Source organism: Gobio gobio (genome assembly GCF_949357685.1).
Source record: "Gobio gobio genome assembly, chromosome: 19".
NCBI lineage: Eukaryota > Metazoa > Chordata > Actinopteri > Cypriniformes > Gobionidae > Gobio > Gobio gobio.
The window spans coordinates 17,762,578-17,906,756 of record NC_137112.1 but is presented as its reverse complement, the minus strand read 5'-3'; the positions used below and the strand labels follow the sequence as shown (position 1 = coordinate 17,906,756).

Below are 144,179 nucleotides of genomic sequence, written 5' to 3'. Positions count from 1 at the left end.
TTGATCCACTTCCCTCATAAACTGATAACTCTCCTACCTCACATCTTCCTTCACTTTGTTATTTGCACTACCGACTGTTTATCACAGTAACAACTGTTTACATATGCATCTTACACTGCCATATCTTAACTGGATTATGCTCATTTGCACTGCTGACTGTATTTATAGTACCAATGTTTACATTTGCATTTTTGCACTGTACTTCTAAATGTAATATGCAACCACTTTCCACTGCACTTTACACTTTTTTTTTCCGGATAGCTCTGTCCATAATTTATTGCACTACCCTAATCCACTGCTATTCCTCATATTAGCCTAACATATTATTGTATACCTCTATCTGTAAAATTCTGTTTATAGTAATAGCCATCTGTATATTGTATTCATAGTACATATTCACCTGTAAATTCTGTTTATAGTAATAGCCATCTGTATATTGTATTCATAGTACATATTCACCTGTAAATTCTGTTTATAGTAAAAGCCATCTGTATATTTATTCACTGTACATATTCACCTGTAAATTCAGTTCTGTTTATAGTAATAACGTCTCTCTATTTATACATATTTATACATATTCAGTACATATCCATGTCCTGCACTTACGCATCCATTGTATATCCTGCACTTGCTGCTATTGCACTTCTGGTTAGACCTAAACTGCATTTCGTTGCCTTGTACTTGTACTTGTGTAATGACAATAAAGTTGAATCTAATCTAATCTAATCTAATCTAAATGGCTATCCACCTGTCACTCGAAATGGCCACGCCCTTAATTATGCAGACTTTTTAAGGCTTTATATAATGTAAACGAATGAGTTATAAAAAAATTCACCCCCCTCACAGTTGTCATGAAGGGCAAAATGAGCCGTATAGACCAAAAGCACAATTTGTACCAGGCTGTAAACATGTTTTATTCTGCTCTAAAGTTGGCCATTTTAACATGGGGCTCAATGAGATTCTGCTCCCTTCTGGATCCTGTCCCTAGCGGCCAGTCGATGAATTGCAGTTTGAGGTACTTCCGTATTGGCTTCAAGAGAAACTGCGGGAGGTTGCCGCTTGGTGAAAACAAAATGTGCAGTTTTAAGCTCGGATCTATTAACGCATCCATGTCCTTATACTGCTGAATAAAAGCATATTCTTTCAATCGTAACGTTACATTACCCATGCTCTGGTTCATAGCGCCTGCAGTTTGCCTCAGAGTTGTGAATAGGGATGGGCTACTGGCATTGTATCGAAAGTATCGATTCTCACATTGAAATATCGATTCTACCTGGGATTTATTTTAAACAAGTGATTTTAGAATATGTTTATAATAGTAGTAGGCCGTATAGTATATAAATTTACTTAAATATGAACGTCAATGGGAACTATTTCTTCTTCCGCTGTGTCTGTGCTTATCATGTATTCATGTCAGTGGCACAGCGGTAAGCACCACAATCTCTCAGCACACTCAGCACAGAATCGAGTGCATTGCTGCGGTCATGACTTGACTTATTGCACTCCAGTTAACAACGATGAAACTTCATGTGACATCTTTCAACAAACAAGTCGCCATTGTGGCAATACCACAAACATGACAAAGCATCTAAAAGTTAAACACCCTAAAGAGCATGAAGTAGTACAGCTGAGCCGAGCAGAGAAGGTAAAACAGTCATGACCCTTATGATAGGTACAAAGTGATGATTACATAAATTAAATTATTTGAATAAAATAGTCTAGTCACATTTATTTATATATGCTTTAGACCTATACAATACAGATTGTTTCAGATATGAAGATTAAATACAGTATTTCATGAAGAATATACTGATCATAATAACTTGCTGGACATTTTAATTTAAACAGTTGGATTTTACATTTTTTCATTAGCCTATATCTTTTTATATTAGGCTACTTTTTGTTCATTTACTTTTAAAATTGGTTTATTAAATAAATTATAGTTTAACCTGGGAAAGATTTACTAAAATAAATTATTTATGCCTGTAACACAGCCTTATGTATTATATTTTAGATGATTTCAGTGCAAATCACACTGTTTCTTTTTTCAAAATCAAGAGAGTTGATCAGAAACTGGTTCAAGAGGAACATTTTCATCATGCTCTTGTTCCATCACAAAAACCTTTTTGGGGAAAAAAATGTAGAAACATTATTTTACAATCATTGAAACTGGTTTGTGTGACATTTAGGGCTGTCAAAAGATTAATCGTGATTAATCGCATCCAAAATAAAAGTTTGTTTTTACATAATATATGTGTGTGTACTCTGTTAATTATTATTTATATATAAATACACACACAAGCATGTATATATTTAAGAAAAAAATATTATTTTTATATATAAAACATTTATATTTATATATATTACAGATTATATAAATGTATATACAGTATATACATGCAAATATTTATTAAATATATACATGAATGTGTGTGTGTATTTATATATAAATAATAATTAACAGAGTACACACACATATATTATGTAAACACAAACTTTTATTTTGGATGCGATTAATCGCGATTAATCTTTTGACAGCCCTAGTGACATTATATTTTTGTTATATAAATTGTTAAATGTTTATTTGATTAATAATGTTCAGTCCAAAAAAAGGAGTAATGTCTATTGCTGTTTATTTAATATTAATTACGATGGCTTTCAAAATGCATTATAAAATCATTCAAATTAAAATATTTAAAGTATCGGTATCAGTATCGATATTGTCGATACTGGTCTTGAAAGTACTTGGTATCGGATCGAAAAGAAAATGATTGGTATTGCCCATCCCTGGTTGTGAAGACGCCAGACAGCTGAAAATTAGTCTAAAAAGTTGGTCGCGTCCATGCAGAGGAGTTGAAGGGGAGCTGAAGGCGAGATGGCGTCCTGTCATTGTTGATCACAAAAAAGCAAAGCAGAAAAAAATGTATAAAATGTAGGAAATGTATAAAAAAAAGAGTCCAAAACACGTCTGTTTAAAGCTCGTCGTCACGTTTTGTACGCGTCATGGCCATGACCTCGCACGTGATTGGACGAGGGCGAGAAGCTCGTCGGGCTCCTCCAATCACATGCGAGGTCATTGTTATAAGGATGTTTTCCAGAATTAATGAAAAAACTCTGTATTAATACATTTTCCTGGACAGAATGGAAAATGTATTTAGTACCACATGCATGTACAGACTACAGTTCTCGCTCACAAATTTGATGGGATTAGGATTGATTGTCTTGATATAGGGCCCTATTTTAACGATCTGAAACGCAAGTGTAAAAACGCGAAGCGCAAGTAACTTTGTGGGCGGGTCTCGGCGCTGTTGCTATTTTCCCGGCGGGATAAATGGCTCTTGCGCCCGGCGCAAATCTAAAATGGGTTGGTCTGAAGTAGCTTCATTATTCATAGGTGTGGTTTGGGCGTAACGTGAATAAACCAATCCGAGCGTCATCCAACATTCCCTTTAAAAGCAGGTGCGCAAGTTCCATTATGGATTGCTATTATTATGGCGTATTTACCAGGCGCACGCCAGGAGCGGTTCACAGCCGAGGAGACTGATGTGCTTGTAAGAGCAGTGAAAGACAGAGAAGTGAAGTTGTAATGTTGTACATTATGGTAAAGGTGATTTCACAGTCTCTTTTTTTTTCAGTCTTTCAGTTTTTTCAGTTTTTCAGTCGATTTTTTTTCCTGGTTCTTGACGGACAAACCAATTTGTCAGATGTCCTTATATACATATATGTCTTGCCACTATTGGGCAAACAGGTCTTATCCTTAATTATTACAATTAGCCTGAATCATTTGTAAGCTAGATTTATGCCTATTTTTTCACATCTTCGTGGCACACCACAATGATTTCCGTCATCTCATGTGTTAATATTTTTTTAGTGTAACAATTTATGATTTGCAAAAATAACTGTTGCATCTGTGTAGATTACATGAGCAAAGTGTATGCGCGTTGTGCACGCTATACATTATGGTCAAGCATGCGCCCTTAAAATAGCATAATGAACAACGCGCAACGCGCCACTGACTTTAGACTAGGTTTTTTCTGGTCAGTGGCGCAATTGTTTAATGGAACAGCAAAATAGCACCAGGGATTGTTTGCGCCGGAACACGCCTCCTTTTTTGCGCTGAACCGCCCAGGGAGCGCAAGTGCATTCACTAGTTTAGCGACGTGCTTCTGTGGAGGGAAAAGCGCGCTTTGCGCGGGTGCAAAATAGGAATGACACATGCGTTGGTGTACAAAGTCAATTGCGCTGGGTGCAAGATAGGGCCCATAGTCAGTTTATGACAGTTTACAAAGAAGGGAGTCTAACAACAAACTGATTTTAAGAAATGTATTAAATTAACAATGAAACAAAAGAATGTTAAGAGGTGAATAAAATAAAAAAATGTTGAAGTATTTTGGCTGTGTGTGTGTGTGTGTGCGCGTGTGTGTGTGTGTGTGTGTGTGTGTGTGTGTGTGTGTGTGTGTGTGTGTGTGTGTGTGTGTGTGTGTGTGTGTGTGTGTGTGTGTGAGAGATAGAGAATCACAAGAGTCCGGAAATCAGTCCACAGAGGGGCTTAATTTATCCCTATATTCTTCAACTTCATTGAGGTTTCTGACCACCAAGGAGCTCCAGAAAAACCTATTATATTTATTTTCACTTTATTTAAGTTAATGGGTGTGGCAAAAGTGCTTCAATTACATATAGGCATAACATCGTAACTTTTTATTTTGTGTGTATTTTTTTTTACATAACATTGGTTATTGCTAATGACATACAGAGTAATTAATCTACTCTGTTAGCCCGGACAAGTTGAATCTACTTAAAAAACTGGAGCAAACTGGTTGCCCTAAAAATTTAGTAATGTGAACTAAAACGAGTACATTTAACTTAAAATGTTTTAGTTTAAAAATTTCAGAACCTAGATAAAACTCCCCCTGCTGCTACTCTGATTTGCATTTGTGTAGCTCACAGCATGTTCATTTACATGTTAAAGCCTCCCCTAGAATTAAGGGGAGGGGGGGTCATGGGGAGGGGGGGTCAACTGCCAAGCAAGGCCAACGTCAATTTCCGACAATTTACGGCAGTTTTCGGTGTTGCCTGCAAATTGCCGTGCACAGTCGTAAACCTGAAGTTCCACGGCAATCTACAGTGCCACATACTGACGAAAATCCCACTTTTCATGCAGTGTAAAGGGACAGTTCACCTTTACTCACTCTAATATTGTTTTAATCATACCTGTATTAATTTCTCGATGACAGAATTTTTCGAATAAACTATCCCTTTAATGTTAATACAACAACAAAAGACAAAGAGAAAATCACTCACTGCTCTTGACTGAAAAACTAATACTAAGAATCAGTGTATATTTTATAGTGAAGTCTATGTAGTGTTTTATTTTTACATTCATTCATTCAATTTCATATTTTAATGCTGCTGTACAGCTCTGAGCTGCCAGTGTAAATCTTCCGTTTACACTGGCAGACGTTCACCGTACAATTCAACAGAGATAGACATATGAGAATCATGGGCTTAAGAATGTACACTTTAAAGGTCTGGTCTTGGGGCCGAATGGTAGTATTATGTCCCATACGTTATTTCAGCGCTCGCTGTGGCTGCTGCCTTTAGACAAAATCGGATTACTGCAACTTTACAGATGCGTGTTCTCAACCAATCATTTTAGATCGGTGGCATCTGTAAAACAAGGAATCTTTTTGTAAAAGTACAAAAAGATTGTACTTTTATATATATATATATATATATATATATATATATATATATTATATATATATATATTTTTATATATATTATATATATTATATATTATAATATATATTATATATATTATAATATATATTATAATATATATTATATATATTATATATTATATATATATATATTTTAAGTAAAGTTTTAAGTTTAAGGTAGCTTTTTCAATTCTTTTAAGTAAAATAAAGAAAGAGTATTGCAATAATAAATAGTCTTTTTTCTCCTTAACCTCTTGCTGTTCCTGTCGCCTAAGAATAGAATAACAAAAAAATTATGTGACAAGCCATCAGAACCGAACCGAACCGAACCGAAAACCGTGGTTAAAAACCGAGGTATGTATTGAACCGTGGACTAACTGTATTGTTGCATCCCTAGCGTACATGTAAAAAGTGAAGTATACTTTGGCGTTTATTGTGCATGTTTTTGGTGCATGTTATTCAAAAGAAAAAAAAAGAAATGTTCCCTTTCATTCAGTCACTACGACGTACGTTAGTGACTAACGAATGGGGGTTTCGCTTAGAAGCCAATCATCTTCTTCGTATTCAACAGCGCCCAATGGCAGTGCCAATGCCATGGGCATGCGGAATTTGCATGCGTAACTCCGCCCCACCTCGTGGGTATATCAGGAAGTACGCTGGCAACATCGCATTATGTTTCTGCTTTGGAGCCAAGAGGATCTCTTCACTCCTACAAGCCTGATCTGAGTCTTCGACAGCTTTTCGAGACGAGTAGCTTTCCAGAGGCGTTGGTGTTACGGCGCGTTCCAGTGATCATCATACTGCCTGCCTGCTGATCTGCGCAGTGGTCCGCTGGACAGCTGGTGTGTGGTCCCTGGGCGCTTCGGCGTTCTCTGCGAGGCTTTCCTCTCATAAAAGAGCTTACACGTGACGCGTCCTTTTCAGGATGTCTCGTCCGTGTACTTCTGGGTGTGGTCGGTTGCTTTCCTCCTCTGATGGGCACGAACACTGTCTGGTATGTTTGGGCTTTCAGCATGCTCAGACAGCGTTCGTGGATGAGTCATGTTCTCACTGCGGGCTCCGGCCCCCCCGCGCATCTCGTTTGGCGCTCCGGAGGAGGATGCGATGTCGATCACCGCATCACAAGGTGGGCTCGAGTCCTCTGGAGATGATGACTCGGCTGTGCTGCCGCCCTCGGGCGTGCCAGCATTGCCCGAGTCAGATCCAGAGCTGACAGCCATGTTGTCTCGGGCAGCCGCGGGCTTAGGGATCGAGTGGAACCCTCCACCCTGTCCCGAACGCTCAAGGCTCGACGATTTGTTTTTGGGGGCTCGCGCTGACACCCGTCAGTCCTTGCCCTCAATACCTTTCTTTCCCGAGCTGCATGAGGAACTCACGCGGTCCTGGAAGTCCCCGTTGTCTTCCCGCGACCGTTCGGTGGCTTCCTCCGCCTTCTCCGTCCTCGATGGGGCGGCAGCTAAAGGGTACACTGGGATCCCTCCAGTTGAACGTTCTGTTGCGATGCAACTGTGTCCTCAGAGCGCTTCAACCTGGCGTGGTGATCCTAAGCACCCCTCCAAAGCCTGTCGGTTCACATCAACCTTGGTGTCGAAATCGCACAGAGCCGCGGGGCAGGCTGCCGCTTCGCTGCATGCCATGGCGATCCTCCAGGTCTACCAGGCCAGGATCCTCAAGGACATGCACGAGGGTGGAGTTGATCCGGGGCTCTTAAATGAGCTGCGTGCCGCCACCGACCTCGCTCTCCGGGCGACGAAGGTGACCGCACGCTCCCTGGGTCAAGTGATGTCCACAAATGTGGTCCAGGAGCGTCACCTGTGGCTGAACCTGGCCGATATGCGGGACACCGAGCGGACCCGGTTCCTCGATGCCCCCATATCCCAGGCCGGCCTCTTCGGCGGGGCGGTTGAGGACTTCGCCCAACAGTTCTCAATCGCCCAGAAGCAGACTGAGGCTATCAAACATGTACTGCCCCGGCGGCCAGCTGCTGCCTCCACCCAGCCGCCGGCACAGTCGCCTCAGTCTGCTCCACGCCGAGGACGCCCTCCTAAGGCTCCCGCCCCTCCCACCCGGTCCAAGCAGCAGCCTTCACCCGGGCCGGGTCGCGGAGGAAGCCGTAGGAAGGCGTCCAAGTCCCCTCAGGCCGCCCCGCGCCCCGCTAAACGCCAGGCCAAGCGGCGCTCCTGAGACGGACGGCTCAGGGATGGGAAATTCTTTCGAGGAGATGGTAGCAGGACCACTCCTTCCCCCGGTGGAGGGCCGGGGGAGAATCCTTTGTTCAGCTGCTGGCCCCCGGGTCAGCAGCACCCTATGTTGGTCAAAGAAAGAATTAACACTCCCATCCCTGAGCCCACAGAGTCCGGTGATGATGGTGCGCGCCACCCACGGGTCCCGCCACTCGCATCCCACTCTGTCGCCAGCCTCCTGGCAGAGCAGACCCCAGTGGAACGTGCATCCTTCCCTGGTCTCGTCTGTCAGGACGCAGCTGTCAACCGTGCCCCCGCACCGGGACGCCCCACAGCCTCCCATGTCCGGGCCGGTGACGCTGCATCGCTGCAAGCCCACACCGGGTACGTCTGTACACCGTATGACCCCGCTGGTGCAGTTTCTGGATGTCTGGCTTCAGCTTCCAGGGCTGTCCCGCTGGGTCGAGCGGACCGTCAGGCGCGGCTACGCGATTCAGTTCGCGCAGGTTCCTCCCTGCTTCCGGGGAGTCCGTTCCACCATGATCGGGGCCAACGCCCCCGTCATGCGAGCGGAGATTGCCACCCTACTGGCGAAGGGTGCGATCGAACCTGTCCCTCCAGCCGAGATGAATTGCGGGTTTTACAGCCCGTACTTCATTGTACCCAAAAAGACCGGTGGGCTACGGCCAATCCTGGACCTGCGCGTCTTGAACCGTTACCTTCACCGGTTTCCCTCCACCCTGTCCCGAACGCTCAAGGCTCGACGATTTGTTTTTGGGGGCTCGCGCTGACACCCGTCAGTCCTTGCCCTCAATACCTTTCTTTCCCGAGCTGCATGAGGAACTCACGCGGTCCTGGAAGTCCCCGTTGTCTTCCCGCGACCGTTCGGTGGCTTCCTCCGCCTTCTCCGTCCTCGATGGGGCGGCAGCTAAAGGGTACACTGGGATCCCTCCAGTTGAACGTTCTGTTGCGATGCAACTGTGTCCTCAGAGCGCTTCAACCTGGCGTGGTGTTCCTAAGCACCCCTCCAAAGCCTGTCGGTTCACATCAACCTTGGTGTCGAAATCGCACAGAGCCGCGGGGCAGGCTGCCGCTTCGCTGCATGCCATGGCGATCCTCCAGGTCTACCAGGCCAGGATCCTCAAGGACATGCACGAGGGTGGAGTTGATCCGGGGCTCTTAAATGAGCTGCGTGCCGCCACCGACCTCGCTCTCCGGGCGACGAAGGTGACCGCACGCTCCCTGGGTCAAGTGATGTCCACAAATGTGGTCCAGGAGCGTCACCTGTGGCTGAACCTGGCCGATATGCGGGACACCGAGCGGACCCGGTTCCTCGATGCCCCCATATCCCAGGCCGGCCTCTTCGGCGGGGCGGTTGAGGACTTCGCCCAACAGTTCTCAATCGCCCAGAAGCAGACTGAGGCTATCAAACATGTACTGCCCCGGCGGCCAGCTGCTGCCTCCACCCAGCCGCCGGCACAGTCGCCTCAGTCTGCTCCACGCCGAGGACGCCCTCCTAAGGCTCCCGCCCCTCCCACCCGGTCCAAGCAGCAGCCTTCACCCGGGCCGGGTCGCGGAGGAAGCCGTAGGAAGGCGTCCAAGTCCCCTCAGGCCGCCCCGCGCCCCGCTAAACACCAGGCCAAGCGGCGCTCCTGAGACGGACGGCTCAGGGATGGGAAATTAGGGTCAGCAGCACCCTATGTTGGTCAAAGAAAGAATTAACACTCCCATCCCTGAGCCCACAGAGTCCGGTGATGATGGTGCGCGCCACCCACGGGTCCCGCCACTCGCATCCCACTCTGTCGCCAGCCTCCTGGCAGAGCAGACCCCAGTGGAACGTGCATCCTTCCCTGGTCTCCTCTGTCAGGACGCAGCTGTCAACCGTGCCCCCGCACCGGGACGCCCCACAGCCTCCCATGTCCGGGCCGGTGACGCTGCATCGCTGCAAGCCCACACCGGGTACGTCTGTACACCGTATGACCCCGCTGGTGCAGTTTCTGGATGTCTGGCTTCAGCTTCCAGGGCTGTCCCGCTGGGTCGAGCGGACCGTCAGGCGCGGCTACGCGATTCAGTTCGCGCAGGTTCCTCCCTGCTTCCGGGGAGTCCGTTCCACCATGATCGGGGCCAACGCCCCCGTCATGCGAGCGGAGATTGCCACCCTACTGGCGAAGGGTGCGATCGAACCTGTCCCTCCAGCCGAGATGAATTGCGGGTTTTACAGCCCGTACTTCATTGTACCCAAAAAGACCGGTGGGCTTACAGCCCGTACTTCATTGTACCCAAAAAGACCGGTGGGCTACGGCCAATCCTGGACCTGCGCGTCTTGAACCGTTACCTTCACCGGTTTCCGTTCAAGATGTTGACAGCGAAACGCCTTTTCGAATGCGTTCGTCCACACGATTGGTTTGCAGCGATCGACCTGAAGGACGCCTACTTCCATGTCTCCATTTTGCCTCGACACAGACCGTTCCTACGGTTTGCTTTCGAGGGGCGGGCATATCAGTACGCAGTTCTACCATTCGGGCTATCTCTGTCCCCTCGCGTCTTTACGAAGATTGCCGAGGCAGCCCTTGCGCCCCTTCGGCAGCACGGGGTTCGCATCCTGAACTACCTCGACGACTGGCTCATACTGGGTCACTCTCGAGAGCAGGTTTGCGGATACAGAGATTTGGTGCTCCATCACCTAGCCCGTCTGGGCCTTCGGGTCAACTGGGAGAAGAGCAAACTTTGCCCCGCGCAGAGGATCTCTTTTCTCGGTATGGATATCGACTCGGTCGCCATGTGCGCGCAGCTTTCAAGCGAGCGCGCGCAGTCTCTGCTGACTTCCCTTCGACAACTCGAGGGCAAGAGTGCGGTTCCACTGAAACACTTTCAGAGGCTCCTGGGGCATATGGCATCTGCAGCCGCGGTAACGCCGCTCGGATTGCTTCATATGAGACCGCTTCAGCACTGGCTACGCGATCGAGTCCCGAGATGGGCATGGCGGTCTGGCACGCTCCGGGTACAAGTGACTCGGGCCTGCTTACAGACACTCACCCCGTGGTCGAACCTCAGTTTTCTACGGACCGGAGTGTCCTTAGAACGAGCTTCCAGGCATGTTGTTGTGACAACAGATGCATCATCCACGGGCTGGGGTGCCATGTGCAATGGACAAGCAGCCGCGGGCTCCTGGACAGGACCCCAGCGCCTTCTGCATGTCAATTGCCTCGAGTTACTGGCAGTACGGTTCGCCCTGCACCGCTTCCGAGCGTTGCTGAGGGGTCAACATGTGCTAGTCAGGACAGACAACACGGCCGTAGTAGCGTACATCAACCACCAGGGCGGTCTACGCTCCCACCGTATGTCTCAACTCGCCCGCCATCTCGTTTTGTGGAGTCAGAAGCGCCTGAGGTCCCTTCGTGCTGTCCACATCCCTGGAGACCTGAACTGTGCAGCCGACGAGCTCTCACGGTTTCAGCCTCTCCCCGGAGAGTGGAGACTCCACCCCCAGACGATCCAGCTGATATGGGAACGGTTCGGCGACGCACAGGTAGATCTGTTTGCCTCCCAGGACTCTTCCCATTGCTCCCTGTATTATTCCCTGACCGAGGGCACCCTCGGCACGGATGCACTGGCGCACAGCTGGCCGTCAGGGCTACGCAAGTATGCGTTTCCCCCAGTGAGCCTTCTTGCACGGGTACTGTGCAAGATCAGGGAGGACAAGGAGCAGGTCATCTTGGTCGCCCCGCTTTGGCACGGCCAGACCTGGTTCCCAGAACTCTTACTCCTTGCGACAGCCCCTCCCTGGCCTATTCCTCTGAGACCGGACCTCCTTACTCAGAGACGGGGCACCTTTTGGCACCCGCGTCCAGCGTTCTGGAAGCTCCACGTGTGGCTTCTGGACGGGACACGGTAGGTTTGAGTAGCCTTCCACCTGCGGTGGTCGCTACCATCACTTCCGCTAGAGCTGAGTCTACACGATGTCTCTACGCGTTGAAGTGGAACCTCTTCGTCACATGGTGCTCTTCCCGCCAAGAAGACCCCTGGAAATGCCCGATCGGGTCCGTGCTATCGTTTCTCCAGGAGGGGGTGGAGCGAAGGCTGTCTCCCTCCACCCTTAAAGTGTACGTGGCCGCAATATCTGCCTACCACGATCTCCTGGGAGACAAAAAGGTAAGTCAGCACGACCTGATCATCAGGTTCCTGAGGGGGGCGAGGAGACTGAATCCTCCTCGCTCTCCTCTCGTTCCCTCTTGGGACCTCTCAGTAGTCTTAAGTGCTCTGCAGAGGCCTCCCTTTGAGCCTTTGCGGTCGGCCGAGATTAAGTTCTTGTCTATGAAGACGGCTCTGCTGACCGCATTGGCCTCGCTTAAGAGGGTCGGGGACCTGCAAGCATTTTCGGTTGACGAAGCGTGCCTTGAGTTCGGACCGGCTAACTCTCACGTGATCCTGAGACCCCGGCCCGGATATGTGCCCAAGGTTCCTACCACTCCGTTCCGAGATCAGGTGGTGAACCTGCAAGCGCTGCCTTTGGAGGAGGCAGACCCAGCCTTGGCATTGCTCTGTCCAGTATGCGCTCTCCACGCCTACGTAGACATGACGCAGTGTTTCAGGACCTCAGACCAGCTCTTTGTCTGTTATGGTGGAGAGCGGAAGGGAAGCGCTCTCTCAAAGCAGAGGTTGTCTCACTGGATAGTGGACACCATTGTTTTGGCATACCAGCAGCAAGGCCGACCATGTCCCCTTGGTGTGAGGGCACACTCCACCCGGAGTGTGGCCTCCTCTTGGGCTCTAGCGCATGGCGCCTCGCTAACAGACATCTGCAGAGCTGCAGGCTGGGCGACACCCAACACATTCGCCAGATTCTACAATCTCCGAGTGGAGCCAGTGTCCGACTATGTACTCGCCCCTACGGGTGGCCGGTAATGGGCCAGGCTCAGGTGTCTTCGCTTGCTCGCCATTCCACTCCAAGGACTGGATACGTGCGATATTTTCCTCAGGTGAGCTCCCCGAGAGCCCTGAGCTCCTCCAGCACTGCTTACGCCGACATCAGTTCAGTCTGCCCTTTCGAGCCCAGACCCTCATGTCCGGCCAGGTGCTCCGTGTGCATGGTTCCCCTCCGGCGACCCCCACACGAGTATTCCCACCGTAAGCCTCCTCAGTGAGCAGGTGTCTTTCCCTTGGCAAGTCCCTGCCACCCCTAGGGTTAAAAATCCACCTTCGGCTGGTACCCTAGAGATCTTCCATATGCAACCCTCAGCGGGTCATATGTGTATTCTCTAAGTCCTCCCTACGGTAGGCATCTTGGCATTCCCTCACTGGGATATGCTTCCCAGTGTACCTTGGTAATCCTGTGTTAAGTGGGAGTCCTACGGCCTTAAGTGGCGGGTCTCACACTTACGCAGGGCACTGGATGACAGCCGAGTGGCGTTGTTGAATAGGATCCCCCATTCGTTAGTCACTAACGTACGTCGTAGTGACTGAACGAAAGGGAACGTCTCGGTTACGTATGTAACCCTCGTTCCCTGAGGAGGGAACGGAGACGTACGTTTCCTTTGCCACGTCAGCTGTGCTGCCTGGAACGCGGAGTTCAGTCTTGGCTCCTGCAGCAGTAACATAATGCGATGTTGCCAGCGTACTTCCTGATATACCCACGAGGTGGGGCGGAGTTACGCATGCAAATTCCGCATGCCCATGGCATTGGCACTGCCATTGGGCGCTGTTGAATACGAAGAAGATGATTGGCTTCTAAGCGAAACCCCCATTCGTTAGTCACTAACGTACGTCTCCGTTCCCTCCTCAGGGAACGAGGGTTACATACGTAACCGAGACGTCTTCGTAATATTTGTGGGGGTTTTTTCCCTCCATGATACTATTATATTCATTGTAATTCACACGCTATCAATGGGTTTTGAACGCAATTTCATGTTGTCTTTAAACTGTTATGCCTATTTGTTATACTTAAATTGTTATACTTTTTTTATATACCACAAAATGTGCCACTATCTGTCAGACATCACTGAAATAGGGGTCCTGAGAAATCACACTGTCTCTGTGACAGCACTGGGTTCTGTGAACAGCACAACATTTTTTGACCGTGACCCTAGTGTGTCAGCTGGTCAGAAAACTTGGAGGTGCCTTCTACCTGTAAATTGTTTTGAGAGTTTGGGTTTGCTGATATCAGGTTGACTGACTTGTCTTTGGAGGGCTGGGTTCTGAAGAGGGGAGACTTGAAAAGCTTGAAAATGAGCTCTGTTGCACTTCCCAGCAAAAACAGCCCTGACCCAGCAAGTATGCATTAAATTGATCAAAAGTGACATTAAAGACATTTATAATGTTACAGAAGATTCTATTTATATTAAATGCTGTTCTTTTGGACTTTCTATTCATCAAAGAATCCTGAAAAAACATGTTTTACACAATGATTTCTGAAGGATCATGTGATACTGAAGACTATGAGTCTGAAAATTCAGCTTTGCATCACAGAAATAAACTACATTTTACAGTTTATTTTTTGTATTTTTAATAAAATAAATGCAGCCTTGTTGAGCATAAGAGACTTCTAAAAAATCTTACCGATCAAAAACCTTTGGGCAGCAGTTTATAAAAGATGTAACAATGCATAAGATACTATTTTTGGGAGCTCAGAATGTCATTCTTTACATTAATTAGCAGTAATTCTTATGACGCATCACCTAAAGGGCAGCCGTGACATCAAACTCATAATAATCATGAACAAATCTCAGCAGATGAGTCCAGTCAATTTTAGATTATCATTTTACAGCTGTGTTGTGACATCATAGTGAGATCCAGACATGACTGAAGCACACAACGTGACATTTATTGAGAGGCTAATTTCAGACTCTTCAGGATCAGACTGCAGTCATCAAGACCCCACAGAGTTCAGAACTACACTGGAGTGCACATAATCCAACCTTGTGTGATACATAAACCTATCCGTGGCGACTCATCAGGGTAGGCAAGGGAAACAAAGCCTATCCAGTATTTTGAGGTGATAATGTTAATGCAAAGTTATTGATTTCATTTCATGTCTTAAAATGTGCCGAATCTGGTGATGTAAGTATAATCGGTTACACTTTATTTCAAGGTATCGTTGTTAAAGTGTAATTATAAATTTAAAGGGATAGTTCACCAAAAATGAAAATTAGCCAATGATTTACTCACCCTCAAGTCATCCTAGGTGTATATGACATTATTCTTTCAGACGAATACAATTGTTATGTTATTATAATAATTATTACATTAACATTAATTTTATTATTATTATTATTATTATTATTATTATTATTATTATTATTATTATCAGAGTTATATAAATGTCCTGACTCTTATCGGAGTTATCAATTTTTATCTGAGTTATATTTAAAAACTTTAAAAACTTAAATAACTAGCTTCTAACAGATGGCCTACACAAGTCAACTTATGCCAAAAGAATAACAACTGACGTGATATATCACACAGGATGGAGGAGTATCGCAAGCTTTGACGCCTCTCACAGTTCAAACAAATAGGGCTGGGCAACAAACTCAAGCCCCTCTTCTCTTACATCGAAATCCTCCGGCATTTATCTTTACACATTCTCATTGTAGACTTCTAATTCATGGTCGGTGTTTTGTTTTGCTCTATCCTCTGCGCTTCCGCGTTCGTCAATACGTTGTGTGTCAGGTCAGTGGTTACTCTTTTGCCGTAAATCGATGCGTATGGCCGTCTGTTGGAGGCTAGTTATTTTAGTTTATAAAGTTTTAAATATGGATATTTTTCCACACAAACACATCGCTTCACTTCAGAAGGTCTTTATTAACCCCCCGGAGCCGTGTGGAACACTTTTATGATGGATTAGATGGACTTTTATTGACTTCAAAACAGAATCAGCCATTCACTGCCAATATAAAGCTTGGAAGAGCCAGGACATTTTTTTATCTGAAAGATGAATGTCATATACACCTAGGATGACTTATTTGTCTAATTTTAATTTTTGGGTGAACTAACCCTAATTACTGGGTAATGGTAATTAACTACATGTACTTACTATAGGGTTATGATTAGGGTTTGGTTTGGTTTGGTTTGGTTTAGGGTCAGTTGGAAGCAATTATGCATAATTTATAGTTATTACTATAAATGTAACATGCAACATCGACTTTTAAAATAAAGTGTTACCCATGTACTTACTATAGTTATGGTAGGATTAGGGTTTGGTTTTGAGTTAGTTGCATTTCATTTTGAATAATTTTCTATTATTACTATGATAACTACATGTAACATATGTAACGAGGACACTGTGAAATAAAGTGTTAACGTCTTTTGGAAAACTGTGCTAAGGGAAATCTGAAGGGATAAAGAAGGGGTGTAGGAGGCAAATCCATAGCCTGGAACTTTTGACTCCATCTGTAAAAAAAATAATCCAATCAATATCCAGTATTTCACTTTCAGTGGTTAGAGTGATGAGAAAAAAATACATTGCAGGGGAAGCTAGCCTCCCTTGGTACTCATCATAGAGACATAATTACATGATATTAGTTTGAACTGTTAATGTACCAACCACTGATAATTTACCAACTACCTTAATCATGGATAGTCGAGATATTGAATATTTGATCTCCAACACATTTTAGTGTGATAGGCTAGACGAGTGAAATTATATTAAAATCCTTGGGAGGGGATCCCCAGACCACTACAATCTAGTGTGCCTCACCTATTTTAACAACCACCAGCTGTCACTGGAAACTGTAGAATTTCACTGCTTTGTGGAGTTATTTTAAGTATAAAAAAAGTCAGTTGTAATAATACAGTAAGAGAATACCATAGCACATGGCATGCGGATAGTATAGCTAAGATCATTTGAAAGAACTTGATTTGAAATGTTTGAGTTCATATTGAAATCTCTGTCTATTTATTGCAGACTTCGGTCCACTTGAGCACAGTGAGACATGGTTCTAAAATTCAAGAGGTAAAATTACTGGGGTTTGTTTCTCAAGACGCTTAAAAAGGTTTGCCAAAAAGAAACTTCATGAATGAAATAGAAATCAATATTCACTGAACATTTTGCCCTCTGCAACTATGCATCAATAATGTCAAACGTGGGACGTGAGACAAGTTTTTTTTTTTTTTTAAGTGAGAACGTGGAAGGTGAAAAAATTCAAAATCTCTATTTGCTCTCCATTTAATCTTAGTGCTGTAAAAGAAACAATTGAGGGGGAAAAAAAATCTCATTTGTGATTTTCTTTTCTATTGGAAGCACCACACAGCTAAATTGCCTTTCTTGACAGGTAAAGGATGACAATATTCAAGGGGAAGAAAACACAAGGTGACTCTTTCTACCCAGATAGCGTGAAGATTTTGCTTTGATGATGTTCTAATTTAGAGTTTTCTTTTATCTCGACACTGCAATCAATGTGCAGACAAAAAAATCATTTATTTGCTGAATAAATATTTGAAAGGAAAAAATCTGAGCTTTGTTACTCCTTTGAATGTTCGATTCACCCTGAAGTACTTTCCAGTCTTTGAATTTCTTCCTATAATTGTGAAATAAAAAAGATCATTCAAATGCACGTTATCCATAACTCCGGTCACATGAATTGAGCAAACCCTGATGCCCCGCATCTCAATAAGGCCAAATAAACCACAGATAAATTATTTGCCCTGATCACCCATTCGTTTAGTCATCTGGCACTCTATCGCCATCAGCAAGGCAATTCATAATCAATATTCACCCAGAAAGCACACCTGCATCCAAGGTTGTGCTCCAAACCTGATTAATTAATGATGCTCTGTTGTATCCCTGTTGATGTAATGATGAAATTTCACAACCAGAATAAAACAAAATAAAATATCTAAAGAAAGCTCTAACCATTATCATGTTCTTAAAAAATGAAGCTGTGACGTCAAGTGTAAAAAGAAAATGTTACTGGCCCAATCTAGTCTGAGGAACTATATGATGGGAGTTGAGACAGATCTGAATCTTGCAAGTTATCTCATGCCTTGTGCGGCCTGTTGCGGTGGAGCCCTGCACACCATGTTGCGGCCCGAAGTGTGGGCCGCTCTAATGCTGCCATGGTAGATATTGAGAGGCATTTATGGATTAACCTCTTGGGGCTCCAGGAGAAGGAAATAGCTTTTCTTCTTGGCTCCCCAGTGTTGCCTTCTGGACTTTTGCCATCACTGTCGAGTTAGTGATCCAAAAGTTCAAGGACACGAGTATTAAGTTAGCGGCGTTTGAGCTGTACATCCCCCACCATGTTCTCTACATCCCCCTCTTCTGACCCTATTGCTGGCCCAAGCTGGAGAGTGTTTCTGGCCATGCCCTGTCTCCGAGGAGTTGGGGCTCTAGGTGGCGATCTTGCAGGAAGCCAAAAAAAGGGATCTAACAAAGGTTATTTCAGCCAGATGTAAAAAGCCGAACCCTGACCTCAGGTGGTAGCAATATGATCCCTCTATAACAGTAAAGGCCTGTTCACACCGGGACGTTTTTTGCGCGCGTTTATCGCCGACGTTTAACGCCTCGTGACTAAACAATGGGCGCCAATGTGAGTGTGCACACCGACGCGTAAAACGGCAGGCGTAAAAGCGTCATTAAAAAAAAAAACGCCTCGGGTTCATTTTTTTATTTTGACGCGGCGCGTTAAAAACTGGCTGACCAATGAGATCAGCGCTTTTGTTCACGTGCCTGGAGCTGCTGAAGTGACAGTAAAACACGACTTGGTGGCGCTCAAGCACAAAACGGTCTTGCCGAGCACACATTGATACGAAGAAGAAGTAGTAAGTAGACAAAGAAGAAGATGGGCTGCTAATGTCGCTTGCCAGTTAGCAAAAAGTGCCATAGACATAATATATCTGTGGTTTTGGCAAGCACATAAATACTGTCTCTCCTTTTCTTCTGTGTGACAAGCGAGTGTCAGAAGCGTAAGTGCCGCAGCACCACCTTATGTACCGGGAGCGCATCTACTGAATGTGCACGTTCACTCGCCGCATCGCCAGTGGAAATCGCTTGGGTGTGAACACTCAAGACGCGCCGAAAAACGTCACGAAAAACGCCGGCGATAAGCGCGTGCGATATTCGTCCCGGTGTGTACAGGCCTTAAGGTTGTGACAAAGTGGATGATGGGCAAATAACGCAACTTGCGACCCACTCAATCATTAGTCACACTTCCCCCTTCATGGGAGTACAGAGGTGTTAGCTATGTGCTCCCTTTGTGATCACGTCAATAGGATAGACAATACAGGAAGATTGGGCAATACCACTCATGGGGCTGAGAAGCATTAATCTGCTTCTTGTTGAATCACATTCATCTGCTTCTTGTTGAATCAAATTCTTAATGGAGTAACGGGTTGCTCCTTCACTAGGGGATGAGGCAGCTATCTGTGCCCCCTCCTAGATTGGAGGCTGCATCAGGCCGTTCCCATATATGGATGGGCAGTACAGTACGTCAGTACGTAGAATGAGCTTTTCCACTTCTGCATCCAATCTATACCTGGACTATGTTAGCACATTTGCCAAATGGTTCAAAAGGGGTATGAGTGTAAAAGTGGATTCTGTCGCAGCTAACGACCCACTCTCTGTTGTTTGCTGGAACTGTAGGAATGGCCAACCACCAGCCGATAAGAGTTACTTGGTAGAGAATGGTACGAGAGTGCTAGGACACTCTGCTCTCTCAGTGGCCCCTCCGGTTCATACTGGAGGTAATAGTCAGACGATTGTACGTTGACTATTTCCTGCAAGTGTGTGGAGCACTTCCTTAAGGATTTGGTGGCAAATGTTCTCAAATTGGCAATGGTGAGCAATGTGTTGCTATGGCACTCTGATGCTTATTCACCTGATCAAGCTGGAGAACATTGCCATGTTTCCTAGGTAAAGCAAACAATTAAGAGGAAGGGGTTCTCTCCTGAGGCATCTCCTGGTCTTTAGAATGGGATGCTAAAATCACTTGATCCCTGGGTGTAATTTTCAGAGCAAAAAACTTAAACTTCACAACTCTTCCCCCAGACTGACTTTGTGATGTCTAGTTGCCCCACTGAGAATTATCAACCCTTTTGCTCCACGCATACTCTTCAAAGACACTTGGTAGATTAGGGGTGGCAGTGGCTCAGTGGTTCATGTAGGTTTTCTACAGTCCAGAAGGTTGGTGGTTCTATCCCCGGTTCCACCTGACCAAGTGTCGAGGTGTCCATGAGCAAGACACCTAACCCCAGCTGCTCCCGATGAACTGTATGGGGCCTTGCATGGCTGACACCGCTGTCGGTGTATGAATGGGTGAGTGTGAGGCAATGTGTAAAGCGCTTTGAATGGCCATGGGTCTGTTGAAAGCACTATATAAATGCAGTCCATTTACCATTTTACCATAGATTGATTGTTCTCAGTGAGATAACAGTACTGGCTACAACAAACAGACATGCAGTCCCAAAGAAATTGAATTTTCTCCACTAATTCATTGACAATATGTCTAATGAATGAACACGCATTTTCCCAGTACATTTTTTTTGTATTATTACTGTTTATATATTGCCTTTTTATATTGTATAGTGTTATGCATGCCTGATGATAGAACTACTAGTTAATGTAGCCCCATCTAGGTGGTGTCGCCTCTCAAAATATTCCTAATTTAATGACTCACACTTTGGTGGACATCACTTTCAGAATTACACCTTTCTCACTGGTCAAGCCAAAAATCAAAGGTGAGACCTCTGTGGGACTTAAAAGCAAACACAAAGAGCCCTCCAGGCTCGAGTGCTGGCTTCTGCTCCTGATTGCTGTTCGCGTGAGACCTCATCTGGCCCTGCCGGTGCAGCAGAGCTGACCAGCCCCACACACATCAAGCCATATGTACCTTCTTCAACCATAACAGTGTCAACTAACACCGTAAGTTCTCTTCATTCAATGATGAAGACATCGGTTGCAACTTCAGCACCATCAGACCAAACTATCAAGACTTTCTCCTGCAACTGTATACCCAGATGCTCTTCATCAGCTAAGGCAAATACAAGTAACGTACGATATACTACATCACTGTTTAATTAGTTAACGTTGTTAACAAAGGAGCTTTGTAATAAGAACTGATGGTTCTTCCAGATGTTAGACTATTTTCATAGATGTATTCCTCTGTTCTGGTTTTCCAGTCACTTTCACTTTCCATTCTACCCATGTATGCGTGATTGTGTGTTTTGTTTAGATTAGTTATGTGTTTGTGTTTTAGCTAAATAATCGTTTGTGCACATTTGTATGAGTTGATTCTGGTCTGCTTATAAATCAATGTCAATTTAACGATTTGATCACAGCTACATGCTAAGAAAGAGTTATTTTTCTGTGGCCACGAAAATTATCTTTTCTGGAGAGTTGAAAGATGATCATTCACGAGTTTGCACTTACAAATAAGTCAGATAGAATATGCATGTTTGGCATGCTGACTGAGGAGAGGGCTACGTGCTCAGTATTATATATTTGCACCAAACTGCGATGGACTGTGTATTCTGACACCTTTCTATCAGAACCAGCATTAACTTCTTGAGCAATTTGAACTACAGTAGCTCATCTGTTTGACTGGACCCATAGACTGTATGGATGATGGGCATTCACTTTCTTCCGTTGATGTACAGTAAGTGAAGCCGCCAGTGTTCAAATATGGCCCTGACATCTTGGGCCTCGAGTCTGCGCAGTAGTGAGCGCGAATTTGAGCCACGATATCAAGGTCCCACACTCACACTCTCGCCTAATAAACGTTTTGTGAAATAAATGTAGAGATTAAAGTTAAAGCTCCAATCTCCTCCCGAAGTTCCCCAAAAATTACGGTTAGTTCCTCAGAGAAGCTGTCAATCTCAGCTGTCAATCATAACACCACACCCCCATTGTTATAGCATCAAATAACTAATTAAAACCAAACTCATTTAAAGAACGAACACTTGAACTAAAATTAGTGTGATAAAAACAGTCTAAAATGACAGAAACCATCTTTGGAAAATGTTTTATTTGAAGTGTAATTTTATGTGTTATTTTTAGTTTGTCTATGTCCCATTACATTTCATGGAGAGGGCGGGCTTTATGACCTATACTGCATCCAGTCACCTGGGAGCGATCGAGACACTTTGGCTTCACTTTTCAGGACTTGTGTGGCACACTTGATCGGACCACACAGGCCAGCCTTTGCTCCCCACGTGCATCAATGAGCCTTGGCCGCCCATGACCCTGTCGCCAGTTCACCACTGTTCCTTTCTTGGACCACTTTTGATAGATTCTGATCACTGCAGACCAGAAAAAACCCACAAGAGCTGGGGTTTTGGAGATGATCTGACCCAGTCATCACAATTTGTCCCTTGTCAAACTCACTCAAATCCGTACGCTTGTCCATTTTTCCTGCTTCTAACACATCAACTTTGAGGACAAAATGTTCACTTGCTGCCTAATACATCCCATCCACTAACAAGAACCGTGATGAAGAGATAATCAGTGTTATTCACTTCACCTGTTATGCCTGATATGTGTATACATGCTGATAGGATAGATGTGGTAATTGCAGATGACAAGTTGTTTGGATAGACCATTTGAACGTGCTCCTCCCAAACTTTGTTAATAAAACATCATTGTGCATTTGCTGGACAAACAGATTCATTGATTGTAATATTAATTCAGTTACATGAAGTTAATTTGATTAAAACATATAACATTATCACACAAAATTAGATGTAGGCTGTTTAAACTGTTATTATGCTTTTAAACAATAAATATGTATTTGTCAGTATACATTACACAATATTTAGAAATCCGTAAGCTAGCATTTCATTCTCCTGACATAAATTATGAGGATTTCAGATCATTTCAAAGAGGCACAGGGGAAATTTAGAGATTATGTCAGCAGGTGCAGTACAAGTAGCTGTATGAAAGAAACTTTCTGAAGAGTAATAGTGTGAAACAGGACTTCAGAAAGACAGGTTCAAAACTTCATAAACTGCAGTTTTTCTCCAGTAAATGAACCTACCATTCCCCCGTGCACTGCCCTCTAGCTATAATGCAGCAAACTCAGGCTATTTATGAGGGTTCATATTGCAGTTTATGTATCCGCTTACAATGCTTTTCACTTTGATGTGCATCACCAGCTTAAATAGCATAAACATGCCAAACTACTGAGATAAAAGAGAAATTAAAAACTGTCTCAGTTTTAAAATGGATTGACAATCTTTCTGTTCGTGCATCTTTACACAAACAAGTAAACACGAAGATATTTTTTAATCACTGAAGTGTAAATAAAAAAGGCATTAAACAGATAGACAAAAATTCACATTTATTTATTGTTAAACAAGTGTAGAACTTTACATCCTTTGTAGAGATGGGCTCTTTAACATGTTTATCAGAGATGGGTTCCTTAATTATGCTTATGAAGATGAACTACGTCGACCAGTGCTGTAAAATATTCACAAAAGTATAATTTTTAAAGAATAATTTAATAAATAAATATCCAACCCCAGCTGCAGTAATAGACCTTAAAGAAGAAGGTTCTACTCCAAGCTCAGCTGCCTTCGGTCACTACATTTCATGCTTTGCACAGATTTGCACAAAATAAATTTGTGCAAGGCATGAGAACATTAGAATCTAATTGATCTAAAGTGGCAAACCCATTTTCATGAACAGGACAGAGGAATTTCAATGTTGTTTGCAGCGTACATGAGGTCATCCACCAATTGCATCATCATAAACAAGCTTCTGAACTTTTTACATAGTAATCTCATTTTCAAAATCTCTTCATTTGCTTTATGTTTAGGGTTGTTCCTATTTATTTTATAGCAATTTATTTTACACAATCAATACAACAAAATATATTGTTCTATGTTATATCATTACCCTTGACAGTTCCGTGTAAGATTGAGAAAATATAAGGCCTGGGGTTTGTTTGCTAGTGTTCATATGGGATTTTGATGATGATTGTAAAGGGGGTTACAGAACTCCTTTATTTCAGTCTGGACAATCTCTGCATGTCTTAAGGTCCTGCAAATTCCATTTTTTGTAATAATAAAGGAAATCAAAACTGCATTCAAAAGAGAAATATGTGAACATATATGTACATCCTTTGAGAAACGTATGCACTGGAACGAGAAAGACTATTTTTTTTGGCTTCATTTTATTTTTTATGTGAAATTGTATTCCTATTACCAGGCCCACATGGAATCTGCAACCCAAGAACACAGCAGATTTCAGCATAAAACCATAATTAACAAAGTTTTACTGTACATATCATGTGACCCTTGTATGTTTGTTTATTAAATAATTGTGGCTAAATTGATTACATTCAGCTACCAATAACAGGGTAACAATAATATTTGCAAAAATCATTTTCCCTATTAATGTTTTTTTTTGTTTTTGTCTTGTTTTCCAGTAAAAACACACTTATTTATCTTGCTTTGAGGCAATGTCTTCAACTGAGATTATGTTTCTAACCCCATTTTTTCTTTCTTCTTTTAAACCTTCTTAATTTTTGAAAAATATAAAAAAATAATTTCAAAACAAAACTCAATTAATCTCAATTACGCATTTTTGCTACTCAAGTTTTTTTTTTCTTTTCATATTTTTACTGAGAAACAAGGCATACGTTTTGTGTGTCACAAAACGGAATCTCACTGCAAATTTCTGCCTAAAATCAGCACAGAAAATGTGATTAAAAAGTCTGCAGATTCCGTCTGGGCCTGCCTGTAACTCGTTGGACAGCAGCGGTACTTCTCCATTATGTGTGCAGTTATGTGGGAGGCTAAAAAAAGGAAGACCACTCTGCCATCGGTGGATGGGCGGGGCTGTGTACATGGTGGGCGGTGCTTACAGTTCGTTTTAAAGGCTTGTGACCAGCTGCATTTGTCCCTCTCGTACGTCCCCCTCGGGGACACAAGCGTCTTTAGAGACAGGGATGATGAGGCCCTCGCTACTGTCTCTGCTCATCTGATAATATGCGTGCAGCTGTTGGCCTGACCCCAGGTTGGGCATGCTTTTATAGTAAACGTCTTCGTTCGGACTGTGTTTGGATGGCGAAAGGTCCTGGCCAATGTCTAGGCTGCTCTCCGAGAACGGCGAGTCTCTAAGGTTTGGCATGCTGGTGTACACCGAGTCTCTGTTGGGGGAGGGCAAGACGGTTTCGGTAGGAGGCGGGAGCTGGCCGATGTAGCTGTGGGGTTGCGGAGCTTCCATGTCGGCCCTCGCTCTCCCCTGCGTGTGGTACAGGAGCGAGTGAGTTCGCTGGGGGATGAGGGGGGCATCGAGCGTGCGGGGATGCGTGTGGTGCAGCCCCAGGCCGTCCATCTCGCTGTCCCCGCCCACCTGCACCAGGGACGATGTCTCGGCGACCACAGGTCCCTCCCCTCTGCTGATCCGTGCCCCCTTTTTGGTGCTGATATGGGACTCTGCAGCCCTGAGGTTGTTGTGCACAAGCTCTGAGATGATCATCTTCTCAAAGGCTGTGTCATTAAGACTGAGCCCGCAATCCACCACCTGCACGCCATCGCTGTAGTTATGAAGTGAGTAGCTGTTATTAAAGTTGCCGTTGAGTGGAAGAGTACCGAACGTGTTCGTATCTCTGCCGCTGGTCACCGAGTGTCCTGCAACAACACAAGAGGAAGGAAAACGTTAGATCTAGCAAAATCAAAAACAAAAAGAAAATCGAAATCGAAATGTTTAATGCTGTTTAGGACCTGGATTTGAGTCAAATGCAGAAATGCTCAAATCTGTTAAAATGTAAAAATTGGAAATTTCCAGTATTCACTAAATAGTTCCCTGCAGAAAGTGATTTTCTTACTAAATTTTCGTTGTCTTGTTTTCCAGTACAAATATATAAACATTCTTAAATCAAGATTTATTTACTTAAGTGGCCACGATTTAACAATTTGTTCCCATGACTTACAAATAAGCCAGCATGTTTTACTTATTCGTTCCCTCATTTTAATTGAAGTGTGTGCACAATATAATCATTTCTCTTCTCAAGATACTGATTCATGGCCACATTGTAATAATTAATTCCCTGGTTTTAGTTAAAGGACAACTCCGGTGAAAAATGAACCTAGGGATAATTAACACATGGTTACCGAGTAGATCGTTCTCTGGGATGCGTTTTCATGAAAATTGAATGTAAAGAGTTTTATCTCTAAAAACAGATTAGCTTATAACGCTAGTAAATGGGGCACAGAATAAGTAAAATTAAATCGCTAGTTAATACCACTAACAAGGCTCAAAATAGCCTCACACTAACACGGTAGCATAGTGAGGGTCCCTACATGCAAACCGAAGCATTGAGAACTTTGTAAGTGTACAAACAGTTTAATAAGAAGATAGTTTATAAAGACAGAACATTACGCGTACACAGACAGGAGCCATCTTGGAAAACAGTCTCGACAAGTCGAGCCACGAACGCTGTGCTAAGCTGCGATAATTCCTATAGACCAACTCACTTAGCACAGCGTTCGTGGCTCGAGTCGTCGAGACTGTTTTCCATGATGATGGCTCCTGTCTGTATACGCCTAATGTTCTGTCTTTATAAAGTATCTACTTGTACACTTACAAAGTTCTCAATGCTTCGGTTTGCATGTAGGGACCCTCATTATGCTACCGTGTTAGTGTGAGGCTATTTTGAGCCTTGTTAGTGGTATTAACTAGCGATTTAATTTTACAAATTCTTAATGGAAAATTAGTTTTTGCTTAAAAGAATTATCTGCCAGTAGGTTAAGAAAAATAATCCTGTTTTCCCATTGAAATAAGTTTATTTTTCTGACCATGTTGACAGATTTTTTTCCCCTTCTCATTTTAAGCATAAACTCACTTGATTTTGATACATTTTCAGAAAACAAGACTTAAAGGGATAGTTCACCCAAAAATGAAAATTATAACATAAATTACTCACCTTCAAGCCAAGGTGTATATGACATTCTTCTTTCAGACAAATACAACCGGAGTTATATTAAAAAATGTCCTGGCTCTTCCAAGCTTTATAATGGCAGTGAATGGCAGCCCAAAATATGAAGCCCAAAAAAGTGCATCCATCCATTATAAAAATAATCCACATGGCTTGGTTAATAAAGGCCTTCTGAAGTGAATTGATGGGTTTGTGTAAGAAAAATATCCATATTTAAAACTGTATAAAACCTTTTAAAACTTCCGTATTCAACTTACGAAGAAAGTGTAATGCCAATTGCAGTTAAAAATGCTTACGCTACGTCTGACGCCATTGTCGTGCCAGTCATGCTTTTTTGGTAAGTTGTATATGGAAGGCGGTCCGCCGGAAGCTAGATATTTTAGAAGGACTTTATTAACCCCCAGGAGATGTGTGGATTACTTTTATAATGGATGGATACACTTTTTTGGTCTTCAAATTTTGGGCTGTCAAAATTCACTGCCATTATAAAGCTTGGAAGAGCCAGGACATGTGTTAATATAACTCTGATTGTATTCGGCTGAAAGAAGAATGTCATATACACATAGGATAGCTTGAAATTATGAAATGATGGGATAATTTTCATTTTTGGGTGAACTATTCCTATATTATCATGTAATTTTGCTTCTCAAAAAAATGTATCAAGTAAATATACAGTATCTTGATTTAAGAATGTTTAGATATTTGTACTGGAAAACAAAACACACATACTGAATACGTGTAGCACTACTTTCAGTGCGATTATATGCAAATTACTTGGAATCCAGTTTAACTAGGTTGCATTTTTATATTTTTGAGTGCTTGGATAAAAGTTGTGCGCAGTTCTACAGTATGCCAGATCACACTAGTCCACTTCATCTAGCTGTGCCTGACCCTCCACACCGAATTTGCATAATTTCTCTCCTGAATTGGCAGCCACAGGCAAATTCCTCCCAATTTGAGGTTCTGAATCAAACAATTTTGAAAAAATTCACAATGACCATTACATATCAGCACATTGGTTTCAACTATATCCTAAACAACATTAAAATCAGTCAATAGACTTCAAACATCACAGACACGAATGAGAGAGCGGCACAGATGTGTATTCACAGATGAAAGAGCGGTGACAGTCAAAGAATTCATCAACATAAGCTTGTATTTGAAGCGGTTAAGGCGGTGGGGGTGAAGGGTTTGAAAGTAACGGAAAAAAGCCAAACAAAACAAAACAAAACAAAACAAAAAAACAGCAATTTTTCACACTACAGAGAGCGAATGAAAGCGAAAGCATCCAACAGACAGGAGAGAGAAAACTCACTCTGAACAACTCACATCAAGTCTGTCTGTTCAGGCCAGCAGACCTGAGCGCTGCTGATGAACAAAAAGAACACAAAACAAAAAGGAAAATGATTTATTGTATAACATGATGAGTTATCAATAACATAAAACAAGGAACAAAACAAAAACAAAATTACAACGTTAGCGCAAGCAAAGGGTTTAGCAAATTAAATTAACATCACAATTAAGGCCTTTTCCCTCCGTTAAATGTCACATTTGGGTTTGTTTGCTGGACTGGAGTTTATGTGGTAATTTGAGCTCATTTGCGTGCTGGTGAATGGTTGGCCGTCTGCATGAGCTACGATAATCTTTAACTGCGTCTTATGAGAGCCCACCGGTGGGCGGTTCGGACACAGCAATTCTCAGAACATCTCCACAGAAACGTCAAGACAAAGGAAGGAGATGGCAGATGGGAACAGAAGAGGGACAGTAATTTGAGGAAAGGGAGTTTAAAAGAGATTTCTGCTGGAAATTGAGACTGAATGGCTAAAGAAACATGAGTATTTTTCTCTAACAGAATTCCTCACCAAACTCGTAAACAGACAGAATGATGTGTTAAACTGTAACTATAGGGTAACAGAGAATATACAGTGACCCCAAAAAGGACACTTTATGGACACTTTAGCTAATAAATAAATAAATAGATCAGCATTAGAGCTGCACGATTAATTGTTAAATGATCGTGATCTCGATTCAAACACCCTCGCAATCTTATTTCTGAATGACAGAGATTCTCCTGTGTCTATGGCCCCGTCCACACGAAGCCAGAACTTTCCCTATCAGAACTTTTTTTTTTTTCCTCATTTCAAGAAATATCTGCGTACACACGAGAGCATGAAAACGGCTCAAAACGATGTAGTATACATGCCAGGCCAGTAAGTGGGACTGTAATTCTGCCACAGAAATACACTAAAAACGGAGAAGAAGAGTTGTGGCTAGAAGGGGTACGGCAACAGTCGGAGGTGAGGTAAAATCTCACAATAAAATAACAATAAATACATTTGCTACTTACCAGATGTGTTTTATTAACGCATACACCTACCCCAACCCTAAACATACCCTTACAATAATGCAAATACAGTAATTAAACAACGCAGTCTTGATGTGCGCATGCCCAGTGCCCGTAGTTGTATCCCTTCGCGCAGGACGTGGTGTGATGACATCACCGTTTCACAAAATATATGGATTGGCTGTATACACGAAACCGCAAGGGTGTCGTTTTCAGATTTATCCACTTTAGGACCCGGTTTCAAAAAATAGCGGTTTCAGTCTCCCAAAACGCCGAATCCGTGTGGACGAAACGCCAATACGATAAAAAATACGTATACGTATACAGTGAAACGCGTCTCCGTGTGGACAGGCCCTATGAAACCTTTGACAAAATCACACCAGAAAATTCTAATCTGTGTTCACGCTGCCGCTGACCCAGAGAGAGCGGTTGCCATGTATAGGTATAAAATGCAACAATGCAGCACAAGGCAGCCCGACGCAATTATCAATTATCATTTTCACATCCAGTGCCATGTTGTTTAAATAGCAAATGCACTCATGCCCATATGTTCGCCCATGTGAGCTGGTCTGAAAATTAGGTGTGTTCAGGCACATTGTCATTTTGTTATTTTGAAAATGACTGCCATTGACCAACAAAAACCTGGTCTAAAGTCGATAGCTCAGTATTTTTTTGTGTTATTCAAAGGGCGCGTTAGTAATATGCGCCTATAGGCGGGTGCACAAAGCACGCACACTCTGCTTATTATACGCACAGCAGCACACAAACATTTTAAAATATTAAAAATAAGCGTTTAGTCTTTCCTCTCGCAAATTACACCATTTAAATAGCGAATCCGCCATGGCGCAAGCGCAACTGGCTTTTAAAGGGAATGGGAGATGAGACTCTGATTGGTTTATTACAGGTTATGTCCAAAACACACCAATGACTCATTAAGATACTATGTACATCCCTTTTGGACCATGCGCCTGGTGCGGCGACCGTTTTTTTCCATCGTTAAATTGGCAAAAGTGGATTCGCCCTAAGTGCTCCTGCGCCACACGCTTCAGACCATGTGCTCAGATCGTTAAAATAGGGCCCTATGATTGTATCCATTACAATGTTACACCAGTAGGTGGCGACAAGTGACTGTTAAAAATGTATTTGCCATTCAAGCAATTAGTTCAAAAAACGCTGATTAATCCAGTAATGAAACAAGTATTTATGAGTAGGTCATTGTATAATCCATTCAATATAAGGTAAAAACAAAGGTAAAAAGTATTTGGACACTTTCTGATTCTTAGTTCTTAAAAGTAAGAACACAGAAAAGTTTCTGAATTCTAAGCTGCAATAGAAGCTGTTGTAACATGCAAATGAAGGCACAGCTGTAACTGCACATTATACAGGCTGGCCTCAACATCTGTAGCCATTCAACTTTGAACTCAAAAGAAAGTATTTGAATAAATCCAATCTAATGTCCAACAAGACCGGACTTAACAAAGAGAGAAGGCGACTGCTTTCAGTAAAATCTCCATTCAGAATGATGTGTGTACATTTAGACTTCGAGAAACTTAATTGTGTGTGCAATGTGCATGCATCGTGCCAACATCCCAAATTTGTAATGCAGAGGTGATGAAAGTATTGTTTCATTGAGAGCAACATTTCCTCATTCTAATGATTTCTGAACCATGTGCTGAAAATATGCGGATGATCTGTTAATGGCCACCGAGTGTGCAAGAGCTGTGCTGATAAAATCATGATAAAACAATTACATTTGATGGGCAAATTTAAAACTGATTGCATACTTGTCTCTCTGTAGGTCACTGAGTGTGTGCAGGAAGGGGAAGAGAAAACAAGACACAAAAAGAATCAAAGTTGAATTGCTGTACATTTTCTTGCTTAAATAGAAATATTCAATAAATAGAATGAAAGAACGTGTGCATCACAATGGTCTCATATAGAGAGCAAAAAATTGCTTTACTCTGTGCTGTAAAACCACACACTGAGAACTACAGTTCTAATTCCTGTAGAAGAGGAACTGTCTGCAAGTCTGTTTTTATATAAAAGGTTAATAGATCTGGTATATTGGAATGATTTCTCAGCACAGAGAGTCTGATACTACCTAGAACTCTGATAATGCTCATAGTGCTACATAGTACCAGATGATCAGAAGGGCAAAAAGCAGTGTAGTGGATTAGTAGTCACACCTGGAGAGTGAAAGACTGGCACCGTTGGTGTGTTACATACGATAGTTTCAGCCAGTAAGGTGTTGTAGGGGTTATTAGTGCCTTGTGGTCTCAGAAGAGGGTTAGTAAGAAGATAATTGCCCGTCATTCCTGAAGCGACAAAAAAAGAAGAGGACAAATAAGATTATGACCTCTAAGACGTCTATTTAATGTGTTCTAAAGGTAAACGGTAGTGATGCAAAAAAATGATATGTTTTATATTTGTTTTAATTACACTGTAAAAAAATATTTTCATGATTTGTTATCACAACTTTTTATCATGTGTCAAATCAATTTTGAAAATTAATGTGGTTCAGATAATATAATATTTTGAGTTTATATTTGTTAATCCAATCTCCTTATATTAACTCACTTTTTTTTCGCAAAGTTCGCAAGCAGGTAACTTACTTTTTTAAGTTAAACCAACAATATATTTTTTTACAGTGTAGCCTAGCTGCTTATTTATGTAATTTCCTTGTAACTAATTGCTAATATAAAATCAAATTAATGGCAATAAATGCACATCACCAATTTTAAATGTTAACAACATTTGTCTATGATAGGCTTCATCATCCTACATAAGTCAAGCTGTTGCGAAAATATAAGGATGAATATTTGTCAATGGAAAAAAATGTCATAACTTCCATAATGGGCAGAACTTCTTACTAATTCAAGATCTCTGCTAAATTAGTCTATGCTAACAATTTTTTTGTCTATATTTATACATATTTTTGTGATATGAATATTGCAAATAAAATCTGTCTGTTGTGTTTGTTTCTGAACAGAGACACTGAAGCACAGAAAGACAAATAGCAGGGTTTTTTTTTTCACCTTTGTGTTTTGTGCTTGTACGCGTGCATTAAAAGCATGCTGAATGTTTTAGAGCAAGCCAAAGCAAACGGCTCTGAATAATACAACCTTACCGCAGGTCAGCTAGAGTTGAACATCATCTTCTCATCACATGCATTTCAGCCCTGGCTAAATAATAAATGACAGTTTTTTTCCTAAATCCTTGAAATAGCTGACCGAGGGCACATTTTCTACTGACTCACTACTGTAGCTGTGTAAAACAGGCCCAAAAGGGGCTTGTCTGACTTCCTGTGTCTTTAAATGAACATTAGTCGATAATTATTTTCTATTAAAGTCAACATGAAATCAAAGTTGACCCTATTTACATTCTGAATACATCAGTTTCTGGTGTTTTTTTTTGTTTGTTTTTTTTTAGATTTATTGGTCCATGTTAAAACAAAAAGAAAGAAAGAAACTGTTTGGCATCATAAGCTTTCATCAAAATGTAATAACTTGCTTCGCCTCTGAAACGACTTTCCTTTTTGGCTGATGACACCAATCCCTCTTATTTTTCACTCCCTCCCTTCCAACCACCTGTCATACAGAGACCACTTTTCATCATCTAATTAATTCGCTATCCGACATATATGTCACGTCACATTAGTAAAAGGGTTGCGAACGCTTGTTTCATGTTGACTTTAAATAAAATCACATATGATTGGTTTAAAATAGATATTCGTGCATGTGTGCATCAGTAATCATGCTCTTCTAAAGCTTATCAATGAAATGAAAATCTTGGTTTACATAAATATCAATCATATTTCTGAAGGTTTAACATCAAATTAAAAAAAAATCACTAAAAGCATTTGATATTTTATTCAAATTGAAAAGGATTCATTGAAGTTCTAAAATTATTGGATGTTAGAAATTTGATTCAAAAAGATGTAAATGAAATAATAAAATATTATTAAACATGGTCAAAGAAATTTAATTAAGCATGGATGACTGAATCATTTTTGTCTCAGTCTATTACTTAAAAGAAAGTTTCCATGAAACAGAGCTTGGGTGTATGACTGACCTTGGTTGAGGGTTGATGTGCTGTTGATGTCTCCTGAGATGAAAGAGGACTCAGATTGTTTTCTTACTGTGTCATTCCACATTCTTCTGATTCGACTCTGTGGGACGAACAAACAGCCATGAAACACTGATCACCAGCTTTGGGAGGAAAAAAATTGCATCTTTTTCTGATATGCACAGTGGCCCCAAAAAAGTATTTGGAGAAAAATAATCTTGTTTCTGTTTGGGACAGAAACAAGATTTCAAGATTATTTTTCTTAACCCATTGGCAGATAATTTAGCTTGCTAAAACAAAGCAAAGCAAAAACTCACTTTTTTTTGACCCCCCCCTCCCCCCCTTTTTTTTCCAGAAAACAAGAAACAATATCTTATGTCATTTTACGTATCTAGCAAAAGCATCTTGATTTAAGAATTTTTAGAAACAAGACAAAAATACTCAATAAGAAGAGCATTTTTGCAGTGATATCTATCTAAGTGGTTTTTTTTGTTGATGGGGAATTTGTGTACACAGTATTTTTTTTTTTTTTAGAAATTAAATACTTTTGTATACCAGAACCCTATCTAACCATTGCATATTATACACAACTATTGCTATGATTCACTATATAATAAAATCCATCATAAAGACATTGATATAAAATCTCTAAAATCTGTCTGCAAAACAAGAACAAAAAAAACATACATAAAAGATATTTGCTGCAGTACTGGAGCAGATGGAAACACTCAGAGAGTTTCATTTCATTCCAATATGAAATGTGTCTCATAACTGAACGTCACATTAAAAGCCGTTAAAATGAAAACAATGGAAATTGGGTCAGTAGTGTTTGTACCTGAGTACCAGAGGAATAGCGAGCGCTTGTCCGCGTTGTTGAGGTCTTTGTGGAGCTGTGCGAGCTCTCTGTTGTGATCCCGCTACAGCAGTACGTGTGTCGGAGGCATTTGCTATACTCTCTCCGAACCTGCAGTTCAAAGGAATGTTTCTTTTTTTCAAGTGAACTTTTAACATGCACTACTCCTAAAAAAAAAAAATCAACTGCTGCTGCAGCTCTGGTAGAACAATATATATCAGGAAGCACTTACTTTCTTCTGAAGCAGGCAGTGGAAGGTGAAGATAAACATGCCCTGGAAAGTGTTGAAGATGGTGAAGAGGTACGCTAACACGATGGATGACTCGCTGATGAAGAACAAACCAAATGACCAGGTCAGGCCCAAGAGACACAGCAGAGCAAAGCCGCCCATGACCCACGACCTTAAAGAGCAAATAAAAGAGAAACAATGAGGCATGAGAGAAACATTTTCATTCAGCAAAGAACAAAAAATATTACAGCATTACATCTACAGGTACAATATTAGTAAAAGAATACAAATCAAACATAGGTCCTGAAAATCATTCGAACTGACATCATAGGCACAAGTAGATGGGAAATGCAGTGGAACATATCATTGAGAGGTTAATCAATCCCATATGAAAAGGGGATTATCATAAAGAAGCTTTAATCAGTTTTGAGGCAGTGGAGTGTGGAGATATTTTTTGCATGCCACACTACTGGGTAAAGACGCATGATACTGGGCTGCATTCAGACGGAGGGAAAAGAGAAAGAGCAGTAATCATCTCTGATTGGTCCATTTTAGTGGAGGAGGCGCTGACAACAGGTCTCGGCTGGCTAAGGAACCAAAGAGATAGAGCTTGCTTTCATCAGAGGAGAGATGAGAGATGAAACGAGAAATGAACGAATGAGGATTTGAAGGCATGAGGGTATAATGATTTTTTTGAGGGTATGTTCGTATAAGTGCATTGAGATCTATAAATGAGGAGCATAATGGATAGAGCTAGAGATGCTTTGATTATAAAATTGTGTCCAATACAGATAAGTCAATAGTTATTTTCATGTCATGGCCGGATAACTGACAAATGACATATTAAAATACTATAAATAAATAAATAAATAAATAAATAAATAAATAAATAAATAAATAAATAAATAAATAAATAAATAAATAAATAAATAAATAAATAAATACATACATACATACATACATAAATAAAACTACTTTTTAAATGCAAAAGTAAATTTTGACATAACATTATTATGCATAAGTACAATATAATATGCATATATTTTTCCATAAGCTAAATATTAGATATAATAGTGTTATTAAATTATTAGTGTTATTAAAGATAAACTTTAAGTGACTTTTTAGATGACAGTAAATTTAATCTAAATGGAAAATGTATGTGGAAATCAGTAAATATGCAATACTGGTCAATGTATAGAATTTGATGGATGTATACAATTTGATGGATGGATGGATGGACAATGAGTGGTATGAGTGGTTTGGCATATGAGGGCTATAAGAAGTGTACGAGTCAGTGTGAGGAGGTCTAAGAGTTCGAGATTAGGATGAGGGGATAACATAAGGGGTGAGGAATAGGAGGGTAAAAAGATTTTGAGGATATGAGGGAATGAAGTTAAGATGTACAGCAATTTAAGACGGTCCAGGCGGAATTAAATATCAAGAAACCAGTTAAGCCACAGACAGACAGACAAACAGATAAGCGCACATGAGAAGCACAGGGAGAGAGACGGCGCTTCTGGAAGAACCCAGCAAACAGACAATAAAATGACATGGACAGCAACCATGAAGCTGTGGCACAGATGTCTTGCTAACGCTCTTACTTGATAAATGGTTTATTATCTTCATAGCTAGAGAGCATGGCCAGCAGAGGAGAGAGACAACATTAGATCAGGCAAATCAGTTGGATTAGCATAAGTCTAAATGTAAGAATTCGGAAGTTAAAATGCAAATGAGGATGGACCCAAAAAAAAAGTGTTAGATTTTGTCCTCAGCTGTGTAAAAGACAGAATTCCCTGAATAATGTGTACCTGTCCAGGTTATGAATTCTTAAAGACAACATGAAATTGCAACACAATGTATTTAACTTCCATGATAACTATAATGTAGATGATAGATAGATAGATAGATAGATAGATAGATAGATAGACAGACAGACAGACAGACAGACAGACAGACAGACAGACAGTCAGACAGACAGACAGACAGACAGACAGACAGACAGACAGACAGACAGACAGATAGACAGACAGACAGACATGTTTCATGTTGTCTTTAACACACTTGATGATTACATGACAAGACTTTTCATAAAACTTTACCGCCACAGTACATTTTCTTTCTTTTTTTCTACACAGACAGCCAAGGGCATTTAATTTACCCATGCTGCATTGCCCTATTCCGGATTGTAAAGAGACTAAAGATGGTTCTCTCAGGCCAAATGTGCCAGTACTTTGCCTTTTTACACTATTTAATGCGGCAGTAATGTTTTATGAGTGACATAAGTTACGGTGCACGGTGAATCTTACCCAGGCAAATCAGAATTATAATAGCCATCACAGACGCGATAATTACTGGTTTGGGTAAGAGAACAGAGAGAGGACAGAGAAAGAGCAAAAAGGAGAGAGAAAAACAAGGGGAAATGGGAAACAGAGAAATGAAACGAAATGCTGCAGATTAGCTTGCTGAACATGCAACATGCTGCAATGAGCCCAGAGTTTAGCGGATTGTTTCATCTTGCCCTGTGGTGATGGGTGGAGAGATATTTAGACAACATACGGCCGACACAATGCCTGTGAGCAATATATTTGTCAAGCGTGTTAGTCATGTTTATATCATTGTTAAATCTAATAAAATATGCATATTTCCCCAATGGCTGTGTGTTAAGTTTGAAAGATCATATTAAATGCAATCAGTGTCATATATCAAATCCATAACATATAAAGGCTCTTTCCATGAACAGGGACCAAGGGTCGCAAAAACTTTTGGGACATGGCTTAAGTTTTAAATTTTGTTTTTAAAACTTAAGATACTTTACAATAAGGTTACATTTCTTAACATTGAACTAACAATGGACAACACTTCTACAGCAGTTATTATTCTTACACTGTAAAAGAAATCAGGTCTCCAATTGAAAATTTTCTAGTGACTGATCACATCAAACATTTTTAATTGGCCAAATTGAATTTAGATGTTATTTTTAACATTTATGAATACATTTTCAAAATCAAAAGTTGTATCTATTAACATTAGTTAATTCACTGTAAACTATTATATTTTACTAACATTAAAAATAATTATTAAAAGCTGTTAAAATATTTTACTTATTGTTAGTTTGTTAGCTAATGCATTGGTAATGTTAACAAATGAGACCTTATTGTAAAGTGTTACCAAATTGTATCATATTATAACTTGGTAACAGAATTGAAAAGCTCAGCTTGATGAATACAGTAAACACTAAAATGTGTTTTTCTTCTTCTTCTATGCAGTACAAATGGCCAAATTAAATGTTACTTCTTGCCTGACATTATTGTAATTAAAGAATGTTAAATTTTTTTAAAGGGATGGTTGATTAGGATTTCACCTTTTTTTTACTTTAGTTAGTGTGTAATGTTGTTGTGTGAGCATAAACAACATCTGCAAAGTTACGACGCTCAAAGTTCAAAGCAAAGGGAGATATTTTCTTTTAAAGAAATTGCTTTTTAAGGACTACATTTCTACAACTAACCATTCAGGAACATCTTGTTGCATTCTACATGTTGTCACTTCTTCTTGAGTCTCTCCATCATTGTCCAACTCCGGTTTGAACATAAAAGGCTGAACAGTTTCATTGCCTGTCTGCATGAGGTAATCAGAGCTGCTAACTGCATTTTCCTTTCAGTCGTTCACGTTCGACGTCCGACGTACGTCTCCGTTCCCTCCTTCAGGGAACGAGGGTTACCATACCTAACCGAGACGTTCTTGAAGCTCCGCCCCATGAGCAGGAGCTCATTCGCATTTAAAGGGACACACAAAAAGGGCACTTTTTTGCTCACCCTCAAAAAGTGACAATTTTAACATGCTATAAAAAAATGATCTGTGGGGTATTTTGAGCTAGAACTTCACATACACACTCTGGGGACATCAGAGACTTATTTTACATCTTGTAAAAAGGGGCAATCAACCACCCCTTAATATAAGGGAAATTGTGTGGAAACAGGGTTGTGTGCAAGGGGATACAGTAATTTAACATTTTCAAGCTAGCTAGCTAGGACATTGGGAAAAGACTAAAAATCATCTAAACAAGAAAATCACAATTTCAAAACAATAAAAATATGTCATACATTATCAAATAGAACCAGTAATACATGCATTGCCATGCCAGCAAAAAGAACCAAAAGAGTTGCGTGGTCAACCAACACACTTTTTTGTACTTTTCCACCACAGAAAGAGTTCTCCCTCTTCGCAACAGGAAACACATGGAAGTGCTTTCACTGTCTTTACACACACACACCCCCTCACACACACACATCTGAATTCACTCTGCAAGCAGACTCTGAATACAGGGAGTTGTTCCAAAAAGAGTTTTGTGGTCACTGTAAAGGAGGAACAGCACTGAGCCTGTCTCAATCATTACGTGCCTCTCTGGCCATCGCTCACATTAATAGACGCTGTGCACCTGAAGAGAATAACATCTGTCTGAAGTCCATCTGAATCCCTTTAGTCGATGCACTTAAATTCATCCAAGTAAAAACGACAGTTTTGTAGACACTACATACAATGCGAGCAAGGAACAATGTCTGTTCCCATTCTAAATTTTAGATCAGCAGTGGTGCTACTTCTTAGTGTGTGGCGGCACACTTTGACTTCATATGAGCTGAAATATCGTGGGGAAAACAATGTGACTTACTTGATGTGCTCCAGCCGGCTGGAATCAGGTTTCAGCGATGTAGAGTGTTTCATCATTTTGTACATTGTGATGAGCAGGAAGATTAGATTGAGCTGTGCAAAAGCAACAAAAAACAACCTTTGTTAATAAACAAAAATGAAACTTAAAAGATTAGATAAGTGAAGTTTTATTGGGAGCATTAATTGAAAACAGCCATCTAAGCATCCCTTCAGCCAGTGCCTAATACAATAACCATCTGGCATATTGCGAGACAAAGCCAAGATGACTGGCGCCAAATACAGTGTCACTATATATCAATACAAGAATACAAAAAAAGCAATAAAACCATTTAACTGCAGAATGAAAACACAAATACTTCAGAGAACCTTAGAGACCACACATGGAGAAACGGATATTTGAGATTTCCTCAGGGGAAAAAAATATAACTTTAAGCAATATACTGGGTTATTTCATATACAAACATCTACAGAATTGCCACATTTGTGGCAAAACATCAGAGGGAAAACATCCCTCAGTCTGTGAAAATGAAGAGAAAAAACATATTTACAGTGTTACACCCACAGTGGAAGCTAAGCAGGGAATCATTCAGCACTGCAAATAAATATGTAAAATACGCAACAAAATCACGCTATTGCAAAAGTATAACTGTTACGTTACACAGCATCATCGGACTTGCATGTTTTTATTTATTTATTTTATTTAGATGGTTGCATTGTGTTTTGACTATATTTCTGTTCTGGACAAATTTGTTTTATTTAGAGTTGTGGTTATCGACCGCATGCACGCCATATATATTGTCCATATACTGTATATTAGGCTATTAAATTAAATCAATTATTTTAAAATATTATTTCATATCCCAGATATGAAATTAGTTTGTAAATAAATTATATTTAAAAAGTAGATCAGATCAGAAATGTCCAAAGTGTTCAGAATGTTAGATATAAAATGTAAAATGATTTCATATTGGAACTTTTAAAACAATTCACTTTTTAAATAGTAACACTGAAAATATTTTATCTGCTAAATACGAAGTTGCATACATGTTTATTGGCATTTGCCTGCTAGACTTGCATTATAAGTGTACTGTAAACACAATCCTGCATTCATAAATTAGTTATTAATTAAATACTATTTACATAGTAAATAACCCAGAGTAAATACGTTTAATCGTTGCTTAGTGTAGAAAAAAAACATCTTAAGATAATCAAAAGTGTTCATAATGTTAGATATAAAATGTAAAATGATTCAAATTCTACCTTGTTATTTAGGCGAGTAAATAATCTCCCATGTGTTTCATTCGAACAGGTGAACACTACACCTTTGAAAGCTATGCATTTTCCATGTATAACTCTTTATATATATATATATATATATATATATATATATATATATATATATATATATATATATATATATATATATATATATATATATATATATATATATATATATGTATATGTATATATATATATATATATATACATATATATGTATATATATATATATATATATATATATATATAGTTGCACAAATGTTCATTAGCAATTGCATGTTTGCACATGTTGTAAACACATTCCTGCTCATTATTACCAATGTATGAATTATAATTATTTTCATTTAATCAACAGCATGCTATAGAAACTGCATATAGGCAATATATTTTATTTAAACAGTAGCCTAAATAACTAAGAATATTACTTTAAGTGAGTTTGATTTTTGCTTAGTGAAGAAAACAAGAAAGGTTTAGGAGAAATCAGTATACAGCGTGTTTAGCTAGATCTACAATTCTGTCCAATCATTTAGATAAGTTAACAATTATGAATGTTAAAACATTTAGGGACACTGAAGACACACACTCATGCACACACAGTGAGAGGGACCTTGTAACAACCTAAAGTAATACATTGGTCATACTTTATCACGTACTGTGTAAAATGACTTCCCAATAGCTACAACTATGTGGTGACGGAACATTTTCTGGTATAATCCATTTTCTGGAGCATAGACAGGCGAGGACGTAGCAGTCTATCATTTGCGGCCGCTCTCATAAGTGGCGGTGTCACCAGCTCAAACAAGCTCTTCAGTTCAGCTCCTTGTTCGGGTGCACAAGCTCATCATTCTGCCATCAAAACAGCAATGGCGATCAATAACGTGCTGCTCGTACAATCAAGCGCCACGGCTTCTCAGAGACAGTGCGGCAAAAGAGAGGGAGAGAGAGAGAGAGAGAGAGAGAGAAAGAGAGGAGGGGGTGGCGGGGTTATGCCTGGTTTTTGTGGCCCCTGCGCCCGATTTATGAGCACAGAGCTATAAAAGGCCTCTCACGCCGCCAGAGCGCTGACAGTGATCTGATGAGACGAGAGGAAGTAAGGACACTCAGCAGAGGGAGAGGTAACCTAGCAAGGCAGCCACTACACTCCTAAAGCTCCTTGTTCCTGCTCGTCCCATGGGCTTCCTCCGTTTCGGAAAGAGCTTTTCCTGAACAACCCCCCATTCCTGAATCATCACCGCTAGCCAAGCAGAAGACCCTCAACTCTATTCTGGGACGCTGGAGAAAGATGTATGTGTATGTGCGTCCGTGTGTGTGTGCATACACATGTGTGTGTGTGTGCGTCTTGAACTTGGATTGAACCAGATTAAATATTTAAGGTGCAGATGGAACTGTCTGCATGATGCAAACGTGTCACAGTCCAAGCGTGTTTTAACGTCACTCACACACACGAATGGTTCCCGACCACTCATTAGCTCAATGTCCTGGTTTTCATGTATCTCATATGCCTGGTGCCCCAGGGTCCAGAATAAAAAACTACCAAAAAGGTGGTGGCTCTCCTGCCTCAACCAGTGCTCGGCTGGTGGATATGTAAACTTTTCTCAGTAAAACTGCCCACATTTTCACAGAATCATATGATGATGTGACAAACTTTGTTACTATATAACCTTTCTACAAATAAAAGGTATATTTTTCCAAATGTTACGTTAATCTTACTTTTTTAAAAACTTCTTTATTCCATCACAAGCTGCCTTTGATAGAACGGTCATTATAAAATTCAATCAAACGAGGTCAGCGCATGCTGAGGCTGTGCAGAAGTCACCAACTTTCTGCAGAGTCAATAACCGACCTCTTAGTGTAGCCTTCAGATTAGCTCAAGAACAGTGCGTAGAGAGCTTCATGGAATGGGTTTCCATGGCCGAGCAGCTGCATCCAAGCCTTACATCACCAAGTGCAACATAAAGCGCCGGATGCAGACTATAGGCCCTAGAGCAGTGGAGTCGTGTTCTCTCATGCTTCTCTGTCATTCAAGGGACGAGTCTGGGTTTGGTGGTTGTCAGGAGATTGGAACGTGCCTGACTGCATTGTGCCAAGTGTAAAGTTTGGCGGAGGGGGGGGGGGGTTATGGTGTGGGGTTGTTTTTCAGGGATTGGGCTTGGCCCCTTAGTTCCAGTGAAAGGAACTCTTAATGCTTCAGCATACCACGACATTTTGGACAATTTCATGCTCCCAACTTTGTGGGAACATTTTGGGGATGGTCCCTTCCTCTTCCAACATGACTGCGCACCAGTGCACAAAGCAAGGTCCATAATGACATGGATGAGCGAGTTTGGAGTGGAGGATCTTGACTGGCCTGCACAAAGTCCTGACCTCAACCCGATAGAACACCTTTGGGATGAATTAGAGCGAAGACTGTGAGCCAGGCCTTCTCGCTCATCATCAGTGCCTGACCTCACCAATGTGCTTCTGGAAGAATGGTCAAAAATTCCCATAAACACACTCCTTAACCTTGTGGAAAGCCATCCCAGAAGACTTGAAGCTGTTATAGCTGCAAAGGGGGTACTCCATATTAAACCCTACATATTAAGAATGGGATGTCATTAAAGTCAATGTGCATGTAAAGGCAGGCGTCCCAAAACGTTTGGCAATATAGTGTATTTACAGACCAGTTTATTCAGTTTAGTGCTGGTATAGCGGGTGGACCAGCATGGTCTTTCAAGTTAATCTATTTGACTATGATGGTCAACATAGGCTCATTGGAAATACGTGCCTACTTACATTTCTGCAAAACTCCAAAGCATACCTAAATTCACAGCAGTTTCCAGCTGATATGAACAATAGAGGCAGCAGTAAATCATTCACTCAATCATTCACTGTACATTTCACTCTCTTGAACCATGAAAGTGTTGCGAAAATAGCAAGAGACATGTAATATCATTATTACGAAATTACTACACAGGCATGTATTTCTAATGCACCTGGGTTGAAGATAGTCTTGCTGGTTAAGATTGACATCAACACTCATGTTGTTTGAGATCAGCAGGTTTTAACAGCAATGCCAAGCCAACATTTCTTGCTCAAAAAAATTGCGCAACCCTCCCTTATTAGACACCAGCTCATGCGCGCTATTGGTGGAAAAAGGGACTAGATTAGCTGTGAAATTCATGGAGCTCTACATTGCTGCAGCATCGGGCATGAGGACGCTGAAAATAGATGTAGTATAATGAGAACCACAATGGGCTTCAACTAATTGAACAGGATCACACCATTCTTTCCCTCTGCACAGCGAAATGGGTGAAACTCTGAATAATGAGACTCGCTCTGGCTCTCTCATTGACAAGGACAAAGCCAATCTGCTGAGAATCAGGGGTCAGAGGTCAGGGGAAACCTTGGTCCTGCGTTCCCCTGAGACGCTCTGGTCTTTGTGCTTTATCTAGCATTGTCAAGCAGCCTGAGGACTACGAGTCCTGCTTGCTGTCCGTGCAGAGCATGCAACAATAAATCAGCTTCATAAAGGGTCACAAGCTTCCTGCCACTGATGGCTGGAACACGTATTCTGATTATCAGCAACTCTGCAAACACATACATCAAGCTTCATCCAGCGCTGCAGTGGCTAAATTAGCAGATCTCAAGGTTTGTAGGACTTCCTCTAAGAGTGGTTGCACCAATATGCATTGTTTGCAGTATTCAACAGCCTGTCAGCCTCTTTAAAGTCATATTGACGTGATTTCATTTAATACTATTTAACAGCCAATTTATATATGTAAATATTATACATGCTTTATAAATATTAAGCTTTTGTGAGAGTGTACATTAAATATTTTTATTTACATTTGTTCCTCCATATAATTATTTTTAATTAACTAGTCAAGTAATACAAAATGTTGAGAAATGCCAATTTGTGTAAATTCACCGGTATCTACAGTGATGGTAACTTTGGGCAACATTTCCATTCGTCAAATTATTTGTGTCAGTAAATTTGGAGGTAAATGTGACATTATACATTATATCGGCCTTGGTCGACCATTACATTTTATTGATCACAAGAATAAACTTATATGCATTAAGTCTGCAATTTTTTACCCCTTTTTTTCCAGACCTTTTCCAGGACTGCTTTTACATTTACACAATGGTTAGGATGTCATTAAACAATTTAAACGCCATGAAAAAAATAATAATAATTGTTTGTAATATAGTGTTTGATTATTAAAAGCAGATGTAGATGTTTCCTCTACAATTGTTTCAGGGCACTTCTCTAATTACCTTTTACGAACCTTTGTTTGAACCATCTGTGTGTCTTTAAATCTGTTTTCAACTTAAAACCTAAAGGCTTTCCAATAAACATCACTGTTCACCCCGGCAGAAAGAGATCACCTGGTCTATTTATATAACCATAAAGGATATAATAAAGTCAACCCTCCACAAACATCTCTACTTGTCCTTCCATTTTCAGGAAGACGATTTGTTTTTTCATCCAGAGATTAGAGGGCAAACAAACAACCAGACAGATGTGAATGCCACCTGCTAGTCTTTCCATCATGCAGACTCTGTCTGTCTTAGTCCCTCTCAGGCATACTTCCTCCCCAATCTAGTCTGAGGCTCTAATCTCTTAGTTCGGAAATAACAGCAGGTTTAAACTGCAGCTGTGTCAATCCGGCGTGCTTTATGACCGGCATCTCACGGCAAACACATTTTGTAGTGTCACTGAAGGTCATCAGCTACCTCTTTAAAAGGTTGAATCAGGGGAATGTTTTTTTTTTTAAATATTTGTATTATTTGACATTGCCTGTGTTTTTTCTATACGCATCCTCAGAGGCTGTCTTGACCCTGTAGCTCGAAAGCACCCGCTGAGTATCTGAGTATCATTTGAGGATAATGTTGTGCTTTAATGCCACGTTGAAAAAGTGTATATGTGTGCGTGGGCTGCATCGTATCAAAACGATTCCTTAGAAAGAAAGAAAAAACCCTAAAAGCAGCATTTCTGAACCTCTCTGCAGGCTGCATTGACTGGGTCTGCCGAGACTGAACCTATCTAAGCAGAAATCAATGGGCTGCAATCTGTTGAATAAGACTGAAGAAACAAAGGCAACTCAATGTTTTTGCAAGGGAGGATTCTGTCAATTACACTTTAAACTGGGAGACATGGTCCAGAAATATTTTTCTTCTTGTTCTTTCACCTGACACATGCATTCAACATTATATCACACACGCACATGTACTACATGTTCAACCTTAAGCCATAAAAAGGTCAGTAGATAGTGAACACACCATAATAATGAAGGTGACGGGTCCAATGAAACTCCAGATAAAGTGATTGTCCATCCTGAGCCAGCATCTGCAAAGAAGATATGTTCACAGTAAAATAAATGCAACAAATGCAAGCAGTTTACAGAAAACATGTCCAAGTAATCCAGTTTTTTTTAAGACAAAAGCTAGATTTTTAACATGTTCTTTAACAAAAGAAGCTTGCCTATGCAAAACTCATAGTCACTAGAGTTTTGTGGGTCAAACTCAGGATGTTGCCATTCGGTTGCTAGGGTGGTATCGGACCAGGTCAAAAGAGCCCACCCTTTCTAGATACAAGTCTTTGTTCTGATTAAAGTAAATGTATTATTCATATCATGCAATTCTGACTTTATAACTCGCAATTGAGTTTATATCTCGCAGTTCTAAGAAAACAAGTCAGAATTCTGAGATAAAAAGTCGCATCTTTTAAATTGTTTTATACCAAGCTTGAAAATTGGAAGGCTGATCACAAACATTTTAACCAATTATAATGCCCACCTACTGGCTTTGGCCTGCCCCCAGAGATCAGTTGGGTAAGTGATATCGCTATATCTAGCAAAACACACTAACATGAGTGGACTTCCAACACCGGATTAATAGATACCATAAATATATAAAAGTTTACAGTTGCTTATGAAGCCTCGGAAATTGAAACCTAATTATGGTAAGTGACATTACATATCTGACATGCAATAAGATTTTGACCAATCACAACAGACTGGGCAAGAAAGGTAGGTTTTAAAGAGACAGAAAATACAACAGCACATTTAATGCAGAGGGTGAAAAAGGGGTACAACAGCAATGTACAGGATGAGATAAATAATGTGTTTTTGAAATCTAAATGCAATTCAGGCAATGCAAATGCAGAGCATGCTTCCGCTTGTTACTTTAAGTCGTGATGTAAGAAACACTGTTTCCGGGTCCAGAGCCTCTAATTGTTTCAATTGAGAATACTATAAACTGCTGTTTATAAGCATTATTTATCCACATCACTATGAAAGCTTGTTTCTGCCACAGAATAAAGCAATGAAAAAAGATAATTGCGACTTTTTATCTCACAGTTCTGACTTTTCTCCGAATTGCAAGACAAAGTCAGAATTGCGAGTTATAAAGTCAGAATTGTGCAATTCTCGCAACTCTCACAATTCTGCAAAACTTGCAATTCAGATTTTTTTTCTCGCAATTGCGAGTTTATATCTCACAATTCTGACCTTATAACTCGCAATACGACTTTATATCACGCAATTCTGAAGAAAAAGCAATTTCAAGAAAAAAAGTCATAATCGTGAGATAAAAAGCAGGCTTCCGTACATCACACATTTAAGCTATACCATTAAAAACTCAAGGTGTACACTACAGTCTCTGGGCTCAAAGTATCCCAGACACCAATATTTTAATGATAAAAAATTATGAATCACTGTCTGGCTATCTGAGATTTTGGAATAGAGATAAAGTTTAGGATTCATGACATTTCAATAGTATTACAGCACACGGTATTAGCAGTGTTTGTTTTTGGCATCTAATAGAGCATTGGGACCTGGTATCTGTGACGCATGACGTCAGACTTAACAAGCGGATATTTGCATCATAGTGTGAAATGCATTCTGACACATCTTGGAATGTATTAACACATGAAACTGAGTAGATTTTGCATTCATGTACTTGCACAGAGAATGTTTTGGGCCTTAGGGTTAGGACTTCAAAACCTGTACCTTAATTATCGCATTAGAGATGCTTGCCTTTGCAAACAGCGGCAATAAACATACACACTGAGGATGGTATCTGTTACTGAGACAGGCTCATGTGGGTTACGTTACAATGTTTTATATGGGTTGATTTCGCATTAGTTTATTAAATGTTGCTCAAAGACAGTAATTTCCTGTAACGGATCCAGTTTCTCTAGAGTGCGACTTCCAGCAGGAAACACTGATCAAATAAATTGTCAATGTTACAGTGCTCTGTAAACCGAAGAAACATCTGAGACAAATGCAATGTTACAAGCATCACTTTCATACCAATACAAGCAAATCTAAAACAAACCACTGCGCTCAGTATTAAAAGACACTGATGTGGCAGGCAGGGCCGGCACACTTCCACCTGTTTATGTGTTATAAGGAGCAACCCAAGAGCCCATGCAGGGCTGAAGCACTGCCATTAATCTGCGTAAAAGCCTCTTTCTCATGCGGCCCTCGTCTCCGTTAGAGAGCATTTACAAACAACAGGTCACCAGAGACTCTTTGAACAAAAGACACTAACGCATGCAGACCTGCCTGGAAACCGCATTTTGTACTGTAAGGCATTCTCTGAAGACTTTCTGTGTGTGTGTGTGTGTGTGTGTGTGTGTGTGTGTGTGTGGTACCTATGGAACCGTTAGATTGTGGTACACTCCCGCAGACAGCATTGCATTTAAAAAAATAAAAGAATGTTCACTTACGCTTTCTTGGTCCCGTAGCTCCTATAGTCTACAGCAGCAGACACGCCCACGACCACAGCGGGGAGGAGGTATCCCGCCATGTAGAAATACCTCCTGCGTGAATATTCGCTCTCAAAGACCTCCACCAGCATCAGATAGAGCTGAACCCCCTCCAAACACATCCAGGCGAAAGACGCAAGAAAGAAGTAATGCAGGATCCCTGCAATTATGGAGCAGGCCATCTGTGGGACAGACACAAGGGTCAAAGACAAAAAAACTAGAAAATCTAGTTTAAAATGTACATATTAAATTAAAAAAGTGTACACTTTTTTTTTTTCTTTTTTTTTTACATTTTCAACAAATATTTTAATGCAATGGCTTTCAGAAATTGTATGACATGTATTTCTTCATTACTAACCAGGGACCTTTTGATATTAAAGAGCACCTATTATGGCATTTAAAATGTTCCAAATATTGTTTTAGAAGTCCCCAACAGCAGTTTTGCATGCATGCAATGACAAAAATAGACTTTAGTTTTCTTATAATATGCATTTATTTTTACCTGTTTTGACAGCGATTCTCAAATGATTCCTTTAGTGATTCACTTTTCAAAACCCCGCCTTTACGTGACGCTAATCTGCGGTGATTGGTCCGATGACCCAGTCAGTTGTGATTGGTATAGTCTGTGCAGATATTTTCGGAAACGGAACGCCCATCAAAGTCTTATAGTGACAGTAATTTGTTAATATGTGTCAGGAGTTATGAATATGACAACCGTGTCAGTACCGTTTGATTGTAATATGAGCCTAAGCTGATCTCATTCATAAAAAAACTCCTCTATTCTCCTCACGAAGACTCACGAGAAATCAACATCCCTCAGGGTTTTTAGTTCAAAAGTGTGCAGATGAGGAGACATATTGATAGATTCTCATATGTCTGTGTCAAATTTCTAAACAGAGGAGTATTTTTTATTCAATACTTCCACAAAATGCGCAGATGTAGCCTAATCATGAGCGATTGAGTCTCTTATGTGTTGTTTTCAATTCATACTGGCAGCCGGAGGGCGCTCTGTGCACATGTAATCCATATATGGTACAGACAGACGAAGAAGATACCATGTGCCATAATAGAAGTCCATAATAAAAGCTTCCTGAGATCGCGAAACATGCAAATAGAGACATTTGAAGACTAATAAACACACAATCGCGACGATGTATGTTTTGTCTTCAAGCCACTTAGTCTTCAAATGCTCATCCTTGGGCAGATGAAAAAAGTTTGCTTTTGAGTCGCACTTCAGAACACAGCGTCTCGACGCCATGATGTTTTCTAGTTTTCACTGGCGTCTTGGAGCGCAATAAGTGGGCGTATCGTATTAAAATAATTTGACAAGTTGACGCCATCTAGTCAGAGAAAAAGCTTCGGTCTTCTAACGATTCTTAAAAATGACTCAGAGTCGACTCTTACTTTTGAAAGAAAATAACTATATATATGGTGCACTGTCATATTTCAAACTTTGCAGGATGTTTTTGTTCACTTAGATCTATGTTACACACTACATGAAAGGTACATTTCAAAATTCCATGATAGGTGCTCTTTAACATTTTAAAGTTTAAGCCCTACAAATGATATATAAAAATTATTTCAGTTCACACATTTAAAATATGGTCATTGTATATGTGAAATGCATTTTTTTTCTTTTAATAAATTCCAGACAAAAGCTCTCAATTTATATTTATGTTGGTTTCATAATTTTATAACATTTTCAACAACAGTTTTGATTTAATGGCTCTAAAAATGTCACATAATGTAACCATCAAGTACATAGCCAAAAGTATGTGGACCCCCTTCTAATAGATGGCTTTAGCTGGGCTCTTTAATACCAGTGAAGACAAATTTTAATGCTATGGCACAAACTGATTGTGTGCTTCCAACTTTTTTGACAACATTTTGGGGTCTTTTCTGTTCCAGGATGATACTGCCCCTTGCAAATAAACCAAGGAGAAATGGTTTACTGGTGTGGAAGAGCTTGACTAGCCTACATAAAGCCCAGACCTGAACACATTATAGTAATAGTATCGCTTGTATGTTTGAATAGGAGAAAATCTCCACAGTCATGTTCCAAAAAAGGTGCAAAGCCTCGCCAAAAGAAAAGGGAGCACCAACAAATATATGGGACAACAACCATGTTTTTTTTGTTTTTTTGTCTAAAAATACTTTTAAATAAATTCTGGACAAAAAGTGTCAAGTTACTGACTCCAGTAAACATCCAGTAAGCCTGAAAAACTATAATCATCTGTCAAAATGCAGCTAGACTTCTCTGGAACTCCCTTCAAAATGTGTCTTGGATGTTGTGGACATGTCTCTAGACATTTCCATGAGACTAGCTGAAAACATCACATCCATTCAAGGAAACGTTACCCTGGGCTCCGTCATGTCGATTCCGATGAGGAAGATGAGCTCAGCAATGAAAAGGTTGATGCATAGGTTCTTGTGGATTGTGTTCCTGTCACTCTGCAGCCCACGGAAAAAACAGAAGGTGAAGATGCTCATGGCCAGACAGATGAGGGATACCACGATGCCCACACGACTGATGACGCTCAACAAGAGCTCCTGGACTTTATCTGCACCCTGAGAAACAAAAGAAATGAGATGGAGGGAGAAAATTCAGATGCAGATCACATTTACCAAGAATTTTTCAATACAATTTTAATTTCTTAGATAAACTATATATAATATGCAACTCACTTCCAACAATCAAAAAATATGATTGTTGTTGAAAATATAAACAAGTAAAATATTGATAATTTCCATCTATATTCGATTTTCATTAGACACAGAAACTTCAGTTTTAAACCTTAACAGGCTGTTTATTTCAAACTGTTTTTGTTTGAATAAACTTTTACTAATATTAAAAGTAAGCTAAAAACTTTTAAATAGGCCGCTTTGCAGCCGCCCAGCGAGTTATCCGTTTCGTAGTGTTTGGCTTAGAGAAGCAGATGAGTGTTGGCGGTGTCTATTATAACAGCTGGGTTTCACAGTAACGCACGGACAAAAGCTTAAATATTTATGAAGATCACATCTTACCAGCAGCTCTCGATGAGCCATGAGCACCGCAAAGTTGGTGAGATGACTACAGGAGCAGGTGGTGTGACTTTTATTGGCGTGGATGAGTTTGCAGCCCTGAGTGGACCAGTATCCCATCATGGTTCTCTCGGAGTAGTTCCAGAAAGAGCAGTTGGAGTTGTAGTAATGCTGCATCTGTAATCGACAGGAGGAGACAGAAACATTCCTCATGAGTTAGCAGATGATAATAAATTGATATTTAGTAGCTGTCCCTCTGATAATGGCACCCGCACATGAACATATGAGAATCGGCATTGTAATTCACTCTGACTGTTGGCGTTCATTCTTTCGCAAATGATACGCTGGCCATATCAAACACTCTTTTGAATGCGCAGTGTGTGTTCTCACATAAACGACTAAAGAATCTAATAAGGTTAAATGACTGCGAAATCTAGCATGGGACCATTGATTATATGAGGTGCTAACAGGGGGCAGAATGGTTTGAAGGCATGTCTGTGGAAATCACACAATTACTTTGATAGAGAGCAAAAATCAAGCCGGTTCTCCTCTGGGAGTGTTCCTGAGACTTTAAAAGAGAGCGAGATGATAATTGGTCCTCTGGTAATTTCATCCTGCATTGTATAGCTAATCTGGGAGTTAATTTTCCACTCCAAAAAAAGGAAATTGCATCATTTACATCCTAATGTCGACAAACGAATTAGTTTTCATTAAGAATTTGGTCTAGGCTGGTAATAATCATTGGTTCAGACTTTGTTAATTTCATGTTCGATGGCTTAAATAAACCCCTCTGTGACCTTGTAGGGTGTTTGAATTGAGACTGCTTTTATTTTATTTTCTTCGCTGTCTTGCTTTGCTATCCCGCTGCTTTTACGATCCCTTTGTTTGTTTATTGCTTGCACTCACGTCGATGTGCTCCAGGGTGAAAATCACAGGCTCCGATATAAATACACGACTGGATTCTTTGTTTATTGAGGCGGCAATGACGTCGGAATTCACAGCCACAGAGAGGTTGCGTCCGTTTGCCTCATGGCTGAGCTTCATTGTCGCGTTCTCCGTGCTTAGAAACTGCCCCAGGTTCTTATAAAGGGCAAAAACCAACTTGGCAACACCTGCAAAGAGAAAACGGCACATCTTACTTCTCATTACAGTCTATTATGTCAGTGAGTCTCACAAAACTGTCAAGATTTTTTTTTTTATTTATTTCAGCCCAAAATTAAAGGAGAAAATGGGAATTTAAATGAAGCTTAATAGGAGTAGGAAATTGCAGTGTGAGATTTTTTTATGACATTAAAAATAAAAAAAACAGTTCTCAGTAGCCTATTGTAAATAAATAATAAAGACAATGATTTATCATAAGTTGTAAAATATGTTAACTTCATATTATAGTCATAATAATGTAAATTTAAATGTAAATGATCTTAAAAGTAAAAAAAAGGCTTTTTTTACATTTTCAACAAACATTTTGATGCAATGGTTGTTTTTTTTTTTTTTTTTTTTTTTTACTTTTAGACATTTAATGACATTTAATGACATTTATTTCTTTATTACTAACAAAAGACATTTTTTTTCAATAAATTCCAGGAAAAAACTCAATATCCTGTATGTTGGTTTCATACTTTTATAACATTTATAACAACAACAACAACAGTTTTGATTTAATGGCTCTAAAAATGTCACATAGGCCTAATTTAACCTAACATAATCTTACATTTGATTTTGGTCCTTGATAGTTTTGCATTCACCCAGGTAGACCAGAAAACATAACAGTCCCATAAATGTATACCCACAAAAGTTTCTAACTTCAGTACGTGGATTTTTTTTTCCCAAAGTGGCCCAACAGCAGACCCAGTTATGTTTGTCGAAAACAACATATGTTGAGCAGTATGTTCACATCAATGTTCAGATATTTATCTGACCATGAGAGCATTTCTATCTCCATAGTGACAGGAGCAATTGGATCTTATATGTTCTTATTCTCACTGGACTCGATACTAATGCAATTCGATGACTGTATATGTGTGTGTGGGCTGGAACGTACCATTACGACTGTTGAGTTTCACAGTATTGGAAGACAATTGGATAGAAATACCACCCCTGCCGCTCTGGGGAAACCTGAAATCTTGAACCTGCCCATCTGTGCTCAGCACGTAAACATCCAGAACTGCAGAGAGAAATGTTTCAAAATGTTAGTTCGCCAAGCGAAAACAGACAAAAAAAATTAAATAAATAAGGGGGCATTTCACTGAGAATGAATTACTGTTTATTTGCATGCACTATCTGAGTTGTTCGATTCACTAAAGGAATTATGCAAATCAGTTTGCAGTGAAAACGCACCCACAAAAGCTGTGCTGAATGCAATTTGCATAACGTTTTTCTGAATTTTAAATGCAGACTACCGCAATATGGCTTACTTTACTAGTAGTTTTTTTTTAAATGTTTAAAGTGTGCTTGTCTACTCCACATCTCTGAATATATAACTCTTCTCCATCACCTTATGACTAAATGTTCTCATGATCAACAAAAATTATCAAACAAAAAGTTTGTGCTGAATATAATGACTTTGAATATGGTGCAGAGTATACCAATTGAAAAAAAGTGTTTAGTGAATTCACCCCATAACCTATTTTCCAAATTCAACCTATTAGCCAAAAGTGTTGATTGGTTTTTATTGTGAGCGGTATATAAGAAATAAAAGTGCATAGGTCCTGTAACTGGTCAAAATTTCTTTATTAACCATTTTTAATCACATTTTTGCCTTCACTTCATTTCCAAAGGGTCCTGCAGTGTGGCAAATGAATGGAGTAGACATATTCCATGTAGATTCTCAATTAATATAAGGTCGTAAAAGCTGCATGCATAACAGTAATAAAGGAATTAGGAAAATGCTGTTTAAAATAGTATAAGATGGAGATGCCACACTGTAGGACATGTCAACTTCCCAAAAGTATTTTATGTCAACGAACCATGTGTTAGTGGCTGCTGTTATTAAAATTTCACGGCTGAATCAAATCATTGAAAACTCAAACTGATCAGCTGCAAAATAAGCGTTTTATGTTGTCAGTTCTCTTAGTTTAGCGCATCTCTCATACTCACTTATATTATTGGCTGGTACTTTCACGATGGCCGGTTCCATTAAATTGTCAGCAAGGACAAAGGCTCCTTCCTCCAGGGTGTCCAGTAACATAGTTGCGGCGTGCGTCTGCTCCGTGGTATTCATATCTCTCCACGATTTCAGAGCCTCCGGTCTAAGGAGGTTGTCGACTGTATCCACGATAGCCTGCAGCCCAATGAGATGCTTGTGTCAGCACTAACCACTGTAATAAGGTCAAATGTCAAAGCCTTGACTTTATCAGCAGCTGTTTGCCCGTGCCCAAATGAAAGCAAACATGCACACTTTGTTTTAGGTCGTTATCAGGTGACACACATAAAAACAGACTGCAGAAATGTGCCCGACATGCTCTGTCTGTCTCAGGAGTGCAGTATTGAATGTCAAAGGCTCTTCAAGCACATAAACGGACACATATGAGGTAAAGAAAGACAGCCAGTCGTGATACCTTATAAATGTGTCCTTTAAGATAAAGACACCATTGTTCTGTGTCATCAGAACCAAAGGCACAGACAACTATTTTCAGATATCATCCATTTGATCCTGTTTCAATATGAAAACACAGTACTGTCTCTAGGTCTTGATAATATGATGCGCAAATTTGATGAAGAAAATAGCCACATGTTAACTGTCAGAGAATTTCTCTCTTTCATAAATTTTAGCTTTAAAGGTGAGGTGTCTTTTTTGTACCATTAGCGACAGAAAGCTGAATCACAATCTGTTTGATCACTAGGCAATTCAGTTTGGTTCTACTAATGACACAGAGATTACATACACTTTAAACCTATAACCTCAAAAATGTCACTTCAAGATAGCCGTTTTATGCTGGATATACTGAACATCATCATTTAATATTAATAAAACAGCTTCCCCAAATGTTTGGTTCAATTATAAAAATAAAATAAAAAAACATTACACCTCAGAGACTTACACTCGCATGCTACTCAATCGGAGCTACTGCGCACACATGCATCACCAGACTAAAATATCGATTCATAATTGTCGCCCCCTTTTAATAATTACTGTTCATTCGATAATGTCTGCTTTTGCAGCTCTGAGTCATATGATAATAAACTGCATTTACAGCTTTAATTTCTCACATTTTCATGGTAATTTTTACTACTCTTAATGCCAAATCGTTTTTTGCTCCTACACACCAATAAAAATTAAAAGATGATACAGTACAGCATTTCACAGTCGGTGAAATAGTTTATACTGATTTGCTTTTCCAAAACAAAATCATGCCTTTCATTTTATTTCTACATAACCTTTTGTCATACTTTTTTTTTGTAGATCTAAAAGCTTTAGTAGCTCAACATGGTGTAGCAAAACCAATGTGGCAATCAATAGATTTCCCTTTACAACCAATAAGAAACAAGTTGAGCGCAACAACAACACATGCACCGCCAACCTGCAAATCAAGCACACATCAACAGATTTTAACACTTGACTTTAACAATAAAAAAAAACTGAAAAAATAAATAAACTGACCACCAACAAACACATAAAAGTTATGAATTGGGCATAAAAATTGCAGCCAAATAATTTCCTAATCCACTGAAATATTGAACCTCCAGGAATGAAGACAGACACTGGCAGAGTGAAATGTTGTGGCAACAGTGAGAATGAAGGGACACGGGACCATGCTGAGAAACAATAGCAGGAAAAGAAGAGGAGAAAGTACAGAAACAAGTGAAGACCATAGTAGCGTAGCACAGGTATACCTTCATATACGCCCTGCACGTCCTTTCTCGCTTTTGAAGCTTTTTCATTTGAGAGAGGACACACACAAGAACAAAAACAGACCAAAGAAACACAGTTAGAAAGGTTGATGGTATACTAATGGGTTCTCCAATCCACAAACACTTCAGAAACACAGTATAGCAGTTGGATCTGCTATGATGAAATCATGTAACGAATGAATGTAAGGGTGTACAGAGTGGCCTTGCTTTGAGAACAACAATTTAGTCTGGCGATTTCAAAACCCAAAGGTGCTCTTACCAAGTAAAAATAGAATCAGTAACTCATTAACCATATGAAATATGCAAATGAAACATATGCAAAACAATATGCAGATGCAACTTGCCTAAACCAATGTGTGGTTTACACAATATGTGGATTGAGATCAGGTTTGGGGAATACATTTTTTGAGGTTGCGAGCTAAGAGGAAGTGTTGAGGTTGCGAGTAAAGGTGAGGGTTAGTAACAGTGGTTAAGGATTTAAAGTAGGAAATTAGACTGGGTTAGAGCTAAAGGTTGGAATCCTGGTTAAATTAAGGGGTTTAGAGCAAGGGAAAAGATTTAGGGTTGGAGATCGGGGATCAAAGTTGGGAATTAAAGTTAGGTTTTCAAATTGTGAGTTCTATGCAGCTGAAAAATATGCAAATCAATATGCAGGCATAGATTGTATAAATCCAAGTGTGGTTTACCTCTATAGGATCAAGATCAGGATTGTGGACCGGAGTTGGAAGCTGAACTAAAACAAGGGGATGGTGTTGGATATGGTTGGAGGTTCAAAACAAAAGTAAAGTTTAAGTTTAATATTTTACAATTGGCATTAGTATTGGATTTAGGAATAGTGGTAGGTTAGAATTTTAAATAGGAAAGGCTAAGGTAGGGTTAGCGATTAAGGTCAGAAATAGGGGATAGGACCATGGTTCAGTGAATGTGAGGTCAAGTGAAATAAATATTTGATTTAGAATTTTTCTCAAATACAGTTTGAGATTAAGGTTTAGAGTATGGGTTGACAGGTAAAACTAAGGATGATGGTCCTACAACATGCCCTAGTCATGTAAATCATATTGGCTGACATCCACATGTCTCCCATGAGACAAATTACACTCTTGCTAGTGCACTGTCCAAACTCTTTGCAATCAGGCTAGTGTGCCATCTCTCCTTCCATTGGACTGTAACTGCAAAATTAATTTGAAGGAAAGGTGATACACAGTAACTAACAACAAAAGATTTTTATTTCCATGCAAATATGTTCTCTTAGTGAGTACAGCCATTGCTTCAGCTTCTTAAGTACACAGATGTGCTAACCTTCACCCACTTCTTTGATTTCAATGAATGATACGCAAGAAAGCCATACGGACAACACAAAAGCTCAGAAAGAGCTTTTTGTCTCTGTATAAAGAAAAATAATGTTACTTAAAGCTTGAAACCTTTGATGGAGAACGACAGGTTACGACTGTAGCCTGAGAAGGGCAACGAGACACTGCGTCTTTGCATGCCATCAGTGTGACCAGTGTCTGAAGCACATTTTTAAACACAACAATTTTATTGGCATATGACAGTCCATGACCTCACTACCGGTGCACCCGTGAGTATAAGAGGGTGCCTGCAATGTACATCCTCAACTTCTTTGTCTTTAGGAGATTAAGGCATTAAACTCTACACTGCATCTGCTCAGACGCTATGGAGAACAAATACCCACTTTGCCATGCTGAGGGAGAGCGTGCCACATTAGCTGTGTCTATGCACTACCACAATGGACATAGCATAATTGACTTACCTGCCGTAGTGAAGTGCATCCAATCCTATAGGTGCACACTGGGTCACAGAACTGTCATGTGGCAATATTCCCTTCAGCCATTACCCACGCTTCCACAGCTCTTTTTCAACCTTCTTCCCTCTCTTGTGGGCCAGGCATTAGCCCCCAGCACAAGAGCGGAGCTCAAAGGTTTGACTATGTCAGCTTCATCTGCTAGAAACCACCTATAGGGAATACTGGCCCAGAGAGAAAGTTTTTAGTTCCCTTAGCCTACTACTACCTCTAGGGGTAGAAACCATAGGAATCAATTTTATCTTGAATAATTAATACCCCTCTATAAAAAACTCTGACCCCTAGGGATCCACAGGGGAGCTTCAGCTTTGCTGCAGCAATACAAATGGGGATGCATCCTACGCTATGGATTCACCCCAGATCTCAAGACTCCAGCACTCTCGAAGGTGCCTAAAAATGAGAAGGGATGCTTAAAGGCAAATACCACTACTCATTGGGTTCTCAAAGCTCTCGCGGGCAGCAGAGGACTCTACTTAAGAAACTCAGAAATGGGGGTGGGTTCTGATCCACGCTCAACCCTGAACAACAGCATACCAAAGGGAGATGCTTAGCGCTAGCTGCAATCTAATGACACTACTATATTCTTAAAGGGAGCTATAAGGAAGCTGACCTACTTAAGAGAAAAAATTTTTTGGAGGCTGCTTCAACCCTCACCATACTCATCTAGGACCTGCTATAGCCTGTACTGAGAAAATTAGCACAGGCCACAGTTAGAGACAGAACAAAGAGGCAGGGGGAATAGGGAAGGAGGAAAGATGTTATTTCTTCTCGATTCAATCTTGTCTACTAAATCGCTTTCGTCCAATTACTCTTACTCATATCTTGCCTAGCGTCTTGCCTCCTCTGTGCTCTACTGCTTGAAGGAGAAGGAGCACAAGTGACCACGCTCTACCTCTGGCCCTACCTGCAGTCCTCAGACAGTGACCAGGTCCCTCAGAGGTTTTTGGCGAATATTTGGACCTGCGCAGGATGTATTTCCCGAAGGCCGCAGACCGCACCCTGGCCTTACTTTCCCGACTACTGTCTCCTACAGACATGCCGAAAAGCTCTAAAGGCAAGACCGACACATTGAGGAGAAAGGCCATATATTACTCCTTGATGTCTGCCAGATTAAACCACAGATGTCTCTCCATGGCTACCATTGCAGCCATTGAATAGCCAATGGCAGCAGCTGTTTGCTTAGTCCCCCGGATAGCCAGATCTGTGGTGTGCCACAGCTCAGCAACCGCCTCAGGAGACAATCCCTGCCCCTGATACAAATCTTTGAACAGATCCACCTAGTATGGCTGTAATATGGCCATCATGTGAAAGGCACCCTCCACACTGACCTGCTGCTGCATTCACCCTGCTGTTCAAGCGTGAGGTGGTACGTAAGGGTTTAGATGGCAGGGTTGGGATTTCAAAGATCTATCACTCTGAGAGAGATAGCTTACAAGTTTCTCTTCAATGGGAGGCATCTTCACATATCCCTGCTCACGCAATTTGACTGCTGAAAGAAATAATTGTGAGCTGAGTATGGTTTCTTCCACTATCTCTTCACCTTAGCAAAACTGGAAAACTCAGCACTCATTGAGTAAGCCATGAGCAATTTACTGCCTTTTGCTCTTCGTATGCGGGGCTGGTAGACTGGGAGGGCTCACTGTCAGCGATATCCTCACTCTCCTAAGCCACCTCCTGGCTGGACGGTTTGATCAGGAATGTGAAAGATACATACCTTTCTGAGGCACATACAAGTGTTTGCCTGGGTGCACATTCATAATAATCGCCTTCACACAAACAAACAAAAGGCTCCTGAAGACAAAAAATCTAATGGCGTACATAGCAGGTGCCCTCTTATACTCACAGGTGCACCGGTAGTGATGTCATGGACTGTCTTCGGCCAATAAAATTGTTGTGTTTAAACATGTGCTTCAGACACCAGTCACGCTGATGGCATTCCCCATAGCATCTGATCAGACACAGTGTAGAGTTCCACTTCGAAAGGGAAACAGAAATGTCTTTTGAAACGACATGAGGGTGAGTAATTGATGACAGAATTTTCCTTTTTGGGTGACCCAACCCTTTAAGTCACAAAACTTGGAGGGTGTATTCAAAGTGTTTAAAATGCTCATAAAGACATTATGAAAAGAAAAAAAAAGCAAGTAAAGTCAAAACAGTTTATTCCAAGCTTTATAAAGAGACAATCACTAAATAAATAAATGATAAAACAATTTAATTGAGGCTTTTACACACATATAAACACTGATCAACACACATATATGAAGTGTATGCTATATACTTAAATACATATATCACATGAAATATAATAAACTTAAGCTCAAACATATGTACCTGATGCTCAAGGACCAATGAGGTTTGTACTCCCCCATCAAGCATGTTGAGCTGCCGTTGGTTATATTTAATGTCTTCTATTTATGTCCACTGATCAATGTTTATATGTGAATAAAAGCCTAAATTAAATCCATTCATCATATAAATTATTTTACAATGTATTAATTGAAAGTTTGGTTCAATGGAAGGACAGAAATCTCTTTTTTGAGACAAAAATATATGTATTTGTGAAAAAAAACTTGTATGGGTTTGGAATGGATTCATGAGTAAATGCCTTTAACAACTAATGTTCAATCCCACCAAATGATTCTTATTAAATATAAGCTTAGCAGCCTTGCTAAATAGAGTAATATATCTTTAAAGCACATGTTTGATGAATGTTTGATCACTTATTATTGAAGTAAATGTTTCATAACATCAGGTTGTTGTAACCAGAAGAGTTGGTATGCAGTTAAGTACATAAAGTATCTTACATATGTATTTTGAATGCAATGCATAGATTTTATATCATTTTTTTTGTAAACTGATAACTGGCTTCATTCCTTTTCTTGTGACCCATTTTCAAAAGTTTCTGTGGCTGCATTCTAATTTGCATACTTGTAAAATGCACTACCTATGTACTATTCTGCGGATGTGAAAGTAAGAGTGTGCAGTAAGAAGTAATATATAAGTAATATTGGGACATATTACCATGTTATATAATTGTGCCGTGAAACCACATGGCGCCTTTGTCATGTACCTTTTGTATATGCATCTCAATTCATTGCCTACATATTCATTATTTCTTCATCTTTATTTTTTTCTCATTTCAACCTTAAAAAGTACACTTCTGTTGTGCAACAAGTTATATTACCAGACAAAGTATATAATTTAGGCATGTCCTGTGATTTGAAACACACTACTTCTAATTACACATATTTCTTTTAGGATGGAGAGCACACAATTCGAAGTGATTCTCTTCGGTCTGTGCATTTATTCTATTTTTAATTCTCTAAAAGCACAATGGGGTGTAACACAATGAGTTTGATGCTGTTTAACAGTCAAGTGTCCTTTAAGCAAAGTGCCACTGAAAGAGACCAAGGCATGCTGCTGCTTATTAAAAAATCATGTTGAAAATGAAATCCTGTTAATACCTTATTGAAGCTGCGGCCGGTGGAGTCTTTCTCACTGGGTCGCAGTTCCTGTAACTGAGCGTCTAGAATATCCACCAGCTGCTCCATGAGCCTCATGGTAGAGCTAATGTCACCGGCAAAAATGGCTCCTTTGGTATGTTTGGCCAGCTCGTTCGCCAGGTTGGCTGCATTTTCCCCACTCCGGATCTGAAAGATTACACAAATTAACCTCACAGCATGGCTCTGAAAAATATCATTTTGTATCTACGAGGCTCTTGACTCCCATTATGACATCATCATGCTGATTCAGCAACAGCCCCCACGAGCAATTACAGCTATCATTAGAAACTGGTAACACTTTGGAAGAGCATTTGGAAACACTTCCTGGGTTTCAATGGCTAAGGCATTTCTGCTACTTTAGTTCATTTTTGTGGGTGTACTGTTGGAAGTTTGATGTCCCATTGTGCACATCCATTCTATTTACAGGCAGCATCTCACATTAACACAAAAGTACACACTGAAAAGTGCACTAGATCAATCTGTAGGATCCCTATTGGATGTTTGACGGCTGTGAGTCTTTGTCTTAACAAGTGATAACAGAAAGAATGAGCTCCAAAATATGGCACTGGAGAGTATTTTATTTTTATGACGTTAGGCTCTAAAAACTGCCAATTTTTTTTGCTCCTCATTCTGCAAGGACAGAAATGTTCTGGAGTTACAAACCTTTTGAGCGACTTGATTCACCCAGTGGGACGTACAGTTGCTCAGATCTGGGCCTTTTGGGTTCCAGGTCCCAGTGGAGAGAACACATAGGTAGGAGGCAGTGCCTGTTTAAATAAGGATATCATCTTCATTATTATTAGCTGCATTGGTACTAGTAGTATTTTGTATGTAACTACAATATAGATTGTTCAATCTCTAAAATAGCATTGTTTGATCTTTATGATTTGAAGTTGCCAATAAGGATCAACTGACCGTACATAATTTTGATTATATTATTATTTGATTATAATATTATTGACAAATTATTATTATTAGTAGTAAACACCTTCGTTAAGAAGATGCTTCAATGTGGTGAAATCACTGTAATGCTTGGCTTCTCATGGCTTTATTGCTTTATTCAAATGTTGATGAAGTCGATCCTAAGAGAATAGACACATTTCTCTTTGTTTACAGGCCAAACGCATATCAAAATAACTTGTGTGTGACTGATAGCAATTCAAAGAGCCCCGAGTGGAAAGCTGCAGTGTGTTACACTTCAACAGGTACATGCACCCACCTCGAGTTCCTTTGGGGCAGGGTCGTTCCACTAGCATGCCCCTCTGCGTCTGCGGCCACAGTATGTCCCTAAGCTCTACGCTCTCACAGAATCGCTCAGGTGGAGGGAAAGACTCCAGCGAAGGTGGTGTGGTGGTTTGGGGAAGTACAGCTGGTAATTTGGGTGTCTTATTAACAGCTCTGGTCCCTGTAGTGGTAACAGTAGTCACCTGACCTCTTGGCTGAGTAGTGGTTGTTGTAGTGGTTGTTGATTTTAGTAACTTTGGTGTTGTGGATGCCTCTGAGATGGGTGGTGCTAGAAAAAAGAATAATGGGTCAAATTAGTTTTTTTTTTGTTGTTGTTTTTGTTTTATTCTGAGATATAATTCTCACTGCAAAGGGCTTAATAAAAGAAAATGATTATGAAATAAAATATTCAGCTTGCCTACAAGACCTTCAAGCTCTGTTATATCTCAAAAGATTATTTAAGAACTGAATCGTATAGTTGTTTGAACATATATTTTCTCTCACCCTCTTTTTCTTTGTTCCTGTCTCTATATTTCATAATCTTAATATATAACTAATGTAATGCCACAGGCAAGAAAAACATGGTACACATATCAGCATAAACTGAGCAAAGTTTGCTGGGCACACTTCAAAAATGTAATTACATTTTTCCTGCCTAGAAAGTTACATAATGATAACCAGAAAGACATTCATACTTGAATTAAAGGGTTTGAGTCCCAGATAACTCAAAATTCTCTGCAGTTTGCATTGGTTCTTCCTTTACAAGGACCCCAAAAAATCTCTGAAACTCACCTGCTGCTTTCACCGGCTAACCAGATTCTTTGAACGAGAGCGTGCAGTTGGCAAGAAACCCAGTGATGAAGTGCCCCACAGAAGTGTGAGAGATTTTAGCACAGTATGGGTTTGAGAGAATCTCCATGTATTTTGTGAGAGGAAAAAGACCAATCGAGTGAAAGAAAAGGCTTTCTTTTTGAGGTTAGATGTGACCTACTGTGAATTAGTGTCAACTGACCAGCCAGAGCTCTGGTTCAGATAAAAACTGAGCAAAAACAGCTGCAACGTCTTTACCTGCAGACCCCGATCTTTACGGTTTGCACCCATGTGTGTGAGTTTTGACACGGTTGGCATGACTGGTGTGCTATTATTGGCTTTTCACTCCAGATTCTGTCTGTTTGTCATGATGGCTGCAAAACAAGCTTTAGCTCAATGTTCCAGAATTAAACCACAGATGAGAGAAAGTCAACAGGAAACCACATTCACAATCATGTTACGATATCTGTAGCCTAAAATAATGCTTAACTAACAATTTGTCTATTAGGTAACATTATCCATGCTTAGGTTACGTGAGCCAAGAAAGCAAAGTCATTCAGGCGGAATAATGTGTACGGATGAATTGTGTATAGAAATGTGTATTAAGAAAGAAAACAGTCAATTGTTTTTCAAATTTACTTTACCAACTGATCAGACAAAAAGAATGATCAGTGTCTATTCCAAAAGAAGACATCATGAAAACAGATATATGCATGTATTTTTATTATTATACATATCTATTTATTGTATTTATACTATGAATAAATACAACTTACTATAATTTGTGTTCATGGAAACTAAAAGTAACACTTCACAGTGTTTGAAGAGATAAACCATTCACTTTGAGAAAAATTTATAAATAAAGAATTAAACACACTCATGCTTAAAAGCATGGAACATCAGATCATCTCAGTTTATGAAGCTATTGAAAGTATTTTAGATTCTTTATAGGTGTCTTTAGATATCTGATGATACTTTGATACAAAGTACTTTGCTATATTCCAAAGTACTGAATGACTAACATATTCATGTACCATGGTGTTTGCACGGTACTCCAAAGAATACCATGGTATTATGGCACGTCATGTAATTGGCCTAGAAATAGTAGTATTACCATAAAACTACATGCTTGGGAGGGAAAAAAAACCTTCTTTGTACAATGTCACTTTTTTCGAAAGATGTGTTTTCAAACTTTGACACTATTGTCCTTTGTGCTTTAGGTTTAATTTCAGTGTGGTTTGTGCTGTGTCCTTCAACACTGAACATACAGGCGGTACATGAATATTTAGTCTGCTGTCTCATAGCACCTAGGTGTCTGTTATTATTTCACAGAACACCTTTGAAATCTGATTTATGGGTAGAGGTATTAATTTTCTCTTTGCTGTAACAAAGGCCGTTTCTCTTAAGATAAGTACGTCTGCAGTGCTGTAATGAAAATGTGTCTGACTCGCATTAAGCTCAAAGGAACCTTCAGTTCAATGTCAAAAAAGAAGAAATATTACCTGCGCAACAGAAAACAATTTCAACCTAAATATTGAAATTAAGTTGTGGTGATATTGTTTGTTTTTGATGGTGTTTGATATTGGGGAATTTCCAGTAACTTGAAAAATAATATATATTTTTAAACCTTTCCCTAACCCAAAGACCCACAAATTTGACATTTCTATGTTTATTAAACCTCATAGGCGTTGTTGGCCAGCCCTAAAAAATGTAGGCAATTTCAGAAAATACACACATACCAGACTAAATGGGGACAAGTTCCATTGTAAATGTATTAGATTAAATGAACCCTTTACTTTGTGTGCGAGTACTCCAAAAAAAAAGGGCTCAATAAAGTTAAATTGAGCATGGGGAGGATGAGTGTTAATGAGTGTTAACTGGGGGAGGGGCTAAATGCAATTATCTGGGGCGGGGCTAAATGTGTGTGTGTGTATGTGTGTGTGTGTGTGTGTGTGGTGTTGGTGGTGGTGGGGGGGGGCGGTTAAAATGGCAGTGTGTTAAGAGGTGTGGGCAAATGGAGAAGGTGAAGCTTGCAAGGTGGAAATTGGCATCTAATAGATATTGTAGCAGTGGTAGCAGAAGTAATAATTTGTAATTCAAGGAAGGTCTTTAACAAAAATAGAGGCCAGAGAGCAATCTCTCCAATTGGAAGCAGAAGTGAGACTAAATAAAGCCGAATCCATTAGTGTTCTTCTGAACACAAAACAGTATTTTTGCAGGCAGAAGCAGAGCAGGCTCTGCATACATTTCGCTAACCATCAGCAGTGTAATATCACATGGCAATTATCACAATCAGTGTCAAACTAATTCCATTAATGATGAGCAAAAATGAGATTAAGTGGCAAGCAGCGTAATGTGTGTTTTCCACCCTGATTCAGATGGCAAATATAAATGCTGTCTGTCTCTTTCACATCAAGATGATTCCCCATTATAAAAGATGACTCCAGTATGAATATGCTGCTGGTTTTAATCATTTTCTCATTCAACAAACGACGCATATGATGCTATTTAGGATATTTATGAGATATCACACTAATATGTTATGCCTGCATTCCACATGAAGGAACAATCTATCAAGCCAGCAAATAAGCAACCAATCAAGTATTCTGGCAGGTGTGTGGTATACATTCTACAAATACATAATATTTTATACATTTCATATTTATATTTTATATGTATTACCAGAAAGCAAAATCCACAAAAAAGCAATTGCAATTGCAAATTTCATAGACAATAAACAGAAAATTAAACATAACTTATAATATTATTTGCTTGATAGCTTCCTGAGATTGATGACCAACATTTTCAGAAGGTTAAACTTCTTGTTTCAGTGGTCATTCAACAAAATGTTAGGCTGGGATGTACTGTTCTATGTCAGAAGAAATGAGTCGGGATTTAAAGGACCAGAGAAGCACAGATTCCCTTTCAGCAAAGAGCTAAAAAATCTGACCGTATTTAGAGCCAGAACAAAAATGTGATTGTTACAGTCTAAGCAAAATTAAAGAGTTTAATTTCTACATGAGCAACTCTAATTAAGCCAAACAATATCAGCGGCAAACAAATAAGCCACAGTTAATACTGACCTTCTGTAGTCATTGATGTAGTTACAGATATAATATTGGAGTATTTCAAGTAAATTAGGTACACTGTATAACTGTAATTATTATTATTTTTTTTAAATTAAATGTTAAATGTTAAATAAATATGGATAACTGATTATTATGATATAATCTGATCCGTTGTAAATCTGATATTATTTTCAGTTTTCTGCACAGTCTGTAGTTTTTATTTTATTTTCCAGTTCTTTTTTTCCCAACTTAATCTATTTAAGTGGTGTTAATTGTTTTAAATGAACCTGTCCCTAAATAGAACATAAAAACAAAACAAAATATTGCTGCAGCCCAGGCTAAACACACCAGTGGCAACATTACTGCAATATGACTTTAGGCCCTATTTTAACGATCTAAGCGCATGGTCTAAAGCGGACGGCACAAGTGCACTTAGGGTGTGTCCGGATCCACTTTTGCTAGTTTAACGACGGGAAAAATGGTCACCGGCCCGGCGTATGGTCTAAAAGGGTTGTCCATATTCTCTTAATGAGTAATGGGTGTGTTTTGGGTGAAACATGCAATAAACCAATCAGAGTCTCATCTCCCATTCCCTTTAAAAGCCAGGTGCGTTTGTGCCATGGCGAATTTGCTATTTACATTTACATGAATATGCAAGTGGACAAACTGAACGCTTCTCTAGCGAGGAAACGGATCTGCTCATCCAATAACGCCTGCTTGCTCATCATTATTGCAAACAGGTAGGCTAATTCTGATACATTCATTATGATATGTAGGCATTTTAATATTTATGTACACAATAATAATCTTTTACATTTTGATCCTTTAATTTTTCATATTTAAAAATGTGTGTGCTGCTGCGCGTCCCTGTGTGTAATAATTAGAGTGTACGCACATTGTGGACCCGCCTATAGGCACATATTACTAACCCGCTCTTTAAATAACAAAAAGAATATTGAAAATGCAGTCGTTTTCAGTTACCTCAAAATAGCAACGTACCAACCAAGCCTGAACACACCTCGTTTTCAGACCAGCACAAATGGGTGCAAATGCATTTGCAATTTAAACAACGTGGCGCAGGATGTGGAAATGATAACTACGTTGGGCTGAAACTAGCACTTGTGTCACGCCTGGCGCCGCATTGTGCCGGGTGTATGACAGGGCCCATTATTTTGCATGTTTCGCAATAGTTTCAAAGTGAAATGTCCAGTGAGTGACGCTAAAAGCGTGTTTAGTTTTATCCGATACAATGGAAAGTGAATCAGGCAACAATTTATCACGTTGGTGTTGTACATATCACCGGAGTTCTGAAATGAAACGTATAGTGAGAGGGGCTAAAAGGTTAATGCTTCATCAAGTTTTAAAATAACGTACACCACTAAACCCTAAACCTACCCGATAATGTTAACAAAAGCAAATGTGACATGAAAATGCAATTGCTGAAGCAACCATGTCCTTTTAGCTAGTTTCTAGAAGTCTTTGAGCTCTTTTGTCATAACTCATGTTTCACTGGAGTACGAGTCCGCAACCACTCCGCATCGCAAGTACATTTCTGTAGCAGCTGAGCTACCGAGCAAGCTTGGTATGTCACAAAAGTCAAACATATGGAGCTGGTTATGTGATGTAATCTCCAAAATGTATTCGTTTACAAATCATGCACTATGATAAAAAGTGTTTTTATGTCATATATAATATTTTCAAGGAGCTGCGTGAAAATAAATATTTATTAATCCATAATCTGCCCCTGTAATTTTGTATGAAAAGGATTAAATGTGTGCTTGCTGTTTTACTGCCTCTAGTTTTCATCTCTGTTGGAAACTGCACTGATGTATGTATTGGTACATAGTTTTTGTTTTGGCAGAAATGTCGCCAGAGGAAAGTTTTTCCAATGAGTCTATGTTGTGTTGTCATTCAAAGTTGCCAGTTCTTGGCTATAATAAACCAGGACAAGATTTTATTCCAAATGTCAAAAGTCTGGCTATGCATGACTGTAGGCCAGGAATGTGATTTGCCCTAAATAGCTTGACAATTAATCTCATAATCACTCTATCCCAGAGAAGGAGGATCTTATATTGCCCTCTAACTTAAAGGGGAGGATTTCCTCCAATAAAGGAGAGGCCTTATCATGTCTTACATACTCTAGTTCGTTGTAACTCTAGTTCGTTGTACCAGTGTGACAAAATCAAGGTAATTTCACAGCTATCAAAGTAAAGTGGAGCAAACATCAACTCCACAGAGCACAACTCTGACGGCTGTGTGAGTGAGCTGATTATTGAGATGATGAGATAATCATCACATCTAAAATAGAGAAAACACATCAGTATACAAATGATGGCAGATTAGATTCAAGTGGGGATGGGGGGGTATCATTCAACTCGTGCACCGCACAGGAGCTAATGCTAGTGAAATTAGCATGTTTTTGTCCTTCATCAGCGCTGATTGTAGAGCTAATTACTTCCTTTACAGGCGGCTAAAAGAGAGGCAGAACATACACGGGCATATTCAATCAGCTACATCATATAAGTGTGAACCACAAGTGGATACATTGTGGTAACAATGTGATAACATTTCCTTAATGAAAGATTCGAACCCTCCGAGGTAACACCCTAGAGAAATATTCAATGAATTTTATATTTAAGCCCTAATACTTTGCATCTGAAGTGATATTGGGTTGATATTTCTTACTTAATTGCTTGCTTGTGCAGGGATGAATTTGTTCGAGGGTTTTAATTCAGTGCTAGCAAATGCTTTAGGCTAAAGTAAAGCTGCTGGCACATGCTATTGACTCAGATGATTCTATACTGATCTCAAAAATAAGTCTGATATAGTATAATAGTAGTGCAGATAGTAATGTGATTATGAATGTGATACACAGCCTTCGGAGAGGTGTTTTGGCTCTGTTCCAACATACGGTCTACATAGACACATTTTAATGCAGGGTCTTAACTGAAATGGAACTTCATAAGTGAACAATTTGCGAGGAAAAAAATAGCATTCCTCATGTGAGGCACGCATGGAATCAAATTGCAATTGATTTTTAATATGGTATGAAGTTAATATGTTCTTAAGCTAATGCGATAACGCATAAAAATGCATAGCACTTACAAATATTGGGAAAAGAAGTCTTTATATAACTTTTGTATAAATGTTCCTCAATAATTCATGAACAATACACTGTTCTTTAAACCTAAACCACAACATTGCAATACATAATTCAAAATACGGGTAAAAGTGAATAATCAATAAAGACAATTGCTTCATATTAACAGTAAATTAAGGCACTACTTTTCTTAGTGTAGGTGTATTTATAATTTATAATAATAATTAATAATTTATAAATTACATTTCTGTCACGTCATTTATTATCTTGATTTTATTTTATTTTTCACTGAACATTTTTATTTATTGTGCATTGCATTCTGGGATTGCTTTCTCTGTAGAGAATACATGTGATGCTGCCTTGAAATATGGTCAGTTTAAAAATCTGCAACATTCAAACCAGAAGCATGATGATGGCTGGTTATAAATGCACCTTTTAGGTTCTTACGGATGCTATAAACAGCCAGCAAATAATTTGAGGCTAGCCAACTACTATATTTACATTTAGCATATGCTTTTATCCAAAATACTTTATTCAAAGTACACTCATTATGGGTACAGTTTCACAATGGTCCAGGGTACAGTTACTGTGTTCAGTGTCTGCACAAGCAGATTCATCATTAAGGTAGGCTGGGTCTCAGCTGAAGAAAGACACTCATATTTTAAATTCTTAAGCCCCAGTAATCTGCGTAAAGTTGTTTGACCTCTATGCTTAGCCAAGTCTTTCTGGAGTAATGCATGAGTCTCTACCTCTAGACTGAGCTGGGATTATGGTAATTACAGTTATTATTTTTTCAATGTAAAGATGATCTGACACATAGTATGGCCATCTTCTCCCAGCTCTTGACAGCTAAATTAAAAACAGGCTACGCTGACGTGACCTTTGGGACTGATCCGGTCTCAATGGAGAGCCATCTCTCAGCTCAGACACATTGAGAGGCCTGCTAGAAAAAGTGTAAGTTGTTTGTTTTGAGGTGGTAAGGGAATGAGATCCACTCTATTGGGGGAGAGCCACTGTTGCCGCAAGGCTGCCGACGTACCTGTCCAGACAGGTATCCCTCTACCAATGAGGGAAGCGGTACCCTTCTCAGTGGGACAGTGGGAGGGAGTTTAGCCCCAAGAGTCTAAACACTGGGGAGGGATGGCTCTGTCTTTTGAAACCTCAAGGGACGCGTCTCTTATTATATGCTAACAACGCCTATGATGTTGTTTACTGCTGAGACCCACCACTTCACTCTGAGATGTTGCTTGCACTCGAGAAAGGTTTCCGGAATACATCAAGCACATATTAAATCTGAAATTAAAAATCAGTCATCCGTGACATTTGACACACAGACTCGGGTGCCAGAGGAATACCAACTCAGTGGCGGAAATCTCGCGACCACTTAAACAGATATCCAGAGGGACTATGTGTGTGTGTGGCTAGACGGATTCAAGATGGGGCTTACCGTGAGCTGGATCAGGTGGCCCAAACACCAGATTGTACCGCAGGATGTAGAAGTTATTCCAGACATACAGCTGGTTGTCTCGGGGGTTGTATTCCACAGCGGCGATGTACTGGTACTGGTTGGGGAAGTGGATGTCGACGTATTCGCCTCTGTTCAGCTTGGTGTTGTACATGTAGTCAATCAGGCTCTTACTAACCTCGCTCTCGTTGTCTTCATAGGTGGATCGGACAACATACAGAACCCCGCAGATCATGAAAGCATTGGAGGCTGATCGCTTGTCGTAGGTGGTCTCCCAGGTCGCCTCAAAGCGAAGGGTGTAGGGGTTGAGCTGACTGATCACCATCATACCGTTGTTCTGCTCAGTGGCGTAGATCACCCAAAGACCATTTTCATCTACCGCCAAGTCGATGTCTGTTTTCCCGCCCCACTTGTAAGGTGAGGTGTCATGATAATTTGCGTTATTTATAATCGCCTCTCCGCTTTTAATTCTGGTCCGAAGGTCAAATTTGACAATGTTACGAGTTCTTTCCTTGTTAAAAAACACAGCGCCATCATACACAACAAATCCTGTGCCGTCGACCCGATGGGGGAGTTTATATGTTGTAGTCTGTCGAGAGTTTTGAAAGTCATCGAGCGAGTTGTACTCAATAAGTGTATCTGTTCTGTAAGGGGTCCAGGGCATGAAATAAACCTTGTCTCCTGCCTGGAGGGGGTCTTTGCACCACGACCCCGCTTGTTGCTCCGCCTCGTACAGAAACGATGGATCTCCAACCGCTTTCAGAGTTCCGGGACAAACAAAAACTAGTGATGGGAAGAACAGAGCAGAAAAACAGTCAAACGTAAGCGAACACAGCTTACACTAGTTGAAAGCAGAGGGCAAAGTGCCGTCTGACTCTACATCACTCTGATAACTGGGTAGTCGGTGAAGACAGAAACACACACACACACTAAGAAGTCTAACAGCTACCCACATTCACAAGCAGTAAAAGGTGCGAAGAATCTGCATCTGAAGGTTATTGAAGCTTAAACGGAAGCAAAAACAGTTTTATGTGTTCGTAAGCAAACAGTTTCGGCTCACTGCTGCTTGGACATACTGAAGGGGAGTGATGGAGAAATCAAACCACAACCAAACACAAAGGAAAAAAAGGAAGGAATACGACAAATCTGCCCTGCAAATAAAAGCAGACAACTAAATAAGGCTTGAGAAAGACGCAGAGAAGAGCAGCATACAGGCAGTCTGTGTCCTGAGACAAGTTTTTCCACAGTTTTTACATCTTTCCTATGGGCCTAATGTTGCAATCATTTTACAGCATAAAGCATTTTCTTTCTTCTTAACAAAGGCATAATAATCAGAAAGGGTAAAGTGAGAAAGCAAGAGAGAGAGAGAGAGAGAGAGAGAGAGAGAGAGAGAGAGAGAGATAGAGAGAGAGAGAGAGAGAGAGAGAGAGAGAGAGAGAGAGAGAGAGAGAGAGAGAGAGAGAGAGAGAGAGAGAGAGAGAGAGAGAGAGAGAGAGAGAGAGAGAGAGAGAGAGAGAGAGAGAAAGAAAATGAGAGGAAAGAAAAGAGAGAAACAGTAGAGGAAGGGGAAGAGAAAAAGAGTAGAGGCAGTGTAAGTCTAGAGTAAACCTGTTACTAGAGCATGCTGGGAGTGTGGAGTGGGACTGGGGTTCGAACAGGCAATAAAAGAGTGTGGAGAAAAGGAAGAGGAGGGGGAAATGGGGCATTTGTACCCCCGGCATTACCGCTAACATTTAACTTGTGCTTTATCATTTTCTTTTAAAGCTTCCCTCCGATTGCAGCTCGTGCACTGACCTTTACTACAATACAAGACCCTTTCTGCTACTGCCTGCTATCAGAACAGCAAGAGTGGGCACAGGAAGGTTTTACAACCACAAAAAAAAATATATATAAATATATATATATATATATATTAAAGAAAGAAAAAACAAGGAGCTGATTGTGTCAGTGATTTACCTTTTTGCTCCACTTCTATTTTAAGCGTTGGAAGAGAGAATGAAAGGAGTGCAAGGGGGAAAAAGAGATTAAAATGAATTAACCATCATGTCCATGATCACATGCAGTTAACATGTCATGAGGTTACGGGCATTATGCACAGAGCTACAGCTGTCAGAGGAGGAAGAGAATGCAGTTAGACACCTTCAACATGAAAGAGAGGCAGGTTAAAGGGTTCCGTCACAATACAAAAGGACAGCGTATGTGGCATTGAAGACGAATCAATCTGCTGTTGTCGAGGGAAAGCTGCGGGGAAATACATGGGCTGAATTCTAGATAGCGGCGTATAGATTTTCATAAGAACTCAGGGACATCGACCAGGGAAATCTGAATTCCAGGTGGACAGATGGTAAGTTGTGCTGGGGGAAACTCAAAACCAGAAAAATAAAGCTGTTCCTCAACTCTACAGATCCTCTCCAAGCAAAGAGTTCTTGTCAGCCCTTCTAGGCTTTATATGAACTCTTAAATAGTCCGGTATTGCACTATGCAGTTTTGATTTCCAACACAAAGTTTCTCAAATATAGTCATACTTTTTAAAAGGTTTAGGGTGGCAGCGGGCGATTGGCTGCTGCTTTTTACTGTGGAAATCATATGTCATTTCAAGGGTTACTTTTAGTGATGGAGCCAAATTTGAACCATTTTCTTTCACCCTCATGTCATTCTAAATATATATGACTTTCTTTGGGAACACATACAGAGAATGTTTAAAAAATATAATATTTTGAACAATATCACTCGTATTCATGCAGTTACAATGAGGCAGTGCATCAACTTTGAGTGATCAATAATATTAACTTTAAAATGGTCTGTCTTTACAAATCTATCAAATGACTTTGAATAAAGCACACGTCACATGAACCACTTTCATTATGTTTTATGGTGGTTCATTGTCATATCAGAGTTTAAAAGTATTTTTACTTTATAATAGTGGCCAGAATATTCTTCAAAAATTTACTTTTCATATGAAAACTTTCATAAGAAATTCATATGGGTTTGGAAAAACATGAGTGTAAGTTAATAATGAATGTTTCATCTGTAATTTACAAGTGTAATTTTTATTGTAAATTTAAATGATTGATTTTTGTGCCTATTTCACTGAATAACAGTTCCACATTTTTTCCATGGATAATAATTTTCTTAAACATAATTTTCTATCAAAAATAAATAAAAAATCCACTGCTTATTTTGGCTGAAACAATAATGCTTGTTTTAAATAGTTTATAGTGTTAATAGTGTGTGTGTGTGTGTGTGTGTGTGTGTGTGTGTGTGTGTGTGTGTGTGTGTGTGTGTGTGTGTGTGTGTGTGTGTGTGTGTGTGTGTGTGTGTGTGTGTGTGTGTGTGTGTGTGTGTGTGTGTGTGTGTGTGTGTGTGTGTGTGTGTGTGTGTGTGTGTGTGTGTGTGTGTGTGTGTGTGTGTGTGTGTGTGTGTGTGTGTGTGTGTGTGTGTGTGTGTGTGTGTGTGTGTGTGTGTGTGTGTGTGTGTGTGTGTGTGTGTGTGTGTGTGTGTGTGTGTGTGTGTGTGTGTGTGTGTGTGTGTGTGTGTGTGTGTGTGTGTGTGTGTGTGTGTGTGTGTGTGTGTGTGTGTGTGTGTGTGTGTGTGTGTGTGTGTGTGTGTGTGTGTGTGTGTGTGTGTGTGTGTGTGTGTGTGTGTGTGTGTGTGTGTGTGTGTGTGTGTGTGTGTGTGTGTGTGTGTGTGTGTGTGTGTGTGTGTGTGTGTGTGTGTGTGTGTGTGTGTGTGTGTGTGTGTGTGTGTGTGTGTGTGTGTGTGTGTGTGTGTGTGTGTGTGTGTGTGTGTGTGTGTGTGTGTGTGTGTGTGTGTGTGTGTGTGTGTGTGTGTGTGTGTGTGTGTGTGTGTGTGTGTGTGTGTGTGTGTGTGTGTGTGTGTGTGTGTGTGTGTGTGTGTGTATGTATGTGTGTGTATATGATTTCCAAACAGCTAATTTACTAGTCAATAGGGATATAATGCTAATAAGACCAATTGGTCATCATGGTTTTGTGCGGGCCAATACACTGTCCTTCCAAATTTTTTCATAGCACCAGATAAAGACAGACAGAAAGACAGAAAGACATAATGCAGACAGACATACAAACATAATCTTGACAGTCTTCAATAATTTTAAAATCATGAAGGCCATCCTCAGCAGCATGTTAAATAATCCAAACCGTGAACATTTCCGACAATCTAAAGCTACATTTCTCAGATTTCCTTCTTGTATTATTATAATCGATCTACTAATGGTGTCCATTCTCTGGCCACAATGTCCATGAGAAACTGAGCATGGTGTTATTTTTATTGAAGTCACCATTTTGTACAGGAGCTCTATTTAACATTTGAATGAATCTCATAAACCTGTCCAGAACACAGAAAAAAAAGACAAAGAAGATATAACAAAATATATTTTGCAGCAAATATATTCTATTTGATTGTAGGACCATTAATAATAATTTAAAAATTGCTGGGGAAAAAAGTGCAGGGGAAAAAAAATATCGGGATTAATCGCATCCAAAATAAAAGTTTTTATTTACATAATATATGTGTGTGTACTGTGTATAATTATTATGTATATACAAAACACACACATGCATGTATATATTTAAGATATATTTGCATGTATATACTGTATATATAAATACAATTATTTTATAAAAAATATTACATATTTTTCTTAAATATATACAAGCATGTGTGTGTATTTATTTATACATAATAATTATACACAGTACACACACATATATTATGTAAACACAAAGTTATATATAATATATATAATTTATTTATTTTATTTATTTATTTTTTGCAACATATCTTAACTTAGAATGTAAAGAGTTGTATGGTAGGTTTGATAATATCTTTGTGCTGCCTTTAATTTATGGTGATTTAATAAAGAAATACTGTAATAAAAATCCTGTATTATAGTACTGATATATAATGAGAATCACCATTGACAAAAATAAAAATTGCAAAGAAAAAACTTCCTTCTGGATGCATTACAGTAATAATATTTTTGGTTTGAAAATGTGCTTAATTGTCCTGAAAATAATATCATAATAAAAAAAAAAAAAAAAAAAATCTTAATGGTCCATAAAATTGTTTTCAGTTTCCTTATGGAAATTATATTTGTACTTTTGATTCTGGGGTGAACATAGATTCTGGACATGTTTATAATCAGATAATGCAGTTTGAACCCACAAAATACATTTTAGGTTGTTATGTTGATTATAAAAACAAAATATAAAAAACTTGATAATGATAGATTATAAACAAATAAACCAATAAATAAGAATAAATAAATAAGTAAGTAAATAAAAACGAAGTTAGTACTTATAGTTCCTTGTTACTAATGAGGTAGGGTACAACTACCTCTGGCAAGAGGAAACCAGAGGAAACAAAAGGAGAAAAAAATGGCAACATCCATCTGTGAGGCAAATCATTTATAGTTTAGTCAGCCAATGCAATTTGGCTGGATCACAGAGTATGCAGTGCACTTAATACTGGGACAAATCCTGTTCTCTGAGATACCATCAGAAAAAGAACATCATGACATGAACATTCCACTGTTGCAACCTAACAAGTCCAAATAAGAAAATAGCTTCAAGTAAAAAAAACAGCATTCAGCAGCCTTAGGGTGACATGAGGGCTCTGCCGTCCTAGGGAGTCAAACTGTGATTAGTAAATAAAACTGTTCCGGACCGCCTGGAAATGCCTAGAGGAGGTAATGTAAAAACATTAAGACATTAAGACAAAAACATATTCTATGAAGGTGCTCGCATCAGCAATGAAAAGCTGAACAATCACAGATATTCCTGGAGAAAAGCTGAAAAACATGACACTTTATAACAACAGCTTTCAAAATTTTATGTGAGATTTTGACTTCAATAACCCATAGACGTAGATTAAACGAATATTAAGCACTAAAATCCAGCAGGCCTTTGTTATTTTGGGATCTTGGTGGGAAATGTGCAGCAGAGGACCCCGTCTGGTATGTGAAGTCTCTGGAAACATTCTCTGAGAAGACGAGACAATTCAATCAGAGAATAATATTACTATCTAATTGTTTAATGGAGCAAAACAATCCATACTCTTAATGTAATGGGAAATCTGAGAATAGAAGTGAGGCGTTTGTTTGGAGTTTGCTCATGTTAGATCCATGTGCAGTCATTTGTCTTTTCTGACAGTCGTATAGTTGTGGTTTCTTACAAGCACAACACAATGGTCAAGCACTAACGTAAAATAGCTTTGGTCTGTTTATTAGTTGGCATAAAACTGTTATATCTTTGCTTGGCCAAATATATATATATTTTTTTTAAAGCAGAATAAAGTCTCCAAAGTGATTATATGACTAGACGTCAGAGAATGTTGCTTTGCTTTCATGTATTTCTGTGATGTTCTTGATAGAATACAGACAGCTAAAAAGTCACTTTTCAAAGGGAGAAAAGCACATTGAAATGGTTTACGTCATTTAACTGCTTACATTTGAGTTTTTGTTCAATTTAAACAAGGTAGTAAAAAGCATTTTGTACCAAGCCCTGTGCGCTACAATCACACCTAATCCACTGTACAAGGTACAAATCAAACACTAAAAACAGCATTCCAAGAAATCATGAATAACAATTTCTCTCCTGAAGGAAATAGTAGTGCTTGCAAGGTAGCAAACAAATCGTGTTTTAAGTTTTAAGCTTAGATTTGGTGCAAATGAAATGCATCAAACACACTGCTGTTTTATTATGAGTTATTTTCAAAGACACTGTCTGTAAAAGCAGCCATATATGGTTAAATAGCAAGGAAACAAAAAGACCAATCAGATGTCATCACTGTCATAAAATCACTGCAAAAATACTGATATTGATAATACAGTGCCTATAAATATTTAGCATATATAAATGCATACAAATAAATAGTATAATACATATTCATACATACAGTCAAACCAAAATGTATTCAGACACCTTCAGCATTTTCTCACATTATCACAGTTTATTCGCTTTAAATATGAAAAGATCTCAGAGTTAAACTGTGTCAGAACATACAATAAATTAATCTTGATAATGTCAGATAAGATAGAAAGGTATTTAATGGATTGCAATCAACCAATCAGCTGTCAGCTGTTAAATTTAAGTACACAATTAGATAATACCAATTTAGGTCAACCAATTACCAAGCAATGCTTAATTTTGTTCACTCTGTGGTGTAAAACGGTGCATTAGCAATTAAAGAAAAAACACTTCAGCAAAACATGGTCAGGTCAAAGTGTCTGAATAATTTTGGTCCCAAATTGTTATAAATGTTACTGGTAGTCCAACGTATGAAGAATTTTTGGGTAGCCTATAACATGTCACAGTTTACTTTATTTTGCTATCCTCACTTACATAAATTAACTATAGTGTCCTGCACCCACTATAAAAAATTATATCTGGTGTCTGAATACATTTTAGTTTGACTGTATATTATTATTATTACTTCCATGTCGAAGTGCCATTACATTTCTACAAATTGGTAAAAAATATATTACCAATATAATATAATACGGCTATTTTAATGAATATTCACTCATTTAAAAATTAGTAATTATTGTCTCAACAGACCACACCTTCTTCCACCTGTTTTGAGACCACATGCCTTGTAGCCAAGATGTCATTTGACTTCTTTTTTTAACAACAGTAGCTTTATATTTGGCACTCTCTCATAAAGCTGTGACTGAAGAAGCACCCAGGAAACAGTTGTTGCATGCACAGTCTCCAATCTCAGCCACTGGAGCTTGTAAATCATTGATCTCTTGGTGGTCTCTCTCACCAGACTTACATGGTCACTCAGTTTTTGAGGACAGTCTAGGTAGATTTACAGCTGTGCTCTTTCCTTTTCTTAATTATTTTTAATTTAACTGTACTCCAAGGGATATTTAATGACTTGGACCTTATTTTTGTATCCATCCCCTGCCTTGTGCTTTTCAATTATGTTTCACTTTCACTGCTTGGAGTCTGAAATTTCTGCAATAATGACTCACCAGTAGTTGGGCCTTCTAGATAGAGCTGTATTCATACTTCAATCAACTGAAACCACTTAAGTACTCACAAGTGTTCTATTTAACACTGACTTAAAAAAATTGTCATTTTAAAGAGGGTGTGTGTGTGTATTTTGTAACTATTTTACAAGAAAAAGTTATTTTTTTTTGTTGATCAGTGCCAAATGCTGTAAAAGTGCCTACTGTACATTTGTATAAGCACTGTATTATCAAGGACAAAAACTGGATCCTGAAGAAATACATTTAAAGGCACAACCATAAAAGAGCTTTTAGTCTTAAACATAAATATATTTAAAAAGACAGCTCATACTTACTGTAGGGAACACATTCATACTGGACTTCAAGGTACTTATACGTTCCTGGGCAGGGGTCAGGAAAAACATCTGGTCCAGTGATGACGATGCACTGCGTTCTGTTGTTACACCTGAACAGAGCAAGAGAGAGATAAAAAGAAATCAGATGTATGAAACACAAAAGAAAACAATTTGCACCAGAGTTTAAAGGAATATTCTGAATTTTGCTTTAGCTACAGAATTTGTGGTATTTTGTGGTTTGTGGTAATGTTGATTACAATGGATTTTTTAAAAATTATTTCTGCATAACGTCTGCATTTCTGCATATACGTATGTAACCCTCGCTCCCTGAAGGAGGAAACAGAGACACCACATCGGAGACCGATGAATAGGAATCTCACTAGCAAGAGCCAATCTACTTCGAGTATAACTAAACAAGCCAATGAACATTGGCATGCAATGATTGCACCAGCTGCTCATGCCACGCAGCGCGGGTATAAATGAGGCACAGGTGCTTGCATCAAATCAGTTTTTTGCAGAGGAGCCGAGTAGGTGAACTGGCACCCCAGCAGGGTACAGAGGACATGGCAATGGGACGTGGCGTTTCCATTCCCTCCATCAGGGAACAAGGGTTACATACATAACCGAGCTGTTCCCATTCAGTTGGTCACTTCCGACACAACTGGCTTTTAAAGGGAATGGGAGATGAGACTCTGATTGGTTTATTGCACGTTACGATCAAAACACACCCACGTACCGACCATTTTTCCCGTCTTTAAACTAGCAAAAGTGAAAGTGCCTGAAAAGTGCAGTTGTGCTGTGAAATTTAGACCATGCGCTCAGATCGATAAAATAGGGCCAGTAATGTTTCTTTACAAAAAAAATCTTCACCAACTACTGGCCTGGTGTGCATAATACAGCATTTTTAGTCATTTTCGCGGATCTGTGTGAACGAGGTGAACTATATTATTTTCTGTGGTATACAAATGCCGTTAATAAAGCTTAACTTGTATTGAACCCTGAACATTCCTATATCAGTCAGCTGTGAACACAATAGCTTCTCTTGTGGCTCGCATTAAGCCAAGAGCGACCCTGCAGACACAGCTGATGGACGGACGGATGGTGGCCCAGAGCAGGAACCAGATAAAAGACGGTGGGAATTAGCGGAGCGGATAGATGCCAAAGTGGCCCTTTTCAACCCAACGACAAAGATAAACAGCCTCATCTATGAGTGTTCATACCTGCCAGCACATGAGTTATACATCTGTGTGAATCCCCCCTGAGGCCAGGCTGATTGTACCTATGATGGATTCATTTTCCCTATATGCCATTTCACTCTGAATGAACTAACCATCCCTCCACTGCCTGTTTAACAGGAAGTCATGCAGAAGGTGGTTTATGTGGGTTCTAGGAACTAAAATTAAGCACATCAATAAAAGATAAAGTGCAGAAATGATCTCATGGCTTACAGACACAGTGTACAGCGAGTTTGCTGGAAAAGTAGCAGATGTATTGTCCATCAATCTGTGTCACGTTGTTCCTGAGGTCTGCCTCTATGCTGTCCACTGGTTAAATCTGCTAAGCAATTACATTTTTCCCTGAAACATAATGGTTCAATTTAGAAACAAAAAGGTTTTAAAGCCTTAAATTGTCCTTTTTTCACAAATAACTCTAGTTCTTTATAAACCATCAATGTACTTCAAGTACAAAGCAGCATATTAAAATGATTTCTGAGGGATCACATGACAGACTGAAGACTGAGGTAAAGCCTACAGAATATTCAGCTTTGCCATCACAGGAATAAATTATCACAACATCTAATAAAAAATTTAAAACAACTTAAATTGTATTAATATCCCACTACTTTTTAAGAATTTTATCAAATAAGTGAATATAAAAGCTTCTTTCAAAAAGATTAAATATCTTCCAGATTCCAAACAATCTCAATGGTAGTATTAATATCATTTTATTTTTTAAATCTCCAAAAGAACCATAGCAACTCAAAAACAATGTAAATAGTCCTCTGGGAGAGAACCACTAATAAACCTTTTGTAGTGGTGTTTGTTGGGCCATATCTATAGACCTGAATATTATTGTAGATTTTAACATGAAAACCATATGCTGTGTCTCACAATTCCTGTGAAGAATGTAGGATGATTGTTCTAACTTAGAGGAAAAGAATCTGGAAACAAAGGTCTTTGGTTTGGGAATAGAGAGCATGTTTTACTGTAAGCGCAGCATGGGGTGAATTAGCCTGCTGGCGTTTTTCTGACCTGGCCTTGGGGTAGCAACTCTTCCTGCAGTAATTTCTCTTTACCTCAGCACGCGACCCTGACAATTCATTTGTCTTATGTTCTATTTGCTAATAAACAAGTGGAGACTTTTTTTTCCCTTATTTTCGTAAAAGCAGCGAAGCACGTGGAACAGAGTGCTGCTCCGTCCACAGCTGTGAATTCCCACCGGTCATGTTTGAAGATGAGAATTTATACATAGACACGAGCTTTGCTGAAAAACACGTCCCTCATATGGGAGTTTCTTTATTAACGAGCACTCATATGTGGTAACAGATGAGAATATCAGCATGTTTACCCATATAAATGAATTATGGATCTAAAATTATAACACACGGCCAAAGCTGGAGCCATAATGTGGCGATTGGTTGTTTGGTTATTTGTAGTTGTATTATAGGGAGACTGTTCCCATTCATATTTCATTCAGTCACACTGTGTTGTTCATTTGCATAATGTGCAATGTGAATAAATTATGATCTCAAATTATCTTAAAAGAGGAACAAGATTAATACTAACTTCTGGAGTTAAAATAATTGCATAGCAAGCCTAACAAAGTTGTATTATTTTTGAAAAGTTGCATTGATACAATATAGATGGAAAAGTGAAAAATGTGATCTGGGGGAAAAAAAAATTAAATTGACACAACTTGATTTTTTTATTGTATACATTTTTTTTTTACAAAATTTCTAGTGCAATTACTTTTAAGATACTATTTCAATGCCAGTTTATTGGATGTATGAAGTCTTCCCATCCAGGCCACACGGGGTGTCCTCTCAGAGTAACCACAAGTGTAATTCCAACGCTATCTCAGGACCAATTCGTAAGTATTTGAGGTGGCTAATTCATACAAATTCGTACACCTCATATGATGAATTCATATGATTTGTCTAAACAGCAGTGACGGGTAGGTTTAGGGGCGGGGTTTGAGGTTAGATCATTCGTACGAAATCATTCGGATTGTGCAACTCGTCAGATACGTACAAATTGCCGTGAGATCGGGCTGGTAATTCATCACATTGACTGTGAATAAATTCCATTGTTTGACAACTGCAAAGTGTCCAAATACTCCTTATTTTACTAATTAAAGCTAAACATGTTACGTTACGTTATGTTATGTTGTTATTAAAAAGGCTGTTTGTTCTATCTTTATTAATGGGTGTTTTCACATCTGGCTCGCTTGGAGCGTTTGTTTCGGAACCTGGTGCATTTTCTCCCTTAGTTCGGTTCGTTTAGACATATATGAACACAGCAATCACGCTCGGATCTGCACCAAAACAACTGCTCCGAGATTGCCTGAATGAGATCTCGCCCTGATTGAAAATTAATTTTGGGTCGGCTTGGTTGAGGTAAGAAAGCAATCCGACCAAACAAACCAAGCTGAATCATAATTCATAAAGGGAATGTATTATTTAACAAGCAGCAGTGTCTGATTCTGTGAGGGAGCACATTAGTTCTCACAGTTGAAAACTAAATAGCTCCATTAAAGTGTAACGGTTGTATTGTTACAATATCGGTAGCTCCAATCTTAAAATTGTTGTTTGATTGCTTTTCTCCATGCATTGCAAGAATGCTGTTCCAACATTTCCCATTCAAACTCCATTATATATAAATATATATAGCAGGAATGACGGCTACATTTGTATAAGTTTTTGCATGTGAAGCAGATGAAACTCTTTACTCACATGTGATTTGCATAAACACATTTTGGTACACTTTGAAATGTTGCCTTGTGAAAGCGAAATGAACCAAGAAGAAAATGCAACATTGTAACAAATTCAGTTTCTCTTAACAATTCAAATGATCTACAGGTCTGTACAGCCTTAAATTAACTCCACTTGATTTGATATTTTGTTATCTGATGCATTGACATTTATACATTTTAATATGTGGATAAACTGTTCAAATACTGTTTGGGGCTACTGTATGCTAAACTCTCATTCTCATAATGTTCCTGTTAGCTGACAGTTGGTGTTTGCTCTTCACACCACAGTCACACATCAAGCGGTTTCACAGGACGCCCCTCATTAGACAGATCTCTCCCTCCTAAACTCTGAACACTCACCGAAGCAACGCTTTCAATATATCACAACATTTACAGTAGAAATTTCACTCATTAAAGCAAAACAATAATGTGGTAAGTTGGAGGAAGTGTTTTAGTCAGGAAATCTGAACTTCACTAATATGATATAACATGGCCACGCAAAAGAAAAATATATTACAAATGAGATTATTTGATATATCAGTTGTTTCAAGCAAATTTATTAATATGTGTATATAAACAATTGTTTGAACAAGATATCAAAGAATCTAGAAAGTGTTATAGTTAAGAAGCCCAGAAAATGGCCACAGGAAAAATAGATTATTTGTTATATCAATTATTTTAGTTTAGGAGCTCAGAGCAAACTAAACTTATCACTGACAATGTTTTATCAATCAAATTTGGTATATCACAAGAAGATTGTTGACAGGAACCTGCTTTGATTAGTGATTCAGTTCTTAACTGATCTATAAAAACATCATAAAAATATATATAATAATATAAAGCACATCTAAGATGGTGCAGAGCACATTTTGTATTTATCACAGTAGCATGATATCAAAGTAAAATATATTTTTTTTTATATATAAAATTTATTATGATCCCTGGAAGAACTGCTCCATATTTAAAATGTCATATCTAAATATCAATCAAATTGATATTAAACCTATCTATCATCTGAATATACGCAGTGTTATGGCAGACAAACAAGTCATTGACTTATGTCACAAAAAACAACCACTTGTTGTTTGGATCTTCAGTTTGGGAAGAAACTGATTTGTTTGTAACAATTAAACATTAAACAGGGAAAATTTTGTCAAAGGACAGAGATCTACTGAAGCAGTATTTCATCATGCATCCAATACAAAGTACAATAAAACTAAATCCCAATGAAATCAAATGTAAACAAAATTAGGCAAAATTATTTTAGTACAATCAGTATTGCAGTAAAAAAAAAAAAAAAAAAATCTATATTCTGTTCTGAATAAACCTCACTTCCTCTGTTCATAGCATCAAGCAGCCCAAACCTCACATATCTAATCAGGAATCATGGGCTTTATTTAAGACTTTTATTACCAGGCCAACAAATTCCCAATGCTCTGAATTCTTAAACAGGTGTAGCTGTTGTTTCTAGAAGCCTGTATTTACGGTGACTTATGAAAGCTTAATCTGCAATGCTTGAAGTATTCACTAATACCATATGTACAGTGGGAGTGCCGTACACGGCTGTGCGCTAACGCTGGTCTTCTGAGAGCCATGCGGACGCCTCTGTCACGGATATTAATGGTGTGAATACAGAACAAATTTCCCCTGTACAGCACTGCAGCCATTCCCTCATGTTCCCCAAAGCAGGGTACTTAGCAGAGCAAGGACGACAGGAAAGGAAAGTTTTGCTTCAGATGTGTTGCTAAAGGACTTGCAAAAACTTGCATAATAATTTGATCACAGCTGTGCTTATAAGTTAAACAATACGTTTATTAGCCACGTTAATTAGGATAAAAGCGCAGCACACATATTTCTAACTTGTTGGTGAACCATGGTTCGAATGTGAGTGATCCAGTCTGCAAAAATTTGAAATGACATTTCCCCTTTGTTTTCCAAATAACTTCCTGTTTCTCTCAACACTCACAGAACGTCAAATGCAAGTACAATTTGGCTTTAGTGAAAATAGGACTCGACAGTTGACAGGAATTGTATTATAATATGAAAAGTTCCTTGCATTAAAGTGTAACGGTTGTATTGTTACAATATAGGTAGTATATGTAAATTAACAATGTTTTCTCATTCTCTGTGTTACCTGAACCAAGAAATGAATATTTGTCAGTAAAACATTTTTTTTTTAATTTTTCCTGCTGCATTTTTGTATCCTGCCCACAGTCGGATGGACAGATGTATCACTGAAAATTGTATCGTACTATGTCAACTCTTTAAACAGCTTTGTGATAAAACGGAACAGATTTCTTACCTGTATGTGAAGGTGTTTTCTTACCTATATTTGGCAAAAGGGAAGACTCTTTGGGGCCTATCATATACTTGGCGCAATGTGGCGCCAGGCGCAACACAAGTGTTTTCTGCTAGTTTCATCCTGACGCAGTTATAATTTTCACGTCCTGCTCCATGTTGTTTAAATAGCAAATGCATTTGCACCCATTTGTGCGCCCATGGGCATGCTGGTCTGAAAAGCAGGTGTGTTCAGGCGCATTGTTGGCACGTTACTGTTTTGAGGCAACTAAAAACGACTGTGCCGCATTGACCAACTGAAACCTCGTCTAAAGTCAATGCCGCAGTATTGTTTGTGTTATTTAAAGGGAGCGTTAGTAATATGCACCTATTTGCGGGTGCACAACGCGCATACACTCTGCTTTTTACACACCCAGGGACGCGCAGCAGACCAAATATTAAAAATAAAAGGATTAAATTGTAAAAGATTATTATTGTGTACATAAAGATAAAAATGCCTGCATGTCATAATGGATAGTCATTGCATGTATCAGAATTACCTATTTGCAGTAATGACGAATGAAAGTGTCTACTTATTTAACCAAACGTGGCAATACACACATGTATTTAAACTGACTCATCAGGTTGAGGGTGTCTATATACCACCATGTAAATAGCGAATCCTTCAGGGAGCAAGTGCAACTGGTTTTTAGAGGGAATGGGAGATAAGGCTTTGGTTTATTGCATGTTATGCCCAAAACACACCCATGACTCATTAAGAGAATAGGGACAACCCTTTTAGACCATGCGCTGGGTTCGCCGACCATTTTTCCCATTGTTAAACTGGCAAAAGTGTATTCGGAAACGCCCTAAGTGCACTTGCGCTGTGTGCTTTAGACCATGCGCTTAGATTGTTAAAGTAGGGGCCTTATTCTCTGATCTCTCAAATCGTTTTTTTGCTTTTTTATTTTAACTTTCTACTGTATAGGCAGGCGAGTTTTATTGAAAGACCATTTTGCCAGCGGTGAAGTTTCCCTTTAAGTCATAAAAAACACCTGTTTGTCTCAAATATATAACTAAAAGATAAACAATTACATTGTGGATATAGAATAAAATTAAGCATATATTTTTCTCTTCTCTGAAGTTCTGATCAGGTATTTATTTTGGTCTCAACAATATCTAAATTGTCTAATATGTAAAACAATACACAAAAGGACCAAGAGAAGGCCAACACACAACAATGTAGTGCTTCTAGTTGCTCAAACCCTTAAATAATTCCACATTATTAAACAAGTTAATAGGCAACACAAACCCACGGGACATAGCATTGTTTATATAAATTAATTTGATATAAGCCTAAATCAACAGTAAAAAAAAAGAAAGTTTTCTTTTGCCAATAAATGAAGTAGCATTGAGTGAAAGCTTCCATTATTAAGTAAAGCAATCTATTATTAATGCAACTGTAGCAATGACAGATTGTGAAGTTGTTGGTGATTCATTATTGACCAGAAAACTAACAAGATGAAAAGTGCACAACAATGCAATTTCACATCTGGACTTCTGCAGACCTGCGAAGGCAAATCCCTGCCTAGAGTTCCTGTGTAGATTAACACCCACTTGAGACGCCTAATTGCCTGCAGCTGAAAGGACTAATTGAGACGCCACATTTTCAAACCTATTTCCCCCGAATCACAACGTTCTTATAATAAGCTGAGCGGAACTGTATGCCACTCCCGCTGCAATACGTATCAAAGCCCTGCTCACACATCACTTCCTGTTTTTTTAGCACAAGCCTCCAGATGTACGACACTGTCTAAACTCAAAAGAAATTGAGCGCATTGAGATCTGTTTGGTTTGGTTGTGTAGAATGCGGAGAGAAATATTCTTCATGCACGCCACTGAAGATGCTCGTATTCATGCGCTGTGTAATCAAAGACGGCCGAATGAGAGAGAGAGAAGACACGTTTTGAAGAGAGATTTTTGTAAAAGGAGGGAGAAATGTGATAGATCTTAGCATGAAAGAACTTGCCTTTGAGACATGATTTTGAATGCATCGGGCAGATAACAGTTGATGTTTTCCATTTGAAAGGGGTCAGCATCGCAGATCTTGTCGTCTGTCCGGCCGTAATTGGCAGTCTCGATCATGATGACATCACTTCCTGGACAACGTAGGTCAATGGGATAACCCTCGCAAGACAGCTCCCGCCTCACCAGACCAAACGGCATAGCTGCCCGGCTAAACCCTGAAAGATAGAGAGAGAGACTTTAGAAAAAGAAAAATGATACTGCAAAACTTTTTTGCTTTAATATAAAATTCTCATAACTGCAATGTGAAATAAATATTTTTACTAATGCAAATACATATATTATTTAAATTGTAAAGTCTTTATACATCACGGTAGTATTTGTTGTACCTTTGAACAAATATTCAAATCATGTTTTTAACAAATGTATTATATACATATACAGTAAGAGAATTGGAAAATAATACCATAATGCTAAAAACTTTAATTATATATTTACACTAATTATATCATTAGTTTACCAAAACGAAACAAAATTACAGTGAAATCTGAATGTTTTTATTTTAAAAAATGTATTTACATAAATAAAGAATGACAGATCCAACAATTTTAACGATGTTACAAAAATATAAAGTACTGACAAAAGTATTTATCTCCATTTTATGGAAGGGTAAGAAATGCCAGACAACAGATAGTCAGTGAAAAAAAAAAAAAAAAAAAAAAACCTGCTGCTGAAGTGAAGAGCATCAAATGTCTGTTCTGAGAGGGAAATTTGGTACTGAGCTCTAAACAGCATGTAAAGGGCATTTCCTTAATCACGCTAATGTCAAAAATACATTCAGCCAATCACAGGCCCTGACCTTAAATATATCTCTATTTTTAGAAATTAATCTCACATGCAAAACGCAGCACGGATGCACCAGAAAATAAGTATAAGAAAAATAATCAATAATGTGCTATGACTGAGAATTACATCCATCTGCCCAGAAGGTGTATTTTAAAAGCAAACCACTTAAAAATAATAATAATAATAATCTTACAGTAGAAGTCATGTTTATTTGCATCATTTTTGATTTGCTTGCTGTATTGTATGATCCTCCTCAGACTATAAATGGTGTTAAAATGTGTCTTGTTAAAAAAATACATAATTTATTAGAAAGATTCATAACCTGGGAGAAAGACTGCTGTTTAATCTATATTTCCTCCAGCAATGTGTATAAATGTGGCCACATTAAGTAAAAATCCATCTAAAATCAGTCTGTACAATTGATTTATTCACGTAAGTGAAATTATGAAGTCAACATGACTCTGCCTTTTTTCCCCCCATTCATGTTTTTAAATGAAGAGGAAAATAATCTGTCTGCTGAGAAGCTTCTCCTGTAATTATTCAGTCAGAACACAGTTTTATCCACAGCATTTCTCCATGAGTTTGACATGTTGAGATGTTCTCAAAGACACTGACAGCAAAATGGATTCAAATGACTTTAAAAAGTCCATTCAGTGGAAATCAAATCTAGGTTTGTTGAACCAAGATTTATTGTGGGTTTTTTTCAAATCTTTAGTCATTCCTTGTGACCATTAGAAATGAAACACAGCAGCAAGTTTTGACTGATGACAGGTGTTGCCGCCTCACATATGTCATTTTATAGAGCACGCTACTCAACAACATGCAATTCGCTTTGTGACTCGGTAAAAACCACCAGTGAGAGGTAAAGCTCAATAAAATGCTAACTGGTAGTTTCGAATCTGCACTATGATTGGGTGGACAGCATTCAAAACCATTGTAAAATGGCAATAAACTAGTTGCTACGTAAAGAACTACATTACTTGGCTGAAATATTGTTTATTAGTATAATTGTTTATCTGTTGCCAACATTTTTTAAAAAACTATAAAAAAAAACACAGTGATTTTACCATATATGAAACCAAAGGCTTTTTTTCTTTCTTAACATTACACTACTGCACTCTAAAAAATGCTTTATTTTTTTTTTAACCCAAATGCTGGGTTTAGTCAGCTGGGTCATTTTATTGGGTTATTTTAAACATTTTTACCCATGTGCTGGGTCACTCTGAAAAATGCTGGGTTCAGCCTGCTGGGTAATTTTTTGGGGTAATTTTTTATTTTTTTCAGCTAATGTCTGCTGGGAACACTAGACGAACAATGCTCCAGCACCACCAGGAAGTTTCACCTCCCGGCAAACGAATGTGCGACCAGCGATGAAAGTGTGCAAGTGAGGCTGTGGTCACACTATGCGTTTGATGGATTGAAACTTAAGTATCTGACAGACAAGATGGCACAAGGTAAAGCTGCTTTTTATTTAACTTTTAACAGAGATTATTAAAAAAAGATAATAATAATAAATGTTTCTTGAGCACCAGATCAGCAAATGAAAATTATTTCTGAAGGATCATGTGACACTGAAGACTGGAGTAATGATGCTGAAAATTCATCGCAAGGGCAAATTACAAATATATTCAAATAGAAAAGAGTTATTTTAAATAGTAATATTTCACAACATTACTGTTTTACTGTATTTTTGATCAAATAAATGCAGCCTTGGTGATCATAAGAGACTTTGTTTAACAACATTAACAATCATACCGACCCAAAACTATATATTTTTTTTAAAATGGGCAAGTCGTGGATAGGCTGAACTGGGTTCAGTGAACAGAGCTCATGAAGCATTCAGGTAAATTGACATAGATAATGTGATTAAATTTGATCATGATTTATAGGCCTTTTCTGTCTTTTGCGTTAACATTTTAAGTCATGGTCCCTTTCCCCTGGCCTACATTCCACCGTACACTAATGCAACTCGATTGTGAGGTCACAATGGTGTTTGAGCGGATCAATGGGGCTGCTGCGGTGTCCATCAGACCGGGCTGCATTATCTCACTTTGCCCTTTTCCCTTCTGACTCCAACTACACAGGAATAGCACAGCCAAACCCACCCCCTTTTTCACCTCATCCGATCGGCTCTGCTAAAACTCTCCATTTTCCTGAGCTGCGGTTCCGCCACATGGCAGCAGATTTGATCCTCTCAACCACACTCCATTCTTTCATTTCACCAGAACACCAGGAAAACCAGAGTATGTTGAGGGCGTGGAAGGGACGATAATGAGAAACTTCGACGTGTTTTTGCGGCCTGGCATGTCAAGTTTACAACATGCGATACTTCTCGAGTGTCTGGGAATTACATTAAAACACATTCCCATTGCCAGAGCCCCGAAACGCCCACCAGCACAGTTCATGCATCATGTAGTCTGCTGGAGCCTGCTTCATAAACAGCTTTCCAAAAGCAGGACAATTGATTAGGCCTGGAGTCACTGCTGACTCATGCTGTTATGGACGGATATTTCAGGACACGGTCAAATCTATACAGTAGAGAGAGAGAGAGAGAGAGAGAGAGAGAGAGAGAGAGAGAGAGAGAGAGAAAGGGACAGACTTCCAAATCTAATTAAGGGGAAAAGACTTCATTCTGTGGAGAGGGATTTTTTTCACTATACTGTAAAAATGTTACAAAAGCAGATTAAAGTAGTTCAAGTAGGCTGGAACATTAACATTGTATCAGTTAATTAAATATATATTACAGAAAAGAAATTTGCAGCCACTGCTTTTAAATTTAAAAGAATTTTTAACATTCAAACAGAGTACATGTTAACCAAACGCCTTTAAAAGCATTTTGTACATCTCATTGCTGCAGTCTGGCTAACATTTTCTGACAGTAAAGGAGCTTGTTACTGCAGATTTTAAGCAGTTGATTAATTAATGAACAGTGGTAATGATTTTTTTGTGGGGCAAATATAGGACACATTACTCCTGACGTGTAAGACAAACATCCCCAACAAACAGTCTATTAAACCATCAGATAAAGTCTACAGGTCAATTATTATTCAATTCTTGTAGATAAATGTGTCCTTCAAGACCTGCTTAAAGGCTGGCCCTAACTAAAAGATTTTTAAATCTCATCAGATTTTCGAAATTTGTGAGACCACTTGACGATAAAAAAATCATAGATTTAACAATTTTGTTCCTCTAGTGTGGAGTGTTGCGATGTGAGACAGCACAACACACACTAATAGATTCCATTCACAAACAAGCCGATTCCGGACTGTGAACACGGGAAATATTGCAAAATCTCTCATCGTCAAACGTGACTTTAGAGTAAACAAACATGCTGGAAGATGGGGGAAAAAGAACAGAGTGTCTATTTGCACCAAGTGCAAATAGCGTGCCTTGTTGGCAAGTGCTATTCGCACCAGCTCCGCCTAACAATGCCTGTTTGTGAATAACAAGATAAAAAAAATAACTGAAAATGTATTTCAACATTTTCAGTGGTGTAGTCAGTAAAGCATAAGGCTTAAAGGTCCCGTTCTTCGTGTTTTTTTGAAGCTTTGATTGTGTTTACAGTGTGCAATATAACATGTGTTCATGTTTCGCGTGTAAAAAAACACAGTATTTTTCACACAATGTACTTATCTGTGTACCGCTGTTTTCACCGTCCTAAAAACGGCTGGTGATTTCCTTGTGCTATGAAGTCCCTCCTTCAGAAATACGTAACGAGTTCTGATTGTGCAAGCGCTTACCGTGTTGTAATTCGACCGCAGCTTAGCGCACGTGCCAGCAGTTCCTGTGTTGTGATTCGACAGCAGCTTAGCGCATGTTGGAAAGGTCACGCCTCTTAACGGAGAGATGTATGCGTTCAATAATCTCTACAGCGTCCCTGGGAAAGCCAAACAAAGGTGATTTGACTCCTGGATGAAAATAACAGCGTCTCGAAGACATGGCGATAAACACACTCAACGCAACAGTTCCTTTTCTCCACGCGACACGTCCGCTTCTCCACGTGGGACAGCAACAAGACCGCGCCCCCTTTTTCGCGTTTCTTTGTGGGCGGAGGTTAGTCTGTTCTACTGCTCTACTGACGTAATTAAAGAAGGAAGTACCAGGATGTAGTCCAAGCCAGCCGTTCGCTGTAGGCTTTGAAAGGGAACTTCTGTTAAATAAAATATCTCGCTTGGCATTGAACTTTGAGCTTTATAATTTTACAGGTATTATTTATGCTCTAACAGCAACATTACACACTAACTAAAGTTTGAACAATGGGATCATGCGGAATGGGACCTTTAAAGAAGTTGTGACGTGATCGACCCGGGTTCGAATCTGAAAAATTTAAATAAAGTGCGAAGTACGAAATGTTTAATAATAATAAAAGCATTTATTGGGTAGGGTTAGGGATAGGTGTAGGGAGGGCTTTTATTGTTCCATTAAGGCAGCATCCACTTAATAATTTTAATAAATATAATCATTTACACTCTATGTTATTATTGCATCCTGTTTATGTACAACAATACTGAGGTGCAAATAGTATGTATCTGTCAAAATAAAGTATAAATAGCATCTAATGACTATTTGCACATATAGCAAATAACTACTTTTATATGGGGTAAATAGAATATATCACTATTTTCACTTAGTATGCTATTTTCAGGAAAAAAAGAAAAACTCACAAAATCTGAAAATCTGATAAGATAATTCATAGGCGTAATTTGCTGGTGGGACTGTTGGGACATGTCCCCACCACTTTTTGCCAGGGTCGATGCTGTCCCCCCACTTTTTGAAACATCCCGCAGCACAGATGTACCTAATAGAAAAAAAACATCTCCATTTGATTAGCAATTTGTTCATTTGTGTTAAATATGAAGCGATCTATTGCTGGAATGCGTTGTTTTTTAAATCATGGTGAATGCTCATTGTTATCAGTTCTCTTGGCGCTCATGCACACTGCGCAATCTTTATACAGACAAGCTGTTCAATCTATTGCTTAACCCCATTGTGAAGACTATCTATTCGTTCTAGTGAAATCACAAAACAAAATGCACACAAACGTGTCACTGCTAAAGGTCAATGATTATTCAATTCTTGTAGATAAATGTGTCCTTCATGACCTGCTTAAAGGCTGGCCCTAACTAAAATATTTTTAAAATCTCATCAGATTTTCGAAATTTGTGAGACCACTTGACGGTCAAAAAATCATATATTTAACAGTTTTGTTACTCTAGAGTGGAGTGTTGCGATAAGAGACAGCACAATACACACTGACAGATTCCATTCACAAACAAGCAGATTCCAGACTGTGAACATGGAAAATATATCAAAATCTCTCATCGTCAAACGTGACTTTAGAGTAAACAAACATGCTGGAGGATGGGGGGGGGGGGGGGGGGCAGAGGGTCTATTTGCACCAAGTGCAAATAGCGTGCCTTGTTGGCAAGTGCTATCCGCACTAGCTCCGCCTATATGTACAACAATACTGATATAGCATCTAATTACTATTTACACATATTGCAAAGAACTACTTTTACATGGTGTAAATAGAATATATCACTATTTTCACTTAGTATGCTATTTTCAGGAAAAAAAGAAAAGCTCACAAAATCTGAAAATCTGATCAAATAAACTGTAGAACCATCAAGATAATCTGGACATTACTTAGGATTGTCATAGGGAATTGAGAAATTGAGAATTGAGCCCAAAATCGTCCCGATTCTCTTGTAGTGTGTGGGTGCCTTAAGAAGAAAACTCACCACGACTACGAGATAATTATTATTACATTACAAAATTGTACAAAAGGTGCATAAATGACAATGACGAAGAAAATGAATTCTGCACTTTGCTTATTTTAAGGGGCCAGTTCAAAACATTTAATCTGGATCAAAATGATCTGGATTTGGAAATCCCATGTTTTGCTATCCAGGATCAGGTAATCCATCTTACTTTTGTGTAAAAGTAAGCTGGATTTTTTCAAAGCAAAATTGGATTGGATCACCTTGATCCAGATACACACCTTTTCAGATTATCAAATCTGGATGACTAGTGCTCTACGGAACCCCTAAAGAGACATGGTGATGGAAAAAATATGAGTTGGGAAAAAAGACTTTTGAACTTTTGACTGGTTCATCTCTTATAATTGATAAGAAGTAAAAAGTCGTATAAGTGATAAAAAAACATTTTAAATTTAATATAGTTATTATTTTGTTTGATATTTACAGCTGTTTGGGTATTTTTAATGGCGGCTAAATCTTTTTTTACTTTGACTGTAGGCTACCGAAAGGATTAATAGGTAGCCTAATGTCTACTTCTATTTTATTACTTTAACAATTAGCCTAACTAATCAAGAGCAAAATAAAATTATATGTGTTTGTGTATTATATGATACAAATGTTGTATTTTTTGACCAGTTTTAAATTTTTACTACATTTTCTTCCTGGAATCCACCTTGAAATCCTACCCCCTGTTGGGATCAGGATAATACTGTTTTTTTGGATCAAAGTTATCCAAATCCTACTGACAAGTTTTGAACAACACAAACTGAAGGTTTGATCCAGATTAAAACTAGGATTGGATTCCGTGATCTAATCTGATTTCAGATTCCTTCTTTCCCTTTTGAACAACCCATTTTCAAGATTTGATCCAATCCGATAACCAAAATCCGATCAGCTTACCTTTGAACAACTGCCCCAAGGTTACTAGATAACTAAGGAGGATTGTGCCAAATTGATGAATCATCTTTCATTAAAAGTGTCAATCTACAGATAAATACATACATATTTAATCTGACTTCTTTACACTTTTCGAAGTGATTAGACATCAGATTTTTGCCTAGAACACCCAGCAACCAACAAGAGCGCCATAGCAACTGTGTAGCAATGTGAACACCTTGACAACCACCCAAAATATCCTAAAATTGTAGCGATGGGTTTTGGATGGGCAACCACTTTTCACATTTTCTTCAGAAAATGTGAAAATCCAGTTTTATTAAAGATAATATTATATTAAGGCTCACGACTGACAAAAAAAAAAATCCTGTTTTTAACTTTAGAAAATAAAGAAACATTGAAATAAGGGGTGGGAAAACATAGTGACAACACTAAAGAAACCAAATTTGGCATTTTGCTCAGGAGAAAGAAAAGTAATTTAGATTAGTACACCCAATAGCGTTTGGAAACGGATTATAATTCTTTCAAGGGAAAGAAAATGATTTTTTACGTATTATGCTGCATAGAGAGATTTGGAAGTCAGATCCTCGTTTCTTGCTTAATTTCCTTTATTATCTCAATAAAGCCAAGGATCCACAGTCTCCTTTGTCTCAAAGTTCAGGGTTTATATAATTTCCGCTCTGGTTTTAGCCGGTCAGGGTCAATGAGCATTCGTGGTCAGACAGCAGGAAGGACAAAGTCCATTTGAAAGACATTTGCACCTCAATGACATGGAGCCAAAGTTTCCTCTATAGAAGCTTTAGTGATGTCCACTAACTACTTGACTTTGACATGTTCAGCCCTGTGTAATATGACCAAAGCCCACTGAGCGATGGGTCAGCCATTCTACTCCCAACGTTATGAGTTTGCTCATTCAAACGTAATATTCAAATGTCTTCAAACTTCAATCAACGACTCATTCATTTGCCATTTAAAGCACTTCACCGAAAATCTGCCATAAATGTATTTGATTTGTCTAATAATAGTCTGGACATCACAAAACATTAGTCATCCAGTGTTTTTTATTGTTTTTTTTGGCTTTAGAAAAACAGCCTGTGGTCTGCCTCTTGTGCCTTTCCTGTGGCGATGTGTAAACTGACTGTTGGGCTGGTTTTCATGTATAGTTTATGCTCAGCCTGATGTTTTTTCCCATATCTGTATTATGCTGTGCGGAACACAGGCAGAGGTGTGCAAGCTTCCTGTGCATGAACCGGTGCTTTTAAAAGTGAATGGGTCTCCTGATTAAATGACGTGGGTCAGGAACGGAGGCAGTAAATAATATATTAAAGAGAATGCTCGATTTCATCGCCATGGCAACCTCTCCAGCAGTGCCATAATCGCTATAATCTCCCCCTGAGGCTTATCAGTCATTCTGGTCAGTCACCACAAGGGTCGCTTTTCAATTCCTTTCAGGTAGATAGGTAGCCAACTCTGAACTCCAGCGAACAGGCCCCACGCCGACACACAATGGAGTCCTTTCAGAGCCCTACCTTATCAGTTGCACTGCTGTACATGACTCCACAGATCTGCTTGGTGTGACTGGTGGGAGAGCCTTTTAATCAGGGCTCAAATACACCTCCCATTTAACCTCATCGAGCTCTGTTACCATGTAAATGTTTTTATACATACAAGGTGCTTTTGTACCGCCGAGATTCGTCGCAGAAACCTGATGCATGTGTTTTTAATTACACAAGATTTTGTACGATGTCAGGGCAAAGAAGTTTCGATAATGCATCTTATTACACCGTTGGTAGTTTAATTCCTATATCCAGTACTTTTCAACTAGTAATTTGCAAGCCCAAATTAGTAAAATACAAATAATAATATCACTAACTGTATAATTGTGCACTTATGAATACCTTTATAATGCATTATACATAAAGGCTTTAAGTAAAGTGTTCTGGTAGCACAGAGATGATCAGGAAAGTAAGGGTGACACATTGTAAATCTTACCAGCTTTGTTCATGAATATTAATTAACCTGATAGTGTTAAATGATTTGTCGAAAGGTAACCAGACGCTTGTCAGGTGCTAGTCTCAGTAAAATTACTCCTTAAATGACATGTCCCCGGTTTCACAGACAAGGTTTAAGCTAGTCCCAGACTAAAATGCATGTTTGAGCTGTTTTAACTGAAAGCAACTCACACAGACATATCTTAAAATATGTCAGTGCCATTGTTTTGTCTCAAGATGCACATCAGTATTGTTTTTTCTAAGGCACATTTATAAAAGCTAATTAAATTGAACTAAGGCCTAATCCTGGCTTAGTCTAAGCCCCGTCTGTGAAACCGGGCCATGTTTGTACAGTTCACTACTGATGGTCTCAAATTTGTAATTTTTTCACCGCTCTGCAGCCAAGAAAAATAAACCTGTTTAAAATATAATAGGCCTACTTGTCTATTTAAAAAATGGCGAGATATACACATTTCTAAAAGTATTAACGTGTTTATGCACTAGCTACACCCACGTAAGCACAGCTAGTAGTCCTAGCGTCCTTACAGGAAACACCAGGATCAGCTTTCGCTGTGACGGTAAGTCAGGAGTTCCTGCATCTCTGCTGCCCAATTCCCATGATCCTACTCTAATTCCGTCATCACCTTTGGGGTGACATTGACCCATTCAGTGAGCAACAGCCAGGCAAAAATGCTAATTTGACGAGGACAGTGGACGGTCTCTTTGGAGCCATAATATTTTAATCTCCCCAACGTGGCAAATCAATCGGAAAGTGACCATCTGCCAGGATATGAGTGTCACTGCAGAGGGGTAATGAACAGAGCGCGAGTGATAAAGATCACCATCATCGGTCTGCCGTAAGCTCCCTCGTACCGACCGCCGTGGAGCCAGATGACAAACAGATGAGTCATGTCACCGTGTCACCTAATAAAGAAATATTACCAGTCTCAAGAAAACAGCCCACGGAAGAGTCCCTTATGCTCTGTGCTTTTTGTGTATGATAATAGAATGCAGAGGTTTTGGTATTTGCAATAAGGTTGAGGTGAGATCTAAACTGCTTTCATAGTCTTCTGGGAACAGCCACTGGGGCTGACAGCAAAGAGTTTTAATATGGTTATTCAAGCTTGACACGGCATGCTGTCCAACCGAGAACCGAAAGGATTCCGGACCTCATCATGCTTGCCAAGCCCTGTTAATGTACTTTGAACTGTGCTTTGTCCTGTCAATGGCTACAGCTGTTTGTAAATGAGCTCGCCGTTTCAAAGCTAGCCAGTATTATTACACACTTGCGGTTGACGACGTTGCTTACTGGGGGAGCTTTAAAGGAGGAAAGGGACCCATAATACCCAGAATCAGCTTGCTGCCACTGGAGACGCAGCTTGATACCTGCAATTTTTTGTCGCTTTCTTGCTCCCTGCTAGCCAAATACTAGAGAAATCTATGGAAGGCAAAGACGCCAATGAGGAGACGACTCTTCCTCCCACAGAGCGGTTTCCATAATCCCGCAATATCCTTTATAAGGGCATGTTGTCTTTAGAAGTCAGGTCTCACCAGAGGGAGAACAACAGGGCAATGCAAATATCCTCAACAGGGGAGACGCTCTCAGGCTGAATGAGATTTGTGTGGGGAACAAAAAATGTTTTTATTGAAGCTCGGTAAGCTACGATAAGGATGCAACCCTCAGCGTGGGTCCGAGCAAACATCTTCAGTATTCTGTGGCCAAATTTTAGCATTATAACTTTATTAAATGTCTACAGTGGAAACTGAAGCCTGGTATTAATCCAGATATTGAGTTTCAATGAGATTACGTACAACATGGCCACTCTTACTGACCACTTCCGTTGTCCAGACATATTATTGGGCCATTAAAAACAAAATACAAAAAAATAGAAAACATTGTCAGTAGTTTAGCAAAAAAAAACGTTAAACATGTTTGTGAGCTATCGGCTCCTGGGCTCATTGGTATTCAACACCACCATTTGCCCCTATTCATCTGCATCCTTCTCTTCCATGGCAACAGCAGGCAGGCTATCAGGAGGTTCTTTGATATAGGTACATGCTGGTAAAAAAACAACAACACTATGTCATTTAGTTTGGGGTAGGACTATAAAACACACCCTGCTGGTTCTCGCATTGTTAAGAGCAATCTTTGTAAAACTGGAATCTTTGTTATCATTTGCATGAGGTCCAGCCCCTCCCCTTTTTTGTAACTCTGCTGAGACCATTTTTTTTTAATCAGTTTTACATATTGTATGGTGTGACGCAAGGGTTTGAAATTAACACCCGCCAACCTGCCAAATGCGGGTAAAAATCAGTAACGCTGTCAAGTCACTAGACAATTTGGCGGGTTACTTATTATGTTCACTCACTCTGCTGAGGAAGTTCGTATAAGACAAATCTGCACAAATTTGCGCAAATACTCAAAAAAACAAACAAAAAAAACATATATAAAAAATAAAAAAACGTAGAATTATAATTATAATTTTTTTATATAAAGAAATTAATAGTGCCCACATGAGAGTCATGAGAGTCATATCAGTAGCCATGTTATTTTACATGGAGCGGGTCAACTAATAAAGGCCAATATGTTCAGATCACATGACCAGTCAATTACTATTCACTTTATCTCAGTCTCTTTCACTTACTGAAAAAATAAATAATGTGGTGATACTAAATATCAGTAAAATCAGTATAATCAGTACACATATATATATATAGTAACTGAACACAGTAACACTTTATTTTAGTGTTCAATTCTTGCTATATTAACTAGTTGCTTATTAGCATGCATATTACTAGAATATTAGTACTTATAAAGCACATATTAATGCCTTATTCTGTATGACCTTATTTGACATGACTTAATCCTACCCAATACCTAAACTTAAATACTACAAACACTACCTTACTAACTATTAATAAGCAGTAAATTAGGAGCTTATTGAGACAAAGTCGTAGTTAATAGCGAATATGTTTTCCTACTAAAGTGTTACCCTGAACACATGTGCTTTTACTTATACAAATGACCATTGAAATATAAATAATGTAATTATCTTAACAGACATCAAATAATCTTGACACTACATGTCTTCACAATGACATGAAATGATAGTTATCACATTTTAATGACTAAGTCCATCTATTAGATAAAAAGCCACTATACATATTTCTGAGGTATTTGTGTTTTTCTGTGCTGTTAAGTAGCACAAGTGAGACCAACAACCTCCACACTGACTCACACATGTAAATCAACCTTTACACTTAATTAAGCACAATGGGCCGTATCAAGGTCATGAATTCTTCCTTTATTGTCGTCTATTGACGAAGCATCAACTGCACCGCCAGCGTCTGGCTTTCACACCCTGCTTCATATCTGAAAACCCCTCGAGGGGACTCTAAAAATGCAAGGACAACCTGGAATAAAAATGCCTGTATGACACTTGTGCTGCATGGTTTTAAGTTCACAAGCTATGGGTATTCATTAGCAAGATATACGGTGAGATAATTCCACCCCGGACTCTATCCGCTTCTATTGCTCACACTGACAGAAATTAGTGCTTATATGCCTTGTTCAAATTCTCATTTAACTACACCAGAAGAGAAAGACCCAGGGCAAAGAGTTTGCCGACATTTACAGAGACATATCAGAGTATTCTATTTTTGGGTAACATGCAGTTAATGGTCCATGACAATCTGATATCCTAATAAACCTATTCCATCCAATCGAACAAGATTGCAATCCACACTATACCGTATTAAAGACTAGAATAAGTCCTCACTGAGCCCAGTATAACTGAAAATCAAATGCAAAACTGAGTTACCGCATCCGTTGTGGCTTACAGATGCCTTAAATATGAAATAGAATGTAGTAAAATTCTGAAAACCACACACATGGGGAAAAAAACATTTGTGGTGTTTGCTAAGTGAAGCATCACTATTAATATTATAGTCCAGAATAAAGAGTCTGGATAGCCTCTTTTGATTTGGGACAGTAAGTACCTAGCAACTACCCAGAACATACTGGGAACTGTTAAAAACACTCCGAAGACTTTAGCAACCACATAGCAACTCTCTCTCTCTCTCTCTCTCTCTCTCTCTCTCTCTCTCTCTCTCTCTCTCTCTCTCTCTCTCTCTCTCTCTATATATATATATATATATATATATATATATATATATATATATATATATATACAGTATATATATATATATATATATATATTAGGGATGCAACAATAGTCCACGGTTCAATACATACCTCGGTTTTTAACCACGGTTTTCGGTTCGGTTCGGTTCGGTTCGGTTCTGATGGCTAGTCACATCAGTTTTTTTGCCCTTCTATTCTTAGGCAACAGGAACAGCAAGAGGTTAAGGAGAATTTGTTTAATTTTTTTTATTGCATTACTCTTTCTTTATTTTACTTACTTAAACTTAAAACTTAACTTAAAAAAAACCCTTGTACCCATTCCTAGTGTATTGTATAATATAAAATAAATATATATAAAAATTTACACTGGCAGCTCAGAGCTGTACAGCAGCATTTAAGTATGAAATTGAATGAATAAATGTAAAAATAAAACACAACATAGACGTCACTATAAAATATACATTGATTCTTAATAAAGCTACTGTATTAGTTTTTCAGTCAAGAGCAATGAGTGATTTTCTCTTTGTCTTTTGTTGTTGTATTAACATTAAAGGGATAGTTCATTCAAAAATGAAAATTCTGTCATCGAGAAATGAATACAGGTTTGGAACAATATTAGAGTGAGTAAATAATGACATAATTTTAGAGGTGAACTGTCCCTTTAAGGACTGCGTTTTCACTAGGCTTCGCTGCTGTCATTTTAAGACCTCCGTGCATTTAATATACAGACACACAGCAATTTTACTTTCACTTTAGACATAACCGACTGTGTTTATGTTAACATTGTGTGTATTTGACAGTATTAGCGCAGTAAGACGACTACTTAGTTCAGTAATCACGTGTTTGACAGGCGTTTAGTGCGCGCGCTCGGAAAAGTGCATGTTAAAACCGCGCACGCGAATGAGCCGGCAAGGTTTTAAAACGCATACAAAGAATGAAATTTCTTGATTGTGAATAACTATAAGTGTTCCGTGAATATAACTCTACCACTAATGTGTGATGTGAATGTATGTCACGTTGTTCAGTATTGGGATGGAGGTAAATTTGTAGAAAAATAATTAATTAAATGCAAAACCGGAAAAACCGCAATTCACAAGCGCATATTAAACCATGAATGCCGTACCAAACGGTTCAATATTATATTGAGAATTGTGGCATCCGTAATATATATATATATATATATATATATATATATGTATATATTTATATATATATATATATATATATATATATATATATATATATATATATATATATATATATATATATATATATATATATATATATATATAAAGTAATATCTTTTTTATTATGTAAAAACTTTTTCAGAAATGTCAATTTATTAGTAAATAAAAAAAATTGAACTCTAGTTAAGGCTTGAAGCTCTTTGGATGAAGTTTTAATACTCTTAACCTTGAATGTGCATGTGTTCACAGAATGTGCTTTAGAAACAGACGACACCTCTTCCGGAAAACAAAATAAGATGCCTCCAAAATACTTTCAAGGCTAAAATATTCTAATAAATGATGTGGGAAAAAAAAGAAAAATGATGTGCTGTATTGCTGTTCTGAAGTTTTATAAGAATTTAAAACTGATTAAAAAAGATTATGGTCATGCTTTAGATTTGTGTCCAATTCTCACTATTATCTAACTATTAATTACGTATTTTGCCTCAACAAACTCCTAATTACTGCTTATTAAAGGTTAGTAAGGTAGTTGTTAAAGGTCCCATGGCATGGATTTTTTATTATTTTATAATGTTTCCTGAGGTGTACCTATATTGTTAGTATGGGTTTTACATCAAAAAATGTCATAATTTAGAAATAAAAAGCATTTTTCTATTCTGATATTAGCCCTCTTGCTTGAATGCTCTGTTTCCAGGGGCGTGTCTGCTGTGAGACTTCAGTGAAAACGCCCACTGTTGTGATTGGCTGACATCTTTGCATTTGAAATGAGTATTAGATTATGTGGAGGAGGGGGCGTGGTTTAGCGAGATCTCCACGCACTGCCAGAGAGAGAGAGAGACGAGCTGCATGTGGACCAGAGAGACGCAGAGCTGGATAAAGATTGCTGAGAAAGTTTTATTGTACCGAGTTGTTGAGAGCACAAGTTTATTTTGTTTGCATCTGAGAGTTCTGAATAAACACGAGTCTCAGTCACTGTCGTCTTCCTCCTTATTCTATGAACTTTGTAACATGTGGAACCCCTCTAAACACCCTAAACTACGTTTTTTTTACCATCACAGCCGTCGAGATGAACGAATTGTCAAAGTGTTGTTTATAGCATTATTTTATGATCTATTCCTATCACATGAAAAGCTGCAGTGATGAGCATTGAGTACACATGCAATCTGGGGACTACAACAAGCTTCTTCACTGGTTAGTAACATCACTAACCCTAAAATGTACATAAACTCTTACCATATATCCCTATAACCCATATACCCATGCATTCTACATCTTGTCACTTCTTCGTGAGACTCTCCATCATTGTCCGACTCCAGTTTGAACATAAAAGGCTGAATGGTTTCTGACATTTTCAGTGTGTGTCTGTGTGAGGCAATTGGAGCAGCTAACACAAGCTCTTGAAGCTCTGCCCTCTTCCTGAAAGGGGGCTGGGAGCAGCAGCTCATTTACGTTTAAAGGGACACACAAAAACGGCACGTTTTTGCTCACCCTCAAAAAGAGACAATTTTAACATTCTATAAAAAATTATTTGTGGGGTATTTTGAGCTAAAACTTCACGTACACACTCTGGGGACATCAAAGACTTATTTTACATCTTGTAAAAAGGGGCATTATAGGACCCCTTTAATAGTGAGAATTGGACCCTAAACTAAAACTGTAAAAAAAAAGTTCTCTGGATTGATAAAAAGTCTCTCCTTCAAACTCAAGAACTCATGTTTGCAGTCTGAACAGTACAAGAAAGCACTAGAGCCTCTGTTTTACAAAGTTCATGGGAACTGGCTTTGGTCAACATTACTTTAAATGTATGAATGTGAGGTTCTTTTGGACCACTTTTCAGTAAAGTCACAGGCACCCAGACTCTTCAACACATAACAGCCCCCGCTGTAGTCCGGCTGCAAGGATGAGTGTGTTTGAAAACGTGTCTGATGCTGTCTGAAAAATATCAGAATGTAGACTGCAAAGACGAGGCACAGATGGCCCAGAATTCTTGAGATGCTACAGCAAAAAGAAAACTGACTGAACAAAAGACTGAACATGAGCTATGTCCAATGATTTTTTTCCACATTAAAATGTCATATTCAATAATTATTATTTTAGGACAGATATGTATAAATCATGCGGACATAGACCAGATTCAATGTGTTTCTTTTAAAACATTGTTTCAAACACAGCAGTAGGATTTATGCACCAATTTTGGGCTTTAAACTAACTTTAAACAGAACCTCTTTGAATCATTTGGAATGTTGGTAAAATCCTGGTATTGAAACCCACAGTCTCCTTGTCTTCTTCAGTGATTTTTAATTTTATATATATATATATATATATATATATATATATATATATATATATATATATATATATATATATATATATATATATATAAGAGGGGGGGGGGGGGGGGGTTGACGGAAGTGGGCGTGGCTGGTGTGTCTCTACTTTTATTTACTTTTGTTTTATACAAAATATTAAATCAACTATCACAAACTATGCATCATTTGAAAGCTAAAACACTCAAGATTCATGTTCTGAACTTGTTTTTTCAATAAATACACCAGAGAGGAAAGAGTTAAATGAAATGCTGAAGAACCGGCCATTTAAACATTAGCATAATAAACGCAATAATCATCTTTCATCTTCTGTCGGATCAGATCAGACGAAACCAAGAACCACCAGCATACATGTCAGTGTAAGGATCCACTCTTCAAAATGCATCCAACGTTTTAATCCAAAACAGCGAAAAATTAAGGAAAAAAAACAAAAAAATCCTCCGTTGTTTGCATGAGCGTTTTGTGTTAGAGTAATCAATCATGTCCATTTTCAATGAAATATCGACTTTAATCGGTTTCTGGTGATATCCCCTGCAAGAATAGTCTCTTCCGCGTAATATAAACCCTCCCAGGTCTCTCTGCTTCAATCACAGCCTTTATGAGGACTCATCATATAGAGGAAGCGCATTACAGGCTTGGAAAGCTGTCAATCATTGCGCCCATGGTTTTCGTTCGATAATGTCAGCCAATGCCTAGATAATGCCTTGCCAACAAAGGTTTGATTGATGGACGTAGTAACCAATCAAAAGGCATTATCTTGCGCAGTTTATGTAAGCAGTATTTGTGAATACTATCGTGCTTAGGCTTTCATGAGACCGGTGAGTCTGCCCCAAGCGGCAACCTCCCACAGTTTTTCTTGAAGCCAATACGGAAGTGACATATACTGCAATTCATCGACTGGCCGCTAGGGACAGGCTCCAGAAGGGAGCAGAATCTCATTGAGCCCCATGTTAAAATGCCCAACTTTACAGCAGATTAAAACATGTTTACAGCCTGGTACAAATTGTGGTTTTGGTCTATACGGCTAATTTTGCCCTTCATGACAACTGTGAGGGGGGTGAATTTTTTTTTATAACTCATTCGTTTACATTATATAAAGCATTAAAGTTCTGCATAATTAAGGGCCACTTCGAGTGACAGGTGGATAGCCATTTATCTGTTGTCTGATAGTCATTGCGTCATTGCCCATTTTCTGTTATCCGGGAGTGACGCCCGATAACGCGCTGCCAAGATGGCAATGGCCATCTCGTCCATACTTGGCGCTTCAGAACGGCTCATCAGAATCCTATGGGTGACGTCACGGACACTACATCCATATTTTTTTACAGTCTATGGTCTGCCCATGAGTCTGCCTGGTAGACTCCGCAGTGGACTCTATGACTGGCACTTCTTATCAACTAAATTCGTTTTTTACACTTTATAATTTCTGTAAATAGTTGCTTTAGTTTTTCAGTAACTTTATATCCATTATAATTAGGAGTTTATTGCAGTTTATTGCAGAATTATTTAAATGAAAAACTACTCTTTACAATTATATATGTTCTGAAATAAATGGCCTTTTTGAAAGGACGCCTAGACTTCTATTTACATAAAAGCTTACAGAAGCTACATTTCTGAGAGAATCATCCTCAAATTTGAATCATAACATGATTAGACATTCATTTTTATATTTAAGTTATTTTCAGGCTCTTAACATTAAAGTCTCATAATTTTAAAAACATGAGTCACTTACATGTACATTACTCTGTTCCCATATTTACTTTGAGTTATTATGACTCTTGGGTAGCAAGGGGTAATTTCAAGTGTCTTGTTTAAAATAAGACCAGAATTATGAATATAGACCACAGGGTTTAAGAGTTGCAGACATTTTCACTTGGGTATGTCGATTTCAGAAAATTCTCAAAAATAGGGGCGCAGGTTATTAATGTGTAACACAAAAGGCACACATTTCACAGAATGTCCCAAATATCAGCATCAACCTTCTGCAAAGGGCTCAATTCCAAGGCACAGAGATGAAACTTAACGACACCAGCTTTCTGACCGTTAGATTAATCTTGTTCTTGGGAATGTTTCTTTGTCTGGATGTCTACCTCAAAGCATTTTTTTTTTTTATAACTACAACAGGATACAGTTCATTTAGTAGGACTAGCGAGAACAAACCTCCCAGTGAGTAACAAAATCTGCTGCACATTTTTAACCATCGATCTTTGAGATGACATCACTGATACACTCTCTGCTGAAGAACGACTGCAACATCTGCTGTGACGGCCACACAAATGGGAACTGTCCTAATTTATATACCAAGAAACTGAGGAATGCTAAGCTAGTCTTGTGATACTCACTTTAAAAATGAAGAAAATCAAAAGCCACCTTTTACGTTATATTTAGTTGTTGTTATATTAATAATTCAACCCAAAAATGTAAATTGACTTGCACTCACGTCGTTCCAAACATTTATAACAAAAAAAGAAATAATAATTGGCAGATTTTTCCCTCTTTTTGATTTTGACTGTGCCTGCTCACCGTAATGGAAAAGAGCAGTGTGAGCATACTAATAATCTTCTTTAGTTTTCTACAGAAGACAGAATAGAGTGCAACAGTTAGGTTCCGGAAGTAAATATTTATGCATGTTTTTTTCTTAATTAATTTTCTCCATAGTTACATTCATTTTTAACAATAAATTATAAAGCTTTAAAGACAAACCTTCTGTAAGCTACGAGGTTGTTGTTGTTGTTGTTGTTGTTGTTTTTTTCTCCCTTCATTTATATAGCACTTTTTCCAATATAGATTATTTCAAATTAGCTTTAAGGTGATATTAGGAACTTAATGGAAGAGAGATTGTTTTGGCTGTACATCAGCTCTAGAAAAAAGTTATTGTCCAGCTAAGGTAAGTTTTTGATTTATTAATTTCCGTTGTAAAAAATCATTACACTCTAAAAAATGCTGGGTTTAAAATAACTCAAGTTGGGTTGAAAATGGACTAACCCAGCTATTGGGTTATTTTAACCCAGCAATTGGGTTGTTTTAAGCAAACATTTAACCCAACCACTGGGTTAAAACAACCCAATTGCTAGGTTAAAACAACCCAACCGCTGGGTTAAAACAATCCAATTGCTGGGTTAGTCCATTTTCAACCCAACTTGGGTTATTTTTAACCCAGCATTTTTTATAGTGTAGTTATTTACTTTGGGGCTACTTACATGACACCATTTTCAACCAAAATAGAAAACTCTCAATGCATCATCCACACGGCAACAGCACATAACTAGACAACACAAACCCCGAAACAGGCCTCAAAATAGTTTTGAAACGGCACCCTTATCACTTCTGTGTAAATCTAAAAAAAACGCTGTGAGAATGGCGACATGTTAATCCATGGTATTTGCTTCTGCTGAAGCCGTCAACTCACATTATTTGAGCTTATTTTTAAAATAATTATTTTAAACAGCAGAATTCCTCGTGAAAAACTACATGACTCATGATGCTAAACAGAAAATTACACCAATCAGAGAGTCTAAAAAAGCAACTCATGCCAAAATAGATCTTTAGCTCCACCCACTCCCATGAAGCACTGTGAATGACGTAATAGAGTTGATCTCTCTATGCTCTCAAAATACTTAAGTGTTCGAATATATATATATATATATATATATATTTTGCAATTTATTATATTTAGTTGTTATATATTATATAACAAAACTAGTCATAAGAGTTTGACATGACATGAAGGTGAGTTAATAGCAACATCATTTTCATTTTGGGGTGAATTATCCATGTCATTGTTAAAATGACATCAGTTCCAGTAAGTGAAAGAGAGACCTGTTATCTAAATAAGTTAACGTGGGAAAGACATAGTCTGTGTGATCAGCGTTACCGCTCTACCACCATCTTGATTTTAGTCTTTTAGATCAGTCATGATAATCAGAGATTCAGGAGTAAAACAGAAGAATCGAGATGAGTAACAGTGATGCATCTTTTCATCTTTGTTTTCAAAGATCCGAGACTGGAACGTCTCAGAGGCGAACCCACAACCCCATCTCTCGGCTTCATCCATCAGTCTGATCGAATCTTTCAGACTCGAAACAAAAACAAGAGAAGTGAAACAAAGATGGTTATAATAAGGGCCTGTATCTCCTCACGATATCACCCCCTCAAGATCTCCTAAACAACCACATTACAGAGAAACAGTTCTATGAGCGCCAGAGAGCCGAATCATAAATATTCCACAGCACAATTCTGTTTAGATTTGATATGTGCTTTAACAAGAAGATAAGGTATAAGGTCTGATTTCGGTGGGTCTGCTGTGACCTCCTGCCGCTGTACCCATCATTTCACCAACCAGCTTGACACCAAACAAGATAAGAGAGAGCCGGAGACACAGACACAACACACACAGACTCATGTGGGCTACATCCACTGAAAACCTGCAAACACTCAATAACCTGTAATAAGAGATGGTCTTCATCACTGTCAATTTAAGCAATGCATAGTTGTCTTCTCAGCTGAAACCGTGCCTGAAAGAGCAGGAATTCTCTCTAATGCCATCAGTGTTGAGGAAGCGACTTTGAAACTGCAGCTTGCCAAGCTGCAAATAATTTGAAGTACTTCAATTACAGTCAAGCTCCTCCTGAAAAAAGTAGTTAACTAACAAAAGGTAACTTACAACACTGAAACTGCTTAACCAGGCAATATCTACCAGTAAAAGTTGACTGAATTTATATTCACTGAAAAAAATCTGCAATTGTTGCTGATTTGTTGATAAGACTTTGACTTGAATAAAACTAGATAAATTAAATGTTATTACATGAAGCACCTTTTAAGTTACCTGAACAAAAAGTTGCAGTTTGAGTTATTTAGGGCCTTGAAATTACTAATTGTATGTATTTATTTATACATTTCATTTAAAAATTCATCTGCAATGTTTATCTTACACAAACCAATGAGGATGATACATTTTGGATAGCTAAAATGATCAGTAGGGGAGAGCGGGGCACAACCTAATGCTTTCTCAGTTTGTGTAAATCCACTTGGGGTTTGGAGTATGTATTTTTTTTATAATTAATAATTTCTGAACATTGACTCTCAGTCTTTATTCACCTCTTTCACATGGTTTCTCAATAGAATTCATAAAAGTATAAAATAGAATTGCATAGTTCTAATAAGGACACAATGTAACACAGTGTTAGAACATACCCCATCTGCGCAACTGGGATTTGAACCCGGCTTGTGTCTTCTGCTGGTTAGACTTAAGTAGGAAATTTACTTTTGCTATGGTTATATAAATGTTCAATGATATCTTCTAAAGATTTTTTAATTTTGGTGCAATTGTTTTTTCTTAATAATGTTGATATGGCAACGAGTAAATACACTAAGTTTCGTCATGCTGGCATATGTGGAAAGTTATAAACCATGTGTTACAACTAACCCCATGTTAGGTTGTGCCCCGCTCACCCCTATCTGTAACTTTGAGATACGTATACTTCAATAAGACCTTCTGGAGAATGACTCTTTCTAAATTGCCTTTGTAGTATTTTTACAACAAAAACAAAAGCAGACCAAACTGCAACATTTGTGGAACGTATTAGTTATAAGGATTAAAATAATGTAGGAGAAAACATTTTCATTTTACAACACAGTTGTTCAAACCATGAACTATTATGGGAAAACAGCTGATCTACTATCACATTTCTCAAAAATGTAGTTTATATTGGTGCCATTTTTAGTTAGTTGTTACCCAACTGAATGCCACAAGAAGTCTGTTAAAAAAGGCTGGTCCTACATTAATCTGCTTTATGCAGCTGATTGGGGCTAAATGCAAAACAATGCAAATGAATTGAAAATGTGAATGAGTTTCAGTCATTTCCTCATCAGATTCATCACCCACACCCACAAGTCTATTATCCCAAAACCATGCTGCAAGCTCTCTTGTTGTAAGCCACTACAAACACTAATAGAGACCAGTAACATTCAGACCTCGCGGGAAGAACAGGAAACAAAATAACATGTGACTGGCCCTGTTTGATTTTTGCATGACAAACACCTATCAGGAGGCAGCTGTGATGAGGCTTAATCCATTAAAACCAGCATCTCCTCCCGGTTAAATCCTAATGAGGATTTAAAGAGCTCGGCTGCAGGGGGCCGTCGGACAACAGACACACCTTGCTGAGCGGTCTGCCCCCGACCCACTATTCTCCTTTCTTATCATACAGATCAGGAGAAGGGCTGATGAAAGACGGTGAAGACGAATGCGGGCGTATTGACCCCCCGGCCGCTCGGCATTATGGGAAGTCTGATCCCTCAGTCTGATAGAAAACCCCTGGGTAAGAGGAAAAACAAAAAGCAGGAGACAAGAAGAAGAAAGACACAAAGAGAGCTGTGTAGTCTGAGGTATAAAACCGAAAACAAAGGAATCCGAGATCTGGATCCAAGATCTTAATAAAGAAGCTAAATACGGGCGAATTCTGATATATTGATATTGACGGAACGTCGATATGAACAAAAAGCCACAGGACTGAGGCTGAGGGGAATTGGCTTTAGCCGCTCAAAGATAATCAGTTCCGCTAGTTTAAATGTTTCCTTACGAAGTGTAACTGCACAGATGGGATTTTGAGGCATGTGAAAGGCTTGTCCACACTTGTTCGTCTCTAAAGAGAATGGTGCTTTTTCACAGCAGGCTCCACGTCATTTAAACAGACCCTTCAGTAAGAAACAAATCTGTGATGAATCTTGCACATTAGCATTCCCTGTTTATATTTATCAAATTTGATCTGCAAGACTAGCTTAGCTGGTTAGACTAGTCTATTGTGATGGTTTAAAGGGATAGTTTACCCAACAATTTAAATTCTGTCATCATTTAGTCACCCTCAAGTTGTTCCAAACCTGTATGGATTTCTTTCTTCTGCTGAACACAAAGGAAGATATTTGGAACGTTTTAGTTTAGGCTTAAAATAACGTAGGATAGAAAAACATCACAAAGAACTAAAAAAAAAAAAAAACATTTCACAACACAGTTGTTCAAACCCTGAACTATTATGGGAAAACAGCTGATCTACTATCACTCAACTGAAAAATTGAGTTTATATTGTTGCCATTTTTAGTTAGTTGTTCCTCAACTGAATGCCACAAGAAGAATTTAAGTCTGTTAAAAAAAGGCCGGTCCTATGTTAATCTGCTTTATGCAGGAAGATATTTGGAAGAATGTTTGTAACCAAGCAGATCTCGGCATCCATTGACTACCATAGTATTGCCCCACCCACACACACACACACACACACACACTATGGTACTCAATGGCTGCCGAGATCTGCTTGGTTACAAAAATTCTTCCAAATATCTCCCTTTGTGTTAAGCAGAAGAAAGAAATCCATACACGTTTGAAACAAATTGAGTGTGACGAAAGTTTTTGGGTGCACAATCAGTTTAGAAAGGATTTTGGGCACTTCTCAACCGCTTCTAAACTGGTTGCCCAGGCTTGGGAACCAGCAAACTCCCTTAGGCTGGTTTGTAAAAAAAATTTGAGCAGGGTTAGCATTACCAAAATGGATCTGGATCCCGGATCAAGAAAAATAATTAGAAAATAACTATAGTTCTATTTGTTTTGTTTCACTTACATTCCCCAGAATACATATAATTACAATACAAAACATGTTTTCCCCTAAAATACTTGCTTGACACATGAGGAGACAAATGCACAACCCCGTCAATCAAAGAAACTGGAAAGATCCGCTCTAATTCTGTCTGTGTGTGAGTTCAGAGGGACCAACAGCCCAGAGACATGGAGAAAAGGACAGAAGATGAGAGAGAGACACGTGGGTGGGAGAAAGACCGTGAGAGTGAGACAGCAACAGAAGCAACTCAACAAACCTTGATACCCCCCCCCCCCCCCTTAAAAAATAAAAATAAAAAAAACACAACAAAACCTAAAGCAACCAGCCTTTTGCTCATGATGATACAACACAAAACTTATATTTGTGGACTCACACAGGCACACACACAGATATATAAATATATATAGAGCTGCCATTCTAGGCGTCCCTGTGACATATTCTTACTGTTAATCAGCAGACATTCAACTGAGGTGTTTAAAGAGTCAAGATAGACAGCTCATTTCAGTCAGAGAGACAGATGGCTCATTTCTGCCAGAAAGACAGACGGCTCGTTTCAGACAGAGAGACAGACAGCTCATTTCAGTCAGAGTTTGAAGGCAACAGGGACAGCAGCTGTCCAAATAAGGGGCCCATTTGAGGTGGGAAATATGATTTTTAGGTTACACTTAAATAGGGAAGAGTGTTAACCTTTGGGAGAGGATTCAAATGTAAGGATTTGTAGAATTGTGGTTGGCGATGTGACCAACATTCACGGTATAAGTGATTTTATAACAGGGTATATAAATATACTGTCCTTATATATTTTGTATTTATGTATTTATTTTTATTTTATTTTGGAAAATGTAGGAATATATTGGGGACATTTTAAAGATGAGATGAAAGTTACTTAATCTCACCTGATAATATTCTTTGTTAGAACTTAGAATGGAAATCAACAAATTATTAAAATAAATAGTTTCACTAACTAGACTCAAAACATAATTAAAAAGAATAATATTAATTATTATTAATAATAAAGGATGGTAAAATTATACAATAAAGCATTCAGTTGAGCAAATATACAGTGTTGACACATTTCAACCATCATGCGGTGTATATCGTTTAGCTCTTGCTACTGGTGAGTTTTAATCCCAAGCATGTTCATATGCGCTAGAGACATGCAAATGACCTACAGTTCTGTATGCATGCAGATCATGTTTCGAATCCAAAAATCAATAGGGATGACCTTTAAAAATCTAAAAAGATTGACCAAATCTCCAGTTCTGAGTTAAAAACTGCAGTTGAAATGGAAGTGTCATATAGGTCAAGATTGCAATTGGCTTCCAAAAAAAAAAAAAAAGAACATCATGAAAGGAAAATATTCACTCGAAGAAAAACATGGGTTATATATTTGCCTAATAGAGGCAGGTGAAAGTTAGCTCTCAGTAAATTAAAAGTTCAATCTTTAAATCTATTTTGTCAAAAGGCTACAGCCGCCAAGAATGCTGTTAATTCTAAGATGTGTGATTTGCCTGTCTGGAAGTCACACAGAAGCTGTTCTGATATGAATTAACATGGAGATGAAGTGTTTTTATGAATACAGGCGGGTGGCCGCCGGTCGAGGCCACGGTTCCCTGCTATTCGTTCTGAATGAGCCCAAGGCAGCAGGACACGGACGGATATTATTCAGTCCTTTCCATAATTAAAAAAAAAGAACGGCTCATATTACTCACAATCCTTACCGGCAAATTGGCCAGACATATTAAGCAAAGCTTTCTTTCAGAACTACTTAAACCCCATCGTGAAATTAGCCAGTGACAGTGTGTTCAAAGAAAAACTGTAATTGCTGGTAAATAATGATGCTAATTTATCAAACAATAAACCTGCATCCCATTACTGTACATGAACGAGTCAATATAAGTCCTGTTGACGTTTACAGTAAGTGTAAAAAAAAAAAAAAAAAAGAAACGCGAGAAAATGCAGACATAAATTCTGGGCCAACAAGTATTTAACATTCGTTTTTACAATACTGTGGCACTGAGAATGCAACAAAACGTATTAATCATGCTCTGACACTGAAATTGAGATTGCGTAGCTAGAAGTGTCTGCATTCACATATGTGAATGAAACATAAAGATCTATCGGCTGAATTTTTTTTTTTTTTTTTTACGTTTTTAACATGTTATGACACAATATTATGACATTTTCTTCAGTTTTAAGGTTTATCATAAAATGCTTCACTCTTGTGAAGCAGTAATATCGCAACGGTGATCAAATTAGCATTAGCTCAGACTAATATAGCATTGAGCATATACAAGCCTGATTTATTTCTATAAGAGCACAATGCCACATTTCATGGCATTCAATGGCAGACATACTATCAATAAAACGGCTCCACAATACTTCATCACTGCTTTGCGTTTCAGCTTCATAAAATACCAGAAAATGTAGTTTGAGAAGATGCACAGAATACAAATGAGTTACATCCGAACTTATAGACAGCGTTCGGCCCACGAAATGAAATCAGAAAGATGAGATCTGAAGTTTCTAGGATATACTCGAGAGAAACAGGGAACAAACCCTCAAGCAATCAATCTTTCAAAGTTTCTGCACAAGCAGAAACTTCCAGCCATGGCTATGGCAGTAACCCATTTAATTCAATTATAAAAATGCATTAAAAAGATATTACGGCAGGGACAGAGTGTAATGAGGCGTGTTTACTTGAGGATATTGTTTATAATGAGCAGTTGTAGGGTTTAGGCCTATAGTTAGAACAGGACATGAGAGTAAACAGACGGAGATGAGATGAGGGAAAACTCGGAAACACTGTATGGTCTTTCTTTTAATTTAACCGAAAAGAAAACGAAGGCAAGCTCTGTGTTAATGCACACTGCTTCCCAAGAACCTCAGGCTATCTGTCTGGAAGGAAACTGCCATTATTTATCTGAGCTATCAGAAATGGTGTCTGCTTCAAACGTCCTCCTCATAAAATAAAAAAAAACAGCACATAAACTCAAGAACAGCATGGAACCGATGACAAGATGTTGCTTTTATGAAATATTTTGAAGTGGAAAAAAGTCTTACCGTCAGAACTCTGTACAACCGTCAAGACGAACACTAGGCCACAGAGGACCAAAGACTTCCATTCGGAACATCCCATCCTGGCTCTGACTGGACTTGCCGCTTTCCACATGTCTGGGTCGAAATCACTGTAGTCACAACGATCCAGGGAAGTCACTCTGAGAGATAACCATCATTGACCTCCGAGCCTGTAAGAAAACCACAGTGGACTGTCAGTGTTTGGCTGTCGATGAAGAGCTCCTCAGGCATAAAAACTTCCTCCTTTAAACTGTTCCACTCTCACTCGCCTCAGTTCCTCCACAGATTTTTTTTTGTTTGTTTGCTTTTTTCCAGTAGCAAATTCACACAGATTTCCTCCCAGGTGTAGAAACCCTCTATTGGAAGGTGACTGAGACCTGAGACAGCACCTCCCGCATTACAAACAAGGCATTTACCTCAAAGCCTGTCGTTACCATATCCGACTCTCTTCTCCCAAACCTGTTCCGCTACCATCCTTTTCTGAGAGGAAGCAGGTTTCTCATTCACTAAAGCCACCAGTGCATATTCTCCAGCCAAAGAGAACTCTGTTATATACAGTATCTCATATTTTAAATGTTTTCCTTCTCTGCATGTTTACACCCTCCACCGGCCTCCCATAAAACACACTCACGGCCTCATGGGAAACATCGTCACTCCAGTAACGAGCCACTTAGGAGCCCATTAAAAACAGTGTGTGCACCCCCTAGGTTTCTTGAAGATACACTAAATATATCTCACCACCCTTTAATACATCATTGCATTACAGGGCATTTCCGCATGTCTAGTCAAAAAAAAAAAGGTATTGGAATTTCTGCTTCTTGGATTGTCATATTTATGATTATGAGGTGAGAAAAAAACATAAGGGGTCTGTTTATATTAAAGGAACACTCCACTTTTTTTTTAAAATAGGCTCAATTTACAAGTCCCCTAGAGTTAAATAGTTGAGTTTTACCGTTTTTGAATCCATTCTGCTGATCTTTGTATCTGGCGTCATTGATTCTAATCAGTCCATTAGCATCTCATTCAAAAAATGACCAAAGACACTTTCAATATTTTTCCTATTTAAAACTTGACTCTTCTACAGTTACATCGTGTGCTAAGACCAACTGAAAATTAAAAGTTGCGATTTTCTACACCTATATGGCTAGGAACTACTTTCTCATTCCTGCGTAATAGTCGCGGATCTTCGCAGCAGTACCATGGCTGCAGCAGCACAATGATATTACAGCGCCTGAAAGTAGCCCCCAGCTAGGTAACTTTCAATGTGACCGGCGCTAAGTTCGTGTAGTTGGAGAGAGAGTTTCAGGCTTGCAGCCGACAAATTGTGTTGTGGATTTACCTGTGTGATTAGCCATGGTTCTGTGTGTTGTAAAGGGCTGTGATAGTAAGTCGAAGGTGTATACTACCACCATGTTTCACAGAATACCAACAAATCATTGCGCCGCTGCAGCCATGGTAAGGCCGCGAAGATCCGCGACTATTACGCAGGAATGAGAAAGTAGTTCCTAGCCATATAGGTGTAGAAAATCGCAACTTTTCATTTTCAGTTTGTCTTAGCACACGATGTAACTGTAGAAGAGTCAAGTTTTAAATAGGAAAAATATTGAAAGTGTCTTTGGTCATTTTTTGAATGAGATGCTAATGGACTGTTTAGAATCAATGATGTATGCTAAGCTATGCTAAAAGTGCTACCGCCAGATACAAAGATCGGCTGAATGGATTCAAAAACGGTAAAACTCAACTATTTAACTCTAGGGCAGTGGTTCCCAACCACGTTCCTGGAGGACCCCCAACAGTGCACATTTTGCATGTCTCCTCAATCAAACACACCTGATTCAGGTCATCAGCTCATTAGTAGCTACTCCAAGACCTGATGTGGGTGTGTCAGACGAAGGACACATCCAAAATGTGCACTGTTGGGGGTCCTCCAGGAACGTGGTTGGGAACCACTGCTCTAGGGGACTTGTAAAATGAGCCTATTTTCAAAAAAAGTGGAGTGTTCCTTTAACATATACAAGGAGAAGTATTCACTGAATAGTACATTTCTGTATGATCAGACAAAGAATGTCTAAATGCTAATGCATTGTCTTAAATGTATGGCCTCCTATCATAACTATTCAAGAGTCAACAAGTTGACTAAATAGTCTAGTGTGTAATAAATAGTACACACACGCAGACACACACACACACACACACACACACACACACACACACACACACACACACACACATACATACATATGTTATTTTACATGGGAATGAGTATGATTTTCATCTTTGGGTGAACTATTTCTTTAAAATACAGTCATGTAAAATGCATATGCTAAACTCCCTATAAAATATATGCCATCATCACATTAAATAATATTTTTAATAGAAAGTTTATAATTCATTTTGAATTAATATATTTAAGATGGCAAAACACCAGATTCACTATATAGAGCAAATTAGCGCGAGAGCACAACCACATAAAAGCGCAGATGGGAGTGGAAAGTTCAGCGTGTGATCCACTGATGACACTCAAATGAAAGAACACAGACACAGCTGGATCATTTCCATAATGACCAACGCAATCTGCTAAGAGCAGCACAAATTAGCACCCGGTTTAAAGACGTTCTTTTTTGGGGCGGTAAATAATGGCGCAAATACCAGTAAACTGACTAACGCAAACCTTAGTAAATAACATTGCATGATTCCTTTAAATATTCTCCCCTCACAAATGTTTCATCTGAAAGGGAAACTCCTACAAATGCATATGCAATAAGGTGTCCACGCACATATTTTTCTGACAGGAGTTTTTTAACCCCAAAAGAGGGTTTGCACTGGCACAAGCTGTTGGTAAATCTGGCCTTTATTAGATGATTTATTTGTTATGTTCACATCAATCATTTTGGACGATACTTCTTTTAATAGAAAGACTCAAATGGTGGCCATAGCATCCTTAGCATTAGCATTAGCAAAATAACAGCATAATACTGTGGAGCCTCCCAGCCTACTTAGGTTCTGAAAGTATTTTTCTGCCTAAAATCATCTGTGCTGAGGTAAAAAAAAATAATAATCACTAGCCGTTGTGGTGGTGGCTCACAGCAGTTAACAGTGAGGAAAATAAATGCATAAAGGATGAGGGTTGATCCCTACATAGTCAAAGGGTGTTCGACTAAATCAACGACAACAGCTCCATACTTTCATATCTTCGTCTCACACTGTGAGCGGTTAACATGCTGATCAGTCTCCAGAAGCGGAGCCATGGACGAAGGCGGCCTGCCTGACTCCCGCGCTCCTCATTAAACGTGTTGAGGTCTCTCCCCTCCACGGGAGGCCTTATCTCCCTAAGCTGCAGCAAAGACCGCCGATCAACACCTGTTAAGTGCTTCAAACAAATACTGCCGTTCCAACGCTGACGCGGCACAGCGGGAAAGCCTGTTGTCGCCGTTCTGTGTGTTTTGTATTCGCAAATCAAATTAAAAACTCTAATCATGACAAATTAAGACAGCGACCGTTCATCTTCAAAGGATTCAGGCCGGGATGTTTGATTTCGGCTCTTCCTTTGATTATGGAGCAAACCGGGCTGCCGTTTTATGCCGAAAGCTTTGCTGAATTGTGTTGCTTATGTAGAAACAAACAAAGCTATATAAGGGCTGTGATCGATGGAGAGGTCTAGACCCAGAAGGCTTTTTCACAGCTGTGTACATCTGCTCCAACAGACCAGCAACACTTAGGGTTTCTCAACAAAACAGTTGCATGAAATAAAAAGAGGAACTTTGAAAGAACATTCCACTTCTCCGGGTGAGAAGAGAGCCGTTCAAATCAGAGCTGAAAGGCCAGTTTGAGATGTTAATGCCAAAACAGAGAAACAAAGGGCAGATGTGTAATTATGCGGCCGTCTTTCTCCCAAGTAGGAGTGAGACCCACCGGAGAATAGAGGAGGAGCCATCCATTCAGAGGGGTGGGTGCAGGAATAATGCACAAGAGGCAAGGCCGAGGGGGGCAGAGGGGGGTTTACAAACTTTACAATGTGAGATTGACAGCTTGCAAGTCTCGCTTGACCTCTGAATTAACCCCCAAGCTTTCAATGAACTACAAAAAGAGCCATGAGATTGATGGTCAAAGAATATGACAAGTGTATAAAAAATAGGCCCATAAACAGGGACACGCATTGGCACAATGGAACTCAAACACACCAACGACGGGACAAAGCACACAAGCTGACAAGCTAAATATTCATAAAGGGGAATTCCTGAAACATATCTTTTCCAGTTAGATAAGGTGATTTTGTAGTAGTTTTTTTAAACATTCCATTAGACCGATAATATTTCATTATTAACAAATTGAAATCTGCCATTTCATGATAGGCTATAGCTAAATTGTTATGTTGGCATACATTATGTATTCAGAAAAGTAACAAGGTTGTCAGTTTCACAGTTCAATTTGACATTGACATTCGAAGGTCATGAAAATACAAGGTGCTGTCTAAAATATAATTTGAAGTTATATTTCTACAAATATGTTTATCGTTATCAGTTGTTTATAATAAAAAAAAATACACGGTAACAGGGCAACATTTTAGAGCAGTCCCCATAACAAGGTAAAGTGATAAAAGAGATTTATTATCACTCTCCAGAACATTTGCATTCACTGTTCCTTGCTGGTGGACCCACCTCCATCCGGAATGCAGAATCACTGACAACATTCAAAAGACAGCTGAAAACTCATCTCTTCCCTGAGCACTTAACCTCATTAAAAAAAAAAAATTATAGCTTATGCTACTCTAAGTAATGTCCAAAACTTAGTATCTCAGGCATTTGTGATTTTTCGCCTTTTCATGACAGATTGCTTCCTGTATTCTCCTCAGTTGTAAGTCGCTTTGGATAAAAGCGCCTGCTAAATGAATAAATGTAAAATGTATATGTAAAAGAGGAGCCTCCTCTTCATCCTTAAACATTCACTTCTTAAAAAAAAATTGTCTCTCTCTTTCAATATATATATATAGATAGATGTCACCAGTTATGCAGAATGACCCATAATAGCAACACATACCCTTACATGAACATTTGCAGCGAAGAGTTTGTTTTCGATATTTGCGTATTTGTGCTAGAATATCAGGTCAGTGATCAGATGACAGTGTCCCATTGAGCCAGAAACGCTAGAGGAAATCAATCAGCGGTCCAGGGGTGGGCCAGTTAATGCACAGCAACACATGAGTCATTCTGAACACATCCCATTTGACTCCACTGTCACACATTCACCTTTGCCATCTGGACGCTGCCGCTTGTGTACATCCTAAAACCAGAGGACAAACATCATAATATCAGGGGTGACGGATGTATTAAGGTCAAATGGACGACAATGTCAAACACTAAATGAGCAAATGACAAAAAATTCTAAATGCTATTGAACAAGCAATGAATGTAGAGAACAGGGAAAGCCAATCAACATTTTTTTGTGACACACAAACAGGATTTTTGCATTCTTTATGAAGCTTGAAAGTTTCAGTCCTCGTTCATTGCAATTCAATGGAAAAGACTGACCAGTGCAATTTCTTAATTTCTCCTGTTGTGCAACACAGAAGAAAGACATAATTTGTAACATAAGGGTGATAAAAAATTTGAATTTTTTTCATTTTTAGGTAAACTAATCTGTTAATAGTTCTTAAAGGGATAGAATACGGAAGGCGGTCCGCTGGAAGCTAGATATTTTACTTTATAACGTTTTAAATATGGATATCTGTCTTACAAAAACCCATTGATTCGCTTCAGAAGGCCTTTATTAACCCCCTTGAGCCATGTGGATATCTTTTTAAATGGATGGATATACTTTTTTGGGCATCATATTTTGGGACTGCCATTATAATGCTTGGAAGAGCCAGGACATTTTTTAAATATAACTCTAATTGTATTCGTATGAAAGAAGAATGTCATATACACATATAGGATGACTTGAGGGTGTAAATCATGGGCTAATTTTCAATTTGGGGTGAACTATCCCTTTAAACCTCTTTTACCAATACAAATGGAACAGTATACTAAAATACAGTGTTTCCTGCAGCGCTATTCAACACTTTGTCGCTATTGAATCTGCATTGATACAGCAAAAGAAATTATATTTTATCCGTTTGTCAGCTTGCTGTCTTAATTAAATATAATCAGAGAGAAAGCCAGGGCGATGTGAAATAGTACAAAGACAATCAATAGACAATTTAGCTTTCTGTTGTGTTTTTGTCGCTGATTGTGCACAACAACAAACACGGAGTGTTACGGATGTAGTCTGATATGTGGATTAATAACTTAAAAGACCAGGGCTGCGTTTCTCAAAAGCAGTATGAGCGAACAACAGTAAAACAGTGAAAAAACTAAAACTGATGAATCATGAACCAGCTCCATCAAAATGACTAAAGGACTTGTTAATGAAATCATTTACAGTCCAGAATTGGATCAGAATGGAATCATAAAAGAAAACAAAATCTTTAATTTCCTTGCGGTTCCTATTCCTGGGTATGATGTCTTACAAGCACAGCTGCTTTCTACACCAGAACTGCAAATGCATCATCTTAACTAGCCATTTAGCTCTGTGTTTAAGAACTGGAAAAGATACATGAAACCCTGTGTGACAAAACTGTCTCATGACCATGTCAAATCTGAATAACTGTTTTAATGAAAGCACGCAGACATGGTAAAAAGGCATATATAACGCTTTGGGTGGTGGTAAAATACTTTAATCACTCTCTGTGAATGAAATCTCACTCTTTTTAACTTCTTTTCATCCTTCTCTCAAAGAAGATGCTCGTGATCCTTTAATCAGAGCAATCAAGGCCTCTATCAAGCCACCACACAAGCAAGAGACGAGAACACAACTAAGAACCAGAGCCGAACCAAATTCCTCAGTACAAACTGGATCTTCTGGAGAAGTTTCTGGAAATAGATTGAACAGCCCCTTTTTAGTAGAGATTACCGAACACAGTATTCATACTCCACAGGAAGGGGGTAGTTTACTCATCTATTCATTATTCTGATACACAGCATTCTAATTCCGACAGTAAATGACATGCACACCGGCGTAATAACGTGCAGAACGCATCAGAAATCCTATTAAAATGGCACGGTGTCTCTCAGAGACGATTATAATGGGACTCGACTGCTATGAGTAAGTAAGTTTTAATACAGCCTTCACATATTGTTAACAGTAATTTTGATGTTTTAGTGGACAAGGAGTGGATTATCTGAAAATGAAATTTAAAAAAATGTCATTTCCATTAACTGATAGTGCCAAATTCCTCCTTTCAGGTTGCCGACGATAAGGAGGATTCAGTCCCGCCGTGTTTTCCCGAGAAGCCTCCGTTTTAACGGTAATAGAGTGACATTAATATGTGGAGACGAATAAGAAGGTCAAAAAAAATTCTGAGGACCACCATTATACAGGTATCTTACACGAATAGCACCTGCCAATCAGAAGAAAGAAGTCCTTGACACTCCATGTTTCCCCTTCGGCTGGGATATGGGAGTGAAATAGACTTTCTTTGGCAGCAAAATGCAGTGAGCACTTCACACGAAAACGGTACACTTTGGAGTTCCATGCCTTTTTAAAGCATTATCGGCACATATGTTTTATTTATTTTCATTTTTTAGAACTATAGATATATTAGACAATCTACTGTCTAACATGAATCATTTTAACTCATTTTAAATACCTAAAAATGTAATCCCATTTTGCATGTGACCGTTACTGTAGGATTTTGCAACACTTATGTTGCATCTAATGTAACATTACTTAAAATTGTGACATCCAAGAAATAAACATTCATTGGGTCATTTCTAAACATATAAATAATCTTATTCAATTACAATTTACACAATTTGTAGTGCTGAGTGCATTTGTTGAGCTACACCATTCCACCCTTTTAAATACATGCATTTATTGTTTTAAAATAATGCGAAAAAGATGATGTTTTCTTTTTATTCAATATAAATATAAATAGATCAATAACTACAAACCAACATTTAGTCAGGATTAATTAGATCCTACTTTGTTTAGTTTGACTCTTTTTACTGACTATTTGTGAGGGAAGAATAAAATAGAAAAAAAAGAATCCACATTCTGTACACTGTGGAAAGTGACCACTGCGTCAGCCTGGCACAAGGAGAGCAAACAGGGGAACAACATCTGTCTTCATGCCACAAAAAGAGAGTCACCCAACGTAAGAGGTCATAAAACATCAGGAGATACTAGAGAGAAAAAAGAAAAAGGTTTCTGCTGCTCTCACAGACTCATCATCTCAGTTTCAAACAAAATGCATCAATTTTTAATTCCTGCAAAAGCAATGGAAGCACTGCTGCTGTCAAAATGGTGCAAATGCACAGGTGAAAATAAATGCATGTGTGTGCTTGCACGTGTGTCTGTGTGTGTGTGTGTTTGTGTGGTCCAGGCAAAGATGGCAATATCTAAAATCCTTGTCCTTGTGAGGACATTTTTTGGTCCACATGAGTGAAACAGCTTATAAATCATGGTGAAATCTAAGTGATGTTTGAAAAATGTAAAAATGCTGAAAGTTTTCTGTGATGGGTAGGTTTAGGGGTAGGTTAGTGTAAGGGGTGAGGATATACAGTTTGTACAGTATAAAAACCATTAACGTCTATGAAGAGTCCTCACCAAGATAGCGAACTAGACATGTGTGTGTGCGTGAGTGTGTGTACGTGTACACAGCGGGACAGTCACAAACATGTTCTGTCATTCAGCATGATTTGTTCAGATGCATTCATACTGACCTCACATAACTCACACCTCTTGTTTTAAAGTCAACATGAAACAACATGTTTTACTTCACATTGTAATATGACGTATTTCCGAGTGAAACAGGATATTCAATGAAAATGTTTGAATTAAAATGATCAAATTTAAGTAAATAAATGCACAGATGATGCTCCAAACTGAAAATAAATTAATTAATGAACTACCATTTGAAATAGTTAAGTAACTGGATTATTGAATAGACTTTGGTTACTGTAATATAACATTATTCTTACATATTTTGAGCGAGGAGCCAAAATGAAAGACAAAAAAATTACAAAGACAAACTTTTTTTTCTTTAGAATAATTTGATGTCAGCCTTGATAAATATATCCACTCATATGTGTTTTTTATGTGCCTTTCCTTCATTGCCATTTGATTATTGATTATTTTATACAGACACACACACACAATACGACTCGTCTGTCTCTCTCAGACAAGAGCAGTTGTGTGAGCGTAACGCCTCCTCTGTCCCTCTATTAAGCACTAGATCATCAATTATTCAGCACCATCGTGAGCCATTATTCAACAGGATGATTAATTTTTAAGATGGCAGAAGTGAACACAAAACATAAAGTGAGGGGCATTAAAAGAACGTCTTGAATGGGTGACATTAAAAGCGGGGTGGTGCAGAAATCTACAGATGATTGATTTGGGCAGGTTGATTGATTGATTTCTTATGAGAGGAAATTATTTGGAGATCTGTTAGTTCACACGCTAATTCATCCACAAACCACAAACTTATTTAAAAGCTTTTCATTGACCACTTACTTTAATTCAAGTTAACAAGCTAAAACTGGGTTTACTTAAAAGTGGGTAATACATATAAGTTCTTAGCAAAAGCCTCACTTAGATCCTCAAAAAAAAATGTTTTGTGTGTGATTTTTCCAGATAAAAGCAAGCATACTGGTGTGAGGGTGAGAACAAGCTCGACAGTAAATCGTTTAAAAATCGGCAGACAGATAAGGAGGGCGGAGTTTGTTCCCGGTGAGAAATCAACTGTCAGGTCTAAATCTCTCCTGACAACGCAACCAGCAGTTAAAGCCTCATGCTAAACCTGATGCTACGATATTGACCTTTTTCAAAGGCACCGAAGCCATTCACTTTTGAGTTCAAATGTGCATCTGCTTTTGCATGTGAAAAATGAATGCTATCAATGCTGCTTTTGCATGTGAAAAACGAATGCTAATTTTTACTGTTGTAGAGCCTTCCGCCAAGCCGATTTGTGCGTCTTTTGTGTTGAGTTGCTGTGTGTATTTGGTTGAAGAGTGAGAAGGCAAAACAGTTTAGGAAAGGAAGTGACTTTCATTTTACATCCTCACTTACCACAAGCTCAGCAGACCAGTTGGATGTTTGGCAAAGACTCCCCGAAAGTCGACACTCTGCCATTTCTGGGGTTAAACAGGACAAACTTGTGGTCCTGCAGGTTTTGGTTCAACATTTTATTAAGATACTCTCCCTGGTATCTCATTTTTATCACAGTTTGGATCATAATTAACTCTATATTACTTCAATCTTCCTCTCAGACCTCCAATAATATGTTTTTTTTTTCTAGTTTAAGATTACAATTCAAATGGAGTGGAAAATGAAGATTCTTGACTTGCAAATATAATTGCCTTGCCAATATGTTAAAAATGAGAAACTTTCAAGTGTCTCATATATATGCACAGCTTTATAGTTCCAAAAGTTCTGTAATTGCTTGATTATTATGAAAGTAAAATTATGCCATTTTAAATCTAGTGAATGAGGGAAATTCTGTGGATGGAAGGAGCCTCAAACCCAGTCTCTTACATGGCTCTAGTTTGTTTGTGTGGTGATTCTGTGGTGATATCCCATCCTGAGCTGTTAGGCTCAAGGCTCTGAAGTAGAAAGCCATGTGAGATTGTGTCTGGATCGTTAGCCTCATTTACATGTGTTAACTAACACTGTGAGCAGTGGAACTGAGGTGCAGCTGTCTCTAAACTAGATTGAGACTGAACTCGCTTGACCCCTATACTTTTTAAACTTTTAAAGGAAGTTGAAGTGTCAGTTGTAGATATTTCAGTCAAAACATCGAAAAGGCCAATTTACATGCCAAGTGTTTGTCATGTGATTATGACAAATCAGGGCTTGACATTAACTTTTTTGTTCACCAGCCATTGTGGCTAGCGGTTTTCCAAATTTACTAGCCACCCACGTGCGTTTTCTTTACATTCACTTAAAACATAACTGACTATTTATGGGAATACTCACCAAGACTGTGTGTATTTGACTGTTTAAGCACAATAAGCAGCGAAAAAGAACTCAATTTAGTACTGAGAGCCTTATGTGCACACTCTTTGGGTGTGAGTACAAAATCTGCAGGAATGATTAAAATTATGCACAATTACGCACAATCCCGCAATGAAATTCAAGCCCTGTAACACCAACATCCAGAGCAAATGAAACGAGTGAGTGAGGGGAGGCGGGTTTGTGTGTCGACTCGATGTCGGAGAGATCATGAGAGAGCGAGAAAGCACAACTTGTATCGTGTATGTAAAATAAGTATTGGAAACGTTTCTGATACTTCAGTGCCAATATGTATCGAAAAATCTATATTTTTGACAACACTTTTGAAATCCACCCCTGGGTTGCCGATTGTTAATGTCAAGCCCTGATGCTAATGATTTTACAGTTATTAATGGGCTATTTTAAAACTGATAGTTGCTATGTTGTTTGGCAACTGTAAACAGCATAGTTAGGATAATTACTTGTAACTCTAACAATCATTTTAGCATTTTAATGGCTATTACAATGTAATGTTTCATGGCAGACTAAATCTGCTATGCACGCTGCTGCGGAGCAAGTATGGACTTGCTACTGCCAATAGAGATGCAGACACGTTGCTGTGATCATGTAAGATATGCTGTTGCTGCACTGATAGACATACATAAATCCCGTAACAAATCTAAATAGGTGGAGCTGGAGGAGGTGGAGGGTTTCAGAGGACCAGCTGCAGCGAACACTGAACCAGACAATGTAAATGTTGATCAAGCCAGCTCATTGGCTGCAGAATCAGAGGCCAATAAGCTTAAGCTATGTAGTAAATGATGTGATTGCTGGCAGATTTGGTCTCATTTATGAAACACGAGCAGAACAAATTTTTGTGTAAATTGCTCATGATGTAAATTTTCGGATTCACAAAAATGTTCGTATTATAAAAATGTTGGTTGCTAAGAAAGAAATGTACACCTGCTTCCTAAGACATTTGAATTTTCTGTGTTCTAATTTAGGCAAACTGATGACATTGCATTTTGATTCACTATGTACCATAGTAATATTTAATTGTTGAGTTTTTTTTTTTTTTTTTACTCTTCAAATTTGGGTAATAGGCAGCACTCGTCACTGTCACTTTTTACCCAGCTGTCCATTTACAGTGGATGAGTGGTGGGACAAATACTACACCGACCAATCATCCTACTTGTACAACGACTGAACAGTGGATGAGTTAACATTGCTGGAGTTTTCGTAAAGGTCCAGTTCATGTGCAAATTACTCAGAATTTGCTCATATATTTATGAAAGTTTCATGAATGCATGCATTCAAACTGTATTTATATTAATAATAAATACTTATAGGGCCCTATTTTAACAATCTAAGCACATGGTCTGAAGCGCATGGCGCAGGGGCACGTAGGGCATGTCCGAATCCATTTTAGCTAGTTTAACAACGGGAAAACGATTGGTGCACCTGGCCCATGGTCCAAAAGGGTTACCCCTATTCTCTTAATGAGTTATGGGTGTGTTTTGGGCGTAACGGGCAATAAACCAATGTTTGCTCTGTTTGCCAAAAAATGTCTGTTTGCTCGTCATTACTGCAAATAGGTAGGCTAATTCTGATACATGGAATTCATTATGACATGTAGACATTTTTATATTTATGTACACAATAATATATATATATATATATATATATATATATATATATATATATATATATATATATATATATATATATAATAAATTAGAATTAGAATACATTTTCCATATTTAAAAACGTTTGTGTGCTGCTGCGCCTGGATGTGTAATAAGCAAGTGTACACACGTTGTGCACCCGCCTATAAGTGCATATTACTAACACGCTCTTTAAATGACTAAATATAAATATCAGTAATAAATATTGCGTCATTGACTTTAGACCAGGTTTCAGTTGGTCAATGGTGCAGTCTATTTCAGTTGCCTCAAAATAGCAACACGCGAACAATGCGCCTGAACACACCTTGTTTTTAGAACAGCACGCCCATGGGCGCAAATGCATTGGCTATGCATTGCATTGGCTACATTGGCACACCCACAACGTGGCACAGGACGTGAACATAATAACTGGGTTGGGCTAAAACTAGCAAAAAACACTTGCTTTGACGCCGCATTGCACCCGGCAGTATGATAGAGCCCATAGTAATTATTATTACATATCTTATTGGAATAATAATAATTCCCATGGTGAAATTAGAATATTTCACAGATTAGCAAATAATAGCTAATGTTACTAAATCAGTCCAGCTTCTTTATTGTCCATGTCAGTGATTTAAAAATTCAATTTAATTAACTGCTCTGTGCTTTTCCAAAGTTTTGTTGCTGAAATATCTTATTTTGGAACCCAGACACTTTGTAATAGCTATTCTTGCAGGCTTGTGAAGTGGCTTTAGGGCTGTTTGTTATCGGTAGCAAAACTGGCTTTATATTGAAGCTAGTTAGTAGATCAGAGAATGTAAACACCAGATATGGCGGTTCTGTTTTTCACACAGGTTAAAGCGACACATTAATGCAGCAGTCAAACAGACACAGCTTGGAGTAACTGAAGAGTTTGTGTGCTATATTAGCCTGACTGAAAGGTGTCTTCTCCGCCTTGTGCTCTGTCGGTCCTTCAAGCCCACGCGTAACGCTGCGCTGGCAACAATCATGCAGAGAATGTGTGACATAATATGACACCATGTTTTCTTCCTGTTTATAGCGTAAAAAATGCATGATGGGATTGGGAACAGCGGTTTGCTGGAGGGCCTGAAGCTTGAATTTTATTCCAGTTGTGAAATGTTTTCAGGAAAGGTTTCGAAACTGTCGTGAAATGGTTTCTCAACATCATTTTGGCTATTTACAATTCAACTGTGACAAATTCACTGTCACATACGTAGATGCTGTTGTCTATCTTATGTATTTCAAAGGGGATTTTTTCCCTCAAAAACATCTGACGTCAATAACAAACCATATGTTATAATGTAGGACATTCAACACCAGCAGGAATGCAGGGCTGCTTCTAAGTTCATTTCAGTCAAAAAATGTTTTGTTCATAAAGCTCTCCCACAGTTAAACTTCATTTTTGGACAATGATGCAGTCTGAACAATGATATTCCACAGAAATTAGCTGGGATACATCAGAAAACAGCTGCATTCAGTTGCAGCCGATAGCATACTGGCGCTAGGATGTGACATTGATGGGTTTGATGTCATCTAATTTTTCCTGCAGCATTTCAGACAATCCTCAAATGGCTTTTGTGGAGCCAGAATGCTTTTGGGAGACATGTCATATAAGTGACCTGCGTCCAGGGAAACAACCTCTCTACAATGGACTCTGAACCTGTCCAGAAATCAAAGCCTTTAGTGTCCCGAGGAATCTTCCTGATATAAATAGATTACCAGGATTTCAGCTGTCTTCTGCCACCCGCGGAAGGGCTGCAGATACAGAAAATTCCTTTTCTGCCTTTCTCTGTCTTGTCGTTTTTATCTCTCTAGCCTCTTTATTCGTGTTCTTTCAGCTCTGGTATGTTGTGAAGGTCTCTGCCATTCAGTGTAATTTTCCACAATCTGAGTCCAGAGGAGGATATCATGAGCACACTTGGGGGTGACAGCGCAACTGTCTGAAAGCAGGGATCAATTCAGGAAGCCTGCTTCACAAAGAGGTCAAAAATAACAAGTAGCGTTTCTCTCTGATCAAGGCGTAGGTTTAGATTTTAATAAGAGCTGAACATACAGTATGCAAATGATGCCATTAAATTATTTATACATCATTCACGCAGACTTAGTGTTGCTCCGTGTCTTTGCACCCATCTAGCGTACCATGCATATATCTTTGTTTTAGCTCTTCAGTGAAAGTTCTAATGTTACTACATAGAATTCAGAAGTTTATGCTCAACAAGGCTACATTTATTTGATAAAAAAAATAACGTAAAAATAGAAATATTGTGAAATATTATTTCAATTTAAAATATCAGTTTTATTAAAAAAAGCTATCCCTGTTATGGCAAGCTGAATTTGCAGCAGTCATTACTCTTTATTAGAAACATGTCTTATTATCATCAATGTTGAACACAGTTTGTGGAAAGCACAACCTTTTTTTTCAGGGTTGTTCGATGAATAGAACATTCAAAAAACATAATTATATGAAATAGAAATCTGTTTATAAAATCATAAATGTCTTTTCTGTCACTTTTGATCTATTTAATGCGTCCTTGCTGAATAAAAGTATTAACATTACTGACCCCAAACTTTTGTGTTTGTTTAATAAATAATAAGATGTGTTCTGAAACCTAGTGAGCTGCCTACGTAGGCGTCATAGGAATGCTTTGTTTTGAGCTCTTTGAAAAAAAGCACAGAACTGCTGCCTGTGTAAAGCATTCCAAAACGGTCTTATGAGGTTCCATTCTGTCATGATGCTGCCTAAGATGACAGCTGCCTATATAGGCAGTAGAATGCAAGGCAGCACAGTAGGTTTTAGAAAAGAGTCATAGTAGTTTGTATATTGCACACTCACTGTTTCTTTATTCACATTCTCAGATATTTAATTTCACTATTGCGGTTTCAGAAAAAAAAAAAAAAAAAACTACAATATGAGATGAAGGGAAAGCCAGAGAGTTGCTTTCTAAGAACATGAGCTCCTAAAATGTTATTGAGGACAGGAAACCATTTGGTGCAACAGAATGAATTAAGCCAAAGCAATACAAGATTATCCAATTATAAGACTAATATGGCTTTAGCAAAGGTAATTGCTTTGATGGGGCTTGCGATTCGCTGCATGCGCCAGACAGAAAGTCCAATAGGAAATACAACTGCACCACAAAAGGCTTCTTCTATCCTTATGTATTCTGTGACATAATCTATGAATCACATTAAACTCTGTGAATGAAAGCCCACGCACACACGCGCGCACAAAAGATGTTTCTATGCTTTGGCTGGGCATGTTTTCCTTTCTCTTAATTGCAGTGAAGTAACCAGACACACCACTGGAGGTTGGTGAAGCAAACACTGAGTAGATCTTATCAGAATACAACAAAAGAGGCCACTGGAGCCGTGGCGGTGACAGGGGGCCACTCGGCTGAGGGAGCCGGTTGAGCCGTGGGCTCATGGCAATCCACTCGCAGAGTATGTGCATCGAAAGTACTTCATTTAACCAAGAGTATGAAGATAAAACAGCACTGTCCATCACGGGAGATAATGACGGTTAGAAATATGCCTATTAATCATAAATGCAATGATTTTTATTTTATTTCTGTTTGTCTGCATTATGTAACTTTTGGATTTAACATTTAAATATTTTAGAATAAAACAGTATGATGTTATCATTAAAAAATGAGTGTGTTTATATGATTTATGAGGACACACATCTGTAAAATTCCTTTTTAAATGGCTTAAAAACATATGAAACAATGTTTTATTAAAAATTTTAAAATGCAGAAAGTTTTCTGTGATTGCCAGGGTCAGTTTGTACAGTATAAAAACCATTACGCCTATGGAATTTCCTCATAATAATAGGTGCACCAACATATGCATGTGTGTGTGTGTGTTCTCACATTGTAGAATATATCTATCCTGTACTACTACGTACATCTACATGATATATTATCTGTGTATGTACTATCTATATTTTTCCCACATCATAGAATATATATTTTTAATGATGCCATTATTTTTTAAAGACTGCTCAACAGTTTCACGTTTGATGTTTTCAGTGTTTAAAATGCAGTATATGCTCAACTAAATCTCCTCTGTGGAATAATTTCTTCACAGATATTCAGTTAGATATCTGCTAGATATCTATGATAATCTCATATAACTCTCTTGGCTCTTGTGTGCGCCGCGAGACAAGCCGCCCCACCACTGTTTGTGTTAACAGGGGCGAAATTCACACCAGGCATGTGTGAGTTATGCAAATGCCATTAGGAAGTGTTTGACACTTCGCAGTTTTGTGGCGATCAGAGCCATTTCAGCAAGTGCGACAAACCAAAGATATCAAAACTGCCATGTGGCTAAAATACACTTTAAATAATTAAAATGTCATTGATGGGCAGCAAATGTTGAGATTTTATACACTTATTTTATCTGGAAATGCATTGCGGTCATTATAGTCAGCCTCACAATAAAGGAACTCATCTTATATCATCTGCCGCTTAATCCTGCGCTTTACAGTAAGAGCTATGGCCTGGCAGTGGTACATATGCTCAAGACACACCGAGCACTGGCACTCATTGTGGGAGACGTGATCTCACTCTATCTCTCTTTCCGCATCATTTCCTGTCTTCTGTACTCCTGTCTCTCGGGATAAAAAATCCTATACATTAGAGACAAAGACATTACAATTTAAACAAGACCAAATGTATTTTTTTTTTATCTGTTTGCAATGTTATTGGGTTCTTTCTTCAAAGGTAATGGCTTAGTCTACCATTCTTTGTTTTTATTTCAATGAGGAAAAAAATGCCGGGGTGGGACTTGATTTAATCCAATGAGATTTCATTGGAGCATGAAAGTGGGCGTTCCAAATCAGAATGGTGCCAGACCTGAAAGCGAGTTTGCAATGGATGCAAACTCAAAAAAAAAAAAATTATCTTTCTTTTTTTGGCTGGGATATGAAGCTGAAGGTCAAGTTCCCCCCTGAGAGCATTTTAATGTATCCTTTTCAAACTTATCATTATTTCTTCCTTAAACATTGATTACATTAATATTAATCACATTAAATCACCCAATTTTAGAAGGGCTAGATTAACAGTATACTGAAACAGTGTTTAATAACTATTTGGATGCAGCCTTGGTAACATCAGCCAAAAACAAAAGTAATTTTTGAGGGGAAACAAATCCAGAGTATCTGCATGTTTTTTTGTTTATTATTATTATTTTATAACAAATATCGCTTTTTAAGACCTGCACAAAAATAAAGCAAACCCATACAATCTCAAACTAAATCACATATCTCAGAATCCTTTACTTAAACTGGATTAAATTTAATTTATGTTCTATTCAATATGTAGTCTATGGAAGTTGGTTTATGTACCAATATATCAATACATTTGAATTAAAAGTTGAGCAATATTTAGATGTTCTTGATACAATAAAAATGCATATAGAGAAAGAGAGATTATTGTGATTATAGATAGTAATAATAATATATATATATATACTGAATGTTCAATAATGTTCCTTCCAACGACTGAGTGGCCCAGACAAAGGCAAAAAAAAAGTTTATGTTGAATTAAATTACAAATACAGTTTATTTCTCTAACTAAAATACCAATATTAAACAGGAAAAAAAAAAACAGAAACATTGTATGCATAATGTGGCACTTTTTAAAAGTCAAAAAGCACACCAGAACTCTAATTTTGCAATGTTTATGCTTTACCTCTTCCAGCTGCTCATTGAAAAAGATGAAGAGATATACTCATCTATTCGCCATCTACATGAACACTGTCATAATTAATTAACAGTAGTATCATAAGCAATCTCTTGATGTGTGCAGTGTTCATTGATTTGCGAACTGCTCTGGAACTGCCTGTAGAACGTGCAACAGCACCGCATTTTGACTTTGAATGTGCAGCACTCATTTATTTCATTAAATCATAGCCTTTTAAAGTTTAATCAACCATTTAAGGTATTTAAGACTTTTAATTATCTTAAATTTCATAAAACCAAATGTGAGACTTTTTAAGGACCCCCAGATACTCTGAAGTCATTAAAGTTGAAAGAAGACGACAGCTTTTTCTTACAACGTGCACTGATAAAACATTCACAATAAAATCAGTAATGTGTTAGAAAATTATTTTGTTCAGATATCATATTATACTGAAGAGGAGTTATCACAGATGAAGAGAAAATCACTGATACCATGTATTGTATTGATATGTCAGTCATGGTAAAAAACAAACAAAAAAAACAACAACAACAAAAACAAGGATTTATATACATGAATCCAGTTTGTTCGTGTAGTAAATATTGCAGCTGTCATTTCTCAGCCTAGCATGGCTGATGCATTGCGTTAAATAAGCACACAAAACACAATGTCGCTGACAAGCTGCATTTGAGCCAGAGCGGCCAGGTGAGTGGTGTCAGAGCGAAAGACACTTGAAGGCTGTTTGTATTGGGCACATCAGCACTAGAGTAAAGAGTAATGACTGCTACCAAAATGTAATTAACTTAGCCCTGCAACCTGGCTGTTTGTCTGAATTAAATTCTCCACTCATTATGTGTCATCTTACGCAATGTGGCCAATGGCCTCTTTTGGAAAATCAATGGAGGCGGAGCCGTCAGATGTCACTCGCAGACTGATTATCCAATCAGTGTACACCTCTGGCCTGCACAAAGGTCTCACACCTTAATAAACTCCTAATCTCTATATCTGAATTTAGATTAATGCATGGTAGTAGCAACAACATTGATTTAGTCGTAATGAAGAGTTCTATAGCTCACTCTATTTGGAAGGACCCCAAAGTGCTGATCTAGGAACATTATCCTTTCTGAATTCCTGAGCTTAATCAGTACAACACCAGAGAGAAAAAAAAGGCCAAAGATCAGCCAATGGTGCTCAAACAAAGCAGAAATGCCTTCAGCCCGTTTGTCTAAAATATCACTGCGCTGTCATCACATAATTACAGACCTGTTCTTTTCACCCTCGTCTGGACAGCTAAACATTTTTTTCTGTCCGATATTTTAATTTCTGATCTTTTTAATATTCTTCACCTTAACAATCAACCTTTTCATGTCACACACTTTCATTCCGATACATGTGCTCCATTCGGTGCAGTTTCTTAACATGTTTAGAGATCATTTAAAGCTAAATTATCTTTAACTGGAGGTCAAGAGATCCAGGAACACCCTCATGATTGGCTACATCTGCCCTGATAAACTGTCACATGAACCACATAAGATAAGTCTGACCTCTGACCTCAGGATGTTTTCAAGAAACAACTCACTGTTGACCCCAGATTAGATTAGTTATTTGAGGATTAGTGGAATCCGCATGGAAATGTCTTAACCATTATTCTAGATCAGTATAAGTATGATAAGAATTTACACCATCAGTGAAATGTTTGGACACTTAAATGAAGAAGCTGAAATATTAGATTCATATTTATTATTAAACATCTCTGGCTGCTATACATCAAGGCAGTAACAATGTCTTAGACATTGGGGGGGGAAACCAAATTATAATTTGTTTTTGTGTGTGTGTTTGGGGAAGGGGGTATTATCTGGTCATATTTTTTTTTTTTTTTTTATTTATAGAATATTGTTTTAAATATGCACACATTCACTCTTATTTTCGTCTGCCTAATATGTAAAAATGTAAAACGTTTCTTTAAAAATAATTGGTACAGTTATGTTTCATATTTTCAATTCAAAATGGTGAAATTTCATAAAAAAATGTCAAATAGTTGGCATTACTTGATTTTACTGTTGGCCGTTGAATGTTTTTTATATCGTAAAACAGTTGTCAAATATTAAATGTTTTGCTACTTACATCTTACGACACACTCTTTCATTGCTATAACTAAAGTGTCATGCTGGAATACATTAAGCCTCAGTATACAGTAATCCACGCCTTCTTTCATTTGATTGGCCATCTCACTCATTCTGACAGTGACGAGTGCTGTTAGACCGCTGAAGCAGACCAACCTAAAAATGTAACATTTTACTTTTGTCATCCTAGCAACAAAAAGAACAGTGTGTAATGGAGTACAGCAGAGCAGCATCAAGAATATGAAATATTGGGGGGGGGGGGGGCAATTTGGCCATTCAGGGGGACTTTTCTCCTCAATGTCTATGGTAGTTACGGCACTGCTATACATAATTCCCACATGACCATTTACATTTTTAATACATTAAATGGCTTTAATATTATTATTTTTTCACAACAATAAAAAGTCAAACAAGTAAGGTTAAAAGTAAAGACTTAATTATTATTATTATTATTTAATAGAGATTAATACATTATATTTTATAAGTAAATTATCTATAAATGTAAAAAAAAAAAAAATTAAATAACACCATGAAACTTCTGAAAGTTTCTTGTTGTAGATAACTAACAAAAGGCGAATTACACTGCAGCTCAACCTCTCCTCAGAGTTCTGAAATAACAGGTGTGTCTGCTTGAAAATGGCCATTTCAAGTGTGCCCATGTAAGCCAGCCGAAACACAACCCTTCTCCCAACCACCAGACGTCTAATAAACCTCTCTCTCTCTCTCTCTCTCTCTCTCTCTCTCTCTCTCTCTCTCTCTCTCTCTCTCTCTCTCTCTCTCTCTCTCTCTCTCTCTCTCTCTCTCTTTGCTCACAGATACTGTTTACCCTGTACCTGAGTTCCTACCTTCTCCTCTCTGATGAGAAATTGAATTTTTTTTTCCTAAATACCAATTCTGGGATAGATAAGTCATGCCCCCTGTGTGTACACCAAACTAAATATGTGTAGTTCTGAATTTGAAAATAAAAACAACATGAATCATGCGGTGGACTTCATTTACATTTAAATAAAAATAAACATGCCAGAGCATATGCTAAATGGATGTAATCCACGATACTAAAATATTATTTCCACAATGTAAAAAAAATAAAAATAAAGTACAACAATTTTGTTTCCATCTGTATAAATGGTCACAATAATTTTTGGAACAAAAACCAAAATGTTTTTTGTAAGAGTAAAAAGTGATTGAACTTATGACTTTGGCACCACTTTCACTATTTGTTGTTGAATTACTGTCAATATTACAGGGTTATTACTATTATTATTTTACAGTGGAGAATTACAAGTGATACCATGTTGAAATATGTATTATTATTTATTACTTTTTTTTTACTAAATTACTTTTTAATCGCCAATTACTTTTGTTTAGAAATGATTTATTTGACCTCCAGATATTTCAAAATAAATTAAACTGATTGCATGTCTGAACACACTCTGGAGTCTGGGTGTGTTCAGAGTGGTGTGTGCTGCCCACAGTCTGCAGCTGATTAAAATGGCAGCCTGTGTATAAAGTCTGCCGTCCCACTGTCACACAAACCTTTCGCAAGCAGAAACAAACGCTTTGACAAAATGGCAGAGAAGGCGCCCTGCCTTCCACTGATTACTGATCGTAAAATAAAAACCACCGTAAAATGCAGGTATTTGACCCACCAAAGGCAGTTGAGCACTTTACATAAAACTCCAAGTGTAACAGGGCTGTTTATTCCCCGCAAATTGGCGAGCGTTTATCGGCACAGCAGGGTGCTCTGTAAACACACAACTGAATCAAAAACAGGGAAAGAAATCATCTGATTTGAAAATCTTGCAAAATGTGTTTTCGATTTTTATGCGCTTAGTAACCACACCGTAAATGGCCTGTATCACGGCATCTCTAAAGTAACATTATTGCCCTATGGAGCGAATGACATGTCTATTCTGAAGTGGTCCACTTGTTTTTTCTCAAATTCATAAAACACAATTTTTTTTTTATTAAATTCTCTAAAGAAACCATAGTTCCAGTCTACAAGCTGCATGACATTGTATTTGTTGTTCAGTGAGACCGATTATTTGATTCGGCTGTGCAAACGCTCTGATGTTCGGAGAACAATGGCTGTCAGTGGAATTATACTGTTGTGCAAAAACACACACACACACACACACACACACCATGTGCTAAGGCTCTAATAAAAGTTATTCCACATTTTGAACAAAAGCTTAGGCTTGTTCATTATTTAGAGCTCAAATGTGATATAAAATCACTTTTTTGACTTATATTTTATATATTTCACCATTCAAATGCTCTCCACATGTGTCTGATATTCACCATATGGCGATAACACTGAAATGAGAGCACTGGGCCACAAATCATATTTTCCAGATCGCCAAAAATAAAATAATCAATAAATAAAAAATCGGAATCTTATTCAAATATAACAGAAGACAGTACATTAACACGGAGGTCGAGGACAAAGAACTCCCTAAGTAAACCTAATAAAATCTCGCTAACAAAATTAATTTGAAATCAGATTAATAGACTTTCAAAAATCCACAGTATACTTAAGAGACAATGTCTGCACTATGAGGACGAAGTGAATCGTGAATAATGTGCCGTGCCTTACGTGAGACTAACTCTCATAAACATAAAGCTGCACACTTATGAGTATTATTTCTGTGTAGGTGTTATGACATTCATTCATATCTGCATTACTGGAAATGTAGAAAAACACAATTTTTCCGCTTTGAGTGAAAATACCTAAGCAAGTTCTCTGGTGGATCTCATAATCCTGCTCATGTTTGGCTGTTTTCATTTCTCTGATGCAGGAAGGGGGCCAGAAAGAAACAGAGCCAAGGAAAATATTCTTTTGAAATGAAAAGGATGGGATAGTGTTTTCACACACAAACACAAAGACGAGGAGAAATGAACTACAAGCCCTGGTCCCCTCTCACCCCTCCTGTTCTCCGGGCCTGTGCTGAAGCTAATAGAGCACAGGGCTCAAATAGAGCTCAGGCCACTTTGAAATGCTAATGGAGCGGCTTCAAACAGAGTCCATTCACACTTATACAAATTCAAAACATTTTTTGCTCAGAGAATGTCTATTTAAAGCACAAATGGTGACATGCAAGAATCCAGACCAAAAACCACATGCCATATGGTAAAACTCCTCATCTACATCCAAAGTTCTAATTCGGAGACATTATATTGGGTGTTTAAAATATTTTGTAGCTTTATGAGATCAAATATAAGCCTATTTAAAAAGTGTGCAATGCTTATTTTATAGTTATATATTCTGTATTACAGGATAGTTTACAATGTTTTGAATGTAACAATGGAAACATGGCATTGAAAAAAACTTAAAAACATTTCAACCACCGCTCCCGTCACCATAAACAGCATCTGTAGGTCTGTCTACTGCACCGAAACAAGCAGGCAAGATTTTCACTCAGGTGACTCGATATGTTTCAGTCTTTAGCGTCTCTCATGTCATGCACCGCATTTCAAACAACACCGCGCTCATGCATTGACTCTTATTACTGGCTCTTACACACTAGAGCGATGTTTACCCGAAAACAATTGTGATTTGCCCAGTGTTTTGGTAACATTTCAAATTGCAGTGTCCAGCAACATATATCATATGCTATTATATTTAATTACAACAGTAATAGCAGTAATAATGTGTAATTATCAGTACCGTAAATAATTATAATACATTAATTACAATAGTATTACTTATGTGATTACAATGTAACATGCATACTAATGCAAAGTTTGCCCGTTTTTCTATGTTCAGAATGTGTTTAGGCAAAGAAGTGCCACCGACCGATTCTGCTCATCTCACTGTTGGCACCAGGGGCCTGGGTGCAGATTAATTATGAATGTAGGGTTAAAGGATCTAATTTAACAGCGGCTGCTCACAAGTGTCCGATGGTACATTTAGAGAAAGTCAGGCTCAGACGATTTAAACTGCACTGGGTTCTTACAGTCCCCTAGTTAGCACTCTATCACTGCTGCCGGTGCACTCTGAACCATTCTTTTCACATTAATCATCCTGAGGAGTTAAAAACAAGCAAAAAGAGCCTGGAATTGCTTTTAATTATAGACACAAGACCTCAGTTTAACAACCCAAGTCAAGCTTTAGTGAGTTCAACAGTTGATGTAGGTCACCACACGCTTGTTGTAGGAAGCAAAAGGCAATGACAATAAATTAAAGTGCGCAGACTTCACAGACACCTTTAAAGAATTTTCAATGGAATGAAATATCTCTGTGGGATTTATTTGAAGACCCATAGATCCCCCATTCCCACACTAATAGTTTCCATTCAAAGAGAGAGTGAGAGAAAGAAAGAGTAAAAGACAAAGAGAGAAATGGCAGCCGACCAAATCAATCCACATCTGGTTGTGTTTTGATTAACCATTTCTCAATTAGCCATGGTCCCCCTTTCCATCATTTTAATTACTCTGAACAGAGTAGTTTTGTTCTTTTCGAGTCATCTGACTGCAACTCAACTCGTTCAATACTTTTTTTTAATTTTTTATAAATTTTATATATTATATATATATATATATATATATATATATATATATATATATATATATATATATATATATATATATATATATATATATATATATATATATATATATATATATATATAAAATGCACACTTTTGTATATCATTATGATATTACACTATAATTACCTTAAAACATGCATGACCAGGATAATTCAATTCATCGTTAATATATTGTTTTTTGCACAAAAAGTTTGAGCAACCAACCCAAACTTGATAATCACCCACTATAGATCAACAGGATTTATAAGCGCATTATGATCATTAACAAAACGGTTCTTACCTTTTGTGAGTGAACGGATAGTTGAAGAAAAATCTGACGTAAAGTTAATTAATCAGTTGATGCAATTACAAGCAGGTCTTAGAATAGGAGCAGCGCGTCTCAGCGCAAAACGCACACATGCTCCGCTCATCCGAGCCTTTCTCTCAGTGCGAGCGCTCACATTCCCGCAGACCCGCGCTCAGTCCTGCGCTCCGCCGTGCCGGGATGAAGAGATGCGAGTATGGAACAGTCCGTCCGTCCTGCTGGAGGAGAGAGAGAGGGGACGCAGACCTGTTCGCAAAGCAACTAATATAAAAGAGCACAAAAGGAACTCAAGAAATATAAACAAACAAAAGCAGTCCTCTTATATATATTTCAGTCCTTTGAGCGTCTTCTTCGGGTTTGTTGAGTCCCGTTCAAGCCGGAGAGAGAGCGGCCCGCGGCTGAGGGATTTCTCTCTGTGCGAGCTGAGCCGAGATGTGAGAGAGGGGCTGCGCTTAAAACCTGGAACTGGATTCCTGGATCTCACGGATACGGAGTCAGTGAGAAAATGATCGCATAACCATATTATCGAGAGTACAACTTAAGCAAAGGCTGTTGCGGAAGACGATTACGCAGAGCCGAGTAGGAATGTAAAGCAGATTATTTGTTTCGTATATACAACTTTTGGCCATTATCCATTGGATTTGCACTGCTGCGTGCCCCTCATAGAGAAAGATTCCCTCATGCTGTGGGCAGGCTGGCCTGTTCAGCCAATGACTGCACATGTTTTCTTACTGTAATTCTAGCTTGCATCAAAAAGAAAAAGTGCAGATTTTCGTCTTTTTTTCCTCAACTTGGCCTCAATCAGAAAGACCGACTGCAGCCAAGCTGCAACTGAGTAATCCACAGAACAAAGACGCATGCATGCCATTTTCACCAATGCACTTACCATTATTTCAATTGTTGACCATCCTCACAGTCAGTGACCCTTAAACGCAATGCACATCCTAGAACTGTTAAAGAATGAGTTGAAAAGGCCATGTAAGGAGAAGCATGCAACTGGATCGCATCCCCCAATACACCTGGCTTTAATAAAGCTTCAGAGCGATATTTCAGTCAAATACAGCAACTCTAAGGGTGCATTTCTCTGTTTCACTCTACAGCAGGTGAAGCTCACAGCGTAAGAGCGCACACATATATTTTCATATGCATAACTTTACATAGTAATAGATCCATTTTGGGGGACAAAAGAGAAAACAGATGTGGTAAAGGTCATTCAGATATTTTTTTTCTGATGTTTATGCATTAGTTTTGCTGAAGTAAAACCACATGTGTGTTGCATTCTTGCAGTCAAAGGAAGGCGATGGGGTTTAGCAAAATCACATATACACAACTACACACCCTCTCACATACACACATAAAAACACATAAGTTCTGTTACAAACCACTGATTTTATCTATTTAAATATGCTAGGGTTGTCTCCTCAAAAAGCCCATTCAATGATTTTGCTATTAGTATTGCATTTCTTAAAGTACTTCAGAACAAACTCTTAAAATAAAGAAAATAAACTTGGAGTTTTTAAAGTATCAATAGACTTTGCAAACAAGGAAAATACAATACAAGTTACATACAAATCTATATCTGTACTAAATATAATTGAATCGTAAAATCGCACATAAGAGAAGAGATTATGCTAATAATAATAATAATAATAATGATGATGATAATGATAGTCATTCTCGAGAGCAACATAAAACATCATGTTTAATTTTGCTCATGAGGTTTTTAAAGAAACAGACCTTGTAAATGAATATGTGCAGCTGAGAACCTGTGAGTGATATTTGTCATTTTACCTGAATAATGAATTCAGTTGAACTGTGGTGTATTGTAATACGATTGACTTCATGAAAATAACACTGGTAGATCTTTTCAGGAAGGAGTTGTATTTATTTTAGTTGCTCTTTGTTATGTAGCACATCCGATTGTAGCTTAAATAAGGATTAGTGCAGGTATTAGCTGTGTAACCTTCTTCTAATTATGATTATGAGAAAATGTTCGCCTTTCCTCTTTTCTGTCTTCGCTATGTCACATGTCCCAGTCTTCTATTTGTAATGTTTTATTTACACTGGTCTGTGTATGTGTGTGTTTTCATTTCTTTAAAGACATTTCTATGTTTTTTATAATCTGTGGTTTCTACATTTTGTTTATGGGAAACAGATTTTTCATCATCAGACTGATTTTATTGAAGTAAACATGAGGGTTGCAAGCGTAAATGTGTATGTATTGTGCTTCATTTGACATTCTCAATACCAGCAGGAAGCAACTGTTCACAGGACTTCACACATGTCCAGATCACTTTCTGTGAAACTTGGTCATTTATGCATTATCCCCCAGGATAGCCTACAGAGAGTGTGTGTCTGTGTGTGTGTGTGTGTGTGTGGTTCAGATTTACCCTATGCTATGGGGACAAAAGGCCCCCACAAAGATGACAAATATAATTCAAAAATAAGATCAAACATTTATCATCACATTCTTCAAATTCCAAATGGTGGATTTCCTTTTCTCCCAAGGAATTTTAGGAGCACATCTTAGACTAAGTTTTTACTTAAATTCCATCTCCTTTTCACCGCATTTTAAATCAAGTAAAATTTATCCAGTACCACAAAGCCAACTGCTTTTGACAGAAACAAAATGAAAAATCTGTAATAAACACCACAACTCTTTTAAATAAATTCAAAATGCTATAGAGTAAAACCACCCCTCCTCAAATGTCTCTTCGCCATTCCAAATTTCAGTGTTTACTCAGGAGAGAACAGGGAGGAACAGTCCCAAGCCTCAAAGGAAGTTCACATTCTACTTCCTTTATGACCACATAGGTTTCTGGATTACACAAATGTCAAATAACTGACCTGTAAAGCTAATGGCTTATGCAAACAAATGCCACTCTCCCACATGTAACACTAACACAGCCTTCAACAGTTTCTACGTGTATGTCACTGTATTACGCTGTGATTTCGTATTCTCTCTCAAACTCGTTCTGTCTCTCTCCGAAACACGATATCTGCTAAAACAAATATCTGTGAAACAAATCTAACCAGTGCTGAATGGTTTAGCAACTGTTATTAAGGTCACTGTAATTTAAAGTCAGTGTTACGTCTGAACTTGGAGGCTCGATGCAAAGACATCCACAGCCAAGTGGAAACAGATGTGGCAGAAAAGCAGATACAGCATTAGCCGACAGCTCAGCCCTTCTCTGAGGTCCGCCAGTTAAGATTAATATAGCTCAGACATTAGCATATACAACTGCCGTACGATGACCTGCAAGACTCCAATTCATACTATTTACACAAGAGGCCAAAAAAACACATTCTGCAATAACGTTGTCCCGTATCCATTAGGAAGCTCGGGGTGACTCGATGTCTTATCCAAACTGTACAATTACCTGATATTTGCACAATCGAGATATCATCTTTAAAATTAATAAAGTCCAGAACATCGCAGAAGCAAAAGCCAGGAACCCTAAATTAAAAAATATATATTTTAGTTATTTGCTTTTTTCTGAGTTTTTGCTGTTGTTAGATGTTTCGTGAAGTGAATGAATGAACTTAATGAACT

General features: G+C 38.5%; 1 protein-coding gene across 1 annotated transcript; it reads right to left on the bottom strand.

The window, feature by feature from the left end:
- Positions 1-23,160: 23,160 nt before the first annotated feature.
- Positions 23,161-141,290, bottom strand: adgrl2a (adhesion G protein-coupled receptor L2a). The gene is made up of 21 exons (XM_079844496.1): positions 140,603-141,290; positions 115,244-115,428; positions 87,430-87,643; positions 79,152-79,261; positions 70,806-71,606; positions 62,376-62,669; positions 61,820-61,923; positions 61,118-61,303; positions 55,814-55,852; positions 54,077-54,260; positions 53,022-53,144; positions 51,887-52,092; positions 50,984-51,157; positions 50,318-50,527; positions 47,921-48,141; positions 45,469-45,535; positions 38,930-39,021; positions 34,267-34,435; positions 34,017-34,145; positions 33,188-33,284; positions 23,161-25,465 (listed from the first exon to the last, which is right to left on the bottom strand). The coding sequence occupies exons 2-21, from the start codon at positions 115,350-115,352 to the stop codon at positions 24,705-24,707; spliced, it is 4,290 nt and encodes a 1,429-aa protein (XP_079700622.1). The 5' UTR covers positions 115,353-115,428; positions 140,603-141,290; the 3' UTR covers positions 23,161-24,704.
- Between the last annotated feature and the right edge of the window lie 2,889 nt (positions 141,291-144,179).

Excerpts from the sequence above, each read along its gene's own strand:
- adgrl2a (XM_079844496.1), bottom strand. The coding sequence starts at position 115,352 with ATGTGGAAAGCGGCAAGTCCAGTCAGAGCCAGGATGGGATGTTCCGAA. Across the intron at positions 61,304-61,819 it reads TGAATCAAGTCGCTCAAAAG|ATCCGGAGTGGGGAAAATGC; the intron begins GTTTGTAACTCC and ends GTAATCTTTCAG. Across the intron at positions 34,146-34,266 it reads ACTGCCTGCTTCAGAAGAAA|GTTCGGAGAGAGTATAGCAA; the intron begins GTAAGTGCTTCC and ends TTTGAACTGCAG.